The sequence below is a fragment of the Vanellus vanellus genome (genome assembly GCF_965231255.1).
Source record: "Vanellus vanellus genome assembly, chromosome: 2".
NCBI lineage: Eukaryota > Metazoa > Chordata > Aves > Charadriiformes > Charadriidae > Vanellus > Vanellus vanellus.
The window spans coordinates 144495360-144639116 of NC_138906.1; the positions used below are offsets into that span (position 1 = coordinate 144495360).

General features: G+C 43.5%; 4 protein-coding genes across 4 annotated transcripts in view; 2 read left to right on the forward strand and 2 right to left on the reverse strand.

Annotated features, from left to right (window-relative positions):
- Positions 1 to 27685: 27685 nt before the first annotated feature.
- Positions 27686 to 73233, forward strand: LOC309668923 (neural-cadherin-like; the record flags this gene model as incomplete). The annotated part of the gene is made up of 32 exons (XM_082479464.1): positions 27686 to 27815; positions 28268 to 28493; positions 28897 to 29101; positions 29480 to 29591; positions 33610 to 33859; positions 34811 to 34953; positions 35306 to 35478; positions 35797 to 35965; positions 37229 to 37399; positions 40802 to 40974; positions 41097 to 41264; positions 42214 to 42463; positions 45151 to 45278; positions 46945 to 47131; positions 47283 to 47426; positions 49147 to 49430; positions 53417 to 55034; positions 56974 to 57067; positions 57830 to 58014; positions 58620 to 58852; positions 59863 to 60140; positions 61781 to 61995; positions 62283 to 62414; positions 63268 to 63391; positions 63542 to 63674; positions 63756 to 63936; positions 67374 to 67540; positions 68474 to 68738; positions 69534 to 69714; positions 71075 to 71328; positions 72249 to 72403; positions 72832 to 73233. 32 exons carry the CDS (start codon positions 27686 to 27688, stop codon positions 73231 to 73233), a joined length of 7530 nt encoding a protein of 2509 aa, XP_082335590.1.
- Positions 73234 to 77284: 4051 nt separating this feature from the next.
- On the forward strand, positions 77285 to 104709 carry INTS8 (integrator complex subunit 8). Its single transcript, XM_082479400.1, has 27 exons — positions 77285 to 77517; positions 79064 to 79238; positions 82475 to 82615; positions 83032 to 83103; positions 84249 to 84300; positions 85321 to 85503; positions 85973 to 86080; positions 86806 to 86961; positions 87570 to 87670; positions 89814 to 89955; positions 91143 to 91213; positions 91372 to 91547; positions 92403 to 92536; positions 93157 to 93267; positions 93952 to 94153; positions 94674 to 94795; positions 95844 to 96028; positions 97469 to 97502; positions 98179 to 98235; positions 98322 to 98383; positions 99501 to 99619; positions 101456 to 101559; positions 103109 to 103159; positions 103885 to 103958; positions 104038 to 104102; positions 104206 to 104249; positions 104498 to 104709. Exons 1-27 carry the CDS (start codon positions 77388 to 77390, stop codon positions 104612 to 104614), a joined length of 2988 nt encoding a protein of 995 aa, XP_082335526.1. The 5' UTR covers positions 77285 to 77387; the 3' UTR covers positions 104615 to 104709.
- A 71-nt stretch (positions 104710 to 104780) lies between these two features.
- Positions 104781 to 119856, reverse strand: CCNE2 (cyclin E2). The gene is made up of 12 exons (XM_082479399.1): positions 119840 to 119856; positions 118063 to 118101; positions 117864 to 117972; positions 117623 to 117679; positions 115505 to 115656; positions 113311 to 113446; positions 110623 to 110769; positions 109292 to 109387; positions 108399 to 108533; positions 107431 to 107542; positions 106449 to 106603; positions 104781 to 106039 (listed from the first exon to the last, which is right to left on the reverse strand). Exons 2-12 carry the CDS (start codon positions 118074 to 118076, stop codon positions 105938 to 105940), a joined length of 1215 nt encoding a protein of 404 aa, XP_082335525.1. The 5' UTR covers positions 118077 to 118101; positions 119840 to 119856; the 3' UTR covers positions 104781 to 105937.
- A 16571-nt stretch (positions 119857 to 136427) lies between these two features.
- TP53INP1 (tumor protein p53 inducible nuclear protein 1) overlaps positions 136428 to 143757 on the reverse strand; it is a 9045-nt gene continuing 1715 nt past the window's right edge. Inside the window, exons 2-4 of the mRNA XM_082479294.1 lie at positions 141592 to 141875; positions 140786 to 141134; positions 136428 to 136744 (exon numbers count right to left, since the gene is read on the reverse strand). Of these exons, the coding sequence (XP_082335420.1) occupies positions 136495 to 136744; positions 140786 to 141134; positions 141592 to 141703 (711 nt within the window). The 5' untranslated portion in view covers positions 141704 to 141875 and the 3' untranslated portion in view covers positions 136428 to 136494. The remainder of the gene's footprint in view (positions 136745 to 140785; positions 141135 to 141591; positions 141876 to 143757) is intronic.

Consider the following 143757-nt stretch of genomic DNA (forward strand, 5'->3'; position numbering starts at 1 on the left):
AGCTTACGGCTTCATGCCTTAGACTGCCATGCCAAGATGCAATATTTAACTATCTTTGACTGCCTGTCGTGTTTTACCGCAATGCTATACGTATGCGTTACCACATAGGACATAGTTTGAATACTTACGTGTAGAGCACACATTAAGAAAAACACAAATAAGGCCATCCGTACATCTGAAGAAAACAATCTGGTAGCATGTTGGCCTTTATACATGTTTAAATGAACATGTTGAACTTTATTTGAACTGTGACATAGTTGTTATTATTAGTTTTGTCATAGTTTTAAAGATGTATTCTTGATACGTCAATTGATTCTGCTTTAGGGGAATCATTTAAGAATCTTACCTTGCTTTTTATATTAGAGAAAATTGTATTGCAGCACCATTGGCACAGCAGCCTTAAGTAACAGAAGGAGCCTTTTATGTGGGAGAGACATTGTTGTTGTTCCAGTAAAAAGGCATCATTTTTAAAATGAGTGACTGGAAGAATCATATCTTACAAAGAAAATTATAAGCTTGAATTTCTTATCCAACTATGGATTAGCAAAAAAATTATTATCCATTCTAATCTCCACCTTCTGTGTAAAAGAAACAGTAAGTTTCATTATATCCCTCAGAAGGACAATAGTAGTGTATAATTACATCAGACTTGTACACACAACCCTAGCTTGGTTTTCAGCCAGGTCACAGGTTTAACTCCCTGAAAGGGCTGGGGGAACGTTTTGCAAATTTTGATCTGTTTTGCTGTAGATGTTGCAATTCAGTTGAAAAGTGCCTTGCAAGCTTTTATTAAACAAACAAACAAACAAACTCAGTTTGTGTTTCTTTTTGTGAAGATTTTCTTTTTTTTTTTAATTCCTGTCCCTCTGATTCCTAGAGCTTCCATTGTGTCTTGATACCCCAGGCTCCGAGGATGCTTGTGTAGTAAGTGGTGCAGCTAGTGTGTCTGCCAGCCACCTAACAGCTGTTCACTGGGAAGAATGAGAGTTTGCACAGCAATTTGTGTTGCTGTTTTGCTGGCTGATTTCCTCCTTCACATTTCCAATTTCTGATACGCTTGATCTTACTAAATGCAAAAAAATTGCCTTGAAAATAAACTGAGTATAGTGTTTTCAGGCACTCACCTGTTATCGTTAGACTTGTGAATTAAAGTTTAATCAAGCCACAGCTATAGTTTTGTCTTATTCTTAAAAAAACGCCCTTTTGCATCCTGAATTACCACATGCTTGAACTCAGTTGATAGATTTGCCAGGAGATATTTGAGACTAATTAAGTAAAGGCATTTCAGAATATAAGCTTCTATTCATATTATTTTAAAAAATGATGGGTTTATTTCTTCCAAAGTAAATGGAAATACAATTTAATACAATACAATCTTAAATACAATTTCCTTTGTGCTAGGGTAAGGAGGAGATTACACAAATATGGAAGAAAGAAGGCCAAAAGGTTTAACAGGCATTGAAAATTCTTCAAACTATTTGCTCTGATGGCATTACTGTTTACTGAAAGGTAGAAGTTTAGGGACCAAACCTTGTTCTTACCACCTTATTTTTACTAAGTCACCTGCAAATGTCCAAATCTTGTGACCCTTCATCAGCTTTCCCACGCAATTCACACAAATAAGAGCTGCGAGATCAGGTGGTAGGGATTGTAAGCTGTCATAGAAACTCTTCTTAATGACTGTTGTTAACTACATATATCCTATCCTTTAACCAAAAATCTAACAGGAGAAAGCATAGGCTGTTTGTGTGAATGCGTGGGCGTGCATGTTGTATTTGCATTTAGAGGTGTCTGTTTTACTGTTATGATTTGGAGGTGTAATGAGTAGCTTCTAGTATTGCTAATGGTGGTTGAGTCTGTAAATCCCCTGTATATTGATGGGCAGGTGGGTTCTAGAGTACTATGTTATTAGAGACAGAAAAAAAAGCTGAGTTTATTCCAACACAAGCAATATCTAATGTGAAATAATACCTCAACATAAATCTGTGTAATCATGCCTTTAATACTCTTTTTAAAACTTAACTGTAGGGGAAAAAAAAGTGAAAATTCTAAACCACACAGCGCATGCTATTTTAGTAATCATTTCTACTTCATACATCTAAAAAGAAATGTCACCATTATGTTGCTGTACTCTTACTATGCCAAATGCAGGGCTAGCGATGCCTAAAGGTCTTTGGAATTGTTTGGTACCTCAAATAGATGTTTAAATGTATAGTTAATCTGGCAATGTTATCGATTTCAGCGCAGTTAAATGTATGTAATTCTGCCTTTCAAGTGATGTTTAAGGTTACCTATTTATTTGCTGGAAAAGAGGTGGGCGTTTAATGCCTCTCAAAGTTTCAAACTCTGTTACTTCAGTTACGCAGAAGAATTGTTGGTGGTGCTTTACTTGTTAAGGGTGACGTTGAGCAGTAGTGTGTATGGCACATGGACATATTTATGTGCAGGTATTTAATAACAAATCTGAGGAATCCAGTTCCTTTTATCCTGTTTGTTGTCTTGGACAGTTTTTTATCTAAATAATGTATACATAGCAAATATTTTTCTCTTGTGACAAGCTTTTTCTGGGAAAAAAAAAAGAAAAAAATGTAATAAAAGCCAAGTCCAGAAAGTATGGATTGTTTGGGACACAAACCATTTTATGCTTTCTTTTGAGAAGTCTGATACCCTTTCACAAAAAACATGTAGTTCATAATGAATTAACCTCCTTCCTCTGCTGCGGTAATAAAATGATTTTTGTATTCTGTTGTATTATTTGCATATGCAATTTGCAGTCAAATGAAAACCGTACAGCGTAGTTCAAATATCTGTCTTAACGGGGCAGCATAAATCAATGCTCTTACAGCTCTTGAGGGTTAGCAGCCTGCTCAGACTGGATCCCTATGTCGTGCTGATTGTGACCGCCTGTTGAGACATGCCAGTATGAGGATGAGCGGCAAAATATGAGGTGCTTCATATGGAGTTATTGAACTCCGACTTTCTCCCTAAAGATCCTCCTGCAGCAATGTATTGGGTTTGTGTGGCAAGGTTTTGGTGGGGGGGGGGGGTGGGCTACAGGGGTGGCTTCTGTGAGAAGCTGCTAGAAGCTTTCTCAGTGTCCAATGGAGCCAATGCCTGCTGACTCCAAGAGGGATCTGCTGCTGGCTGAGGCTGAGCCCATCAGCGACTGTGGTAGCACCTCTGTGATAATATATTTAAGAAGGGGGAAAAAAAACCCAACAGCAACTGTAGCTGGAGAGAGGAGTGAGAATATGTGGGACAAACAACTCTGCAGACATCCAGGTCAGCGAAGAAGGATAGGGAGAAGGTGCTTCAGGTGCCAGAACAGAGATCCCCCTGCAACCCATGGTGAAGACCGTGGTGAGGCAGGCTGTCTCCCTGCAGCCCATGGAAGTTAACGGTGGAGCAGATACTGTGGAAGAAGACCTCACACCAGAGCAGGTGCATGCCTGGAGGAGGCTGTGACCCTGTGGGAAGCTTCTGGCAGGACCTGTGACCCCATGGAGAGGAGCCCACACTGGAGGAGGTTTTCTGGCAGGACCTGTGACCCCATGGAGAGGAGCCCACACTGGAGGAGGTTTTCTGGCAGGACTTGTGACCCCCATGGGGGACCCACGCTGGAGCAGTCTTCCTGAAGTACTGCACCCCATGGAAAGGACCCACACTGGAGCAGTTCGTGAAGAACTTTAGCCCATGGGAAGGACTCGGGTTAGAGAAGTTCATGGAGGACTGTCTCCTGTGGGAGAGACCCCACACTGGAGCAGGGGAAGAGCATGAGGAGGAAGGAGCAGCAGAGACAAGGTGTGATAAATTGACCACAAGCCCCATTCCCCGTCCCCCTGCACCACCTGGGGGAGGAAGTGGAGAATTCGGGAGCAAAGTTGAGCCTGGGAAGAATGGAGGGTGTGAGGAAGGTGTTTGAAGATTTGGGTTTTGTTTCTCATTATCCTACTCTGATTTCATTGATAATAAATTAAACTAATTTCCCCAAGTTGAGTCTGTTTTGCCTGTGAAGGTAATTGCTGAGTGATCTCCCTGTCCTTATCTCAACCCAGGAGCCTTTCGTTATATTTTCTCTCCCATGTCCAGCTGAGGAGGGGAGTGATAGCATGGCTTTGGTGGCCACCGGGCGGCCAGCCAGGATCAACCCACCACAAGCAAGCACGTCATCTGGAAATTGATTGCTATGCAACATCAGATGCTTACTGAGTTTTTTTTTTTTTTTTAATCACGGAGTTTTCAGAGTTGGAAGGGACCTCTAGAGATCATCTAGTCCAACTCCCCTGCTAAAGCAGGATTGCCCAGAGCACATTACTCAGGACTGCATCCAGGCGGGTCTGGAAAATCTCCAGAGAAGGGGACTCCACAACCTCCCTGGGCAGCCTGTGCCAGTGCTCTGTCACCCTCACCGTAAAGAAGGTTTTCCGTGTATTTGAATGGAACTTCCTATGTTCTAACTTGTGCCCATTGCCCCTTGTCCTGTCACTTGGAACCCTTGAAAAGAGCCTGGCTCCATCCTCCTTCAACCCACCCTTTAGATACTTGTACGCCATAATAAGGTCTCCCCTCAGCCTTCTCTTCTCCAGGCTAAAGAGTCCCAGCTCTCTCAGCCTTTCCTCATAAGGGAGATGCTCCAATCCCTTAATCATCTTAGTTGCCCTTCGCTGGACTCGCTCCAGCAGTTCCCTGTCCCTCTTGAACTGGGGAGCCCAAAACTGGACACAGTATTCCAGTTGTGGCCTCAGCAGTGCAGAGTAGAGGGGGAGAATGACCTCCTTCGACCTACTGGCCACACTCTTCCCTATGCAGCCCAGGATTCCATTGGCCTTTTTGGCAACAAGAGGACATTGCTTGCTCACGGATAATTTACTGTCTACTAGGACCCCCAGATCCTTTTCCTCAGAACTACTTCCCAGCAGGTCCACCCCTAACCTATACTGGTGCCTTGCATTCTTCCTCCCCACGTGCAGGACCTTGCACTTGCAATCAACGAATGTATCATCTGTGGTGAATTTTTACAGATCATGATTACATATATCGGAGCCTTCTATAATTTTACAAGATATTATTAGTAGGAGTGAAATCTTTGAATGCAGACTACTTTGTAATAATTTACCATATATATAATGATACGAAAACCTTGAGATTATTTTAGTTAAATTCTAAAGAAGATGGAAATATCCAATGAAGTGCTTCTCCAAAAATCAATCATACACCACCTAAGAAGTATGTATTTACGTCTTCAGTTCTTAATAGTTCTGAGTTTGAACAATTTATCAGCCTGCTTCCTTTTAGACCAGTCAGGAAACAAGCTTAATCTTTTTTAAAAAAGATGAAATGTGCTGATGGTGGAGTATTCAAGTTTATCCATGAATTCTTCAAGCACCCAGGCTTCGTGATTACTTAGCTGAAAGAGGAAGGGAGCTTCCTGGCACCATGAACTTTATGTTGATGTTTGTGTGCAATTCCACCTCTTTATCCAAAACTGAGAGTGTGGTAACCAGCTGTGAAATACAGAATATTCTATTTTGTATAACAGAATTTACATTTATATGTGTATATAAATAGGTGTATATAAAAATGTGTATATGTCTCTGTGTGTATGTGTGTGTATATCTTTATCAAATATATATGCTGATTAAAATCAGTATTTGAGAGGTGTTAGGTCAAATTACTGTTGGTTTGGGTTTTCTTTCCCCCTAAATGGTAGCTTTGTAATTTGTTTCTTGGATCTAGTTTCCCCGATTTTCCGATTTTTTTGCTGTGACCCAGATTAGCACACTTCAGTTCCTGCGTGCTTCCAGACTGCTTAGGTAACAAATGTGATAGACATTTTTAATAGAAATTGAGATGAGATGCATCTCATTATGAATTAAATTGCATATCTAGAATATACACACATAAAGCAATATAGAGTATTACAGAACTATTCAGGAGGTTGTAACACACCAGCAGTATATATGTTTACCTTCAGAATTTTTAGTAGCTTTACAATGCCTTGGAATTTCTTCTCATTTCAAAGCTTTGACTGTAATTTCTTCTGTCAAGCCCTGGCTCCTGATGGTGCTGTACTCACTGGTTATGGTAAGACCAAAACCATGTTTGACTGTTTTTTTTATACTGCTGCAGTAAATACCAGCAGATTCTGTGCGATAAGGGTGAATATAAAATGATGCCCTAAACCATCCTCCCCTCTGAAGAAAGCTGACAAAGGCCGGGCAAGACTGTGGCCGCCTTCTCTCTGCTGCATCGTGTCACGCTGTCCAAGCGCAGCAGCTGTGCTCTCCCCGGACTAACTGTTGGATGCTGGGAAGAGCGCGTGTGGTTTCCTTGGATGATCTAACTTCAGCTCTGGACAGTAATACAAAACCACTGCTACAAAAGTGATTGACCTGTTTATGTAATTTTTAGAAAGGTATATTAAAATCAAGTCTTGTTTTCATGTCATCATGAAAACTTATTTCTGAAACACACATTAGCAGCGTAATTTGTATCTATTTCCACATTATTAACACCTGGATAAATGCTGCTGCTTTTTTTTTCTTCTCCCCCCCTCCCCCCCCCCCCCCCCCCATTTTTGGGGCCCCCCAGTTTGGCCCATTTTATGGAGATCTGAGCTGTAGTCTGAACTGCTGGTTGCATTCTAGGGACCTGCCCCAGCTGTGAGAGAGGGCCAGAGGAAGGCTGTTGGGTTTGCCGATAGCTTGGCCTCAGAAGAGCAATTCTTAGATTTTAGCGGTTGCAATTCACAGTCCTCAATTCACAGAATCACAGAATGGTCAGGGTTAGAAGGGACCTCTGGAGACCATCTAGTCCAACCCCCCTGCCACACACAGCAGGGTCACTATAGCACATTGCACAGGACGGCGTCCAGGCAGGTTTTGAATGTCTCCAGAGTGGGAGACTCCACCATCTCTCTGGGCAGCCTGTTCCAGTGCTCTGCCACCCTCAAAGTAAAGAAGTCCCTCCTCATGTATAGATGGAACTTCCTATGCTCAAGTTTGTGCCCGTTACCTCTTGTTCTATCACTGGGCACCACTGGAAAAAGACTGTTCCCACCCCCCTGGCACCCTCCCTGTAAGTATTTATAAGCATTAATAAGATCCTCCTTCAGTCATCTTTTCTCTAGACTAAAAAGATCCAAGTGCCTCAGCCTTTCCTCGTAAGAAAGTTGCTCCAATCCCCTAATCATCTTCGTAGCCCTTTGCTGGACCCTCTCCAGCAGATCCCTGTCTTTCTTGAACTGGGGAGTCCAGAACTGGACGCAGTACTCCAGATGCGGCCTCACCAGGGCAGAGTAGAGGGGGAGGATGACCTCCCTTGACCTGCTGGCCACACTCTTCTTGATGCACCCCAAGATGCCATTAGCCTTCTTGGCCACCAGGGCACATTGCTGGCTCATGGTCATCCTGTTGTCCACCAGGACTCCCAATTCACCGGATAAGGTTTGCTAGAGAAGACTCCTAAAAATAAACTGCACTATGATCCTTTGGCAAAAGATGCTGGCAGTGTCCTGAAGATTTCTAAGGAGCTTATTTAATTAATTTCTTTTTATTTCTTCTCCAAGAGCCATCTCTGCTGTCCTTACCCAGGTTTCCTCTTGGATTGACGCTGTACCAGTGAGTTCTGCTTCAGTTCCACAGGAAGAGTCAAGTTTATTTGGAAAAGGTGGCTACACGGAAAGAGCCGTACCTTTTCCTTGGCAGTGTCCTGAGAAGGAAATGAGGTTACTCCAGAATGGTCACTCTTGGAGCATTCCAATATATACTGTCCATACATATATAATACAGTTTTTGCAAATTGCTTGCTGTTCCTCAAGCTGTTCTGCCGCATGTTGATCCCTGATGGGCACGTAGAGTCAACTGTGAACAGTGGATGTTTTTTTCCCGCTGTTTGATGTAGTTACTGGGACAAAATATCACCCACTGACCCCAGAGAGACCCAAAGGCAAGCCTTTAGCTTCCCCAGACCCCATCAGCTGAACCGGAGCTCCCTCCCCACCCCTCAATTCCAGAAGGAAAATGTTTTTTGTTGAAAAGACTGATGGGTACGTTTAGTCTTTTCATCAATACTATCATGTTTCCAACAAAATAGTGTGGTTTGGTCCTTCTGTTATAGTTTGAAAAAAACATCGGAACAGAATATTGTAAAAAACTTTTACCATTTCAAAACAGGTATTTAATGCGTATACAACTGCCTGACACCAGTAAGAGAAGTATTCCAGCTGTGCCTGGCTGGGCTGCAGTCACGTAATTTTACAGCCGGTAACCACAGTCAAATGCACCTCAAGTGTGTTTGCATCTCCTTAAATTGTAGGGTAGAATGTGCGTCCACAAATCAATACAGATTTGTTTTGTCATTGCACTGGTTTTGTGCGACACCGACTGGGTGTTGGAAAGAAGTATCCATGGTGGCAAAGTTGTCGCCGGTTCCGCCCTGTAAGGTGCACCCTAAATTCCATCAATGGGAGTTATGTGCAGCAAAAGCCTAAATTTAGACCACCGAAATGATGTGTTAACGAGCGTATTAATGATACATGGGTTCATATGTGTGAGGGAGTACTGTGAATAAATCCCAGCTCGTGTCTTGACAGGCTGTAGGCAAAACCATATGTTTCTAAATGCGCGCGTGTGAATATAAGAGAATAGAAAGGGCAGCACATCTTGCGGTGTAGGTTCAAATTGAGCACTTGATTTTGAGAGGCTTTAATTGGCTTGTTGAGAGTTTGCGTAAGGCCAGTAGGATGCATGGCATTTCAGAAGAGGGTATGTCGCGCTGTATCTCAGTACTGATCTAAACATCCTAAACTGAATGCTCCTTCAGGTGGCCTGGCTGGCTCAATTAATGTCATAAGTTAATGAGCTTTCTAGTGCCTTTGTGAGGCAGGGAATTATTCACATTTTATTTTTACGTAAGGCAGAAAGAGTAAAGATAACACACTCAAAGCTTGCTACAGCACGTTAACCGTGGATGGATCTTGATGGTTACTTTCCTGTTGTTACTGGTAAACCATTCCTTAAAAATATTTGGTTTTACTTTTTGCCTCCCCAGTCTGAGATCTCATATCCTGCCGATTTTTAGAAATGATCACCCCTTCACCTTCTTAAGGGTGAAAATAAAGGCTGGCAGGTTGTAACAACCTGATGTGATGAGCCAGTCATCACCTCTCCTTAAAACTGGCAATTCCCCAGGTGGCAGAAGTACAGATTTTGCAGTTGGTTGTCACCTTTGACTGTTGTCTGTAATATTTGACTGAAGCTGATTGAAATGGTTTCTGGCTTTCTTGAGCAAAGCTTCACTTCCAGCCTAGATATGTTATCACCGAAGTTACAACCCCCCTGCCTTGCTAACAGCCTTCCACTAAAACTAGCAAACCTGTGTTCAAAAAAGCAAGAGGGATTATTTCTAATTGAAAAAAAAAAAAAATTGACACAGTTTGACCAGCTGGATGTGGAAGCTCAGCGCAAGGCTGTTCCTCAGCTGTTGTTACCTTGACTATGTGAAGGGAGATATTGTTGTTCCTGTCTATCAGCAGGGATGGAAGACGCTGCTGGGACTTGTGCTTGGTTTGAGGAGCCGTGGGGAGCGATTGGCATTGGAGCGGCCTGGCTTGGTTTTATGCTTCCATTGATGACGTTATAACCAGTGCAATGATTCCCGTGCCCAGATGGTTTTGCGCATGTTCAGCAGGACCGATTCGTGTGCTCGCCTAGCTCGGAAGGACCATTTCAGTACTGCTCTCAAGAGTACTGCACACTGTTTATTTCCTAAATATATTTCACCCAAAGACTGACATTGTAAATACAATAATTGGGGCTATTGTTCATGTATTATGCTGAGACATGTTTTGCTCTTCCCACTTCTGCCAAAAATGCATCTTCCCTGAAGGAGAAGCAACTTGTATATGCACTCCTGAGAGGCCACACTTCCAAGACAAGCCCAGCTCACATCCGAAAAATATATCTCCTTGGTCACAGCCATTTTTCAACGATTCAAGTTTCCCAAGACCCTCTCACCTTTATGCAATAGCTTCCCCCCCCCTCACCCCCCCACCCCCCCGTTTCTTTTACCGGTTGCTCTTTTAGCTCGGCTGGAGTTTTTCATACATGCTCAGGAGGCTGCCCGTGTTCCCCGAAGTCCCCCCCTCACCCCGGGATGCCACTGCTCCTCCTCCTCTGTCAGCGGAGGGGCGGGAGGGAGCACCAGGACGCGGCAGCGGAGCCCGGGGAGAGAGAGCTCTGGAATCGGGGAAAACGAGGAATTTACCCGGACCGGCTGTACATTTTGGCACACGCGGGAGCGGGCTTCCCCCCATCCCCGCCCACGGTTCTGAGTGGCGGCGGCGGCGAGGGGCGGGCCGGCTCTCCACGTGGCGTGGGTGTGCGCGGCGGGACCGCGGGGCAGTGCCGCTCCGTGGGGCGCTCCGAACCGCTCCGCTCCGCTCGACGGGATGGGCCGAGGGCGGCGGGGAGGCTGCGGGCGGCTCCGGGCCCTCCTGCTGCTGCTGCTGCTGCTGTGCGGGGCGGCGGGTCTGGGGCGCGGCGGCGCCCCCCGCCTGCTCCGCTTCTCCGGGCAGGTGCCCGAGAACAGCCCGGCGGGGACGCGGGTGCGGGGCTTGCGGGTGCCGCTGCGGAGGCTGCTGGGTCCCGGCGAACCCGCCGGGGAGTGGGCGCTGGAGGGCGACGGCGCCTCCCGCTTCTCCCTCCAGCGGCGGGCGGGTGGCGGGCGGGGGCTGCTGCTGCTCCGCACCGCCGAGCGCCTGGACCGGGAGGCGCAGCCCGAGTACGGGCTCCGGCTGCGGCGGCGGCGGGCGGCGCGGTCCCCCCGGGAGGCGCTGCTGCGGGTCCGGGTCCTGGACCGCAACGACCACCGGCCCCGCCTGCCGCCGGCGCGGCCGCTGGAGGTGGACGAGCTGGCCCCGCTGGGCACGGAGGTGGCCCGGCTCCGCGCCTCGGACGGCGACGAGGGCGCCAACGCGCGTCTCACCTACCGGCCGTGGCCGCCGGGCGCCGGCAGCCGCCTGCTCTTCGTGGTGCCCCGCAGCGGGCAGGTGCTGACGGTGGGCTCGCTGCTGGGGCTGCGCCGGCTCCGCCTCTGCGTGGCGGCTCACGACCACGGCCGCCCGCGGCCGCTGCGCAGCCCCCCGCGCTGCCTGCGCCTGGCCGTGCGCGGCCCCCGCTCCCCGCCCGGGGGCGGCGGGGGGAGGCGGCGGCGGCGGCGGCGGGCGCGATCGCTGCTGCTGCCGCCGCCGCCGCCCGAGCGGCCGCCGGGGTCCGGCTCCCGGCGCTACACGGCACGCCTGCCCCCCGGGGCGCGGGTGGGCGACACCGTCTTCACCGTCCCGCGGAGCCGGGAGCGGGCGTCGGGCGGCTGGTTCGAGCTGGCGTCTCCCGGCGCCGCCCCCGTGGGGGTCGACAGGGCGTCGGGACGGCTCTACCTCCGGCGGGAGCTGCGAGCGGGCGGCCGGGCGGAGGTGCTGGTCAAGGTGCACCGCGGCGGCGGACGAGGTAGGGGGGCCGCGACGGGGCGGTGGGGATGGAGGCGCGTCCCCCCGCGGCGCTGCCCCGCGTGGGGCCGGGCGGGCCGGGAGGCGACGGGACGGGCGGGAAACGGCCGGGCGGGGATGGAGGGTCGCCCCGAGGGAGGGTGGACGCCGAAGCGGGTACGGCCGTGCCGGGCGCTTGTCGCTGGAGGAGGTGCGGCCGCGGGAAAGTCGCCCTCCGTGGGGTGTGGGGAGCCGCGGGCGGCTGTGGGAGCTGCCGCCCCAGTCTGGGTTTGGTGGCGTGGGGATATGCTGGGTCTTCTCCGGTACCGAGAGAAGCTTCCGCCTCCTGCCTTTGAAGGAACGGATGAAACATGTGGATGATGGGGGGGTTTTTGGTTGCTGATGTGTTGTAAGGAATTCCTGTCGCAGCGGGTTCACTTCTGTAGGACCGGAGGGGTCTGCTCGTGGTTAACATGCAGTTAAAGGGGGAGCACATCACAACAGCCAGCTTGTCTTATAGCGGGGGGGGGGAGTTGCCAGAAAGCCTCTTCTCTTCACTGTGGTCCTCCGTGACCTGGGACAGGAGAGGTGACGTGGCCCTGGGAGCGCGCGCTTACAGACCTGCAGCCGCAGCCCAGTGCCTTCGGAGATCCTTCTGCGACTCTTTGCTGAGCGCCCTGAAACGATGCTGGAAGTCAGCTACGGCAATGGCAGGGCAGCGCACGGGAAGGGAGAGAAGCTGTTGCAAAATAGGCGCTGATGAGCTTAGGACAAGCGAAAAATAAAAGTCATCTGAATCCGGAATCCTCACAGTTGGAGTACGGACCTAAATGGAGATATCATTATAGCACTGTGTAAATCCTCTGTACGTCAACAGCTTGTATATTCTATATAGTTCTCCTAATAACACAGTGAAGAGAATGGCTAGACTTGTTAAACTTTTTAAACCCTGTTAAGCTTGAGGCGCATTATGGCTACAAGAGCCGTCATTTCCATGTGTTACTTTCGTCTTACTCAGAGTAAGTTTTATAGTATGTTTGTAACTGTAGCTCACCTCTCTGATAACATTGCTGGTTATCATTTGCTTGGGGCTTGGTATTATTTTTTTCCTTAGATGTTTATGGCTTCAGTATAGAGGGAATATTTACAGGTTTTGGTAAATGGTTTATGCAGCATAATGCTCAGGAAACACGAAACGTAGAGCTGGGAGGAAAACAAATGTATTGAGGCATGCTGGGGGCCGTGATCTTTACCATTGTGTGCAATCTGAGAATCCCAGAGCCGCCTGCCTGAGAAATGCATTCTTGCAAGAATGGGCTGCGTTGTGCAAGTGAGAAACATTTAACATAAGAAAAATGCCTCACAGTGTTTCTAGGTACTAACTGTAAGCAAATCACCTGATGCTGAAAGTAGAACTTTTCATCCAAGCTAAAGATGGAGTTGGAAAGATAACACATTGCTTGACCATCTTGCTTATTTATAATGAAAGCAAATAACCTTGTGAGCAGTGGTGTACAAATGATTAGTCGTGTTGTCCTCTCCAATCTGGTGCTGCACAGTGTGTTTGTAGCACTGTCTATGCACTGATAATGTATTGACAAGAGATGAGCCTCAGGGAGAAAGGAATTCGATGATCAAGTGGGACAAGGTCATTTAGACACTCCTTTAAGCTACTTTGAAAATCAAAACTATCCCATAACTTTGTACAATAACGAACTTGGGATCTTTTTCTGGTTACTTATTTTACAGGAAGATGATGAAACGGTGGGAGGCTTTCAGCATCCATTTTTTTATCTGAAGAAACCTGGTGCGGTGCCTAAAGCTGAACAGAATTAACTTTGGTCTGCTCCTCATTTCTCCTCATGCCTCTTACTAAATATAATTAACAGTGGGTCACATAGTAATCAATATTATGGAACATGTGACAAACTTTTAATCCTCTCATTAATTGAAAAACAAAACTATTGGACCCTTATTAATTGCCATCTCTTATGTAGAAGTCGTGAATGGAAGTAGGCGTTTCTCCAGTGAAGTGGGTGTTTTGGGGTTTTGTTTTGTTTTTTTTTCAAGAAAAGCAAAGCTTTTTTTGGCACTTACAAAAAAAAAAATAATAAACAAGGAGGTCAGATAGTAACTTAGAGCATTGTTCCTTGCAGCTGTAGTCCTAGGAAGACAAGGTATTCATGTACACAGTTGAAATACTGAAATAAACTGAACGTAGAGTACAATAACCTTCTGAATCCTACCTGTTGCTGAGTAGCACTCATAGCAGTGATGTGTATGGGGCTGCCGTCTGTTCTGTGGGGATGCTGTAGCGGGCACTGTGAAAATACAGTTCTTTTCCCATTGAATGTACATCTGGTACCCGGACTGTGCATTGCAAAGAGGTTTGCACAGCTTCTGTGAATTGTCTTGTTTACCTACACGGAGCAGTTGGCATCTCCTTTAGGAATCTGGCAGGTTGCCTCCATCTCTCAAAGCCTGGGCTTTGGGTTCTGGGCTCTGCATGGACATAGTTGTGGGATTGGGACCTGCAGTTCAGACAAGGCTCTTATACAAAGATATGAGCTACAGAGCTACAAACCCGCCATTTCCTCATCCAGATTTTCTTTTGAGACATTTAACATCCTGGAAACACTGACTGCACCATCAGAAGAGTGCGTAGCTTGAGTGTGGAAGGGGTGGCGGTGGTGGGGAAGGGTTGTAGCTCCCTTTCCCTTCCAAGTCGGGCTCTGTTCATGCACACCTGCAAGCACCTCCAAGCACCTACGTAGGTTCTCATGCTCATTGCTGACTTACATGGGGTGGGATGTGTAGAGTTACACAACTGTTTCCTCTTCCTCCACCTTTCTGATGCTGGTGGACTCTGTGTAGAAGCTTTACATTTAGGACGTTATCATGTTTCAAAAAGTGAAGGAACACAATTTATTACCCCTGTTTTTTAACTCTAGCAGACTTTCAGCCCTGTTTTATTTTGTCCTTTTTTCAATCTGAAGAGCATGCCACAAAGGTCTTATAGAACGCACACTGCGTTGGCTTGGGATAGCGAGACCCACTGGGTGATTTCCATGCTACTGCAGACACAGCCCACATGCTGTCAAACTGAAAACACCCACGGCAAAAAGTCACTCCATAATCTACAAAGGTTCTTTTTCTTTAACAACAGGAGAGACTCAATGAAAGGGCACAGGGTGACAAGTCTCTCCCTCTCCCTTATGTCTGCAGTGCTCTGCAGAGTAAGCTTGAGGCTAGCAACCCTTTAAATGTGGGACGCCTCAAGATGTCAAAGTGAGGTAAACCCCAGCAGTTAGTTTATGACTGAAATGAACAAAAGAGTTGCAAGGCTGTTCGATATTTTTACATTTTGGAAGTGAGATGGATCTCTCGTCCCCTGTTCCCTTTAAGGTGAGATAACAACTATTTACTGCTGTAACTGAATTCCCGGGAGATAGATCTTAAATCTGACTGAGGAGGCTGTAGCGTAACGCTGTTCCTCAGGTGTAGTGCCGTATGGCAGAATATGATCAGTGTTGAACCCTTGTGACTCACTGGAAGAAAACTACATTTTAAAAAGGCATCTGTCAAATCTTGAAATTCCTGAAAATACAGCCTAGACTGCACATGGAAAGATTACGGGGTTTGAGTCCCTTGCACTTTCTTAAAAAACTTCCACCAGAGTGCCTACTGGGAAGGGAAAACCTCTCAATCCACATAAGACAGCTTCTGTAAAAGCTAACAAGTAATCCATAGGTGTTGCTGGCTATGATTTCAAATTGAGATATAGTTTAGTTGTTTTCTTTTTTTTCTTTCTTTTTTTTTTTTTTTTTTTTAAGGGAGCCAGAAATCACCCATTGCTTCCTGGCACCCCCTGACAATTTTAGAACAAAATGACTCCAGAAACAGAAATCTGACCCGGCAAAGGGGTTTGGAGGTCATACTATATGCTGCTTTGGGTTCCCCCCCCCCCCCCTCCTAGTATCAGACTGATTAAAACCATCTGCGGATAGCATTGCTATCCCTTAAAACTCAGGTGCCCACAGAGGAAAAGGTTGCTTCACTTAAACCGTGAAACCATTTTAATGGCCAGGGATCATTAGACAAAACAGCAAGCTCCAGGATGAAGGTTATTGTGTTACCCTGTCTGCGTGTATCTTTGGAAGAATCTTACTGTAAAGAGAGTGATGTAAAAATATGTAATGACCTGGAGGCAAAAAAATAAGTGGTAAGAATATCTGATAAGGTCTATAGCTGAGAAACCAACAAAAAGCTTAAAAATGGAAGAGGTAAATGTAAAGTGTACGAGTATTCTTAGTGAGGTACCTAAGAAGCTACTTAAATGATAAGAAAGCCTTTATCATAACAAGTTGAAGAGAAAAGCAATAGGAGACCTTCAAAATGGAATATTCAGCCCTTTATTCTTAATGTTAACATCTTAAATCCTTTTATACAGCCTATGATTTAGTATTTCTGAGTTTTCATTGCATTACAACAGCAGGAAATCATTTAAAAATGTGGTTTAGACCTTTAAAAATGTGGTTTAGACCCAGATCAAAGCTGCACCGTGCCAGAAATATCCCTGCACGCTCTCCGCGTTGTCTCACGCTCCAAGAGCACTGTGCCGGTGGACAGCAGGGTTTAATTTTTGTGTACCGGCAGGAGCGGGCTGATCTGAAAGTTGCCTTTTCACACCTGCATTACACGTGGGAGGCCCAAGATTCACGCCTACCGTGTTTGCACAGGCAGTTTGTTCATATAAGCATCCCTAGGCAGATGTGCACGTAGCCTTCTCATTTGGGAATACGACTCGGAAGTGGAATTGAACTTGCTGCCGTTCGTGTGCCTCCGACGAGCTTTGAAAGCTGTCCCGGCTGGAGAGCCCTGCTGGCTTCTCGGCGAGCATTAGCGTTCCCTTGCTAAAGCATCAGACCCTGGCTGGTGCATAACTCATCTGTGCTGGAGCTTTAGCTTGAGCAGTGAGGTTGGCATGCCAGCGGAAACTGTCCAAAATTTAAGAGAAAGTTAAGCAGAAAGTTTAAGAAAAGCCTTAAAAAGTTTGAACTTGGGAAACAGGCTGATGGAAGGGACTTGGGGTTCTGCTGCTGTAACTATACGCTTTTCCCTGTCTTGTGTGTCACTGATGGAAGGACCTGAAAGCAGCACTGGTGACAGGAGAGTAAGGAGCGGTTTGTACATACAACTACGGGTGCAGTTGCTTTGCATCTGAGCTTTTGCCTGAGTAAACAAACACTATACATATGGAATAGACATAGAGACATAGAGAGAGACGTAGCAAAGTGGCAAGGGATGCGTCTGTGGAAGGGGAAAAAGATCTGTTTAGAAATTGAGCATATAAGGAGAACTGGAAGGTCGGCTATCAGCTCTACCTTTTCATTTCTTGCAACACAGCACTGGAGCCGGCACACTGCTCCTCTGGGGGCTGCGCTCTGGTTAAGCCAAACACCCCTCTACATGCTGCGGTCCACCTTTACCAAAGATGCACATGCTGCTGGGTTTGGGGTGCATCTCTGACAGTTGCATCCAATGGTGCTAACAAAAAATATTGCTGTAACTTTTTCTGGCATCTCTTTATCCATATAAAACACGCTGCTGGAAAAAAAAAAAAACAACTGTTATTTTGCTGATGATGGTAACTTTTTAAGTGTTTGGAAAGAAGTTCATACGCTCTAAGTACGTTCACAGGAACTGCTCTTATTGTGTAAAGCCTCAGCAAACAACTTTTTATTTTAAAACCATTTGAACAAACCTCAAGAAGAGACTGACTTATGTTAAAGGACAATGCTGACACAAGAACAAATGCCCGTAGTTTTCTGCAGAAGGGCTGGGGCTGGAAGCGAGGTGCTTCCTAAGCACTGGAGCAATTGGGTTCTGCCTCTCAGGAAGAGGATCTTTTATGCCCCACGCAAACAACTTTAAACTTAATAAGTGCCACTTTAATGAGGCAAATGAGGTGCTGTGGTGCATTGGATGGCAGGAAGGCAGGGACAGCGGTTTGGGAGCTTGTCCTGTCGTAGGTGCCTTGAAGGATGTTGGATTTCTTTAATGATGATGACATGCAGCTCTTAGCTTTTCCAAAATGCAGGTTGCTCAGTAGACGTGTCATGATGAAGTTCAATGCTGTTTATGTTCATGCTGCCTTTATAACAATGTTCATGACCCCCCCCCCCATAGAATTTGTGACTATACATTTGGAGCCCCTTCATTGTTGGCAGACAAGAGGCTGTGCAGATAATTTCACTTCAGTGGTGTACGTACAGCCTTGTTTCTGTTACTTGGGTGTGCTGCACCACACAGCTGTCTGTATCCTTTCACCTGCCTTGTGAAATACTGACGGGAGTGAGGAAGATGGAAGTCATGAGAGGTGGAAACAAAACCAAAGAACACGCCTCTCCTTCCTATCAACCGTAAAAGCTGAATAATCTCCAAATAGAAGCGACTTTTAAATGCCAAGATAGCAGCTGTGTCTTAGAGCACTTTCCTTCTTTAAAAAAAAAAGAAAAAGAAATAAATTCCCCCAAATGTCCTTTGTGCCGCTGACTCCTCAACTATTCTTACTATGTCGGCATGGTCTGGCGGCTGAACAGACTTGCCGACTAATGTGCCTGCAAATAATTATGGGTTGTATGGGATTTAATAGCTTCTTTTAATGGCAATTAGTAGGATGTTAACATGGCAAGCTGTAGTAAAAAAACTTGTTTTGTGAAGAATCCTATCATCTGGAAGCTTTTGAGATCCTGTAAATAATTGCACTTCCCACCTTCTCTGCAGTCCTGTGAAGGGTTTCTAAGCCTCGTGGTTGTGTGGTAATGGGCAACTGTTGGCAGATACAGTAGATTTAAGGCTTGAGGTAAAGATGCTACTTGTGTAATCACAGGTCTCGCAGTGCTTCAGAGCCTTCCTCTTGAAACAGAAAAACCCCAAACAACACTGAAACATTTTTAAATGAGGATGACACCACAGTCAGGCTTTAAAGACTAGGGCAGGATGATGTGGTAGGAGAAAGGATACGATGGATTTTGCAGTCCTGTTCCCGTATCTGCCTGAAGCTTTTCTTGTGATGTACAGACATCGGCCTGTGGAGATGTCCTTGCTGCCCAACAAGTGCCATAGGTGTCTCAGATACTCTGTGTGATGGAGATACTCGCTGTAGCTTTGCATTCACACTGACAGCAGAAAAATTGGCTGAAGATTTGTCTTCGCTGCCTGTGTGTGCAGTAGCACCTGTAATGGCCTTTTAGCTCTGATGGTTCCACTGGATAAGTCTACAGGTAGTCCTGAGGTAAGCGAGACCTTGCCTCCTAAAATTGGAGAGGTGGTGTATGAATAGAAAATGTGTCCAAGTGCTTGTATGTACTAAGAAATATGTAATGAAAATAATGCAAAAAGCAATCTCTGCAGGCTGGTGTCTGCCGAGCTTGCTGGCTGGGATCAACCAAGGAGGGAAAACTGAAACCCACTGACGTAACTTTAGACGAGGTGGTCAGTACTGACACGTTGCCCAGCTGCTCTGTGGCTGTGGGCTGTTCATCCACAAGTTAATGTAGTGATTTGTGGGCTTCCAAGGGAGGAGAGAGACCTATTTCTGTAACTGGCATAGTGAGGCTATTACCCTGCCTTCAAGACATGGCCCTCTCTACTTAGTCCAACAGAGTCCAGCCAGTGCGCTAGCACATTACGAGGGGATATCATACCCCTGATCGTGGTATCCAAACCTTAGGAGTATTTGTGAGAAACTGAACCTGTTAATTAACGGAAACTTCACCCTGCGGAATCTCTCATCAGTGTTTGGGGTGGAGCTGACCCATCATTTTCATGACAGCAGACTAGCTGCACTAAAACTGCCTCCATGCACCTTTCCTTAAGGGGGTTGGAGAAAAGAAATTCATAAAATTAAAGGCTTTCGTTCTGGAGGGGTGGCCTGTGCTGTGAAGGCTCTTTCTGCTGTGAGAGCTCCTACTCACCCCCACGCTTCTCCCAGTAGGGATGACAGCACGGTAGCTGGTGCAGACACGTGAACATCGTAGGTGTTGCTGACCAGACTGCTCATAGAGACCAAGCTTTCTCTTCTTCTTTCCCTCAGTGGGCACCTTAATTTGGGGTGCCCATCTTCTGGCCAGCTGCTGACTGTCATAAAGCTTGTAGGAAGAAATTGGCCACCGGATTCGAAAGCCACTTGGGCAGGAGAAAGGGGATACAGCAGACAGCACAATATAAATATCACTTCTTTAGGCTAAAAGGCATTTCTAAAAGTGATGATGAACTCTGGTTAAAGATTAATTACTGCTAGAAGACATTTTGTTGGAAGTTTAAATACCCCTAAATAGATTATTCCTATGTATACTTTAGTTTTGGGGAAATTTCTGAAAGACACAAAAACACACGTGGAAGAGTTTTCATGAGGTATGTCCATGTGTATTTTAATTTTATTTCAGATTCACTACTTTTCTACAGTGTTTGTATGATACTGTTTGGTGGATGAGGACTGGGTTGCAGGTGCTTTGAGGACAGGGATGTGTAAGAGTTAGTTTATGAAACACTTCACAGAGTGACCCAGTCTCGCCTGATCCTCAGGTAGTACTTGAGTACATGTGACTGACCATAACTACAAAACAAAGACTGGAATGTTTGAATTTTAAAAATCTTTGTCATTAGCCAAGGATAATGATTGGAAACTGAGGCACCAGCGCATCTTGCAACCATAAGGCACCTAACTATGAAAAGGGCTGATGAACTGGCATTTATGATTTGTGAGGTGGTTTATGTGAAGCTGTCTTACAAAATCTGAGTGAGAAAATGGAAAAGTGCTTGAAAGCACAAAAAGAACCCCCCAAATCCCAGAGAAAAATACCAACCAAAACCAAGGAGACATTTGCATCTAATATCATGCCAGTACAAGGTGACAGTGAGGAGAATTAGTTGTCTATAGCTTTTGAGAGGTATAAAAAGTCCTCCTCACTGCTTCAGCCATCGCTCTGCGGTTTAAATAGCTCAGCTGGGTGGTTTCACTCCGTCTCTAGCCCTGTTGACTTCCACAGGTGTCAGGGATGACAGCCAGGGGCTTTGTCTGTGTTCTCCCAGAAGAGCAGGAGGCTTTGTCTCCCTGTCCTCTTTGCTGGAACCTCATCAAGGGGATGGGGCCCGCTAGCTAAGGGAAGAAAGTGTTTGTCCTTGTCAGTGGCTTATCTTTAAATCACTGGGTGGAGGGGAGGAGGTGTGAAATGTAATACCCTTAAACTCTCAGGATTACAGTTTCCTATTAGTCTTGTGTTTTCTCTTCTCTTCCTGCACAAATCCCCTTTGTTTTCCTTCCCTTGATCTTTCCTGAGGCACCTCAGATCTGTCATACATTTGGGAGATTGGAGCGTGAGCTGCACGTTGTAATCCCTGGTGACTGTAACACTAAACATTAAAAAAAAAAAAAAAAGGTTTCTTGTGGCAAGCAGAGAGTCTGGTCTCTGCTACAGGTCTCAGAAATAGGTGGTGGTTCCCCCATCTTCAGGTGGAAGGGCAGCGTTAATGCCTGGTGCTGTGTCGGCGGTGTTCACTGGGGCGGCTGCCGCCTGCCCTCAGGTTTTGTGCAAGCTGCTGCCCGCGAAGCACTTCACCCTGCGGCCCCCATACCCGTACCTGCCCTGTCTGCAGGGGGCTCTGGAGCCTGAAGGCAACTCTGAAGCCTGAATAAATGAGTCCTTTTTTTTTTTTTTTTTTTTTTTTTTTTTGCTTCTACCAAAACGCACTGATCTTTTCATAGTCTTCAGTATATCCAGTTACATTTTTTTTAAAAAATTACTTTTGTAAATTGTAATTTTGAAGGAAAATTGCAGATTTATAGGACAAGCATTTATAGGACTTCTATGACAAGTTATATGTATACACAAGATATTTTCTAGCTCAAATATAAGTTTGTATGATATTTGAGATAAATGTTTATTAACTTATTCAGTGCTTTGGGTGTTTTCTGGCAATTACATTCTTTTTAATTTGAGGAAATTTGAAACTAATTTTGTGTTTCAGTCCTGAAGATGACAAGAGCTTCTTAGCCGTGATAGTAACCATTTCTCAGGTGTGGATTTCCCGGTGAGGGTTCAATAGTGAGCCAAAGCTCCTGTTGTCTTGCCTGGCCACTGAGGGGTAACAGTGTGGCCTGACAGCACAATGAGGGGCTGTGTAGGTATCGCGCCTCACTGTCCTATTTCAAGCTAGGTACTTTTAGAAACATCTTTGCGTACCATGCTGTCTCTTTTACATTCAAATGATTCGTTTTGCCAGAGGGGATATAAACAAAACATAAACTACCATTTTTTTATGCACATTTTTTACTTCTCAGCTTTCCAACATCGGTCCTGTCAAACCCACATCAGTCCGTGCAGCTCTAATCCTCATCTCGGGAAAAGAAAATTACTTCTACCGCATTTCCTCCTTCCATTAAGGGAGGAAAATAAATGATTAAAGGAACATGGAATTGATGCAAGCTTGCAAGAATAGCCGCTTGCAGTTCAAAATCCTTTTCTAGTTCTTTCTTTGCTTTCATGCTCTTGAGCAAGGATGGGGAGGTGTATCTACTCTGATCTGCTGAAGTGTGTCCAGCCCTCAAAGATAGAAAGTTAGCAGCTCTTCCTTGCACTTGCTATGCCTTAACCCTTTTACTTAGGTTCCTCTTGGCTGGTGGTTGGTTGACATCCCTTTCATGCCATCCCTGACATCCCTTTCTTATATGTAAACAAGGGGTAGAGCGGAAGCCTTGAGGATACACTGGTGTTTCAAGCAAAACCCGCCCTTTAATATTCTCTTCTAGATTGATCATACCAAGACTCTTTTTCAAATGTGTGGTGCGGAGGCCGGGTGTTTTATCCTGTTGACAGTCTTGTTTCACAGGCTATAGAGCCTGGTTTCCTGATTATTTCCTTCCTTTCAGTGGATGATTCATATTGACAAAATGGGTGAGCTGTAACATCACTGGGGGATGTTGCGTTTTGATTTAATAGGATGCTGTGGTTGTGTCAGTGGAACAAAATAAAACACTATTGATTTCAGAGGCTTGATCTGTTAATGCCTTTGCAGTTATGACAGTTGAAAAACCAATGCATTGCTGAAAAAAAACCCCTACTTTATCAAGACTGTTTTTGTTTCACTGACTCGTTTCAAGTCAATGCAATAATTTTCCATCATATTTGATTGCCATGTGTCTGTAGCCCCTTAAAATCCTTGAGTTTCTCACGCCTCATGTTTGTGTGTAAAGAGGAGGCAGCAACCAGAACAGAAATGTTCGTACTCCTGAGTAGCGAAGGCTCAAAGTGCTGCCGCTGAACGGCTGTTCCTGAGTGACAGGGCAGAAGTGCTGTTTGGCTGGACTCCAGTTAAGCTCTGGTGCCTGTTCAACACTCTTTGGTTTTGTTTTTTTTTAGAGTTTGGGTCTTGCTGCAACTTAGACCTAACCTTTATAACAGTATTTTTTTTTTCATAGAATCATTTAAATAGGAAGAGACCCTTAAGATCATCAAGTCCAACTATTAACCTAACACTGCCAATTCCACCATAAACCCATGTCCCTCAGCACCACATCCACACATCTTTTCAATACCTCCCGGGATGGTGATTCCACCACTTCCCTGGGCAGCCTGTTCCAATGCTTGACAACCCTTTCGGTGAAGAAATTTTTCCTAATATCCAATGTAAACCTGCCCTGGCATAACTTGAGGCCGTTTCCTCGTGTCCTATTGCTTGTTGCTTGGGAGAAGAGACCAACAACCACCTCATGACTTCCATTTACTCCCTGCCAGAATTAGAGCTCTGATGTCTGTATGGAGACAACCCAGGCTGTTTTGTCAGCACACTTGTAGGTTGCTTCAGTTTAAGTTTTGTTAGTTGCACAGAGAGAACAGCTCTGCTCCTTCAAGCCTTAAAATCAGAAATAAATGCTATGGGGCTGAAGGAGTGAGCCAGGTCTCAGCTGCAGAAAGACGTTCCACCTGATACCTGAAGTTTATTACCACCTGCTGCCGTACCACAGCCCTCCAGGTTTGGCCTCATCCTGCAGTTTTCCTTTCATGTGTGCTACTGTCTATTTCTGGGGTGGCATTTGCTCCTTCCCTCACTCCTTACCTTTATACAAACAGCAAGGAACAACACAAGGTCCAAAGAATGTTTATGCTAGAAATTCCCTCGGGCTGCTGGGGAACAAGTGGCATGTGAACATGTAAGCTTCAGAAATCAATGAGATGCAAAAGCTGAAGGGCAGGGGGATTAAAGTGCGATGGAAAGGATTTAACAGTCTTGCTGGTACCATGCCCCTGCCTAGAGGCAGGCTTTGCTATAACAGAGCGATTGCTGGCAGATACTTGGCTAGTCAGTTCTTAGAGTTCTCATTGATGGATGATATCTCACCTCTCCAGCAGCAATCAAGTGCAAGATTTCGCCCCAGCCCCACCATCTAATACAAATCTTTTCCTTGGGAATGAGAGTTTGTTACTTTTTGCTTCATGGGGTAGGGAACAGCTGACTGACTTCATACATCTGTCCTTCAGCATCTTATAGCACTGTTAGCATGACTCTTGCAGTCTGCTGAAAATCCTTTCTTGACAGGCCATGTTTTCTGGTGGTGTTCTTTGCTCTTCTCTGGACATCTGCCAGCTGGTCCACATCTTTCTTGAAATCCAGTACCCAAAACTTTAGTTCACTGGAACAGGTTACCCGGGGAGGTTGTGGAGTCTCCCTCCTTGGAGATATTCAAAAGCCATCTGCACATGGTCCTGAGCAACTGTCTCTAGGTAGGCCTGCTTGAGGAGGACGGTTGGACCAGATGATCTCCCGAGGTCCCTGCCAACATCAGCCATCCTGTGACTCTGTGATCTGAGGCTTTGCTAGTGCCAGAATTTTACCAAGGTTCAGTGAGGGCTGAATATGAGCCAGCAGTGTGCCCAGGTAGCCAAGAAGGCCAACAGCATCCTGGCTTGTATCAGAAATAGTGTGGCCAGCAGGACTAGGCAAGTGATTGTCCCCCTGTACTCAGCACTGGTGAGGCCCCACCTCGAATACTGTGTTCAGCTTTGGGCCCTTCACTACAAGACAGACATTGAGGTGCTGGAGCGTGTCCTGAGAAGGGCAATGAAGCTGGTGAAGGGTCTGGAGCACAAGTCTAATGAGGAGTGGCTGAGGGAACTGGGGTTGTTTAGCCTGGAGAAAAGGAGGCTGAGAGGAGACCTTATGACTCTCTACAACTACCTGAAAGGAGGTTGTAGTGAGGTGGGGGTCAGTCTCTTGTCCCAAGTAACAGGTGATAGGACAAAAGCAAATGGCCTCAAGTTGTACCAGAGGAGGTTTAGATTGGATACTAGGAAAAATGTCTTCACTGAAAGGATTGTGAAGCATTGGAACAGGCTGCCCAGGGAAGTGATGGAGTCACCATCCCTGGAGGTATTTAAAAGACATGTAGATGTGGTGCTGAGGCACAGGGTTTACTGGTGGCCTTGGCAGTGCTGGGTTAATGGTTGGACTCGATCTTAAGGGTCTTTTCCAACCTAAATGATTCTATGATTCTATGAGTCTATTTAAATACACGTTTCAGAGAGGTGGGAGGTGAAGTTTTTGTAGAAGTCCAGGAAATTTTTGTTGATTTGGACTACACAAATATTTCCCCTGGCGTGGTGCCCAGAACTCAGTGAAATTTATTCCTTTGTCTGTCTTTTTTAAAGCATAAAGCTCTGGTTTAGGGCTGACATTTTGACACGGTGGGGTTTTGTACAATTCTCACAGCGGGATTAGGACCATTATTGATTGGTATTTAACACTTGGATCACCTACATGGGACAATATTAAGGAATAAGCCATATAATTATACTTCTTTGCAATCATTCTCTAGCTTTCACTAAATGGGAAAAATGCTCAACCAGATATTCATCTACACAGAGGTTAGAACTGCTCGAATTAGACCAATGAATGAACAAAAATATTTTTTTATGCAGCGTGCCTACAAATTTTCGTTCTGTTACTTGGCCCTAGCAAAATGACACCGTCTATAGCTGGGTTGATTAAGATGTGTATTTCTCAACCCTCCCTCTTGGCTATGGATAAAATACTGACCACTACAGCTGCTCTTGTGAGCCACTAGCTTGTGCTGAGGGTTGTGCTTTGTGTTGCATCGAGCAATACGGAGAAGATATTGTTAAAGTGTGTTTAACAAATGTTTCCATGTATGCAATGTCGGTACATTAGAAAACTAGAAACCATATAATCTAAGAATTTCCTCTAGCTAAGGAAACCATGTCTTAAATTATTTTAAATACTTTAAAAAACCCACAAAACTTCAATGAAGTCCTTTCCCTCCTGGGAATGATTACCTCTGGTAAATTTATCCAGCACATATTTTTACTGTGGGGTAAGGCTGCTCGTAAATACAGGTCTTGGGTGCCAGCAGATGTCTCTATCTGTGGGTAGTCTTTTATTTGGTATTGGATCCCTCAGGTCTACAGTTAAGATTTGTTTGGAATTTCTAGCTTACTTCTTGCCTTTGGTGCTGGTTTTGTCCACGTGCTGCTGTCCTCTTCCATCCTACATGAAATGTGGCCTTCCTGAAGACAGAGATCAAGGGTTTCCTGTATGAGACATACGTACACCTGGGTGGGTGTTTCTTTTGATGGTGTAGCCCTTAACAGACCTGCAACCTCAGTGCAGTTTGTTCAAGTATGTGATCATATTTTTATCAGGCAGACAACGTGCGTTTCTCATATGTACTTTTCTACTTCCCCCCCTTTCTACATCCAGTTTCTTTTTTTTTTTAATTTGAACTTATTTTGTATATTCAATAATATACTCATTTTGATTTGAAGTCAAATCTCAAGGCCACCCCTGGAACACAAATGCACTTTGGAAAATTTCTTCAAGAAGCTCATATGTACCTTTAGCGTCTATTAGCAAGTTGCTGTGACTTCAAAAGGTTTGAATTTAGATCTCCCAAGAGGTAAAAATGCTGTGATTAAATCTCCGTGGGTTCTTTGCAGTAGAAGGTTCCTTCTCTTTCTTCCCTGTGGACAGCCCTTCTGCATGTCAGGGGTTCACCCGTTTTCTTGGCCTGGCACTAGCGGTGGGACAGCCACCCCAGGAGCAGATCTGGCGTGATCCCAGGAGTGGTCCCACTGATGGTCAACCCTGCTACCTGAACACCTTCAGACCACGCTACCGGTTGGAGATCAGAGGGGATCTAGGTCAGACGCTCGGTGGTGCGGTCCTTCCAGGCTGCTCCCAGGTCTGACCGTCCAAGGTTGTGCAGCTGCAGTCGTCTGCACCCATTGTTTTAGGTGTCGGACTTGGCTTCTTAGCCCCAAACTAATACAGGCGCAGTCAACTTATGTGCCGTTTTTCTCCAGGGATTCGGGTAGAGGTGCTTGCTGCCGGCCCCAGATCCTCCATGCCCCGTAGGGAGCAGTTTGTGCTGTGGTTCCCCCACCGGTACCTCGGGCTGGCTCTGTCCCTGCAGCCGCTGGCTGCCCTGACCCTTCGCTTGCCTCTCCCTGCAGGAGCAAAGCCCCAAGGGTTTGCCCTGGGGCGGTTCCATTTCAAAGCCAGTGTTCCACTCACCCAAGATGCAACCAGATGGGATGCTGGGGGCAGAAGGGGAAGGCGTGTCTTCCTCTCCTTGAATATCCAGCGGTTTGAGAAAACTAAACAAATTAGTGTTAGAGCAGGAAGAATTTTAGGGGGTTTTGATTGCTTGCCACTCCCACTGATTTTTAAGTGAAATATTTTAATAAGCCCTAAACCTGATTTGGTAAAACTGGTAACATTTGTGCTGAATTTGTTGAAAATATAATGGACAAATTTCAACCTGAGTCTGGATAAGTACGCACTAAAAACTGTGTTGTGGCAAGTGGTGTGACTGACAAAGTATTTAATATGCATATCTGACTAATTAAAAGCTATTATTGAAAGTATTTTTAATTAGTTGGTAACTGCACTTAATGCACCTCCAGCTGCCAAAGTCCATATCTGTACTGATTTTTTTGTGGTAGGATGACTGTGATGGGCAATTCAGTTTGTTTACAGATACTAATGGATAAGATTTTAAACGTTCCCGACTAAAGTTTGTGAGCAAGCTGTCTAGAAATCCATGCATCTTTTGCAGATAATGACTGGTACCTCTGCCACGTGACACTCCTTGCCCCAGAAGAGGAACTTCTGTCCTGGGGCATGTACCCATACCCCTACCTGGCACGTGTCGATCCAGATGCCCGAAAAGGCACTCTCATCTACCAGCTTGTCGCATATTACAGTAACAATGAAAACACCAGTGCTGGGATATCTTACACACTCATTGCAGGTAGGTCTATTCTGAAAAAAATGTTAAAATTCTGTTAAGTTGCAGATTTTTCGTAACAATTTCCCGTTTTATCATTTCGTTGATAGATTTTTCCCTTGGGGAACGCTTAACGATGCAGCAGGTACAGCAGGTAGAGAGTACAGGTGCTTTAAGTAAAGGAGTTATGTGGATGGTAATCTTTCTTGCTGCCACTTTCTTTGCTTTACTTCTATTTTGAAATTGATTGCAGCCTTGCTGTTAGCTCAAGGCTCCATTTCTCGCCCATTCTCGGCTCTTTTGCACTGCACCGATCAACAGAGCACGGTGTGAGTGAAAGACAAGGTGCACAACTGGGGAGGAAAAAGGAAGTGCATGAAAGGACATAGGCAGATGATTTGAGGATAGCTTACCTTAAAATAGGGCAGATGCAAATACTGTGGGGCATTTTTCAGACCTGCTTTGTGCGTTTATAGGTGGTGAAGAGCGATTCCAAGTAGATAAGGATACTGGCATTATCATGACCACTGGTTTGCCTTTGACGTGGAACAAGGAGTACGTGGTTACTGTGGAAGCCACCGATGAGTATGGCAACAAAAGCCCCTACGCCTCCATTTCCATCCTGGCGGGCTCCCGACCTCCTCAGTTCACTAACATGTCCTACAGCGTGTTTGTCCCTGAAAATACTCCGGCAGGAGAAAAGTAAGTTGTACTTTGTTAGGTGAGCTCCCTCCCTGCAGTCTGAGAGGAACTTCACAGAGCACAATAAAGTGAAATTTTGTGTTGTTGCTTCTCAGGGCTATGCACGTGTGTTTGCCTATTACACTTTAAAAATAGCGTTGTGTTTTCTAAAATAAATGATGCCTTTTCTGGTGTTTGAGAGTCTCAAGTGTGGCATCAGTGTGGGATCAGTCTGGTGAGAGAAGACAGGGTAGGTGGGCTCCCTGTAGCAAAAAAAATTCCAGTCTGAATACAAAGCTGAGCCCAGCATTGACAGAGAGCGAGCAGTTCAGCTTTCGTCATCCTCACCTTCCTCTTCTAGGTGCTCAAGAGACAGCTTTTATTATTGTTTTGAAGCAAAGGGTTATTCTCTCATTCTTTACAGAGTAGCAGTTGTTGAGGCTGTTTCTTTCCAGAGCCAGCCTGTTTCATACACTCTGCTGACGAACCCCAGCGGGCTCTTCAGGGTGAGGCAGGAGAGCGGAGAGCTCAGCCTGACCCGCCCCGTGGACTACGAGAGCGAGCACCACCTCTATCACCTCTTACTGAAAGCCATGGAAGTTGAGAGCACTCTTAGCAGCGTGACTGAGGTATGTGGATCACTTCACTTCCTACCCACTGTCTCTGCAACCTTCATTACCTCATTAGTGAGACCAGTTACACACAGAGATAGCCTAGAAAACTCACAAAGATGCTCAGGAGGGAGGAGGCCCTGTGGTGCAGACAGAAGGGTGGACTCTGATTTGGGTTCAGATCTAGGCTCTGTGAAACGCCTCTTGTGGTTTCTCTTTGGCTTTGCCTCCCATCTGCTTGGAGCTGAAGGAGATGTGAGGAAAAGTTTAGCATCGGAAGCATAAGGACAGGACAGCTGCAAAAGCAATGACTGCCCAGGCAGCGTCCATAACGAGGTGCCTGTTTTCCTAAGCGTAGACACTAAAATCCCCTCTCAGCATGTCCTTTTGTCTCAGGTCATGGTCCATATCACTGACGAAAATGACTGTTCTCCCGAGTTCCAGCACTCCATTTACAGCAGAGACAACATTCCTGAAACCATTCCTGTTGGCACGTCTCTACTGCAAGGTGAGGACCATCCTGGTACCTTTTGTTTCAGTCTTGCCACGGACCTGCCAGTTTGTGTTACCTGTTCAGGTTCTTACCGTGAAGAAGTGTCAGTTCTTCCACAGTGGGCACTGCCTTTGTAAGGTGTGGATGGTGGCTTTCCTGGAAGTCTGTAGGCGGCTTTTAGGTATCCTGGAAGTAGAGTTGGGAGTGTCTTCAGTTGAGGACCACCATGCTGGGTCACACAACTGTGCCCAAGGAGGGACCCTGGGGTATCCCAAGAGCAGTTAAGGCAGCTGACAGGCAGTGACTTACTGGATTGCCATAACTTGTTTCAATAAATCTTGTGGCTGTCTTTTGACACAGCCGGGTCATCTGTTTGTGTCCTGGAAGCAGCCGCAGCTAGTTTTTCTTTTCTTAATGTGTTAAGAAAAAAAACACATTTTTTTAAATGGGCAGCTAGTTTTATCAAATAGGTATTAAGCTGTATAACTTAGAAGATGTTAATGGAGAAACCTTTGGAAAGCCTGTGAACTTTTATATTTATGGTTGTGGCTTACCAGTCATCATTCCAAGTTTGTTGTGTTTAAGATGACCTCACTACAAGAAGGACATTGAGGTGTTGGAGCGTGTCCGGAGAAGGGCTACAAAGCTGGTGAGGGGTCTGGAGGACAAATCTTATGAGGAATGACTGAAGGAACTGGGGTTGTTTAGCCTGGAGAAGAGAAGGCTGAGGGGAGACCTCATCACTCTCTACAACTATCTGAAAAGAGGTTGTAGAGAGGGGGGAGCTGACCTCTTCTCCCTGGTGACAAGTGATAGGACAAGAGGAAATGGGTTAAAGTAATGCCAGGGGAGGTTTAGATTGGTTATTAGGAAACATTTTTTCACTGAAAGGGTTATTAAACATTGGAATAGGCTGCCCAGGGAGGTGGTAGATTCGCCATCCCTGGAGGTGTTTAAAAAAAGGGTAGATGTGGTACATGGAGACATGGTTTAGAAGTGGTTTTGTCAGGGTAGGTTAATGGTTGGACTTGATGATCTTCAAGGTCCCTTCCAACCTTAGCAATTCTATGATTCTATATCACTTGCACGTAAACTCTTAGTGCACAGATGACATTTTTAAAGGCTAGAATAGTATCCTGTTGAAAGATGAAAGCTGTTAGAAATATTTTTAAGCCCTAAATTCCAACCAAAAGTTCAAGGTGACTCTCAAAATACTGTGATTGCGTAAATAAGTATTGAACTTGGATGATACCGTGTCTTTTGTCTCAGTCTACAGAGCCCAACAGGCAAGGAATTAAAGTTTATTGTCCAACCCGTTTACTGGTGTCAGTTAAATGCCTTCAAAGATGTCTTGAGATCTGGTGTAGTCTGTCATGATGTGGTACGTGCCACAGATGTGTTCTGCCTAAAACTGGGAGAATACTTACAGGCTTGCTGTCAGTATTCAAACTGGAAGTAGGGGCAAGTACTAGGGTAGTAATGGGGACACGGGCTGAGATCTCAGAGGGGTTGTGAACCATGTGAGAAATGGGTGAGTGCCAAGGCCAGCCTTAGCAAAAATTAACATATCTAAGATGTGTCTTTTGAAGACAACGATGTAGATTTCCCAAATTTGAAGCTGAACGCATGCAGAGCTTTCTGTGACTCTCTTTTTGGTTTGATGGCTCTTGGGAAGCAATAAGTTGATTGTAATGATCAGCTCCTAAAAATTCCGAAGCATGTGATTTTCAGTAAAAAGATGAATGCAGTTCTCTCCAGGAGACTGGTAAAGCTGGTAAAAATTCACCCAGTTGTGGGGAAGAAAAGTATGCCCCAAGTCCAAAGCAAGCAGAATGGCAAAGCTGTGTAGTATGGTTCACAGCTGCATCCTGTTTGGTTGTCTTGCCATATGGGTTACATTTCAAGAAAACGATCCTTCCTAAAAAAGAAAATGTGAGGTGGGAGTATAGTGACAGTCAGTGAAAATGGGTGGGTGAATGCTCACTTGGTGTTGAAGAGCTGAGCAACGTTGGCAGTGGCTGCAAGGAAGCGGTGTGTGCAGTCACCTGTACCCTGTGCTGGATGAGTGCTGTGCCGCTAACTCTGACTGCCAAGGCAAGTATCATCTCAGGAAAAAGAAAAAAAAAAGCAGCTCTGTAAGTCCCACAAACAAAAAGAAATGCAAATTCAAGACAACCTTGGCCATTCAGTGACTGACTGGGTTGCTATCGATGGTAGCGAAAAAGATACAATGGTGTATGCCATTTGTTAAAACTGTGGATGATGTAAATGTAGGGTTTAGTTGTCAACCATTTTTAGGTTAACGCGCTCAGAGTATCATGTCCGTAGTGCTGATGCTACGCTAGCTGAGTCAGTCAGTCTACTTAGTCATTACGGGCAGATTTATGCTCACTGCAGGTGTTTTAGGATGTCTGGATGCAAACAAGCTATGATCTGAAAAGCATGGAGGGATGCTCTCCGCAGAGGTTAGCGTAGTCCTTCAGCTGCACCACTGTGCCAGCAGAGCAAGGCTTAGAGTTGTGGTTGGCAACTTTGTGCTAACGTACTGGGCTCTGAGATGGAGTTACCTTGCACTAAGCTAGCTGAGAGCATGGGTAGAGCTAGCACAGACCTGTTTGTGGTTGCTATACGATCCTCGAAATAGCTTTGCGACGCAGATCGGTTTGCAGGATGGAATGAAATGGAAGGGGAATGGAATTCCCGGTTGTTATTGGGAAGTAAGGCACGTTTTTGTCATGTACAAGTAAGCGTCACATTCCCTATTTGCCGGAAAACATCTGTGGAAAATAAATATGATCGTTAAGCACATAAAATGTATTTTTGTGAATGGTTACAAAGTCTCCATAATGACTCTGTAGATTAAATTAGAACTTTTGAAATCAAATATGTTTTTAACTTTCTGCATGTCTTTCTAAAAACAGTACTTAACCGCTAAATTTAACTGGTTTAAGTAATTTCTATCTTTCTTGAGTTTTTAATATATTTCATCTTTCAGTACAGCAAGAGAGGGATTAACTTTAAAGCCTTTGCTTTTGTAGTCTGTAACACATCCAAACATGTATTCACAGCAGGATTTTGAGAGATGTTAAGCAAAATGGTACAACCAACCTAAATGTCTTTTTAAACCCAGATGAGTAACTTTTCACAGGCAACTAAGTAGCACGGCGTTTCACTGAGCTTTTTGAAGTCTTTCTCTTCCCCTTTGAGGTGAATTAACCCCTTTGAGTTAATATTCTGATAGCGAGGGGTCTGTGTTTCTTCATCTCATTTTTGGATGAGGCTGTAGCTGTCTGCCATGCACTGCAATCACTGTTGCGCTTCCAAAAAGCTGTGTGCTACCATGATGGCTGCGTCTGTACCCTCCTGGTAGAATAAGGAGTTTGTTTAATACCAGTGTGGGTATGAGTAGAAGCCTCATTGTTTGGCTAGAAAAATGACAGGGTAATTAAAGAGGTGAGCTCCTGTTCTTAAAAATCACTTCTGATATGATGTTGTGAGCTCTAGCTCTTTGTTCTGCTGATTTGTTGCTTCTGAGCAGATGGGACACACAAAGTACTGAATAAACACTTGCTGGGGAGGAATGTTTAATCACTCTTTGTACCTTGAAGCACCAGGTAATTAAAAAGTACTTTAGCTATAACATAGCTGGGAGCTAATTAAATTTGAACGGCATCCCTGGAGAGAGTGAGGACACAGTTTATGACTGATAATGTTCTACCAACATGCATATTGATTGTGCGGTAATTACCAGTGTTGACTGCTATTTGTACAAAGCATGTTGTGTAGTATTGGGATCACGGCTCTCGCAAACTTGCCATGCTGCGATCACTCAGGCTGGGTTGGAGCCGGGGGAAGAGTTGTTTTGCTTTTTTACTCCCAGCCTCCTGCTGAGTTCCCAGACTCTTACCACAAAAATCAGGCTTTTATGGATAAAACAGAAAGAAGGCAAGAAATGGCATAACCATTGGTAAGAAATAGCATAACCAAACCTCTTCTGCAGCACAACCGTTCTGTTAAATGTGTCCTCTAATAGTGCTTGCAACAGACTGCGACTCTGGCTCCAACTCTGAGATCACTTACTTCATCCAGAGCACTGATTTTTCCATCACACGTCACGGGGTCATCAATTCTAACCAGAGGCTGAACTTTGAGCAAGCAAACCATATGTATGAATTTGTGGTGATAGCCGTCGATAAAGGACATCCCCCTCGGACAGGGACGGCATCTGTGCGGATTCGAATGGCCAACGTGAATGACGAGGCTCCTGTCTTCTCCCAGTCCGTGTAAGCCAGCTTGAATGCCTCCTTTGATTTTTACTGGTGCTGCTCATACGTGTAACCTTAATAACACTCGTCTAAATGGTCACTTCTTGTTTTGCACAACTATGAGTACCAGTGAAATTGAGGGGTAATTTGTATGAATGATGTAGAAGACGGCCCTTCATTTCTAGTTTGTATCAAAAAAAGACACCAATTTTGATACCAGCGTATTGAGTTTATAGAGCAACTGTTTTATATAGAGAGAACGGAATGAGTAAAAGACCTAACTCTATAGGGAATGATTTTGACTGGGTTGACTTCTAGTTCTCAAAGTGGTTGTCCATATATAAATATATGGCACATTAAGATGGTAGTTTGCAAACATTAAAACCATCAGCAGATTCTATTATGAACTAACTTTACGAGGTTTTGTTTGTTTAAAATGCATTCTTTCCTTTCCTGAATTAATACAATTTGTATTTTTTTGCATGTTTAAAGTATGGACATGTTTTAAATATAAAACAGATACATTTATTTACAAAATGACATACCATTTTACATGCATCTCTGTAGTATCTGACGCCTTCCATTCATAGATAAGGACATAACAAATGCTGCATGACAAATACTAGTCCGTTTTCTCATCTTTAGGAGATGAGAAGAGTGATCCTGGTTTGCAGTGCAATGTAGTAAGGTGCATATTGATATCTTCCAAAGGATCCTTGGAAATTATGTATGGCAAAAATGCAGGATTACAATCCTAAAATACATACCCTATATATACTGAGCATATATATAAAAATACATGCTGAACAAAGGTGCTCAAAGTCTCATCTTAAGCTGATTAAAGATTGCATGCTGAAAGCTTAAAGAAAATTACATTCATAATGACTTTATAATCCGTGGATGATGGTTAACATTGTGATGGTTATGCTGGTACTGGATGTGCTGCCATTGCTCCCTTATGTCCATCAGTTACAGAACTTTCCTTTCGGAAGATGCTGGTCCCAGCACCTTAGTGGCTACTGTTCGGGCAAAGGACCCTGATGGAGATGGTCTGCTATATCTGATTACAGGAGGCAATGAGGAGGGAAACTTTGAACTGGATAGTCAGAAAGGTAAGGAAAGAGGTTGCAGAACACAGTTATTTACTGTCTAATCTGTATTGACTCTGCTTCACCTGTGTGTCAAAAACCATAAGAAAGCACCATATTTATATAATCTGCAAAGAGGGATGCTTTGTATCAGCGAGAATTAGCTTTTTGATATGATGCTCGTTCTCAAAAAATCAACCAAAACTTGGGATCCTGGTCCAAGGACCCTACAGTCTAAGATGACTGATTCCTATGCTTTGCAACCAAAATACAAACTGAAACAACAATACAGCAGCAGAGAAATGTGATGCTAACTTGATTTTGTTTGTTTGTTTATACAATAAAATAAAACAACACTTTATGCTTCCAAATATAGGTATCATTAAACTGCGCAAAAACCCACCACCCAACCTGAAAGGGCCACAATACACACTGAACATCACTGCAATAGATGACAACGCCTCAGGGGGACCCACCTCTCTCAGCAGTTTTGCTGAGGTTATTGTCGGAGTTAATGACATTAATAACAACAAGCCTGTCTTCAGAGAGGTACGATCTTTTTTCTGCAGATATTCTTTTCCCATCCGTAATTGGGGTTATAGACTCCTTTTGGCTTCTGGTGGTTGCCGGTGGGCTGAAGGGACTGCATTTGCAGAGCAGAATGAATCTGTGAGAGCGCATGAAATCTTCGTTCTCTTTTTTTCCTTCCTCTCCCTTAGAGCTTGATTTCTTTTGTGAGTATAAGTAATAGAAGTGATTTTCTTCTGAGTTCTTCTCAGATGTGCTGGGAAAAAGTATTGACACTGTGCAGTGAATTCCTGTGGCTCCGTGTAATAAATAGGGTTGGATGTTTGGGTGTATTTTTAGTGCGCTTACTACAGCGACAGCACCTGGGTTCTGGAGAATCAGCCTCCAGGCACGTACGTGCTACAGGTAGAGGCCTACGATGCAGACCTTGGCATTAATGGAGAGGTGAAGTATGGACTCATGCATCGAGATGGAGCTTCCCTGGGCTTCAGCATTGACCCAGACACAGGTCAGTAGCTTTCAGGTTGCTGAGATAAAATGAAAATGGGGTTGTGTTGTAATGAGAATGCCACAGTCAGTGTGTCCAAGTGGGCTCATGCTTTAACAGTGTAACTGCTGGGTTAGCGATAACAGCTTGAGGTATAAGCACTGAAAAAAGTCCAGGGTATATGCATAGCCATGAACATAGATTAAATTAAGACGATAGTGATTTAAATGACAAATTAAGTAGGGAAACAAACCCCAGTTCAATAAGAAGATAGAAAGCTATTCTGCATCAGCTATCTTCCTATTGGATCAAGTGTAGCTATAAAAATGCAGAGCAGAGAATGTGACTCTAACAGCTTGAGTTTGTTCTTCCCTTCATTGTGGCCTGACAGTTCTTTAAAACGGTTTATTTCTCATCTCATGCACAAATAGAAGGTCCAGTGCAGTGCGTATAGAGGCAAAACCCTCTTACCAGAACAGGGTAGTGACAGACAGTCTTGATGCATTTCAGATGAAGTAGTTATAAATGGTGTTGATGTTTCGATAGTCAAAACAGTAAGATGTGATATGTGCATGTCCAGGACTGCGCAGGAGACTGGAAGGACTGACAACAGAGCAGCAGAATCCTGGTCCCTAGCATAGTAAAAACATAGGTCTGGAAGTGGCCTCCAGGAGGCCAGTTTAAAGTCTCTCAACCAGAAGAAAAGATCTGAGATAGGGAGAGACTTGGTCAGTAGAGAGGAAAAGCTGAATACTGGGAGAAAATTGTTCGATTTATTAACCGAGCTATGTGATTCTACCCTGTTTAAATCTGTTCAACGAAGCAGCCTCCAGCTCCCATAGTAGAGATTACTTGGTCACATCACTTGTGCCTTCTGTGGTGTGACTCTTCCCCAGAGTAATAATGAGCTGTCTTGGAAATATTCAGTTACTTGGGCTATCACTGGAGTAAACCTAAAAGAGGCCTCTCGATGAGAAGGAGAAAGTCCTTCTGTGCTCCATGAGGAGTGAGATAAGAAGGTACTCAGACTGAAGATCCTTATCAGGGGAGCAGGAGAGAAAGCTGTAGACCCCTGTCAGTATGTGGCATGTGAGGAGACGAAAGACAGGGGAATTGGAGTTGGTCTTGTCCAAGACACGCATTGCAGGGTTGGTGTGGATTAAGCTTAATGGTTGTGCTACGTGCGCTCAGAGCTTCCTCTTGTGTGGGAGATGTACTGGTCCCTTTCTGCAAATTTAGTCCCGAGGCTGTGACATGCAGAACAGGAGGTGTCTGTGTTCCCAGGAGTCATCACAACCACGCAGAGTTTTGACCGGGAGAAGCAGAGGGAGTATACGCTGTCTGTTACTGCTACTGACCAGGCACAGGAACCACTGATCGGCGTGTGTCAGGTCACCGTCCTTATTGCTGATGTCAATGACAACGATCCCAAGTTCGAGAACAGTCGCTATCAGTGTAAGTGTTTCTTAACTACCTGTCCCAGTACCTCAACATGAACCTGTTTAGTACTTCTTTATAGCAGTGGTCTATTTTTTAGGTGACCAGTCTTCCTTTGCTGCCAACTAAGCCAGTTACTGCTTAACCTGGTCAGTGGAAATATGCAGAATTGATCACTGTCCTCTTTATTCATTGTAATACTCTTAAGAACATTGATCTGACACAGATCAGGCAGATCTGATCCCTTCCCTTTGCGGCTTTTCCTTGCCCGTTTTTTCTGCACACTGAATTTTTATTCAATGATGTCCCAAAACACAACATGACATCCTAGCTGAGAAGTCATCAGCCCTGACTAGAAGAGCAATTGTCATCTGTGTCTCTATGCCACAGCACCTCTGTTCGAATAGGCTGGAGTGGTATTTATCTCTTGTCAGACAGCCCAAAATCCTTGGCTTCTAGCCTGCGACTGGCTGTGAGCCCCGATGCCTCCTGTGACTGTGCTGCTGAGCTAGCCTTTCCCATTTGCCCTAGTGCCTTTCCCTTTTTCATCCCCACATGACATGCTTTTCATCAATCTTTCATTTAATTTTACTTGATGCTTCTGCAGTAGAATCCTGTACTTAAGTACACTCGGACCCTATACGCTTGGTGTCACCCACAAGTGATGAGCGTACTCCCTAGTTGCTCGACTAGGACAGGCGCTTCCTTGCGTGATTGCCTCAGCAAGAATGGCAAAAAATGGTGGATGATGCATGTGACAACAACTCCATTTTGGAGATGTTCTGCCAGTTCTGTGGAAACGTCAAGGAGTGACCAATGACTTATCAAAATGAAGATGGCTCATAAATAAGTCATCTTTAGCATCACAGAGGCCAGCATTTTAGCAGGATTCAAAAAGAGGTTTGACGCTTATATGGCAGGATTTTAACAAGGAGGAATGACCTGCCAGGAAATAGCCTAAATATACAGCTACACTTCAGAGTTATGCACAAGGACAGAAAGAAACTTGTGTTGCACCTTTTAGAGTATCTTACAGCAACTAACTCCAAGTGCCAAATCAGTTAAACTGTTCAGATTGGGAATAGCCATTTCTGCATTCCTAGCAGTGGTTTCTGGCCACAGCAGCACTGAGAAGTCAGGTGGGAGTGATCTCACTAGAGAGAAGTATTTTTGGACAGAGCAGAGAAGTCCTTGAGGTAAAGGTAATGTTTGTGCATAGATGAACCTGTCCACTCTACCTTCAAACATGTCTTTCAGGTGAAACTGCCTGGGATTATTTTTTTCAAAAGTAGTCAAGCTGAGAGGTCGCATTTGGTAATTATGGTGACTTCAGCACTTGTGAGGAATAGGCAGATTTTCTTTTTTTTTTTCATGAACAGAGAGAACCAGTAAAGGTCCTGTATCAAAAGCAGTCCAATGGGATGGGAAAACAGGAGATAATGAGGTCACTTTATGCATACCACTTTTCCAGCATCTATACATAAGTAATCAATGTTTGCACGTCATAGAATTAAAAATAGCTTCTTCTCTAACAAGATCAAATGCCATTAGTCATAGGTTTCTATTATTCCTGGAAACTGCTGGTCCTTTACTCCTCTGCACTAGGATGTTGGTCAAATCCCTGATTTAAACCATGCATCTTATCATCTGTCTGCAAAACAGACATGAAAGAAATGCTTAACTCTATGCAGTAAGGATGGTATAGGAAGTGTTAGAGTTACGCCAGCAGCAAGCAGAAGTACATGAAATGAGAGAGCACAGCCCTTCCAAGTAATTTTGTATTTTTTTCTTACAATATGATTTAACAGGATTTGACTATAAAGGCATAAATTTAAACACACAAAAAAGGGTATTTTACAGTGTTTCTTAGCAATAAATTCCATTTTCATTAATCTATTTTAGTGCCAGTAAATCTCTTCTGAGAGCAGCTTTGGCTGTTACTGACATACCAGGGACATGAATCCTAGGCCAATTAAATGTCCTGGGGGACTAGGGAAACTAATTAAAGCTCAAATTTGTGTTCGTGGAGCAAGCAGTGGTGGTGGTTTAAGGTTTACTGCCCTGATGCCGCAGACTGTAGATATTAAGGAAGGAAACCAAATCAGAAAACATGACCGCTCCACTTTATAAATAGTGTGCAAATCTGATTGTCCCACCTCAAAAATACTAAAGGAGACACATACAAAGGAGATCAAAGATATGAAACAGTTTCTGAACAAGAAGTGATTAACTGGACTGAGAGGGTTGTCTAAACCTAACTGGGACAGCCCTCCCACTGCCAGGGCTGTTTCAATACACTGAGTTGATGGAGCCTTAGTGCATGGAAATGGCTCAAAAAACCCCTCGGGCATGCGCCTGTGGCTACTTGGAGGAGGAATTGGGGCTGGATGGCTGAGAATGGAGGGAAGAGCAGGACGAAAGTCAGATTAGAGCAATCTAAAGACTGGGGTGTGGAAGAGAGGCAGCCGGCAGGGATGCGATAGCTTTACATAAAATTGTGCCTCGCGGAGAGAAGGGGAGTAGGAAACGGCTGCTCATGATTTCCCATCATTTTGTTGGTGTCCTGGCCAGGAATCGGGCTTTAGGAAGACAAAATGAATTACTTTTCTGTGCAATGGATACTTCAACTGTACGACTCTTTGCCACCAGATTTTTAGATGATGTTTATAAAAGCAGGTTTAAAGAAGGACTGGTCTGTGTAGGGCTGTGGACACAGAGGCACAGGCTCTGTCTCAGGTGGATTGCTGGGAACAGGGAGTGAGACCTAAGGAAAACGGCATGTATAAAATGCTCATTGCTTCTCCAAAACACTGGGCTGTTGGGGGGGGGGATCCTCGCTGTGACCTCCGTCTTCATGCTTTGCGATTACCTGCTGCCTCCCGCTGGCGATGCTGCTGCCACCGCTCACATTCAGGATGAATTCAGTTCACCCGAAACGGCTTTTGATGCCAACCTGCTTTTATCAGCAGCTGAGCCCAGCAGCCTGGGCTGGGATCTGAAGAAGCGGGCATGCGGGTGGCTGCGGGGTTTGCTGGCGCCGCCGCAGAGAGGCACAAGCGCTGGCAGCGGCGTAGTGGGTAAACCTGCTTCACTAGCAGCTCGCTTCACAACCCAGCGTGTCGGGGGAAAGGGAAGGGGAAGCTGAAAGAGGACTGTAGGTTCTCTGGTAGTGACGATACTTTATAACCTGCCTCATTACAGAAACATTTAATCTCCCATGAAGGGGACTATGAGGTTTTACGGGAGTATTTCTATTACACACAGCCTGGTAGATCAGAGCAAGACCTGCTGAGAATCATAGAATCATGGAATGGTTAGAGATGGAAGGGACCTTAAAGATCATCTAGTTCCAACCCCCCTGCCATGGGCAGGGACACCTCCCACTAGATGAGGTTGCTCAATACCTTTGTCTTTTCAAAGACTTCCTCAGCGAAGATACTCCCGTGGGGACCAGTTTCCTCCGTGTTGCAGCTCACGATAATGACCAAGGAGTGAATGCTGCCATCACATACTCAATGCTGGAGCACCAACTGGAATACTTCCAGATCAACCCCAGCACGGGCTGGGTGTACGTGAACCGCCTGCTCTCCCAGGTAAAGTGACTCGGCTGGGAACAGCGCAACCTCCGACCCCTCGAATCCATTGCGAAGAGTTAATTGCAGTCTCTTGATTTGTACAAGATGGTTTGCAAATATCCTCGATCTTTGTTTCACAGACAGCACGCGTTAGTCGCTATGTTGTAGCGACAGACGGAGGGAACAGAAGCAGCACTGTGGAGCTGACGGTCACTGTCACTAACGCACTCAGCCAGCCGCCCCGGTGGGAGCAGAGCAGATACTGGGTAACCATCCCCGAAAACACCATTCGTGACACCAAGATAGTGGTATGTTAAAAGTGCAATTACTTCCCTCCTTCTTCTTTTCATTTCAACGTCTTCCTCGGTTGTGCTCTGTCGCCCTGTGCAGAGTGCACGGATGCTCACCCTGCAACCTGACTGCGCTATGCTGTTTCCTTACCAGCCCCCGCAGCTGCGTAACCCATTAGTGTTTGTCAACAGTACCTGTCTCAAAATAGCCAGCGTCCCAGCTGGCAGCAGTTTTCCCAGTGAATTCTCACACCAACAGCCCTCAGGGTGTGCTCCTGCCGGCAGCGGCTTTGAATGAGGAGGGAGACCCATGCTCTGCCTGTGCGGCAAATCCGTGAGCGTTCCCACCAAGGGTCAGCTCCTCGCTCCTCCATCCTCAGCGGACCGTGCTGCCTGCCTGCATCTTTCCTACCTCTTTTCTCAGTTTAGCACTACAGCATGGAAAGGCTGTAGTTTTGCTTTGGGCTCTTCTAACCCAAACCAATTCCTTTTTAACCTGTGGAGACTTATTCTTTAAGGATAGTCTCTTCCGTAAATTGCCAGATAATTCCCGTCTTCCTCCTCCTGCATGGAATATCCAAACACTTGCAAACAATTTAGGTTTTCTCTGCACCTTGCCTGGTAAAATGTACAACTCAGTGGAGAAACAGTCTCCTTTTGGATTGCTTTCATTTTGGAAGGAGGAGAGAGGAGGCATTTCCTTTAGCCAGTGATGCAGTTCTTGCTTGGCACATTTGTGGGCAGGTAAATTTACTATTGATTAAAGAAAGACCTGCATCAAACTTAAGTGTTGTAAAATGAAACACAGCTCTGTAAACTGTTTCTGTTTTGTCTGTTATCCAAGTCATACAGGCATGTAAGTTCTTGGAGAACATACACGCCTGTATGTTCTTGCCATCAAACTGAACGTTTAACGCTTGGAACCCCATGCTTCATCAACACATGTGGTGGCTCTTTTCTTCTTCAGACCATGAAAGCCACATCCCCTCTTGGTGATCCCAGGGTTACGTATAATCTGGAGGAGGGTCAAGTTCCAGAGACTAACATGCCAGTTCGTTTCTATCTGAAGCCAAACCGAGCTGATGGATCTGCTTCTCTTCTAGTCTCTGAACCACTTGACTTTGAGACAACTAAGTTTTTCACCCTGACAGTCCGGGCACAAAATGTAGCAATGACTCCTTTAGCTTCCTTTACCACCGTTTGTGTGAACGTAACAGGTAAGCTTTGCTGCTATTAGAACAGCCCATTCAGAACAATATTCTCGTTATTTTTAGTATAACACCGTGATTTAAGGTAACACCCATGAAATGCCAAGCTACCTAAAAGAACGCTTTGTATGTTTCTGTGCTGTAAAAGGAGTTGTGCAGTCATTAAAAAGGTTTATTTGAGACAATTTCTGAGTACAATTATTGAATGTAGAAATGTGATAGTGCAAAAGTGGGCTGTCTGAATGTTTATGCAACACTAGTGCCTGCTTTTATAAATATAATTAGAAAGATTTTCCTTAGATAGGAGGACAAATCTAGTTAATGTCCTCAAGCTGTTGAAAGGAGATGAGTATTACTGGAAATACTCTGTGCTATAAAAAGACAAATAGCCCAGATAGGTTGGGTTTGTGTTTGGTGTCTGTTTAGGGTTTTTTATTATAGTCAGAATTTTCTATTGAACGCTGAGATTAAAATTCTAGGAATGAAAATGCAAGGGTCCTTACAACAGGTGCAATTTTCAAGAACTTGATCCAACCCTCCTTGTAGCAGGATCTTTTTGTAAGGCTCTGCTCCTGTGGATCCACATAAAACTAGAAATCTGATTTTAATCCCTGCTTTTTGAAGCATTAGTGGAGTTACTTTTGATATGTAGACATTTAGATGAAAATATGAGTAAGTGCAGTCTCCGGCAAAAGCATTTGTCTCGCTCACCACCACGGAAATGAGAGACCTCAGTGGTAATTTGAATGGGGATCCAACTTCTGCTTCACTTTAGCACAGCATTGTCCTGTCTCCACAGTGCACCAATGCAAAAACCCTGCAGGTTTGTAGAGCAAGAGTGCTTCAAGTCAGGGTCTGAGCCTCATTGTAGATTATGGACAAAGTCTCAAAAGATTTTTCCTCTAGTGCAGTTATTGGTATCAGAATTTGGCAGAAACTTCATTTTGCTCACAAGCAAAAATCCTTTTTCAATAACTTAGTATTTCACACACAAAAAAAGGTTTGCACACACGTGTGTGTATTAGTGGGAGAAAAAAGCAAGTTAGGCGCTTTTAAGAGCGAAATAACCACCAGAAAGTTTCATATGCAGAAATGCCCTTTATTTATGTACAAGCACACAGAAAAGGAAGTCTTTTATAGTATCTTATTTTCTTTACCTTTCTCAGTGAATTTGCTGAAAATTATCTCAACGAGACATATTCTCTTCTATAAAATAGGAAAAAAGAAACTTGTTAGAAAAGAAGTTTTCACGAATGATTATGCATATAAGAGAGAAAGAAAATTGGGATTTGTGGGAGCCTGCGATGACAATTTAAAAAAGAAAGTCATTGAAGACATTGCTTCTGCAAATAGTTGTGTGTCAGAATCAATGCAGTCATGTGGCAGTAGTAAAACTAAATGTGTGCTTAAGGGTTTGCAGAATAAGATACCAAGAATTTTGTCTGCTCTTCATAAAGACAGATGGATCCAAGGAACTGTCATTACACCTCCTCTGTTTTGGCACTGTGCCATGACATGGGAAAATGATTTTCTTAAAATGCGGCTGTTAAACTGTGAAAAGTGTAAAAAGATGTAGGGGACTATGCAGCATTTCTGAGTTTCGTCGTCTCACAGACAAAGAGGAACACCGGACTGATTTGTCATGGGTTGAGCAGGAGGACGTGATTCCAGAGCAGTTTAAATGGATCCAAATCAGTGCTGCCATAGTTCTGCCTGTCCCTTGTGCTCACCTGGTCCTATGCAGCAGTTTTAGGGAGAAAATGTGTCAGAAACTGGCCCTTCAAAACACTGGACATTTTTTTCCAGTTTAGGTCTCTACACGGGTCAGGCAAGGGAGACAAGCAAGCTTGATAGAGGCTCAACAGGGCTATGCCTTGTGCCTAATCTGACCTGACTGCAGACGGCAACTACCGGGGCAGCCCTTCCTTGCCTTCACCTGCACAATCCCACCACGTCCCTTGCGTTGGATCTGGCGATTACACGGCTGCAGAACGTGTCAGATCTCAGCTCGCCCTTTTCTCTCCAGAAAGTCAGTCTCTCAGAGCAACACGGTGAGCCCTGTCGACACGGGGCCACGTGATCCCGCCCGTGGGAAGGGGGATCCCATCGCTTTGAGCAGGATGACGAGAGCGGGAAGATCAGCATGCTTCCTTTGGACATTGGCCAGTAGTTAGATGAGGGGAGGCTAATGTGCAACTGCACCCTAAATAATCATTAGTTCCTACAGCGTACCATAACTCTGGCTATACTGCCCTGTATAAGGCCAGGAAAGACGGTTTTGTACACATTCTTTGTCAACTCTGTAGACTTTGCAATTTTAATTTCCATTATATGTTAATCAGTCCTTAATAAAATGCTCAAATGAACTACTGCTATAGACAACCAGGTCTTTACAGACTGTGAATGACAGGCTTCCTGGTCCTGGCATTCATGGACTTACTATAAGAAGATCACTGGTAAAATCATTAGCTAGTATCTTAGCTGAGATTGGGCCACTGTCTCCCAGAAACTGCTCAATGTCTATAAAATGCCTCCTGACAGCGGCCATGAAAATGGGAAGACCCAAAGCAGGATTGCTTCTTGCTATGAGCAATACAAGTTCTTTCTCCAAGCAAAATTACAACTGTGGAAAAAATACAGTAAAAAAAGGCCTTCAAACATTTTCTTACTGTGATCCCCATCACCTCCTTTTGCAGATGTCAATGATAATGTTCCATTCTTCGTGTCTTCTAACTACGAGGTGTCTGTGCCAGAAGGAGCTGATGTTGGTACATCTGTGGTTCAGGTGTTAGCTACGGACTTGGATTCTGGCCTGCATGGAGAGGTTTGACCTTAAATTCAATTATTTTCCTCCCAATAGGCAAGTTTTAGTATTGTAATTAGTGGGAGTGCGCAGACAGCAGATGACAGGGTAATGAGCCACAAACACTTCTTACAGCACTTGTCAAGTATTTGTCTAGCATGTGTCTGATGTGCATAATATGGGATGCAGGCAGAGAAGATGCTGTTCACAGTCTTGGGAACCTGCATCATAGCAGCTCATCCTGATCCAGCAACCGTGACAAAGCACCACTGCATGATTTTCAGGGTTGCTCCCATGACAGGATAAGTGGAGGTGGCTGCAGAACATGTTTCCAAACTCTTGCTTCTTCAGCTCCTTATTTAATTGACCATCAGTGATTATGGGCAGTTAAATACGTATTTAAATACGGTCAATTAAATAAATTTAATTTCACTATCATTGGTCAAATGGTTGGTCAAACCAACATTTGACCATTATTGTCATAATGACCCAACCCTAGGAAAAAGCAGTGTTATCAAGGAAAGTGCTAATTTTCTGTGCATTTTCCTGAGCCTTTTCCAAAAATCCTACCAGCTCTTCTGGGAGGGAACTCAGCTATTAGAGATTTGCTGTTCTGTAACCGTCATTTTGCAACTTCTGAAGAGCAACCTATGTGGTAGAACTGCCTGGTGGTGCTCTGGGCATGATGTGGGAGTGGGGGTGGAAACATATTTTTCAGAGGAGGAAGCCAAACCTTTGTTACAGGGAAAAAAGTGGATAGCTTTCATCACTGGAGGTTTTCATTTGTTCAGTCCTGTTGAACGGGACCCAAACTCTCAGCCCCTTTTTTTTTGAGATCAAAAGCACAGTGGGTTGCTAGAAGCTGGGGAGACACCAAGGAAGATATTGTTCCGTACGTTGTCTGTCCTTCTGTTATTCATGGTCTTTCTTAACTGCTTCTGCTGGCCACTGTTGGACATTAGCTACTGGGCTTGATGGGTCTTGATATCACTGGTACACATGTTCTTCTGTTTGAGAATTCTGTTTTTTTATATATCAAAATGGGCAAAAGACTTAGAAAAATTATGTCCGGATGAACTATCTTTTCTCAGAGTGTTGCTACTTTGCAGACAGACCCAAGAGACCAGTTCTGGGCTCCCTGGTTCAAGAAGGACAGGAAACTGCTGGAGAGGGTCCAGCAAAGGACTACTAAGATGATTAGAGGAATGGAGCAACTTTCTTATGAGGAAAGGCTGAGGGACTTGGGGCTTTTTAGTCTAGAGAAAAGAAGACTGAGGGGGGATCTTATCAATACTTATAAATACTTAAAGGGAGGGTGCCAGGTAGACGGAAACAGTCATTTTTCAGTAGTGCCCAGTGACAGAACAAGAGGTAACGGGCACAAACTTGAGCATAGGAAGTTCCATCTAAACATGAGGTTTAGATGGAACAGGCTGCCCAGAGAGGTTGTGGAGTCTCCCACTCTGGAGACATTCAAAACCTGCCTGGACACTGTCCTGTGCAACCTGCTGTAGGTGACCCTGCTGTGGCAGGGGGGTTGGACTAGATGATCTCCAGAGGTCCCTTCCAACCCTGACCATTGTGTAGTTCTGTGATTCTGTGAAGAGACTACTGGGGAAGGGTCACAACACTTGGACATACAAATGGAAGTGGAAAATGTGGCCTCTCTTAACTATTTCCTTTTTAGGTTCACTACTTAATATTAAAAGATGCTAGTGAGGACTACCAGTTCTTCACCATTGAACCTGAGACAGGAATTATTTCCACCCGTGCATCTTTTGACAGAGAGAAAAGAGCCTCTTACTTGATTGAAGTTCAGTCTCAGGACTCTTCAGAATCTGCTAGACCTGGTGTGCATGGGCAGCCCAACACAGGTAAAACTAGTAAGGATTGGGTAAAAGATATCAGAGATTGGGTTCCTTAACTTTTCTAGCCTTGGTGGGTATGTGAGCTGTCTGGAATACAACAAGGTATTCCACCTCTGCCATTTCTAGTCTGCATGTTCCTCTTTCATCTCCTTCTTAGACACAGCCTATGTAAGGATTTTTGTCAGTGATGTGAATGACAACGCACCAGCATTTCCTCGGTCAGTGTATGAGGTCAGCATAGATGAGGACAGGGATGTTGGAAGTCCTGTTGTGACAGCAACAGCAGATGACGAAGATGAGGGTAAGTGGACCCTGCATGTCTTTCTAAGTCCTCTTAGTATTACTGTGTGTTGTGCTACTTCCGTCATGGGCAAACAAATCTCTGCATTCAGAAGATAATTAAGCGTTTCAAGCATTTGTAAAAGTGAGGAGAGAAGTTCTGGGAACACAGGAGCATTTTCCTTTATTAAGTGCTCAGGTTTGCAGTGCAAAGGCTAAGCTAGCTGGCAATCTCTTTGGGGCAGAATGAAATCACCTGGAGTCACAACCCTGCTGTAACTTTGCAAGTGGTAGCATAAAAACTCACTCACTCTTGAGCATGTGCATGCATTTTGCTGACTCCTGTGCTTTCCAGATCTCCCTGGGAATCGGTTTTACTTAATACTATTGCAAGAAAACCAAACCTGTGTGCTTTTTGGTGAGTTAGTGGGTTGAATATGCTTGTGGAAGAATCTGACAAACAGTGGAAAATGTGGGATGATGTGGCCAGAAACGAAGGCAGGGAGAAAGCAGGAATAAGGCAGGAAAAAAGGGAAAGCCAGACCTTCTTTTTCGGCTCACACTTGCATCAGCTCTGACGGTGTGAAACTGCTCCTACAGCGTGGTGAGACCAGATGGGCTGAGGTAGTCCAACAGCACGCACCACCAGTCAGTTCCTGGTTTTGCTTCTGCTGCAGCTTTTTTTTGCTCCTTTCCTGAGTTGGTCCAGCTCAACTTGCTGGAGAAAAACAAACCCATTGAAAAAAAAGAAGGCAAACTGTTGTGCTGGTGACAGAGCGCAAATGAGCACCAGAGGAACGTGTTCCTGGGAGCAGGCGAGAGCTGACCATTCCTTTCAGTAACACCTATGCCTCTTAGTGCCCATAATGGAGAAGTAAAGAGGCCATTTAAAACCGGCTGCTGCACTTGAGAGAATTTGGCAAAAGCGACTAGCAAGTGATGCTCGAACGCATGCTGCAAAGGCAGCCAAGCTCTTCCAAGCACTGATGTGGAGCACAACCTTTTCACTTTCTTGCCATCCATGTTGCTTTAGCCTTCTCATCCGCAGCTGACTCACAGCTTAAAATGCTGAAAGTTCTTTCTGCTCCTAGCAGTTCACCTATTTAGTTTGGGAAATGACATTCTGTCGTGAAATGCGGTCATGTATTTTTTTTTCCTTTTCAAGTAAGTAAACATGAAGTACCAAGCAATTTATTTTTTTTTTGTTCCTAAACATTTTGCAGCAATCAAACAACTGCTATTGTACAGGTGGGATATTCTGAGATGAATTCTTGCTCAAAATAGAGGGTGACTGTTACATTTTAGCACCATCCAGTGGTTAAAAAAAAAAAGTTCCGAAATACTGGCATTTGAAATGGGAGGCTTAGGAAACATTAAGCAAAAATAGCTTCTGTTATTTTAATAGTATGTTACTTTTTTATTATTGGCAAATGAATGCACAATAAATTAGGGGCACGCTATTCCTTCATTATGAATAAAGAGGTGCTTGTCTGTGAATGCAAATTATATTTGTAAATAGAAATGCAGACCTAACCCCCAATCTACCATACACAAACCCTTCAAATTACATACATGGATCATTCTGTTTGTGGCTGTGTCTATGTTTTATCTCCCACACACACTGTGACAGTCTGGACAAATGAGGTACAAATAAGGTTTCTCTTGGATACAGGTCCACTGTGTATAGCCGGATTGAGCATTCAGAGAGTGGACAGGCAGTGGTCATTTGCTTTCTCTTGTAGGTGCAAATGCCAAAATAAGGTACCAGATCACATCAGGAAATGTGAAAGGAGTTTTTGATGTGGAACCTGAGGTTGGGACTGTCTTCATTGCTCAGCCTCTGGATTATGAAGAAGAACAACGTTTTGAGCTCCGGCTTGTAGCTTCTGATGGAAAATGGGAAAACCACACTCTTATCATCATCAATGTTGTGAATAGGAATGATGAAGCGCCAGTCTTCACTCAGAACGAATACCAGGGCAGTGTCTTGGAGGAGCTCACAGATCTGCCTGTACTTGTCCTAAAGGTAAAGCAGTTTGTATAAAGCAGGGCAAAACCTGACTTTTTGTTCAGCTCAATGCCATCCATCTATATAAATCCAAAAAGATTTTGTTTTCTTTAGGGTGGTGAGTCCTGGTACTGGATTTAGCTGGCAACATTCTGTAAAGAAGAGAATAAAGAAAGCCTGGTTGAATTTGCATGACAGACTTACTCCCTTGACCAGCATAAATAGCTCGATGATCTTAAACGTCTTCTCCATCCTAAATGATTCTATGATTCTAAATGTTGAAAAATGTGATGGCTTTCCTTAACAAAACAGAGATAGTATATTTTGAGTAACTGTGTAAGCATAGCATTGTTGGCACATGTACCTCATGTATTTAAGTCACAGACTCTTCGACTACATTTATACTACCAAATAAACATTGCCTATTCTTTGACTCTGGAACTCAATCATAGAATAATGGAATAGTTTGGGTTGAAAGGGACCTTTAAAGGTCATCAAGTCCAACCCCCCTGCAATAAGCAGGGACATCTGCAACTAGATCAGGTTGCTCAGAGCCCCGTCCAACCTGACCTTGAATCTTGCCAGGGATGGCGCATCTACCACCTCTCTGGGCAAGCTGTGCCAGGATTTCACCACCCTCATTGTAAAAAATTTCTTCCCTATATCTAGTCTAAATCTTCTGTCTTTTAGTTTTAAACCGTTACCATTGCCCTATTGCAACAGGCCCTGCTAAAAAGTTTGTCCCCATCTTTCCTATAAGTTTCCTTTAGGTATTGAAATATTACAATAAGGGCTCCCTGGAGCCTTCTCTTCTCCAGGCTGAACAACCCCAACTCTCTCAGCCTGTCTTCATAGGAGAGGTGCTCCAGCTCTCTGATCATTTTTGTAGCCCTCTTCTGGACCCGCTCCGACAGGTCTGCGTCTTTCCTGTGCTGAGGGCTCCAGAGTGGGACACAGTACTCCAGTAGGGTCACACCAGAGCAGAGTAGAGGGGGAGAATCACCTCCCTTGACCTGCTGGCTACGCTTCTTTTGATGCAGCCCAGGCTACAGTTGGCCTTTTGGCTGCGAGTGCACATTGTCGGCTCATGTCCAGCTTTTCATCCCAAGTCCTTCTTGGCAGGCCTGCTCTCAATCCCTTCACCCCCCAGCCTGATACTGGGGGTTGCCCTGACCCAGGTGCAAGACGCTGCACTTGGCCTTGTTGAATCTCATGAGGTTCACATAGGCCCACTTCTTGATATTGTCCATGGCTCTGGATGGCATCCTGTCCCTCAGGCCTGTCAACTGCACCATGCAGCTTGGTATCATCAGCAAACTTGCTATGGGTGCACTATACCACTGTCTATATCATTGATGAAGATATTGAACAGTCTTGGTCCCTTGAGGGACACCACTTGTCACCAATGTCCATCTGGACATCGAGCCATTGACCACCACTGTCCGGATGTGACCATCCAACCAATTCCTTATCCACTGAACAGTCCACCCATCAAATCCATACCTCTCCAATTTAGAGAGAAGGATGTTGTGGGGGACCCTTACAGAAGTCCAGAGAGGCGACATCCATAGCTCTTCCCTTGTCCACTGATGTAGTCACTCCATCATAGAAGGCCACTAGGTTGGTCAGGCAGGACTTGCCCTTGGTGAAGCCATACTGGCTGTCTAAAATCACCTCACTGTCCCCCATGTGCCTTAGCATAACTTCTAGGAGGATCCGTTCCATGATATTCCCAGGCACAGAGGGGAGGCTGACAGGTCAGTAGTGCCCAGGGTCCTCATTTCTACCCTTTTTAAAAATGGGTGCACTGTTTCCTTTTTTCCACTCACCAGAGACTTCCCCTGACTGCCATGACTTTTCAGCTATCGTGGAGAGTGGCAACTACATCAGCCAATACCTTCAGGACTCTAGGATGCATCTTGTCAGGTCCCATAGACTTCTATGTGTTCAGGTTCCTCAGTTAGTCACGAACCTGATCGTCTCTTACAGTGGGAGAGACTTTGCTCCCCCGGTCCCTGCCTTGTGATCCATCCACTCGAGAGGTGTGGGGAGAGAGGTTGCCAGTGAAGACTGAGGCAAAAAAGTTGTTGAGTACCTCAGCCTTCTCCTCATCTGCTGTTACCAGTTTGCCAGTCTTCCTCATCAGGGGGCTAAGCTTTCTTTGACTTTCCTTTTCTGGCTGACATACCTGTAGAAGCCCTTCTTATTATTCTTTTTGTCCCTTGCTAAGTTCAGCTCCAGCTGCACCTTGGCCTTCCTGACCCCATCGCTACACAACCAGGCAGCACCCCTATACTCTTCCCAGGACACCTGTCCCTGCTTCCACTGCCTGTGCATTTCCTTCTTGCCCTTTAGTTTGACCAGCAGGTCTCAACTCAGCCATGCCGTTCTCTTGCCTGCCTTTTCTGATTTCTTACACCTGAGGATCGAGAACTCTTGGGATCTGTGGAAAGCATCCTTAAAGAGCTGCCAGATCTGTTCTGCTCCCTTGTCCATGAGGACAGTTTCCCAGGAGGCTCTATTAACTAACTCCTCGAGGAGCTCTAAGTTAGCTTTCCTAAAATTCAGGGTCCTGACTTTACTCTTCACCTGACCCATATCCCTCAGGACTGTGAACTCCACCAGTGCATGATCACTGCAGCCCAGGCTGACTCCAGTCTTGACATCACTGATGAGCTCACATGCGTTGCTGAGCATCAGGTCCAGTATCACATCCCCTCTGGTAGGGCTGTCTACTACCTGTGTTAAGAAGTTATCCTCAATGCACTCCAAGAGTCTCCTGGATTGCCTACAGCTCACGGTGCTACTTTTCCAGCAGATGTCGAGGTGATTGAAGTCCTGCAGCAGGACAAGAGCCTGTGAGTGCGATGCCTCCTGTAGCTGGAGTAAGAAGGCTTTGTCAGTCGGCTCCCCTTGATTGGGTGGCCTATAGTAGACACCAGCCACAAGGTTCCTTTTGTTGCCTCAGTCTCTAATTCTTACCCGTGAGCTTTCAACCTGCTCGCGGCTACTCTTCAGAGACAGCTCTTCACACTCCATCCATTTCTTGATGTAGAAGGCAATGCCTCTGCCCCTCCTTCTTCACCTGCCCCTTCTGAACAGCCTGTAGCCATCAATAGCTGCACTCCAGTCATGGGATTCGTCCCACCAAGTTTCAGTAATGGCAACTAGGTTGTAGCTTTCCAGCAGCACAGTGGCTTCCAGCTCCTTCCATTTGTTGCCTGTGCTGCGTGCGTTGGTGTAGAGGCACTTCAGCTGGGCTGTTGGCCGTGCCACCTTCTTAGAGGAACACCCCTTAATTCCTTTGGGGTATTTCACTTGTGTTTCCCTCTTGGCTCCTATTACCTCAGGAGCCCCTGGCTCATCTCTGAAAGACTTCAGGTGTGCTGCAGTGTAGCCAATACATCTCAGAGCAACAGGCTGAGGGCCCTCGCTAGCACCCCGTCCCTCTAACCTTGGCATGTCAAATCATCTTCATTGTTTTGTTGTTAGAGCAGTCCCTGGCATGAAGACTGCTCGGTTGGCCCAACTAGCAGTCTCACAAACAATCCCTGGATGCAAATCAGGAGCTGGGAGTTCTCTCTGGGCTGTGCTGATAATCAGCTTGCATGTATGGCCGCCCTGGTTTTGCAGCCTTCTGTTCGCTCGGACAGAAATACCCCATTTGCCTTTGTATTCCAGCTCCAAAGACTTTCACAAGAAACATTTGCTCAGCAGATCTGTTATTACTTACACTTGGTTCTTCCTGCAGTTATTTCCTCTTTCCAAAATATACTGGGAAGTAGAATATATTAATCTGTCTAAACGTGTTCTTTTTGTTTCTCTAGGCTGTGCATGATGTTTATCGATAGAGTACTTGACCTGATTGACTCAAACCAATAGATGTTTGCTGTTAAAATGCATGCTGTTTATTTAGTCTGCACAATACCAGCTGCCATCAATAAAAGAATAGTGATTTCCCCTTGTCTTTTACATAAATACTTACCTGCTGTGGCTTCTTCCAGGTTTCTGCAACAGACCCCGACCAAGCAGCTGATCAAAATGCCATTAACTATTCCCTGCACGGACAGGGGGCCAGTAGCGAATTCAGCATCAATGAGAACACAGGCGAGATCAGTGCAAATAAAAGGTTAGACCGTGAGAAGCGATCAATGTGGCGCTTTCTTGTTCTTGCAACGGATGAGAATGGAGAGGGACTGACTGGCTTTGCAGATGTGATCATAGAAGTGAGGGATGTGAACGACAACGCACCCCTTTTCCTCTGTGTGCTGGATGGCTGTTTCACGGGCCACATCCCTGAGGATTCTCCGGCAGACACTCCTGTCATGGAAATGACAGCAGTGGACCTCGATGACCCAAAGGCTGGTACAAATGCTGTACTGACATACAGCATCATTCAGAATGTCCAAAATGAAATTAATCTGAATTTGTTCTCAATTGACTCAGTTAGCGGCACCATCTATACAGTGCTTGGGTCCCTGGATCGGGAGAAGGAGGACAAGTACCTAGTAGTGGTTGAGGCCAGAGATGGAGGAGGGCTCACAGGGACAGGCACTGCCACTATTTTCGTGACTGATGTAAATGATCATGCTCCAGTCTTCCTGCAAAGGATCTACACTGCATTTGTCTCTGAGAATGCGAGTATTAACACTGAGGTTGCAGTGGTGTCTGCTGTGGACAGAGATGAGGGAGAAAATGCCATGGTGACGTTCAGCATCCTTGATGGGGACAACGACCGCAAGTTCTCCATAGAGACAGATGAAGTCAACAACTGTGGGCTTATCCGTCTGCGAAAGCGGATTGACTTTGAGAAGCCTCATGAGAGGGTGTTCAATTTGACTGTGAAAGCAGAGGACATGGATTTTTTCAGCATCGCTCACTGCGTGATCTATGTAGAGGACTCCAATGACCATGCTCCTGTCTTCTACCCCCAGTTCTATGAAGTGGCTGCCTTGGGGGAAGATGCGCCTGTTGGCACCAAAGTTGTTCAGGTTTCTGCTGTTGACTTGGATTCTGGCCTGAACGGAAGGTTTTCTTTCCAGCTGCTAAACAAGTCTGACCCAGGTGGCCAGTTCTCTGTGGCTAGTGATGGGTGGGTGATGGTTGCAGGACTGCTGGATCACGAGAGAGTGACACAATACCAGCTCATTGTCATTGCCACTGATATGGGGCAGCCCCCTCTGACTGGCAGTGCCACTGTTTTAGTGACGCTGCAGGATGTAAATGACAACGGGCCAGAGTTTGAGGCTCATTATAACCCAGTGGTCTGGGAAAACACAGCTTCTCCACAGGTCGTCCAAATGAACGAGACCTCTACTTTGCTATATGCTAAGGATCGAGACACTGCTGCTAACGGAGCACCTTTCTCCTTTCACCTTCTCAGTGATTTCGATAGTCTGACTAACTTCAACTTGCAGGACTTCCACAATGGAAGTGCCTTGCTCACTGCGCTGCGTACCTTTGACAGGGAAGTGCACAAGGTGTTCTACCTGCCCATCCTGATCACAGACAGCGGGATCCCACCAATGAGCTCCACCAACACACTGACTGTAAATGTCGGGGACCAAAATGATCACCCGCATTCTGCTGGCTACATGGAATGTCTCATTTACAGCTATGATGGTAAATCACTCCTTGATTCTTGCTTCCAAGTGTGACAGTAAGGCCAAAGGAACAACTGTGAGATTCACAGCAGGACTCTGTCCTGTTCCACGTAAGCTAAGATCTTAGTAGAAGTGCTACTGAAGTTTGCTTAAGCCCTACCAGAGAGCAGTAGGTGTATGGGGCACAGGACTTTGGGCCACTTGGTTTGTAGAAGAAATTGAGCCAGCCTTGAAGGAAGGGCATAGCTGGCTGTTATTCTACCCGTGTTTCTATCAAACTTGAGTCTCTTGTTTTCAGATGCAGTTTTGCAGCAGCATTAACATTTCAGGGGGAAAAAAACAACCCAAATTTATAATGTTGCTGAGAAGTGGTGAGTCTGAATGCTGAGAACCTTCTTCCTCCTCCTTAAACCTTTTTCCCCCTCCAGACTGCATTCAGTTTTAGTGAATACTCTTAAGTTGAACTCCTGTGTAAACTGCTTGAGACATTCATATAAGCCTTCAGCTGACAACTGTTGTTGTGGGGGAATTTTCTGTGAATGGTGGCTGCAGGCAGTGCGAGAGAAGCCACTTTTCCCTTCTTCCTTTGGCGATTAGCTAGCAGTTCTCTTGTGATCCAATGTCCCCACATAATAAGTCCAAAAGCAAAATAAACCACAGAGGTAAAAGGATTTTGGGATGCTTGCATCCATGTAGGCTCAGGTCATTCCTTCCTCTTCTACTCTGCTGTGTATCCTATGGTTTGATAGCACATTGAATAGATTGTCTGTTGTGGGCACACTGGAAACTACTTCTGTATAGAAGCTGTTGACAATTATTTGTACTAAAACGTTGTTCTGCCTGTTGTGTGCTCACTCTCAAGTTCAGCTTATTGTAAAGTTGAAACCAAGTCTGGTTGCTATTTGCTGAGAAACTCTGCTTGTAGCCTAAGTACCAGATCTTTTCATTCAGCCTGAATTCCCTTTTAGTTTCCTTTTTAAAGGCTAAACTTATCTGCGCTGCTAATTTCTCAGAGGGACTATTCAAGTCTTAGATCTTTGGTTATGTAAAATATAGAGAGACAGCATCAGAAGGCTACTATCGTGTTGTATGTTACATTCATATAACGTGGGAGTCAAACACCGGGGCATCCTGTATACTGTCTCCTGCAAAATACCCAATGAATGTTGCCACAGTTGCAGGAGAGGTACAGTTTTCTCTCCTTTTTGCATGCAAATCCCTCAGTTGTCAGGGTTTGTGCTGTTCCCTTTCACAAGGTGAAGTCCCACAGTTTTTCCTCTTCTTTGTGTATCCTTGATTCTTTACCCAGCAGGCACATGAATCCAGATACCTGTGGATCTTTCCTTCAGAAATAGCTTTTGTAAACCAAAAAAATACTAATTTGTGAGCTTTGTTGAGAGGATGCAAACCTGGCAGAATACATGTTGCTTTCAATCTCACCCCAAAGTCTCACCATCTACTCAAAATAATCCTGGTTACTGTACTTTGGCCATCCTCTCTATCTTGCTGTCATTTCCTCCAAATTGCTATTGTTTTTTGCCCTTTATAACCTAATCAGCATTTTGGTTGTTTATCCTGACAAACCCCGATCCCTGTCTAAACCACTCTGTAAGTTGGTTGGATACTGCAGCCACAATAGTGAAAATTAGTAATTCTGATGTTGTTTCTGAATATCTTGCACATCTTTCCTCAGAGGTGCTTGCCTTTTTTCCTTCTCGTCTGCTTTTCATTGCAGCCACCTGTTGAATTAAATCTGTGTAGCCCAAACCACAACAGTAGCCATACAGCAAACACCCAATAACCAGGACACCACGTGGTATTTGCAAACCGGTGCACATCTCTCAGGAACCATCATAATTATTTTTGTAGAAGTTTAAACCAGTAAAACTTGAATGGCCAACCTGTTTGTGTATGCATGAGAGGTCTGACCATGCCACTTATATGCTATGTTGTTTTAGGTCTACTCCCCATGACTGTACTGGGCCAGGTCCCTGCCCCTGATGATGATGACTGGGATCGCAAAATCTACCAATTTGAAGGAAAAACATCAAGGTATTTGGAGAGAAAAATGGAAGCTGGGTGAAATGTATGGAAATCTTGCCCACACACAAAACCATAAAAAGTATTTAAACTGCCTTTTTTTGAAAACAAGTATGCAAAAGCACTTTGTTGGTTAGAGACTTGTGTGTAGCTCTCCAAAAGCCCTCTTGAGTGTGAGTCTGCAGTAAATAATACTGCATGCCAAACCAGTCCACTTCCTGTTGCCTGATGGGCTAGAACACTATTCTAAATTCCTGTTCACAGTCATACCCATAATTAGTATTGATGAGACACTGCAGGAAAAATACCCACTAATCGTCATCCTCCTTCATCCAAGCTCCTGGAGAGTTGGTGTTTCCATGTCACCATTGATTTTAAGACCTTATTTGTACTGGATGTATTTACGCCAAAGCGTCTGGATTATGACCAGAGTTGAGATGTACGTGTGCCATTCAGAGGTTTTGACAGAGATGCCACTCTCAATGTGGCTAAACTAGGAGTTTGCAGTGTTTCCAAAATTACAGCTATAGCGGCCTACTATGGCAAAGAAACAGGAAGAAACCTTCTTGATATACTGGTGAAGAGTGATTAGGAACCAAGAGAAGGCAATGTAAAAAAGTTCTGTTCTACCCTGTCCCTTCATGAGGGAATGCATCTGCTGTCTTTGATAGCTTTCGCAGAATTAAGTGGATCAGAAAAATCACCAGCAATGATAATTACTACTTAGCTTTTGAACTTCTCATAGCTTGTTCCTTGGCTTAACTCTTATTACAGGTACTTTATCCTTAATGATAACTCAGGTTTGCTGACTATTAAAGAAGGAACCCCACCAGGAACATACAACATCAGAGTTAGAGTCATTGACGGAGTCTGGCCAGATGTTGTCTCAACTGTAAAGGTTATAGTGAAGGAAATCAAAGATGAGGCCCTCCATAATGCTGGTTCTATACGAATAAAAGGTAAGTAATGTGATGAATTACTTTAGGATCATAATACTGAAATCTACCTCTTTGATGTTACTGCTGTGTTACTTAGAATTCTAATGCTCTTAGACATGGCATGAGAATTAATAGTTTTCTAGGTAAGGGTTTGAAAATGCATCTTTGTTTGCATGGTCCTCTGACACTGAATGTGAAGTAGCATCTATGGAGAAAAAAGCAAGAAATGCTTGTCTGATGCAGAAGACGAAGATGAAGGATTTCTACACCAACTTTTTAACAAAACAGCAGTTCATGGTTCAGAAAAAAACTTTGTTTGAACAAGCATCTGCCTGAAATTCACCAAATTGTTTCAATCTTTGTGGAAAAGTAAAATCTTCTTAAACATGTTCCTGATTTAAAAGAATAAAACCAAAAAAAATTAGTAAGAGTCAAAAAAGCTTCAGAACACAAACCCTGAGCAGAAGCCAGCATGGAAGATTTCAGAGCCTAAAAATGAGAATACTCCTGAATTTTCAGTTGAGTCCATTTTCTGCAACCTTAATATTTATTCTGTGGTGGTCCTCTCTTTTATTGCTACAGCTGTTGCAAGATAGTGTTTGTCAGGTTTTTAACTTCTCTTACAGATATTGCTCCAGAGGAGTTCATATCCCAATCCCCTGAAAAACAGAGTAAATACTACCAGATGAAAAAGCTGCTTTCAGAAATTATATCAGTCCAACTGGAAAACGTTCACATTTTCAGTGTATTAAATAGCCCAGGTCAAACCCGAGGGGTTGATGTTTGGTTTGCAGTTTATGGTCCACCTTACTATAAAGCAGAAAAACTTAATGGCAACGTCGCAGCCTCCAGATCGTGGGTAAGTATCCATAGTACATATGAAACCACAGCATCTTCTCATTGTGCCTAATCAGATAATATCCATTGCCTAGTGAATGTACATAGTTAGTATGACTGAGGGGGTAATGTGTGAGAAAAATGGGTAGTTTTAATCAGTGGAATCATACAGTCCTTTAGCACTTACATTGAAAATTTCAAATATGAATGTTTTAAAAGCCAGCCTATAAATACATACTAAGTCACTCAAATACAATGAGCTTTTAGGAATGTGAACACGTTTTTCCTATTTAAAAGACTGTAAAACACTGTATAAAGGATATGTTTGGCTGTTGCCTTGCTACATGGTGTCTTAATGTTTGAATTTTTAGTCATCTACAGAGAAATGTTCTGTAGCTGAAACTCACAAACCAGACAGAAGTTCCAACTTTCTGAGTTAAGGGGGCAAAGCAGTAAAATAACCATTCTCCAGTGGAAAACCAGGTTGGAAATGTGCATTGCCAGTTTAGTAAAGTTCCTACCCATCTTGCAAAAGTGTTGACAATAGTTAAATGACTGGCTCTGTTGGAAATGTGTCTGTTGGTACACAGAGGCTAAAATAAGAGTTATGATTAGAACTGGTGCTGTAGTACTAACTTACTCGTGCCAGAAGAGGTATTCCTTCGTTGCCCAGTGCCTTTCCAGTATTTTAAAGACAGAAGTCCAGATTATAAATACAGCTCAGATGCTATGTAAACAATCCATCAGAACCATCAATGATTAAAATTTATCCACGCAGCTTATGATGAATACGATGATATTTTTGTCCTCTTAAGTGCTTACTCATGCTATAATTGACATATATCAAGGCTGTTGCCTTAACAGATGCCAGGCTGAACTGCCTTTGGCTGGATAGGGTGAAGTAGATGTTGGAAGGAAGTGGCAGAGAAACCAGTTTTAAAAATAAATAAGACTTGGGCTTTTCATTGCTGTCATTTGTGAGTTTCCTTTCTGTGTAAAAGTCAGATGAATGCAACTGATTGTTTTCCACAGCTGGAAAACGTCTTGGATATAAATATCACCCAGATTGGCATTGATGAATGTGTGACTGCAAACTGCACTCACAGCAGCGGATGCATCAGCGAGCATGAACAGACTCATGTGCCAACAATAACCACAGCTGGGAGCATTTCGCTGGTGTCTGTGACAGTCCTGAGTCGTGCCCTGTGTGGCTGTGCCGCTCGGGAGAGTCCTCATCTCTCCTGCTCCTCATACCAGACAAACCCTTGTCTCAATGGTGGCACATGCGTGGATACCGATTTGGGTTACAGGTTGGTAAAGATTTGTCTGGTGTGCAAACAAAATGCTTCTAGTTCAGTCCTTCAGGAGGCCGACTGGAAGCTTGAGGATGCATCATTGTGTGTTTTCTCACAGTGGCAGATCTGAGTTTTGTTATACTTCACCCACGGGTCTTGCAAATAAACCTCTATTTTCAGGTAGGTACTTAGGTTCGTCATAGTCTCCGGGAAAACCTTGGGAAGTTTGCAGGCTGCACCAGTTCTGTTAATGCCACCCTGCAAAATGCTGTCTATTTTGCGCAGCCTAACTTAATGCTGTTAAACATTTTAATCACATGACTTAAGTCAGTTAATAACCTCTTCCCCACATTTCTTACCCCATTTTTTCTCCAAGAATGACATCTTACAGATAAAATAGTATAAAGATTAAAAAAATGATGGGACTATACTAGCTGAGATTGAGCCTACTCCCCTTCCAGAAGGCAAGCCTTAAGCATGTTTGCTTAAAAATGACCATCCCAACATAGGAAAGCAGAAACAACTGGCCATCAAAGGGGTGACAGGACTCAGACTGAAGCTGCAGAAGTCCTGGTCATGGTAAAGATCCGAGTCTGACGTTGCTGCTCAGATGTAATCAGCCAGGGAAATTTTGCTGCCCAGAAACCCTTGGTAGGCTCTGCCATGTATTGTTTGCTCAACTCTGAGGATTATTTGCTTCTGCTCCATTTTGTGAATAATCTTTTTCTGCATCCTACCCCTGTCGTTCTGCTCTCAGTCGGTACTAGCAATCTATGGGAAGCAGAAACTAAGAAATAGGGGCCCAGCTGGTCTCCCTCCCTGTCTTCCTGCTCATTTCTGTTGCTCCTTTGGTTTCTCCCTTACACATTTTGTTATTGTCATGCTGTGATTACTCTTCTCTACAGAATCCCCAGAGTATTAAGGAAAGAACCTCAAGCATCTAGATTTGATAGCGTAAAGGAAATAAACCAGCAAGTAGCTTGGAATAAGAGTGAAGATGTCAAGATCCACGACTGTTACACCTCTTCTCAGTTTTTCTGGGTCATACTACCTTCCCACACCCTTCCTGGGGAGATTCCGATTGGACAGAAGAGGAAAGTTTTTCACAATGAGAACAATCAAGCGTTGGAATAATCTCCCCAGGGAAGTGGTGGATTCCCCAACACTGGACACTTCTAAGATTCAGCTGGACAGGGTGCTGGTCCATCTTGTCTAGGAAAGGTTGGACCAGATGATCCTTGAGGTCCCTTCCAACCTGGTATTCCATGATTCTATGATTCCTTTGCTTTCCCTGTCAACGTTATAAAGTCTTTAAACAAGCTGATAACTAAGCCTAGTGAAAATCAGGTTTCTTTTTTTTTTTTTCTGAAGAGATTAGAGGTTTTCATGTGCTTTGTATATTAAAACGGCTCCATCATTTATTCACAGAATATTCTTGCATAGACATATTAGCATTTAGAGCTAAAGCTAAATTTGTTTGTACAAACAAGTCAATGGGGAACGTTTTATGACAGGAGTTTTGCTAGTGCTTAACCCATGCTATGGCCTGGGCAACATGGGCTCCTGTGTTTAAAGTGGAGAGTCCTGCTGTCGGAAGAGCCCTTCACAACTTCTGTTTGGATGGTGGATTTTTGCTTTTGTTTATTTTTTAATAGATGCAAATGTTCTGCAAATTTCCACGGACCAGACTGCCAGCAGACAAAACACAGCTTCAGAGGCCACGGTTATGCCTGGTTCCCTCCTCTTAAGCCTTGCTTTGAGAGCCGCATCTCCTTAGAGTTTATCACTGAAGTCACCGATGGCCTTCTGTTGTACCATGGACCAGTGGCACGAGGGCAGCCTGGAGAACGGGAAGATTTCATTGCATTAGGTTAGCAACTTAAAAGAGTATTTGTTCTTCGTGTGAAGGTGAGATTCCACTTGTTGAAAATACTAGTTGATAGTTTTTATAAAAGGTTCAGAAAGGTAGTTTTGGAGAAAAGGGAGAATGCAGAACAATTTACCAGCATGCCCAGTTTGTATCCTGTGTTAGAAGTTGGATTTTTTTGAACTGGCTAAAGAACTCCTCCAACTAAAATCTGACTGTAACAGTTGGTTCAGCTGGGTTAGAGTGGGAGCGTGGTTCGTGTGTATCCAATAAGAGTCTTTTTTTTGCAGAGCTCTCCGGTGGCGTCCCATCACTGACCGTGAGACACAGCTCTGGTGAGCTTTTCCTGCAGCTGTCACGAAAAGCTAATGTTGCAGATCGCCGCTGGCACAATATAAAAATTATAAATGATGGAAAGGCAAGTATAAATATGGGCAATTCTGTGGAAGCGCTAATTCATTTACCTAGTTATCCCTCCCAAATCCTTCCTCCCTTCTGTAGAGCTCTTTCATCAATCATTCTTTCATCATCTCTGCAACAGCAGCGATTGAAGTTTGTCAGCTCAGACATCCCCTTAGTCTTGAGGCAGTGAAGCAGAAGAAGGCCTGGAGCAGTCCGATCCAATTTTGAAACGGGGTCTGCAAATTTTTTTGTCTGATGATCCTATCTATCACTTTGACCACAGAGTTGTGATAATCCAGGGGCTAAATGCTTCCTGGACTGATGGAGTGAAATATCCTTAATTTCTCTGAGTGAGAAACTCTGCCCCACCAAGTGACTTTAGACACGCAGCACAAAGGAGATAGATATGCTTTTGTGTAAGGCAACATCTTGCTTTGGTGAACATCTTGCTGATGTAACACTGGTGAAGGCACCTGCTAGTCTCCCTCTTCCTCTCCTTCATAAGACAAGCTGGGGGCATGTTGGGATCTGGGATGGGGAGCCTGGCAGACCGTCTGTTCTGCTAGATCATCTCTCTGGGTTCTGATTTGGCAGAAAACTCTGAGAGAATCCTGTCTTCCCTCTACCGTGTCAGTGACTTGGCATGGTCGTGGTAGAGTCAGATCTTTCTTTTGTGTGGCTTCTTAGTTGTACTCCATGTGCAATAACCTTCCAGATTAGTATGTGGGAGTGTTTTATTATTTTAATAAAGTTTCCTGCACTGTAATTGCTAGTTACTATTACCCCCTCTGCTAAGTGAAAGAAAATGTGTAATTAAAATGTATGTACATCTCTGGGTGAAATTGTTTTAAAATAATGGCTTTCTCTAGAAAGTGAAGCTGATTCTTGACCACTGCGTAAATGTCTCGGTTAGAGACAATGACAGTGTTATTAAGAAGATCTCCCAAATGGATCTGTCTGCCTGTGAAGCCTCTGAAGAGACTGTGGGATCTCAAAGGTAAAAACAAAACAAAACAAAACAGCAAGAACTGGAAACATAATTACTCAAAAGAGTAATTATGTTGAAAAAGGCGGTGTGTGTGGGGAATCAGCCAAGTTGCTGTATTTTGCATGCCAGTAATTCTTTCTTTCCCCCCCTTCCCTTCAGCATGGGTAGGCTCTTCAGTGGCCATCAGCCCCTGCAGCTGGGTGGTGTTAAGAGGACTTTGCCATACCACGATTCACAAAGGCGCTTCAGAGGGTTTATTGGCTGCATCCGCAATGTCATTGTTGATAGTAAGGTAGGGCTGCTAAGACCAGTCTTGGTTTACTGCTGTTAACTGTAGACACCTGATGTGACGCTTCTCTACGTCCTTTTCCAGGTCTATGATTTAGAGCACCCTGCAGAGTCCTTGAACAGCGCTCCTGGCTGTGTCCTTACGGATGAAATGTGTCAGAGCGGAGGGATGGCCTCCTGTGGCGTCCACGGCAAGTGTGTTGGTGGTTGGGATTTCTTTCGCTGTGACTGTTCCCCAGGATATGCTGGACCAGCCTGCGAAAAAGGTACTGCAAGTTCTAGGGAGAAATTAATGGTGATGATCTGTGGGAACAGCGTCAAACATTCTGCTTTATATTTGCCACAGCTTTGATCTGAGTAGCCTAATAAGACTATGCTGTACTCTGGGAGTCATTTAGATCTGCAGCAATGTAAAGATCCTTCTAATTCTTGTTGAATAAAGATAATGTCACAGATGAAGGTCTTTTTGAGACCTGCTTTACTTTGTGGGGGAGACAAATGGTCAGATGGGTTGTTATGTCCTTTTCATCAGGGCATCTTATTTCTCAATGGTGAAAGATGAAACATTCTGCGTTGTGCCTTCTTCCTCTGATCATAGGATCATAAAATGTAGTTTGATGAACATGACAGTATTTGTCACCTTGCAGCAGTTATAAGAGTGATGAGGTTTCCAGCTTGGTATGTTCTCTCTGTGAATGTCGTGGTTTAGGCAAACCAGAACAGTAAAACTCAGGGGCACAACCCTCAAGTCCTCAGGCCAAATTTTCCATCTATAAAGTTGGGATAATTGCATTTGCCTCTGTCACTGGAATGAATTGAAGGTTGTGCAATGCCCCTAGACCAGACCAGTGGGTGCATGTGGGGACATAATATCAGGCTGGCTCCAGCAAATGTGTTATCCTGTACAAAATCAGCATGAAATATGTATCAGAGAACAAAAGCATGCAAGGGTGGATAACGAAAACCTCAGAGACATCGTAAGAAAGTGCATAAATTTAGCACAACTCAGATATAGGAAATAAATTTTTTAACTCCTAGTAGCACACAACCATGTTCAGGGTTCAGGGAGGACACACTTGAAGTTGGCTCTGTCCTCCTTAATACCTTCAGCAGCCATTGCTCTGAAGCAGAAATCAGAAGTGAGTTACAGGTGTTTATTGGGACTTTACTTGCCCTGTATCTGCCTTCTCCCTCTAGCTACAAGGTACGAATAATGGGGTCGATCATAACAGTCTACAGGGAGCACCAGTACCCCATAACTTTGGGGGCTTTGTGTAGTGTTGGAAGAGAATCAGCCCCCTCAGTCCTGTAGTTTGAATGAGGTTCAGGTGAGGAAGAGCAGCAGTGAGCAGATGGGAAGGAGCACAGGTGGGCTAGCGTTGAATCAACACGCTGTGATTAACAGATGGGACTGGTGGTGTATTACACATACCCTTTCAGCTCAATGCACTTACTTTTCCTTCTCATATATGGAACAATAGTACCCTATGCAGGCAGCCAGACCCTCTCTTCCTTTCTCCATCGGCCACAAAAGACTTAAAAGGTGTGACAGTAAATTACTCAGCGGAAGCTCTGTCTGTCCAACAGAGTGAGGACTGGAATCACAACTGGCACGCTCTAGACCTGGAGCTTTCACTGTTTAAAGCATTTATAATGACCATGGAAATGGTTAACATAGTTCAGTTATTTGTATGAATGTTTTGCAGACAGATGATACTGGTTTATAAACATCTGCCTAGATGTAAATCTTATCCTGGTTTGCATTATCTTGGGATGCTGGTTCACAAGCGCAACTGCTTTATTGGCTCCTATCCCTCACCACTGTAGGACATACGAAGCACTCAGAAAGTAATTACTCAAAATCCATAAATCATATCTTGATGTAAAAGGAAAATTTCGATTGGTTCCAGCTTCTTCTAATGTACTGGGCTGCCAAATGCTGGTGTTCAGCTGACGCTATATGAATGGCTGAGCTGTGCTTGCAGCAAAGAGCAGACAGCTGAGGACAGGAGTCACTGTAGTGTCCCACAAAATTCCATCCATGCTTATCAGCTAAAGGCTGTAGCTGCAGAGACAGTAAAAAAGAAAGACAGTGCGTTAGGAAGCATAATATGGGGAGAATAAGCTAGAGGAGAAAAGAAAATATGGTTTAAGAAATAATAGAGAGAGGAGAAATGCGGAGAGGAAAAGAGAGGGAGGAAATTAAGTCTCTTGATCATTTGATATATCATTTGGTATGCTGAGTGGTGCGGTTGACATGCCTGAGGGATGGGATACCACCCAGAGGAACCTCAATAAGCTCAAAAACTGGGCCCACGTCAACTTCATGAGGTTCAGCAAGACCAAGTGCAGGGTCCTGCACCTGGGTCAGGGCAACTCCCAGTATCAGTACAGGCTGAGGGATGAAGGGATTGAGAGCAGCCCTGAGGAGGAGAAGGACGTTGGGGTACTGGGGAATGAAAAGCTGGACAGGAGACGACAATGTGTGCTTGCAGCCCAGAAGGTCAACCGTATCCTGGGCTGCATCAAAATAAGCGTGGCCAGCAGGTCAAGGGAGGTGATTCTCCCCCTCTACTCTGCTCTCGTGAGACTCCACCTGGAGTACTGTGTCCCACTCTGGAGCCCTCAGCACAGGAAAGACATGGACCTGTTGGAGTGGGTCCAGAGGAGGGCCACAAAAATGATCAGAAGGATGGAGCACCTCTCCTATGCGGACAGGCTGAGAGAGTCGGGGTTGTTCAGCCGGGAGAAGAGAAGGCTCTGGGGGAGATCTTATTGCAGTCTCTCAGTACTAAAAAGGGGCTTATAGGAAAGATGGAGACAAACCTTTTAGCAGGGCCTGTTGCAATAGAACAAAGGGTAACTCTTTTAAACTAAAGGAGGAGGAGGGTAGATTCAGACTAGATATAAGGAAGAAATTTTTTACAATGAGGGTGGTGAAACCCTGGCACAGCTTGCCCAGAGAGGTGGTAGATGCGCTATCCCTCGAAACATTCAAGGCCAGGTTGTATGGGACTTTGAGCAACCTGATCTAGTTGCAGATGTCCCTGCTCATTGCAGGGGGATTGGAATAGATGATAAAGGTCCCTTCCAACCCAAACCATACTATGATTTTATGTCCTGGGAACCAGACTAAGCGCCCCAGCATTAGCTGGGAGTTTCTGGATTTCTGTTTGCATGACACTGACCTCAGATTAGCTGTTGGTGACCAAGTGTTCTTCCTGTCCAGTCACTAACTTGGACTAAAGTTATAAATAATAAATAATTATTATTATAATAAATTATAAATATAATAATATTAAATTATAATAATAAATAATCTATTTTACCAAATAAAGACTATGTCCTTATTTGGTAAGAAGAAACTTCTTTTTTTCAACTAAGCTGTGCCCAGAACAAGCAGTTCTAGGACTGCTATCAGGTAGTGAGACTGAAATGGGTGCATAAGAGCACCAGGGTCTGGGTGGTTTAGTGTTTTTTTTTATTCCCACAAAAGTGTAGTGCAACTCTCTGCTGGATTACTCTCAGATGGATTCCCCCAGGTGATGGGGAAAGAACTCATTTTAGTGCATTTTCCCTAGGTAACATAATAAACAATGACTTAATATCTCTTTGTAATTAAAAAAAAGTCTCAAGGAGTGGAGATCTGCACGAGCAGTAATTTCTGAGATTGTTGCTTTGATTTAGAGTGTATTGTACTTAGTTCTTCCAGAATGGGCTTTTGGAAGGGACAGTTGGATCCATTATGAGCCGAGAAGCATCCTGAGCACTCACAGCACTCAGATCCAGCTGATGGTGCGCACCCGTATTTCCCACAGCACCCTTCTCAGCTTAGCCTCGGCAGATGGGAATGGATACATCCGACTGGAGGTGAGCAGTCCAAAAGCCATTCTGTTTCAGTGCTCTTAATTTGTCATGGAGTACCCCAGTAAGAGAAAAAGATGCAGTTTCCGATTAAGGACACCTATTCTTTAATGTAATAAAGAGCAAGAATTTTCCACGTGAGGTTAACTACTTTTATTTATGTATGTAGCGATAGGATGAGGGGGAATGGCTTTAAACTGGAAGAGGGCGGGTTCAGATTAAACATTAGGAAGAAGTTTTTCACTTTGAGGGTGGTAAGGCACTGGCACAGGTTGCCCAGAGAGGTTGTTGAGGCCCCATCCCTGGAAGTGTTCAAGGCCAGGCTGGACGTGGCCTTGGGCAACCTGGTCTAGTGGGAGGTGTCCCTGCCTATGGCAGGGGCGTTGGAACTCGGTGATCTTCAAGGTCCTTTCCAACCTAAACCATTCTATGATTTATGTTGTTTGTCTCACTATTACCCTTCCACAAAATAGATTCTAGTTGTTTCACTGCAAAAAGTACAGATGAATGCATGAGGTATACATGAATGGGGAAGATTGTTTTGTCTTGTTTTCCTTTTCCATTTGCTTCTTTCTGTCCCTGGCTATAAAACTTATCTCTACATTTTTGCTGCTGTTGAAAAAATCTGTCTGGATTATATTAGCTAGACAGAGGCTAATTATTCCAGTTGTAACAGGAGGGTCATCTGGGAAGACTTAGAGGTAGACATCAATAGGGGAAGGCTGATAAAAAGGTTCATCTGAGTTAGAAGAGTGGCCTGTAAAGAAAAGAGTTGATAATTCCCTGACCTGCAGCTTTCTTCTGGGAATTTTTATGTGGGAATATAGCACTTAAAAACAGGAGTGCTGGAAAATTCTGGTCCATTTCTTGAGGCAGGACTGTGTAAAAACATTTAGAAGTGCATTTCTGTTATTAAAGGTATTTATCATCTTCCTCTAGGTGGTTGAAGGTTTCTTTAGTGTTAACTTCAGCCTGGGGGACAAAAATCACTCTCTGAGAATGAGGACATTACGTATAAACAATGGCCAATGGGTTCTTCTGACCATGGAGCGCTACAACAATGAATTTACCCTGCGTGTTAACAGTGGTGGAGGTGACCAAGAAGTGACCTCTGTCTTGGGTACAAATAGATGGTTTGAAATGGATTGGGCAAGCATCGTGCTAGGAAACCGCCTTCCCAATCATTCAGAGAGCGATTTCCAAGGTAAGTGACATGATGAGTTCCCAAAAGGAGGGAATTAAAACCTAAAAAGTGGTATCTTTAAGTGTATTGGAGAGTCTCAAACTCAGGTGAGAATTCCTGTGGAGGCTACTATGACCATGAAATCCTACCTTCTGTACTAGAGGATTCAGAGCTAATGCTCAACTCTTTATTTGCCATTGTATCTGGTTCTAGTAAAGATGTGAGATTTCCTGTAGATATTAAAAACCACCACTTCAGATTTTAATTTCTCATGCCAGAAGCCCCAAGTAGGGAACTTATGCTGCGATCTTCGCTCCCTTTGTGCCTCAAAAGGGTTTAAGGAACAGACAGAACACCTCCTGGTAGGAGGAGAAGGATTTGCAAGGCAATTCACGGCACACTCTCCATTTCTTGGAGTGGGGTGACGGGACTGGAGAATGTGGCTCAACAGAAGACAGTTTTTCCATTCCGTTGCTTCTCATTCAGCCCCACTCTTAAGATTATATTTTAAATCTAGATTAATGTAGTAGAGCTGTTCTGGTTCATAGCACAGTTCTGCTAAATTGTTGCATTTGGTACAACCAAGCTGTCCTGGAGAAGTATTGGTGATGTGTGCATTGGCCAGGGCACACAGGCACATGTCCTGTAGCTCCTCTAAAATAAAGCTGATAAGCAGTATAAGGATCTTTTTAAAAAAATGTTTTAAATTTTCTACAGTGCTCTAAAGTCTCCTGTATATGTGTTGGGGGCAAGGCTTGAGGTGGGAAAGTTGCTAACTCAATGTATTTCTCTCTGTACTCCCCTGCTTTGATGCAGGTTGTATGCGTGACGTCCAGCTGAACGGTCAGCCGCTTCTCGTGGACGGCAAAAGCACGGAGTTTGGCTTAATTCTGAGGCGGCAAGGTGTCACGATGGGATGCCATTCCAGTGCCTGCAGCAGCCAGCCCTGTTACAGCCCTTTTCTTTGTGTAGACCTGTGGAGAAAATATGAATGCCGGTACATTAAGCTTTTGTTTTCACGAAGGGGTGATTGGGATGCTCTTTCTTTCCGCCTTAGGTCAGGCAGCTTGCTTTTAACACTGAAAATCCCTGCTGCTGCTGGCCAGAGAGAGGCATCCCAATGACAAATCTCATCTTCCAGCATGGGCCAAACTTGCCTTTTCCTGCAAGTCCGATAGGGAACCTATTTACTCCATTATTTTTTCCCATGGTGAGAAGGTCACAGGCTAGTGAGGAAAGGAAATTCCCTTTCATAAAAGGTGGATTGCAAAAGCTTTGGTCTCTGCTCCTCTGTGTGAAAATAGTATATATTTTGATGTAGTCTATATGTATTGTGTGTGTATATCTATATAAAATATATATTGCATATATACTATGTATATACTCATATATTTTCTGTAAATAAGTTCAAATTAGTCATACTTTCTATGAAACAACGAGACTTTCAAAATTAGACTGTCACAAAACTGGATTCTAAAATTGGCTGCCCAGGGCCAGAACCAAAGGCCACCAGCTGGTATCCTATGCAGTTAGTTCCTTTGAGAAGATCCACTTTTAAAAGAAATTTTTCAAAACAAGATATTAAAATATGCAAATCAAAATACAGTCATATCTGTTCAAAAAACCAAACATACACACAGGACTGGGAGAAGGTGCCACTTGAATTCCTTCCATTCAGCCAAAATTTGCACTTCTGAGGCCTCATGATTTGTTGCTGAAAGGGCTGTGAGATAGTCCTAAGTGTGCCTTGAGACACTCCCTCCTTCAGACCACTTGTGAAAGAACAGTACGAAGGGTCTTCCATTTATTCACTAGTATTTCTTCCTTGGATTGCAGAAGGCAGGTCTGTGCTCCTCACAGTATTCCTGCATGGAATCCTCCAAATACGTATCAGAAGAAATCACTTTTTCTGCAGATTAAAGTCCTAAAATACAAGATTGGTCATTCTGAGAGGGTCAGTGACATCTCTTTCCTAAAGGCCCAAATGAGCATTGCAAAGTTTATACTAACCACACTGCTCTCAGCTATCCATTTCCTTCTAGGTGTTTTGAACAAGTCTGTAGGAAAAGGGTTAGTCTGTTCAGAAGCTGACAGATCCCTTTCTAAAGGAAGGAGTGAAGGTCTTATGCATATCTTCTGGATAGGGAAAGCAGAACATATGTTCATGTTTTCATAAGCTTACTAGCTCACTATGATCAAGTTTACATCTATTTCATACTCCGAATGTGGATTTGTGGTTTGCTTGAAAAGACTTTATCTATTTGCTTTAAAGAAAGAGTAACAAACTATGCACAAAACAACATAGAACTCCAGGTGCTTTTCTTGCCTAAAAGATATCTTCTGCTTTTGTCGTTCAGGTGTCCAGCTGGGAAAGTAGAAGTGACTGACAACCTTACAGGGCTCAGACACTGTACCTCATCACCTTGTGGACACTGGACTTGTAGGAATGGGGGTACCTGTGTGGCTCAATCCCAAGACAAGACCATCTGCCAGTGCCCCGAAGGTTACAAGGGAAGATGGTGTGAAATTAGCCAGGTGAAGGCTGGAAGACCCGTTGGACTCAGCTCTGGCTCTATTCTGGCAATCAGCATGTGCCTCCTTGTCTTCCTAGGTAGGAAAGCAAGTACTTTTTTGTCTTTCTTTTTAATCTTGTACCTTGTTCCACTGAATCGAGTCTGCTTTACCCTTGGATGTTGTGATCAGTGTTTCACTTTTTCTGGTGATCACCAGTTGGGAGCTCATTTGAGGATGCTAAAAGACAGGCAGCAGCACATAGTTACAGTTTACTTGCTTTGAAGCCAGTTCAAGCAAATTTAGGACTTCTCTCTTTCAGAATCACTTATTTTCAATCCTTCTTAAATAAAAACTTTCCATCTCTGTGTTCAAATCTGCGTGCAGCCACATCCATCTGAAACTCCCACTTGCCCTGAGCCTTTACATTTGTAATAGGTAGGACCTACAGCTAGTACGTGCCATTCACATACTAGGAAGGCAGAGATCTTTCTCTAGAAAGTTTATGATCTTAACAGGCAAGCCTCATTAAGAGTGTTGGGCAGAAAGATGTTCACAGTGTGTCCAGTTTCAGGCACACTTTGGCTGAAAAGATAATAACACCATAAAATTGTTTCTCGTATTGGTAAAGAAAAACTGCATACACATCTCAGAATAGTAAAGACTCTGTGATTATATTACACTTGTAACCTTCATTAAAACAGTGTTTTACTTACTTTGGGTATCTTATTTACTCAGGATTGGTGAAAGGCCAGAGATTGGCCAAAATGCCTTCTATTTAAATGGATTCCTTTAGGTAAGTAAAATACCCTTTAATGAAGTTTATGATGTAATATACATAGATGATTCTTTACATTCCTGAATATAAGTTGTTTATATATTAACAGTTATGCATTTCTTACCTGGGAATTTCATTGTCAAATTAAGAATTGATTTAATATCTCAGGAGTCATGTGTTTTTATCATGTATTATACTTTGTCATATGTCATATAACAAATAGGTATCTTTATTTCTTCCAGCACTTTTGGTCTCTTACACGGTGTGGAGCCAGTGGGGAAGTTCAGGGTTTCGGAAAGGAGGAATTTACCACATTCCTGAAGAGCGTGAAAGCTGGGAGGATGTTAGAGAAAATGTCTTCAATTATAATGAAGAAGGAGGTGGAGAACGTGACCAGGTATGATGCAGCTTCAATCCAGTCTTTGCAAATCCAACCTCTCCTCACCTTCCTTTCCCAGACCTTTTATTTAATTATTTAATTCATGGTCCTTATCCAATTGGCTTTTTATTTATTTTAACCTGAAGTACTCTTGAGTGGGAGGCTTCTATTTCAGCCCAGTCTGTGACTTTAACGATGCTGGTCATCTGTGGCCACCTTCGAGGCGGCTGCTCTGGACACAGCATTCTTGCTTTAACTGAAGACTGTCATTAGGCAAAGGGATTTGGTATGATCTGAACTCGGCTCTCTGAACTAGGCCCTCTCTTCAGTTTGTAGAAAAATCACAGAATCCAGTTTTGTGTTGTATTGAGTTTTAAAACTTTTTTTTTAACCTATTTCCTTTTGTGTTGTTTCTCTCTGATATTTGCATTCTTTTTTCTTTCCAGAATGCTTATGATATAGATGAACTGAAGAAACCTCTCCATACTATTCCCCACATCTCCTTGAGGGAAGCTGCTCCACACTCCCAGACCACCACTGGCCCAAAAAGAAACTCACTCCCAAAATGTGCACATCAAAACCAATCAACATCAGCTGTTACCAGTGTCCCAGACTTCAAGGAATATGTTTCTCAAATCATCTGGGAGGCAGACAATGATCTACAGAGTCTTCCAGCTGACACTATTCATTTTTACTGCTTAGAAGGGCAATGCTCTCTAGCAGGGAGCCTTAGTTCCTTAGACTCCATTAGTGGTGATGAAGATCTAAATTATGATTGCCAGCAAGAGTGGGGGTCAAAATTTGACAAGCTTAAAGAACTTTATAAGGTCTCAAATGAACATTTGTAATCGGAGTTAAAGGAACTTGGCACATTGCCATGACATACAGACACTACTTTTAAAAATTCCCTTTTTTATATGTAAGGTACATCAAGTAACTTACTTGATGCAGTTTTTAGTTATAGTAGTATGATGTACTCACTTTTCCCAGAAGTGATAATCTGAATGATCTTTTTATATGCATTGTACAAACAGTTATTCAATGGTAGAAGTCCAAAGACTTTTAAAGCATGAATTTTCTTGAAAACATTGGAATGCAGGATTTGTATAGAATAGCATTATAATATCCTTTTTTTATTTGCGTAGACCACAGTGACTTACTAGAATTATCCTGGATGCAAGAACTTGAATTATTTTCTCCCTAGTATTAATATGAATCCTGTCAGGTGGGTAGCAATGGGTAGGGCATTTTTTTAAAATTGCATTAATTTTAGACTGTGCATAATTGTTACAAATGTTAAATATAAAACATTTTAAATTTCTGGTTTTCTTGTAAGCTTTTGTCTTATCCTCCTAAACTGTAATCTCTTGACATGACACACACCACATCACTCACTGTTACAGGCTGCCCAACCGTGTGAGACTTCTTCTGTCTGACCCTTTTGCTAATTACCTGTAAAGAGGGGAAAAGAGTGGAAACATCCTAGCTGTGGATAGCAGTTTGCTGACGTGACAATTTACATTCTTAAAAGCAGTAGTCAGACTCGGGAAAAGTTTATATTCAGTAAGCTCTTATTTCCAACTTCATTTTCTGCATGGAACCCTTCTTCAAAGTCTGCAGCTGGAAAACAGAAGAGCTGATAGAAAGTGTGAAGGGAAGCTAGAAGGGAGCCCAGGCAAAAGTTGGAACTGAATGCTTTCAGTCAGCACAGTCATTGTAAAAATTGGGATCCTCAAAAGAGAAAGCATGGGAAACCTACCCTGTTCCCCTTTCCCTCCTCCTACTCCCCCACCCCCCCACCCCAAAAAAGACTGTTGTTTGAGCATGGAAAGTTAGTCAGGAGCTTCTGAAATCTAATGTTGACTTGAATGCTCCTGTGACCATGGGTAAATCACCCTAACTTGTTCTTTCCCTTTCTCTCTTTCTTACCTCCCTGGAATGGGGGCAGCTCCCAAAGCCTAGTGCGATGTGTGAATGTTAACAGGCGCTTACAGTGAGCTCGAAAGCTCTGAAGTGCTACAGGTTTTTTAAATTGTTTTCTACTCAGTGCTTTTTTAGTTGCCAGTACAACATGATACTCCAGTGTTTGTTCTTTATTGAAGTCTTGACACTTCCTTTGATTTATAAATGTTGTTTTGAAATTGTCTTTCATCACTGTTGATCATTTTACTTGGCATAAAAAATGCAAATGTAAATTAGTTTTGTACCTAGAAGGATGATTTTGATATGATTAGAACAAGTATAATTTACATTGAAAATTGAACAAAAACGTCATGTGAACTGAATAAAAAAATCTGCATTCATTCCATAAAATTATTTGTATAAATGATACTAAAATATCAATATTTATATTAGAGAGATTTGGAGCAAAGAGTCAGTATGAGCTACTCCTTCATATGAAAGCCTCACATGGTTGGGCACTGATGATTCTTACAAAGTCATAAAAAAGAAATATTGTAGCTACATTAATTTATAGCCTCATCTTGCTTAGTGTAAATTTTCCCTCCTTTCTAAAGACATGATGGTGCTGTAAGATACTACAAAATCTCTTACATCCGGGTTGTTAAATATGTTGTGCTGCAAATGAAAACTCCTGAGCCCCAGAGCTTCAGTGAAGGGACTGTTCTGAGTCTTGAACTCTTAGAACATTTTTATGAAGTGCATATACATTTTTATTGCTCATTATTAAGTTGCCTCTTCTGAACTTGGTATCAAGAAAAGCTTAGAATAATTATTGGTAAACTGTCTCTTCCAAAAGAGACTAACTTGAACAATGTGGTACAGATCATGCTGACATGCCAAGTATGATCTCCCAGAGGATTATTTTGTAATTCATATTCTGAAACTGAACGTTTTACATATGGATGCATTAAACAATAACTCATGAAAGTTGAAGCAGTAGTTAACAGAGTAACATGCACAACAGAAGATAAATTGCATTGTAGTCAGGACACTTCATGGACATCTATCCTCGTGGAAGATGAGAAAGAGGAAAGTTCTGCCTCCTGCGGTCACTTATAGCAAATTGCAGAATTTTTATGGCTGGCAGGTCACTCAAGCTACATAGTTCGATGGACTGAGACTGAAAAAGGGCCACACCGGGCACTCATTTGATGCAGCATCCCCTGTTCTGCTTGCTGCAGAAGCTGTGATTGTTGAGTAGATGAGTAGCAGTCCTGTAGGAATGGAAAAACAGCCTAGTCACTTACAGCAACGACTGGGGCAAAAGAGATTTACGTTGTATATCTACACTGAAAACTTGCTGTTCAGCCTTTGTGAAATTCAGCCAAATGACACAGTTAAAAAATTATAGTTAAAAGCTTCTTCTAGTCATCCTGCTTCTCCCCCAGGCATTGCCACTTTAGGAAGTGGGATATCTGAAAAGCTTGAGAACCAGCTCCTGGCTAGTTGCAGCTTAGAGACTGACGTAGACAGACGTGGACCACGTAAACATGGACATCTTAATGATGGTGGAAGTTACTGCTGGAAGGAAGCAGCTGCTTCTGCCCCTTGACTTGACTTCTGTCACTTGCCCTTGTCATGGATCAAGGTCATAATTTCTTTGCATTTTGGTGGAAGTTACTGCTGGAAGGAAGCAGCTGCTTCTGCCCCTTGACTTGACTTCTGTCACTTGCCCTTGTCATGGATCAAGGTCATAATTTCTTTGCATTTTTGTAAGGCATTAAGGTGAGGAAAGGCCAGAGGAGGCTGGAAGATCAGCCGTATTACCCCAGGCTGAGACACGGGAGCCTGGTCTGATCACTGCAGGGGCCCGGCTCTCAGCACTCCCTTCTTGCCCTCTTCTCTAGACAACTGCTAGTCACCACCAATTAAAAAATCACAGAATCACAGAATTTTCAGAGTTGGAAGGGACCTCTAGAGATCATCTAGTCCAACTCCCCTGCTAAAGCAGGATTGCCTCGAGCACATTACTCAGGACTGCATCCAGGCGGGTCTGGAAAATCTCCAGAGAAGGGGACTCCACAACCTCCCTGGGCAGCCTGTGCCAGTGCTCCCTCACCCTCACCGTAAAGAAGTTTTTCCGTGTATTTGAACGGAACTTCCTGTGTTCTAACTTGTGCCCGTTACCCCTTGTCCTGTTACTTGGAACCATTGAAAAGAGCCTGGCTCCATCCTCCTTCAACCCACCCTTTAGATACTTGTATGCCATAATAAGGTCTCCCCTCAGCCTTCTCTTCTCCAGGCTAGAGAGTCCCAGCTCTCTCAGCCTTTCCTCATACGGGAGATGTTCCAATCCCTTAATCATCTTACTTGCCCTTGGCTGGACTCGCTCCAGCAGTTCCCTGTCCCTCTTGAACTGGGGAGCCCAAAACTGGACACAGTATTCCAGTTGTGGCCTCAGCAGTGCAGAGTAGAGGGGGAGAATGACCTCCTTCGACCTACTGGCCACACTCTTCCCTATGCAGCCCGGGATTCCATTGGCCTTTTTGGCGACAAGGGCACATTGCTGGGCCATGGATAATTTACTGTCTACCACAACCCCCAGATCCTTCTCTGAGCTACTTCCCAGCAGGTCCGCCCCTAACCTGTACTGGTGCTTTACGTTCTTCCTCCCCAGGTGCAGGACCTTGCACTTGCTTTTGTTGAACCTCATTAAGTTCTTCTCTGCCCAGCAAAATGTATTTACCGTTACTTAATTAAGCAGCAGCAGCGGCAGCGGCGGCGGCAGGGAAGAGGGAGAGGTAAAGCAAAGAGGGACCCGTGGGCCGCCGCGGCTGTGAGGGCGTGCGGGTGGGCGGGGCCATGTTCCCTCCCTGCGCGCGGTGGGCAGGGCCTCCCACCCGGACCGCCCCCGCATCGCCCTCCCAACTGGGGCTCCGCGCTGGGGGGAGGAGCCTCTAGTAGCCCCGCCCCCTGCCTGCGCGATGGGGGCGGTGGCCGGCGGCCATCTTGTTGCCTCTCCCACCGCCTCCTGCGGGGGGTAAGGCGGGTGTTACTTGTGCCGTGGGTTGCGGGGTCGCTTTCGGGGCAGGCGGCAGCGATGAGCGCGGAAGCGGCGGACCGGGAAGCCGCCACCTCCAGCCGGCCTTGCACCCCGCCGCAGACCTCCTGGTTCGAGTTTCTGCTGGAGGAGGCGCTGCTGGAACAGCACCTGCAGAAGCCCTCTCCCGGTGCGTGCGTGCGGCGCGGCGCGGCCCGGCCCGGCCCGGCCCTGCTCTGCTGGCCGCCGCCTCCTCCCCTCGGCCATGGGCGCGGCCCGGTGTCCCTCCCCGGCTCCTCACGGGCCCCGGGGGAGAAACGCTCACTTGTCTCCCTACGGGCCTCTTCCCTCGCCGCTTGTGGCCTGCAGCTCGGCCGCTGCCTCCGCCTTCCCGCGGCCCGCCGCCCATCGGCGCCGCCTCTGCCTGCGCTCCTTCCCTCCTTCCTTCCTTCATATCTTCCTTCTTTCCTTCGTCTCCGGCTTCCCCTCGGGGGGCGCCGCGGGGCTGGTAAAGCCCGGAGGGCGGGTTTGGGTGCGGAGGGGTTGCGAGGCGGCGGGGGGTGGTCTGCTGCCGGGGATGGGGACGTGGGGCCGCGGCTGCGCGGCGTTACTTAACGCAAACCAGAATGAATCTTTCTCGTTTTACATTGAATTTTCTATTTAATAACTTCGTTTCTCCGTCTACCCTGTGCTTTTCCTTTCGCATGTGTGAGTTTTGTTTGCGGAAGTGTTGCAAGTTGTTTATTTTTACAATGTGAACTGCTGTTCGTAATAAATTCTTACAATTTGCAGCTGTTTTTCTCCCATTAAAGCCTTGCTAGCGTCATTAGCTTGAGTGTCCCTAAAGGTTCAGTGCTGAAATGGCTTTATTGTCTTAGAGCTGCAATTAATAGAAACCTAGTCTGATGTATTACAAAAAAGTGACCATATTTAAAAGTAGCTGGTCTTCTGACGGTCATAAATGGGACTCATCTTTTTCAGTATGTGAATTCTATGAGCAGGTGGAGGAAATGGGAAAACATGGGGCAGTATTGCCTTTGCAAAGAGTAAATTTAAGCATAGTCAGGCTTTATCTTTGTGCTTAGATCTTATACTACTATTTTGCAATTAAAAATAATGATTAATACCAGTCTTATGTTTCACAAAGTTCAGTGAGAGTGTAACAGTTATGATTTGGCTTCAGTTTTTCAAAACAGCTTGAAGGTACTGGAGAGACTGTCTTATTGTAAGGGAGAGACTCTCTTATTGTAAGGGAGAGACTTGCTTTAAAAAAAACCAAAAAACAAAAAAAAAAACCAACAAAGAATCAGTCTAAAAGTCTCTTCTAAGTGTATTCAGAAGTACCAGGCGTTGCTTGTAAATATATTTTAAAATGCAGAAGAGAATTACAAGTAGGTATATATTTTTACAACAGTTAACTTGCGATTTCAATAGACAGCATTTATGTTCGGTAGGTGCAAGTACTGAAATATAATTAATATAAAATAGTGAAAATAGATAAAAGTATGAGAGTGTGGTTACCATGGTCAAGTAAAGCTGAAAGATAAACAAAGATATGTGAATAGTCTGATTTGAGGCAGCATAAGGAAGGTTCCCTTTGGGATTTGAATCTGCCAGATGACAATGTCAGCTGTATAAATGGCAATGAGATAAGATCCCTGTTCGTAGCTGCAACAAGAAATTAATTTGTGGGCTTACAAAGGGTTTGAAGAGTGGCTGTTTTTTTTTTTTTGCAGATCCGCCACCTGTACAACTGATTGTCCAGTTCTTGGAACAAGCTTCAAAACCATCAGTGAATGAACAGAACCAAGTCCAGCCACCACCTGATAACAAAAGAAACCGCATTTTAAAACTTCTTGCTCTTAAAGTTGCTGCTCATCTGAAGTGGGATTTGGATGTATTAGAGAAGAGGTATAGTCTGTACATCTTCATGCTGGAATTACTAAACTGAAGGGGCTTGAGATCTTTATTTTAACAAAAGGAAATCTGTCTCACTCCCTTCTCTGACAGCATATTTCTTACGTTAAGAAGAGTCTTGGGTGTGACAAATCAAGTTCAATTTTATGTGTGAGTTAGAAAAGTGTTTTGATAAAGGCAATGTCTGTGAGCAAACCAATACTGTTTACAATTTTAGAGAGGAAGAATAGTGCGTCTTAGGCATTAAGATGTGCGTGTCTAAACTGCATAAAGATGAATTTTCGGTTACATTTTCTTCAGTGACAAAACTAGCTTAAGTTTCCCCCTTCTGACTTTATTGAAGCTAGAGGTCTTGCTCCAGTTTTGTTGATGTAAAGCACTCCATACATCTGAGAAGCAGATTGCTGAACTGACTGGTTAAACCAGACAAAACTCCACCTTTGCATTTTTCCTTTGAATGATTTTAACCCAAATAATTTCAGCTGCTGAATAGTCAGATGAGGTAGAATAGTTGACAGTGGTAAGTGCATTAGGGAACTGCACTTCAGCGGTGTAAAATTTTAGCGGGGCAATACTTACCCCAGTTGTAACTTGCATAGAATCATTTAGGTTGGAAAAGACCCTTAAGATCATTGAGTCCAACCATTAACCTAGCACTACCAAGTCCACCACAAAGCTATCTCCGAAAGCACCACGTCTGCACGACTTCTAAATACCTCCAGGCATGGTGACTCAACCAGTTCCCTGGGCAGCCTTTTCCAATGCTCGACAGACCTTTTGGTGAAGAAATTTTCCCTAATATCCAGTCTAAACATTGAGGCTGTTTCCTCTTGTCCTGTCACTTGCTACCTGGGAGAAGAGACCAACACCGCCCTCACTACTACTTCCTTTCAAGTTGTTGTAGGGAGCGATAATGTCTCATCTGAGCCTCCTTTTCTCCAGCCAGCTGTTGACCAACACCCCCAGGTCCTTTTCTGCCAGTCAGCTTTCCAGCCACTCCTCCCCAAGCCTGTAGTGCTGCATGGGGTTGTTGTGACCCAAGTGCAGGATCTGGCACTTGGCCTTGTTGAACTTCATACAGCCTTGGCCCATTGATCCAGCCTGTCTAGATCCCTCTGTACAGCCTTCCTACCCTCAAGCAGATCAATGTTCCCACCCAACATGGGAGTTGCAGGAAGTCTGCAAATTTAGTGAGGGTGCACTTGATCACCTCGTCTAGATCATTGATAAACATATTAAACAAAACATTTGGCTTGCAGACACCTTGGAAGAAGTTGTTCTTTGTTAGATAAAAGTTACATGAACTCTTGAGTGTGTTAAAGTTTCTTTAAAAAAATAATTATGTTGTGTTGTCTTATCTCTTTTGAGTTGATCTGAAAATCGTGTTGTTTATGATATTATATAGAAATTTTTAAATATCAGACATATTTTGAAAAAAAACCTATGTTCCTTCAAATTACTGGTAGGGCTTGTTTCTTCCTATATAGTTTTATTTGTATTTCTCACTTTTATTTTAGTATTTTGGGGGATTTTTATAATGTGCTATAATGAGCAGTAAAAGGGCTTGAAATGAGATGTCCTTGATTTTTACCTATGAAGTTCTCTTACTTCGCACTCCCCCTCCGCCTCTAATAATATTTTTGTCATCTATTAAGCTGTGTCATTTATCTGCTTTATTGAAGAGTTGTGAGTCAGGACTACCACTTGCCAAAGTACCTTTGCAAGATACTGCACAACTGCAGAGGATGAACAGAAACATTTATTGTGGTTAGTTGTGAAAATATTTTGTGGACAAAAGTATCTGGTATACAATAGGGTTTTTTTCATATACATCCTTTAGCTATGAAGGCAGATGTATGTGCATGTGTACAAGAGGGCTTTTTTCTTTTTTTTTTTTTTTTTTTTTTAAGGCTGCTTCCCTTCTTGCAGGAGGAATTTATACTGACTTTTATTAATGGTGTATTTTCTGTCAATTAGTATCTTAAAATGCAGGTATAATCCTGATTCAAAAATCAGCCCTACTGTATGACACTATTGGGCTGATTCTGGTGTTTGATAGGATTGCTTTGTCCATCTATGGTGGCTTTTTTTTGATAACCAATCTGAAGTCATTTCAACTACTAATTTAGCATCTCTATATAGTATTTAGTTCTTGTTCTGTTAGCTTGTGAAGCCCGAGATTGTTCTAACTTAAGAAATATGCTTTTGTTTAACTGATTGTACCTAAAGGCTCAGTCATAGTAGTTAAAAAGGAATAAAATAACAGCTTGAGCCCAGCTTTTTTCTAAATCTTCTGCTGTTATGAACAGTTGCTTGATGTTCTACTCTTGCCAATGAAAACAAGATTCTGACCTCACATATTTTAAACTAACAAATGCTGTTTTTACTGATAGCTGGATAACAGACCTGGAGCCTGATATTACGCAAGACCTAAAATTTGTTAAACAGGACTTCTGGCTTTGGTTGCTAAAAGCGTAGTTTCAGTGGTTGTTTTCAGTGCTGGTTGCAAAGAATGCAGGCTTTTCACAAGACCAAAGGTACTTTGGCAGTAGCTGATCACTTCTAATTTCAAGTGGTGTCTAAATTAGTAATAGTGTTTCAGTTGTGTTAAATCATACCTGAAAAGCTTGGAGTGATGCAGTCCAGCCTGAATGCCTTCTCATTTTATCAAGGAAGGCTCTGTCCCAGCTAATGTATATTTTACATAATACAGCTTACAGTGCTATATTCCAGTGCCTAGTCTTAACTTCACTGTTTGCTAGTGAATGCTGCAGAAAGGGAGTTAAGCCATAATAGAACAGGAGAAATGTTCCCTTTAAGTGAGTGAAATTCAATTTGTAATGTAAATGTGGCTGTTTACCTTCTGGAAGTATGGTCTGGGAATACTTTGAAAAGAATTTCTTAATAGTTGGGACCTGCTGTTACAGGCGACTGGACTATTCTGGGGATGTGTTGGTGCATAGTAGTAGTTCAGCTGTCAGGGCAACCTTCCATTCGGGCTTATGCTGCTGATACTGCTAACTGCTTTACATACCCAATCTAGAATGCCATCTGATACAGAACATTTCATTATGCTAAATAAACATACTACCCTTACTTCCATGGGATGTTAATAATATAGTACTGAATAGTAGTGTATATTATTTAAACATTCCAGAAGTAGGATTACTATATGAAGTATCTGATTCTTGGGTGTTTTTGTTGTTTGTTTGTTGTGTTTTTTTTAATAGCTTGTCTGTTCCTGTATTGAACATGCTACTGAATGAACTTCTGTGTATCAGCAAAGTTCCCCCAGGAACTAAACATGTGGATGTAGACCTGTCCAGCTTACCCCCAACCACTGCAATGGCAATACTACTCTACAACAGATGGTAAACTAATTTAAAGCAATAATCTTAAAATCCTGATAGAACCAACCAATGTTGTCTTCTGTCTATATACTTGTACGTAGAAGGAGAAAGAATCTCAAAGTAATAATAATTTTGTGATCTCTAGGTAGGTTATAGTAAGGAGCTGAGTCTGAAAAACTATTCTGCATCTGGTTTTGTCCCCTGAAAAGATAGTCAAGGTAGTGGTTTGACTTTATAAAGATAAAAATCTTGTTGTGTTTTAGTTTTTTATGGACATAAGAGCATTTCTTAAATACTAGATGTGTTCTTGAGTAGAGCATGTATTCTAATCATATAATGTATCTGAAATGATAAAGCAATGTTTTTAAGGTGTGGAATCTGCTTATTACACTTCTGAGGCTAATACCATTCTTTGCTTAATTTTCTCCCCTATGTAGGGCCATAAGGACCATCGTTCAAAGTAGTTTTCCTGTAAAGCAAGTGAAGCCTGGTCCACCTCAGTTAAATGTGTAAGTTATAGGTATAATCCATTAGGACTTCATGTGTATTTTGTAATCTCAAGTTTAATTTCTGGTGGGATTAAATCACGTTAGTAACATACAGTTGCTTAAAATGGTTAGTTGTAGCATGGAAAACTGTAATTTATTTCAAGTACCTTCTTATTTACCTGTCAAACATGCTTGATACATAGAAGTACTTTTTTGTCATTCCACTGTCTAAATATCACTGTGACTTCACAGAGGCGTGAAAATCATGGGATAAAAGGAGATGGCAATTTGCCTAGGCAAAATGCTTATTCTCTAGTTTAAACAGAGTATATTTCTTGCATCCTGTTTTAACTTACCGTAGATTGCTTAATGCAGTTGTTTTGTAGCAGTGTGCCACACTATGTATTAAAACATGAGAAATAATGAAGTATTTTCACTTGCTTCATTAAGCAATAAATTGTAGTTTAAAGTCAGTATTCGTTTTCCATTTTAGAAGTTGTATGGCTTTAGTTACAACCTGTCCTTGGAATTGACTTCTATGTTACAAATTTCTCTGATAAAGTTAGGAGTATCTCAGTGGTACTTCTCATGTGTTTTATGTTAATTTTATACTCTAGTGTTAGGACATACTTGTTTGAGAGAATCTGTTATGTATGTTGATGAAAAATACTATTACTACTCATTTTACTATAAATCTTTTATTGTCTTATATGTATCAGAGTTTGATCCTGAATCAAAAAATCATGTATGGGGAAATCATTTTAAAATAATTCTTACATAAACACATGAACATACTTCTGCCCCTGACAGATGCTCGAGAAGATTTAAAGTCTTTGCTTTGAGATGCTTGAGGCTGTGGAAGCTGATTTATTCATGAAAGTTTTGCTGATTTTTAACAATCTGACTTCTAAAGAAAAAAGCAATGAAAACTTTGTAACTTCCATTTTATCAAAACACATTTTCATCCAAGACTTTCTTTTCATTATATAATTCTGTATTTCAGATATAGATAGGTAAGAGCAATCAACGGTCCTGCATAATCATGTTTAAAATATAATTAAGGAAAACTTAGTATGAAGTAATTGTTGTGGTCTAGAACATGAATTAAAATAACATGCAGGTTTGTTTTATAAATGAGATCTTGACCCCTTCTCTGTGTTTTCCAGGATGAACCAGATGCAGCAAGAAAAGGAACTAACTGAAAATATTTTGAAAGTGGTGAGACATTTTTTCCTCTCTTATTTTTGCTTGAATTTACATGTAAATGTGAATGGAGAGGAAATGAACATCAGCGTCATAAATATACATAAGCATCACAGTTTTGTTGGTTTCAGTACACTTATATTTGCCACTTAAAGTATTTGCTGGAATTCCACTGCATGCATTTTGGACAGTGTTGTGTCTGCATTGCGTGTAGTATGGAATTTGGTGAGACTGAAGTATTCTTTCATCAGCCCGTCCTTGGAGTCTATTTGAGGCAAGCCTCTGTAAAATCAGTGGGTGATTAGTAATTAAGACCATACCATGTTTGAGCTGCAAAATCACATGGCAGCAAAGTTCAACACTTAAAACGTTTATTTTTAAAAGGACTTAGTAGCTGAGTGATTTCTGTATGTAGCTTTCAATGGAATGCAAATTGTGCCTAAAGCATTTCACTTTGAGAGAAGCAAGAAAAAGGAGGAACAGTCTACTTCCACAAGTAGTCTAGCTCATTTTCCTACTGTTGTACTACTTTGAATTGCTTAAAGAATTTGTATTATACATTTTCTACAATTTCTTACTTTTTCGTATGTTTTCACATAGATGAGCATGAATGATTTTTAACTGTTTTACCAATTCATCAGTGTTTAAAAAAAAAAAAAAATAATCTTGCTCTTCATGTAGAAGCTGGTTTTGGTTTAGCAGTGAAATATTAACTTAAACTTTTCAATCTGACTGTTGCATAATTTAATGCTCCAAAAATGAACAAAAAGGTGTAGGTGAAACAGAAACATGTTTTCTTTCAATTGGAAGTAAGGGTTTGATCCTGTTTCTCTTGAGTACCTGAAACTGAAGTAGAAGTCACAAGTACAAGAAATACAGAAGCAGATTCTACATAGCAATTAGACAGGTGTATAAGGACAGAGTTTTTTTTTACTACCCTTTTACTCTACTGTTATATTTCTAGTGTTAATTTAAACGCAGAGCTAAACTCAAAACCAAGAGGTTAATTTTTTCATTGTGTTTGAACGATTACAGTTGAAAGAGCAGGCTGCTGATTCCATCCTGGTCCTAGAAGGAGCACTTAAATTAAACAAAGATCTTTATGTCCACACTATAAGAACTCTGGATTTATTAGCCATGGAGCCTGGTATGGTGAACGGAGAAACAGAGAGTTCCACAGCTGGACTGAAAATCAGTGCGGAGGAGATACAGTGCCAGGTACCTTACATTCTATACTGAAGCTTTCAATTTATATCTATTTTTTTAGGCGAAGTGTTAAGTACTTTTCTATTAATATGTCCTATGTTGTTTTTTAATGCAATGAGATGGTATTGACTTCATTTTTACATTATTAGAACTTTTTTTTTTGTGCTTCCTCTCACTTTCCCCCCACCACTGGGGTAAACCATTGTATGGCAAAGACAGCTTATTGTATTGTTTTTAATGATTTTTTTGGAAATTGTACTGTAACTTTATAATGCTTGTGCAGAATTACTCATACTGAGATTACAGTTAAAGAGGAAACAATTGAAGTATGTGGGGAAAGGTATGCTGTGTATGTTGGTACATCAGAAAAAACTAGGAATACTTTAAAGTGTGTCTAAGGTTTGAGCTGAAATGCTTAATCTGACTTTCAATGTTATGTAAATTTCCAAGATGACGTGTTTTATATCAATGCTGTTTGCAGGTTTGTTATGATTTGGGTGCAATCTATTTTCAACAAGGATCTACAAATGCAGCTGTTCATGAAAATGCTAAAGAAAAGTTTTTCAAAACAAAGGAGTTGATTGCAAAGGTAATGAGTGTTTTATTAATGTGTATGTTCAACTCTTCTAAAAAAATTGTCTAAATTATTGCTTCCTTCTCTATCAATTTAATAACTCTTAGTGCTACACATGGTCTTTAAAGAAACTTCATGAGATTGTGACAGCAATTTTTGTGTTTTCACATGTTTTCTTGCGTGAAATGATATTAATCAGCTGCAATATATTGCTGCTTTGTTCTACATTTTGTAATTAACATTCTCTTACACAAATAGTATTGATGGTCAACAAAATTCAAGAATAACATTTCCAGTGCTAATATTAACTCAACTGAACAGTACATTCTCTGTCCATTGTGGTATTTTGATTGTGGGGATATGTTTTTTGAGGAATCTAACCATACAGCACTTGCTATTTTTTTTTTTTTATTATTTAACTTTCCCTGGGAAATCAGATTATGTTCTGACCTTTTGAAAAATACATCATTTTAAATTACAACTAAGGTATGCTTCCTTTTTCACTTTGCTTCATATTTATATTCCTGAAACTGCAAAACTTGTTTTGTGTATTTAAATAGAAATACATGGTCCTAAGCTGTAAAGAGCACATATAAAAGTATGGTATTACAAAATCTGTACACACGCATTCTTTTGTTGTTTTGCTGTTACTTGGGGAAATTGTAAGTCTCTGTGTTTCTGAATTAAGTTTGTTTCATAGTATTTTTGCCACTAAGATTTGATTAACTCTTACTTTTCAGAATGGTTCATCATCACTTCATTTTACTATTGATGAAGAACGGTTAGCTGGATACTGTCAGGCTTGTGGAGTTCTTACTTCATCTTCTGATGATGCATCACAACAGGCAACTCCTTACAGTCAAATCCATAGCTGTATGAAATCTGGCAACTATCAGGTGAGGTGCTTAAATAAACCCACATATGTTTGAGGGTTTTTTTTATCGTTCCATGTGGATGATTCCACCTGAACTGATAGGGATTTTGATAAATTTAAGTACTCCAGTTAGCTATTAACATACTGGTTTAGCACATACATATCTAGGAATATAACGTAATCTGATACATATTAGATTAAAATATCTTGGATTTCATGCAATGTAAATAATTCCTACTAGCTGATGTATGGATATCTCGGGTGGAATCTAATTTCTCGGGTTTCAGGGAATGTTGCTGCTGAGATGTGCAAGTTTCTTTTGTGTTTTTCTTTGATCTGTGATACTAGAGAACTTTTTTGTTGTTTGGTCCCTTTCTGGTTGTTTAATGCATTTTAGTATTACATATCCCCGTCCCTGGAAGTCTTCCAGGCCAGGCTGGACAAGGCTGTGAGCAACCTGGTCTAGTGGAAAGTGTCTGTGTCCATGGCAGGGGGGGTTGGAACTAGATGATCTTTAAGGTCCCTTCCAACCTAAACTGTTCTAAGATTCTATTATTTTGATTGCTATTACCAGACTTTATCTGTATCTTTTGCATTATCCATTGTCTATTCCAACTGTGTTTGTTACAGGACTTGGTGAAGATATTCCTTGAAGATAATCTAACCCTCAGTTTACCTGTTCAGTTCAGGCAATCGGTGCTGAGAGAACTCTTCCAAAAAGCTCAACAAGGGTAAGACATTAAATAATCATCTGCTCAATGATGATGAAAAGCAATTTTTGTGAGTTTTGTGTTTTTCGTGGAAAGTATACAAAATCTTTCAACAACAATCTCCAAACACATTGAGGAACAGGAAGTTATTGGAAGTGGTCAACATGGATTTACCAAGGGTAAATCATGCTTGACCAATCTGATAGCTTTCTATGATGTTATAACTGGTTGGCTGGATGAGGGGAGAGTCGTAGATGTCTTCTACCTTGACTTTAGCAAGGCTTTTGACACTGTCTCCCATAACATCCTCATTAGGAAGCTGAGGAAGTATGGGCTAGATGAGGTGACAGCGAGGTGGATTGAGAGTTGGCTGTGTAACATAACTCAGAGGGTTGTGATCAGCAGCACAGAGTCTAGTTGGAGGCCTGTAACCAGTGGTGTCCCCCAGGGGTCAATACTTGGTCCAATTTTGTTTAATATATTCATTAATGACCTGGATGAGGGGACAGAGTGTATCCTCAGCAAGTTTGCTGATGATACCAAACTGGGTGGGGTGGCTGACACCCCAGAGGGCCGTGCTGCCATCCAGCGTGACCTGGACAGGCTGGAGAGCTGGGCAGAGAAGAACCTAATGAGGTTTGACAAAAGCAAGTGCAAGGTCCTGCACCTGGGGAGGAAGAATACAAAGCACCAGTATAGGTTAGGGGTGGACCTGCTGGGAAGTAGCTCTGAGGAGAAGGATCTGGAGGTCCTAGTAGACAGTAAATTATCCATGAGCCAGCAATGTGCCCTTGTTGTCAAAAAGGCCAATGGAATCCTGGGCTGCATAGGGAAGAGTGTGGCCAGTAGGTCAAAGGAGGTCATTCTCCCCCTCTACTCTGCACTGATGAGGCCACAACTGGAATACTGTGTCCAGTTTTGTGCTCCCCAGATCAAGAGAGACAGGGAACTGCTGGAGCGAGTCCAGCCAAGGGCAACTAAGATGATTAAGGGCTTGGAGCATCTCCCTTATGAGGAAAGGCTGAGAGAGCTGGGACTCTCTAGCCTGGAGAAGAGAAGGCTGAGGGGAGACCTTATTAATGCTTTAGGGGCTTTCTAAAACTTGAAGTCAAAGTTGCTCAGGCTAACCATACTAAGCAGTAATACTTGTACTTCATTGGGAACATTGGCAGTGTAGTTATCTGTGATTAGGAGCCTTGTGCGCTGCTGAACTCGCCCAGTGCTGAAGGATTAGTATGGTACACTTATAAATAAGAAAAAAGGGCAGCTTGTGGGTGACTCCCAACTGAGAAATGCTGAGCATGTGGCCGCATCCAAAATTCAACCTTCTATGGAGCTTAGGCCCTTGAATCAGGGTCATATGGAAAACATCTACATAAAATCGTGATGATAATTCTTTGAAGGGAAGGTGCCTAGAAGTATTTCAGTTGAAGTGAGAGAGGCTCAGTTTTACAAATGCGTGTGAGGAAAAAGTATTGATGATGACAGCCTCTTGTGTAAGAGGTTAGTAGTTACTGAATTCAGTTTTCACTTTGGCCAGAGAGCAGTCAAATAAGCATCTCTTAGAAGAGCATCTTAGAGGCTGTAGCTTAGCACTCTGTAGGATTGTTTTCATCTCTGATACGGCTGATACAGAGCACCATTAAGTGATGAGTACTAGACAGAGAAGGATGGAAGATCATGACTTTGCAATCTAGTTAATGCATACAGAGAAGGATTAAAAGAAGGAAGCCATAGGTTCCGGTTGTTTTGTTTTTTGTCCAGTGATTGTGTATTCTGAGATACATAAATATTCCTGAAGTGTTTTGGGCTGTCAGCCATGCTCAGGGCATGCTTGCCAAGAAGCAATGCACCTTTGTGTCAATCGCACTGCTCTAGTTGAAATTCCAGTGGTACAGCTTCAGTGGCTGAAGCGATAATGAAAGCTGTGTGTGAATCAGAGCTGTGGGCAGGGAGAGAATTTTCTTTTTTAAAAAAAAAAAAAAAAAAAGTGAGGTCCTGAATAAACTTCAGTAAATTCTGAGTAAAGTTTTTCAGAGTGCCATCTTGGACAGAGGCACGTGCTCCAAACTTACCTTGGGATCTGGCAGCTGGAACTTTGCTGTGATACCAACTCTGTGTTTGTTAGAGAAGTTCTGTTATCTTTGGTTTTGTGTTCATGCAGAAATGATGCTCTGGATGAAGTGTGTTTCAAAGTCTGCGTGTGCAACACAGTCTGCGATATATTGCAGGGTCGAACAATTGATATTCAGTTTTGTCAACTATTCCTGAAACCCAGCAAAGAGAAAATAGACTTCCTCCTTGAGGTAAGAAATTATCTGAAATTAGAAAGGGAAACTGTAGTGAGATAATATCTTTCCCCATATAACCGTATTGCTGCAAGTAATGCTCAAACTTCTGAACCAGAGAAAAATACTTTGTAAGGTAATTTCTCAAACTTTTATTCAACTTTGTTGCAGTTAGTACAACTACACTGTATGTGGTCAGTCTTGAATCTATGTTCATAGTTCCATTTCCATCTGTTGGGGAGGAACCAAAATTGACCTGTTATTTCAGCTTGGATTTGAAATTGCTGCTGTTCATGACATCATTAAATTATATAGACATATTGTTGAACATTTGTTTTCAAGGAACAAAGAAATAAATTCTGCAAGACAGAGATGGATACTAGAAAAACAAGTATCTGTTGAAGAGGGCCGCTTTACCAGCTTTGTTGTAAAAGTTAGCATGTCACGAAATGATCCTTAGCTACTGTATTTGTGAGACTTAAACTGTTGCCCTCAGTGAAGCTTTTCAGGAAACTGTTATTGCTCAAACTGAACTTACTCCTTTTGTTGCTTTGGTGTCATTTTTGTATCTCTTTTTTCTTAATACGACCCTTGTCTTTTGCTGGTCTCTTCAAGCAGGTGGCAAAAACTGACTGACAGTACTCTGTTCTTCAGAGCAAGTAAAAGCTATTTCACAAACTGCTCATATTAGGACTTAAGCATATTTCTCAAAAAAAAATATCTTGTAAGCTGGAAATTAAATTCAACTATCTAGCTATCTTTCAACTACTGCTTTTTTTTTTAAAGAAAAAACCAAACAACACCCTATTGGTTGTAGTGAATCTTATGGTTTTGCACTTTAAAATGTTGGTTTGTTTTTAAACTCATGTAGCAGGGCTTGTGACCTTAATCATCATGTGAGGCTGACTGATACTGTGGCACTTGGCATCAGCACAGCTAAATATCGAAAGAATAGGAAAAAGGAATGTGAATTTTGTCTGAGGGAAGATCACAGTTGTCTGAAACAGGTTGTCTAGTGTACGGGTTGAAAGAACTCTGATTGGTCTGTGATGGCTACAGTGTTTATCAGATAACTTTCTCTACCTTGAGAGAGAGGTTTACTACCCAGTACTAATTGTGAGTCAGAAAATTGGGCAGTAACACTGTAACCAGATATTTTAAGAGTTCTGAGGGGCTGTTTAATTTTTTACTACTTTCTTTCCCAGGTTTGTGCAAGATCAATAAACTTGGAAAATGCTTCCGAAGCACTGAAGAGAAAAATGGCAGCATTTCTCAAGTATGTACTGGTATTAATATACCACGAATTAACACTTTATTGTGCTGTATTATATTTCTTACAGTGTTTTGACTGGAACAGACAATTTTTACAGCACTTATGACTGGAAAAATAAACAGCTGTTTCCTCCTTACGTATTAACTTTTTTTTTTGTTTAGAAACTTGTGTTTGGGTTTGGAAGATCTTCAGCTTGTCTTCATGATTTCATCTCATGAGCTGTTCATAAAACTGCTGAAAGATGATGAACGGAAGCTGCTCATTGATCAAATGCGGAAGAGATCTCCTCGAATCAACCTGTGCACAAAACCTGTGACTTCTTTTTATGATATCCCAGGTTAATTTTCACAGCATTTCCATTAACTTATATGCAGGCAGTTAATCTATTTCCATGTTTGAGGTTACTATGTTCAGGTCTGTTCTCGGAAAAGAGAATAGTTCCCATTTTTAGTTGGTGAATGTTCTACTTGTTCAAGAAGGTGGATATATTTTGCTTGTATCTCAACTGAGTATAATAGGTATGCTCATAGGTGTCCTAGCTGACCAAGTGAAAGAGGGATGTGGTGGTTGGTTTGAACCAAACCTGGCTGTGGTAGGTGTTTCCAGAAAGGGCACCCTGCCTCTGAACTCACACCAGCGCTAATGCTTGTGTGACTTGTGGTGAGCTGGACCAGGAGTACCATCTGGATGAAGTTTTAAACCTGCCAAAGCGAAACCCAGATATTTTTGGCCAGTTCATTTCCCAGGTATAATTGGCTGACTGTGCAGCTGTGCAAGTCAAAGCTAACATAAGATGTGCCAGATGGTGACTGGAACTGGAAAGAACTCACATTTTCGGCTCTAATACAGCCTTGCATTGATTTAAGCCAGTTGTGAAAATGCATATTTTCTCTAAGGCAGTATAGGAACACTTTTTTTTTTTATGCAGATCTTGAACCTTTTGCTTCAGTGTTGCAAGGGTAAAGGAATACTTGGAGCTGCTGGTGTGAGAAAAGGAGGCATTGCAAGCAGGCCTTTAGGTCAGGGGAGCTGGGAAGCTGGCACAAGGTGTTCGTGGAAGGGCATGAAGGGATGTTTGAGGCCTACAAAAGCATTGATGTTCTTACCGTATTATGTTTCAAATGTTATATGCTGACGAAATGTAAGCATCTACATAAGGAATGTGCTGGAGACCTGATTGCTTTTCTTCTAGCTTCAGCAAGTGTCAATATCGGCCAGCTTGAACATCAGCTCATATTATCAGTGGATCCTTGGAGGATACGTCAGATCCTAATTGAGTTGCATGGTATGACTTCAGAACGCCAGTTCTGGACAATTTCAAATAAGGTAACTTATTTCACCTGTTCATGAGAGTGTAATTCAAGTACTGGTTAGGTATCATACTGCAATGAATAGTAAATATCTTGTCATTGATCCTCAGTGTGATTTATTTTTTTTTCCCCACACTCTGTGCATAATGGTAGTTTAATAAAAATGATGATACATGTATAAACTCGCATCGTCTGTGAAAAGTATTACAACAAAATGCCTAAACTTTGTTTTAAGGAATTACTGGCTGTGTCACAAGCTTTCCTTGTGAGAGAACAAATTTCTGTAACTTTTGCTTTCAGTGTTCTGACTAGTTAGCAATGTTATTTTAAATTCCTGTCATTAAAAGCTGGGAACAGAAGAGAGGAAGAGATTTTTTTGTTAAGTAAGGATTTCATACTCTGAATGTGCAATAATTGGGAGGGGAGGAAAAAAAACAAATGAAGTAGGGTAGCTAGCCATTTTTATTGTACTTTTATATGAGCAACACATTACTTCTGATTAGATGTAAAAATGAAAGAGTTGGCACTTAGATGCCAATAATTTTCAATATTTGAGTTTTGCTTTTAATGTTTTAAGCGGTGATGTGAATTCTAAAACCTGTTTTTGTGCAAATGTCCTATGCATTTCTCTCCCAGTGGGAAGTACCAAATGTTTACGGCAATGTTATTTTAGGCATCAAAGACAATCTGACTAGGGATTTGGTCTACATCCTTATGGCGAAGGGATTACACTGCTGTGCGATTAAGGTGAGCAAGCCATCTGAAGTTACTGGTGAGTTAGTTTTCAGCAATTGAATTTTAACAACACTAAAAATATGGAAAGCCCTTCTTGAGAAAAAAAATTGAAAAATTAGGAGGCGAGGGAGACGTAGTAACAAGCTCTGTGTGTTGTATAATGGTTAAATATTTCAGTCTCGCAAAGTTCCATCAGTAGAGTAAGGATAGTGGCTTTCCAGTGACTTGGGCCTGGAGATAACTTCATTCATACAAAGTTTTGAATATAATGTACTAAATCATACTGCATCTAAACCCAGTGGTGATTTGACTTACTGATATGAAGTGCTGTTCTTTTGGCTAATTGTTTTATATAAGGAATTTGTTGGAATGCTGTTCTACTTGCCTTGTAATTGGCAATACTATAGTTGGCAAAACTAAGAGGTAAAACTGAACCACACCTAATATGCCAGTAGTTATTTCTGGTGTTTTGCTTTAAACTTCTTGGTTTGTATGAAAAAAATCTGGAACTGTTGGAGCTGTTAAGCTTAATAGCAAGTCCAAAGGACTCAAAAATGTAAATAGTAATTGAGATGCTTGAGTAATGATAATGGATGCCAAGGCCAGTTCAGCCAGGATAGGGCTGAACAGTACTTAACTCTTAGTCTTTTCCCTTATGAATCCATTAGTAATCATTAATGCATATCCTCTTTGTAGGATTTTGTCCATGCAAAACAGCTTTTTGCTGCTTGCTTGGAGCTCGTGACAGAGTTTTCTCCAAAACTCCGTCAAGTCATGTTGAACGAAATGCTACTTTTGGACATTTACACTCATGAAGCTGGTGCTGGTGTTTCTGGAGAACGTCCTCCTTCTGATCTTATAAGCAGAGTCCGAGGATATTTGGAAATGAGAGTACCTGGTATGTACATTACTGTCTTTCCTGGGATGTAGTAAAGCACAAAGCTTGAGAGAAAGGGGAAAAAACCCAACTCTGTATTGGGGGAAAAAAAAAGTGAAGTTTGACACTGCTTTTAGTGAGTCTTTAGAAGTTTGGTTAGTTTTTAGAAGCTGAAAACGAGAACAGCAGCATCATGATGACTACATATTGCTAAACACGGGCAGTTTCTGTTTAGTGCCACTTAAAGGACTTGAACATGATAAACATGTCTGTGTTTTTTACCTGAAAAGTTTTGCTAGTTGTTAAAGCAGTTTGCACATGGTTTCACACTGAGGGAGTAACATAGTACTGTTGTGGTTGGAGGAAGCTGCTGTTGCTCCTAATTTGCAGAGGTGAGGTCTCTTGTAGGGCTAAGCATCATGTTTTTCTGTGATGGATCTGGAACAGAAATGGCTAATTAAGAGAATGAGTTTTGCTTGTTTTCACGTAACACTGCTTTCTCAAAAAAAAGTTAAGCAAAGAACCCCTTTTTTTCTTCCAGATATTCCTCTTCGGCAGGTTATAGCTGAAGAATGCGTTGCCTTCCTGTTAAACTGGCGTGAGAATGAGTATTTGACCATGCAAGTTCCATTACCTCTGGTTCAAACTAATCCTTATGTGAAGGTAATGAATGCTCAGTCTCAAGGCCTTGTCAGGCTGTAATTGACTTCCTCCTGTTGAAGTCTTTTGTACTTTAAAAAGCATGTACCCTTCTGTCTCAAGCATATCGGGTTTTGTGGCTATAACAAATTAAGCCTGGGGTAGAAGACAGCAGAGTTAAGCAACAAGTGTATTTGAGGGTTGACAAAAGACATGGAGGCTGTGCTGCAAGAACAGATGAAACAAACTGCATCTTAGCCTTTGCTGGCCGCCAACTGAGGTTGGTTCCATAAGTGTCAGGCATGTGTGATTATGATCCATAAGCTGATTGAAACCCTGTAGCACTTCCATAAAGGACTCTCCTCTCGGCTGGAACTCAGCCTAGATTCATGTAGGAGGTATGAGAAGCGTACAGATCTCAGGCTTCCTGTTTTTTCTGTTCCTAAGACACTTGTTTTCCAAATGTGTTGTAATGGTTCCATTTTTGAACCCAACACCAGTGTTGAATTTCTGGATACATTCAAGCACTGCGGTTTTTGAAACTTTGCTTTCAAAATGGTTTTACAGCAATGTTTCTACTTCAAAGTCAGGCAATGAAACTGAATGCAGATCATATTACAGGACAGGTTAATTTTTGGCCTGCTCTGCTTACCTGTGGTATTTCCTAATTTCCATTTTGAGGTTCAGCTTTTTCTGTATAGTAGATGGTGCCAGTTTTAGTTCAGATTAATTATTATATGAAAGTTAAGGGAGTTCTAGGGAGCCAGTCTTTGTAAAACTGTATTTTATGGGTTTTAGGTCTTAGGCTATATATTTAAGTAGAGTATAAAGCTTGTTTTCTGGAGCCTGTAGTAATGAAATGTACCCTGAGGAGACTAATAAAGGGAGAAATCATCTGTTGTTTAATTCCTGTCTTCCAGGTTCCTCATCAGTGTCCTCGGCTGCAAAGTTTAGTCATATTGCTTTGTAGTTTGTAACTTAAAATCGCTTGCTTAGCTATTTTAAATGCTAGTAATTCCCTTACTGTAGTCAGCTACCCTGACTATTGTATTTTTTCTCTTGCATTGCATAGCTGGGACAGTTGCTGGCTGCTACATGCAAAGAACTTCCAGGTCCCAAAGAAAGCAGACGGACAGCTAAAGACCTTTGGGAAGTTGTTGTACAAATCTGCAGTGTATCCAACCAGCACAAACGGGGGAATGATGGCAGAGTGAGCTTGATAAAGCACAGGGAGTCTACACTGGGCATTATGTACAGGTGTGTTGTCTTAAATTACTTTTAAAGATTGTTTGAATTGTATATTTGACCCTTCAAGAATTGTCTGGGTTCCACTATCAGAGTGGTGGCAGCAGCTAAAGATGTCTACTGAGTGAACAATCTGCCTGCTGGCAGCATTGCGTATTAGCAGTCATGTGTTGACTTTCATTTTCAGAGGGGAATTCAGGCTAACATACAGACACCAAAGCCTATGTGCCTGTTCTCCTATTATAATCGGTGTAGATCTTCTAATAAAGTCAGTGGCACCTAGAGGACAGTTTAGCTGACTGACTAGAGGTGTTTGCTTTACATCAAATAGAATTGCTCTGCAGACACCATTGACTGTATTGGTTAACTGGTTTTATAACTATTAAACACCTAGCTCACAGCATAGATGGCAAAAATGTAAAGCTAAATGTTCAGTCTTGAAATTAAACTCTAGTTCAACTGAGCCCATGGGGAAGAAGGAAAGGAAGACAGTATTGCTGACTTGAGTAATGTCACTGTCAGTTACCTAACCTCTGCCAGCCTTAGTCTTAAATGATTGATTCATCCAGGATTCTCAGATTTGTCCACTCAGTAAGTGTTTTCAGCCTGTTCTTAAGTCCAAGCTTGATCATAAATTGCCTATTACAGTAAATTCTGGAATGTATGATTATGTTGAATGGCCTTCTATGTTAAAAACGTGGAAAAGGTGCCCCTGTCAAACTATTGACTGTTTCTTTGTCTTTCTTGAGCTAATCAGGTTAATGTGTACCTAAAGGCCAGCTGCTTTTGCTTACGTGGCTTACGTGGGATGGGTGCAAGAGGGTACTGCTTGTTGTAGGTTTCAGTTGTATACTCTGGCAAGGAAAAGGAAGCAGTACAGGTGCAGTCTAGGATACTGAACACTTTCTGACCTCTCCAATTCAAGCAATAAAGGGCAGTGATCTTGTTACGGAAAAGAGGCAGTGAAACCTTTTCAAACAGGCTGTGCTTGTCTGGATTGTCTTATGGTGACAATTTCTGATGTGACATGACAAGGAAATCAATGTACATTATAAATGATCACTGTTTACCCTCTTCTATAAGCATGAAGGTCATTGTTGCAATCCTAGCTTGGAGAATTATAGTACAGTTCAATTGCTTTCCCTTTTATAGTCAATGGTTGACTTACTACAAAGTCATTTTCATCCTTTTTATAGCTTGGTGGAATAACAGGATACCTCTTATTTAACCTGTTTTAAATGTAAAAGTAAAACTTTCTAGTGACTGTATTAAAAGTGAATGACCTGCCTGAGCACTTTCACGTATATAACCTGAATTTGTAAACTGAGGTGAAGGAGTATTTTGGTGGGTGAAGAATTTTGCTTTATCGACCCTTGTTTCCAGTGTATTAAGTTTACATATGTTCTTTGCTGTTGGTGATTATTTACATGGAAATTTGTGTCCCTAATTTAGGAGTGAACTGCTGTCCTTCATCAAAAAGCTTCGGGTAAGTTATAGTAGTTTTGAGAATGTCTTTGCAACCAGAACTTTCTCTTGGTATAATATTTTTCTGGACTCTTCCTGTTTAATTCAGAAAATCTTATAGCTATACAGGTGTCTTAATATGAATAACTTCTTAATTTGGTATACCTGCCATACAGCAGTGTGGATAGCTTATTAAAAAGAAAATAAATCCTGAATTGCGACAGTGGAGATCTGTTAACATTAGGAGTATATTTTATTCCAGCTATCACGAAGCAAAGCATTCCTTTTGGAGGGAGAAGGAAGCTGCTACTTGCATCATAACTAAGCAGTAGAAGTAAGAGGAAGGGAAACTGTTTTATACCTTGTGGGTTTGTAAATGCATAGAAAGTTGTAGTATATCTAACTTAACTTTAAGGCTAGCCAGTAGCCACAGAAACAACATAAAGATATATAAAACCTAAGTAAAGTTTATATCCAAGAGGTTATTCAGGAAAATCTGAAGTAATTAAAGACTTCCTACAGAAACTTTCTCGAAGTATTTATTCCTGTGTTGCAAGATTCCTGACAAAATATTGCCCTATTTCAATAGGAAATTGTAATGATGTCAGAACTTCTTACATAGCTTTAAAGCTCTTAGAGAAGAAAGTGGAGTTCTGTTTGTTCATGGGAAAACTGTTTTGTTTTTTTTTTCCTTATAGGAACCATTGGTTTTAACCACGATATTGTCTCTGTTTGTCAAGCTTCATAATGTTCGGGTTAGTATATATCATAAACATCTTACTTGTTTTTTTTTTTTTTTGTAATGTGTCTCTTTTTAATGTCTCTTACCATCTTCTCTTAGGAAGATATTGTGAATGATATTGCAGCAGAGCACATTTCCATCTGGCCCTCATCCATCCCCAAGTAAGATGATAATTAAAAATGCAGTTTTCAAAATACTTGTTTACATAGTTGGTTGGGTTCCAGTCACTGTGTATTTGTTATCATGTGTTAGTGTGATTTCTGCTGTGTAAGGACATCACTGACCCCTCCATTCTGTTTGTGGGCAGATTGGTCTGATTGCATGGAGCTATTTTGCTCCTAATTTGATGGTCCTGATGGAGATGTGGGGACAAGAAGCTGAGGAGTTTTTTAGCTCTGTGCTTTACTCAGCTATATGTAACTATGTGAACTATGTAATATTTTAATACACAATTACAAATATTTTTGAGATGTGTTTGAATAATTGCCAAAATACTAAGTGGCATGTGGTATGTATTGATTTGTTCTGGCTGGATTGAACTGTATTTCTCCAATGAGATTCAGAGGCTCTGTGGGACTAGAACCTCACTTTTTTAGATTCCGTGTATGCATTGGGAGAGATTTATCTCGTGAGAGAGAGTGTGTAATGCTTAGTGTGGTTAATCTGTCTTTAATTGGTCTGATTGAATAGTCTCATTGTTACTGAAGTAGACTTCAGTATTTATTGTAAGGTCAAGCAGAAGAAAGTTTTCAGTGTTACCAGAATTTAGCAGTGGGGTGAGGAAAAAAAAAAAAAAAAAAAAAAAAAAAAACCCCACGTTTTTCAAAATGGAGATTCTACATGAGCTTTAGGAAAAGCTGCCCAAGCAATGTGCCAAACCATTCCCAGCCTTCCTTTCCAAGCTAGCTCCACAAGTTTGCAGAGGTTGCTGTCTGTGGCCATTTATGCAGATGCTGTGATAGATTTGTAGTGGTTTCTGGTGTTCTCTTCAAGCTTCTTGAAATTGAGAACATATGTTCTGCATGGAACCTTTTTATGGTGTCAGACACAGATAAAGTTCTGACTTTTTGTCCAAGTCAAGGTGTATTTGTTCTGTCAGATTTACTGTGTTGAAACAATTCAACAGTAGTCTTAGTCAATGCTAAATCTTTCCTGGAGCTATTTTTGCTTGGCACTTAATGCAAGGTGCTTTGGACTTAAACTTGATGTGAAATTAGATTAGTGTTTAAAAAGCAAAACAATAATTTAGGAATTATTTTTCTTCCTTTTTTCCTTTAGTCTTCAGTCAGTGGACTTTGAAGCTGTGGCTGTTACAGTAAAAGAACTAGTCAGCTATGCATTGACTATCAACGCAAACAACCACTTCTGGTTAATTATTCAGGCAGATATTTATTTTGGTAAGTGGAAACCACTGTATATTTTTAGCATGTGTCTAGGGGTACCTTGCTTCTCTTGAGACTTGCCTGACATAACCCTCCTTGTATGTCCTCTTATGAAAAGAAGCTTAAGTGATATATGAGTTTAAAATCTTTAGATGCAATAGTGTAAGTGAATTTGTCTGGGATGTTGTCTAAGTCCACAGAGAGACTGAGATTTCCATGTGTCATGAGGACTTGCTTTTAGGGTAAGGGAAACTTTGAGTCATCGTTAACTTCACTTTTTTTAGAGGGTGCAATTGGTCCTTACTGAGTGGTATAATTATGCAGCCCCCTAATATTTGAGTCTTTTATTAAGTGAACGCAAGTTGTGTGAATAGTGCTTGCTTTTAAACATGGAGGTCAGCTTCACTGGAGCAGAAGATGAGCAGAGTAGAGAGGATCTGTATTTTATATAGGGTAGTATCTAGGATTTATAAATAAGGAAGCGTGAACTCTTAATTTGGTATTGGTTCTGATGAGAAGCTCTTTCCTGTTGTTCTGTCCTCACCTGCCACTTCCCCGATACTTATCCTTGCTCCTCAGCTTTGAGCAGCCAGCAGAATTGAGACAAACTGTTTCAGATTTTGGACATCATGACATGCACCCAGACTGTACCAGGGCAGCGGTTGCCTGCGGAAATCTTGCCCAGCCTATGGGATGCTATGCTTTGTTAAATTATTCCCCAGTCTAGAGTCAGTTCCTGTGGGCTTGCTTTGTAGTGTGAGTAGAGTGGAGAGAAGTAGGTGCTGAAGGATGAACTTCCAGAAGATGGGTAGCCAGACAAGTACAGTACTACCTGGTGCATGTGCTAGAGACGGACATGGCCGTAGCCATCCTCAAAGGTAGTTGGACATTTGTTCCACTTAAATTATCTGTTGAGACCACTCTAGTGAAATCTAGCATTTAAGCCAGGTTGTTCTTTTCTGGCAGTAAAATGGGGTATGTACTGTGCCTCTGCCATCTACTTGCTGGTGCTTTGGGCTGTTGCAGGAGGCAAGGTGCGTGTTCCCAAATCTTTCTTTGGACTGTGGTGTGCAGTAAGATGTAGTGCAGAAATCCTGGTCTGTTGCTTCCAAAGGAGACAGATTTGTCTAGAAGATGCATTATACCCCTTGGGGTGAGGGGTCTTAATCCAGTGTTTAGGGCTGTCACCTTATGTATGGGAGAGTGATTCAAGGTTATAAACCGGCAGTACTTACTGCTTGTACAAAGTGGAACAGCATCCCACAACAAGGACGTTTATGTAGGGAGCCTCAGAAACTGGTACCTGAAACAGCGATGGTTGGAGCACTCCTGGCATGTGTCAGGTCTCTATTTCAGAAGCTATGTGGACAAGCAGACTGCTCTCGCCACAGAGCCCCTGAAGGCTGTCTTCATGTCAGTTCAGTAAGAACTTACTGGGAGTAAAACTAGTGCTGATCCACGAGATGTGTGTGGTAGCATCAGCTGGCCCTCTCCAGCTTGCGACAACTAAACTTCACTACCACCCACGTGCTAAGTCTGGTGAAGGCAAACTTCTTTTCCACTCTAAAGTTGATGGATTTAAGATCAGATACCTGAAAAGTAAAAAGTAATTCTCAAGAGGCAGAACTTTGCCTTTGTTGCTAGGTTTCCTGATTGTGTAGTTTTCTGTCTGTTGCTGTTTTACTACCTCCTGTGTGTCTGTGCTTTTTAAACAATGATACGCAAGTCGCTTTCCTAGTAAAATTCAGCTATGAGATATATGTATCTGAGTAATTCTATAAACAATTAATCTGAGTCTTAGAAATAACTGCTGTGTTTACTTTTAAGACATTTGACTTTTCTCCACTGCAGCAACGAATCAGTATTCAGCAGCCCTTCACTATTATCTACAGGCAGGAGCTGTATGCTCAGACTTCTTTAATAAGATGGTACCACCAGATGTGTACACAGACCAGGTGAGTTAAAATGGGATTTAGATGTACAGAAATATCTCTTTGGATTTGGTCAGCATCCTAAGTGTCTGTACTGGCAAAACTGCTCAACACACACATTCCTGTAGCCTGTAAGATTTTTATATCTTGATACATTTAGGGATATGAATCTTCATAGATCCATTTTTTCTTTGCTTGTTGCTTGAAGGCCATAGAAAACCTGAAGCTTCTCCTTTGCTGAAGCACAGAAAGCTTTTCTGTTAGTTAGCAGAGACCAAGTGCGCGGACCGCCCAGCTGGGAAAGCTCTGGTGTGGTAGTGAGCAAATGAAAAAGCCAGGAGCACACACAGCCCCATGTGGTGTGGCGATCCCCCAGCTCATCCCTGCGGGGCCATGCCGTGTGGTGCAGTGCTGGGTGGGCAGACCAGCTCAGGACAGCGCAGGGGTACTCGGTCTGCCTCGCCGGCTGTGCTGAAACTCTGGCCAGATCCTACAGCAACTGGAAACGTCCGGCTCCCACTGTGCTTCTGGTGCTGGTGTGGCATGGATGGAGCCTGCTTGCTTCCACCCATGGTGTACATGAGCACAAATGTATTATCTAAATGCTTCTGAAATACTGCCTGCCCTAGCTAACACAGACCCCAGGGGTAGGAGTGTGGATCGCATTAGCAGCAGGATCCAGACAAGGTTGGCTCCTTTTCACACATGCACACTTATATTTTTCTCCAGACTGTGACAGCGAGCAGAGCTGTGTTGCAGTGCTGTGCAGGGTTGTCCACAGATAGGTAGGGTTGTAACTCACCGCAGTCAGGGTGTGCTGAAGGTACGGCACTGTACATAGCGTGTGCCTGTTACTTTGCAAGTGGGCCATGAGTGAGAACCCCTTAGTAACTCTGTGTGTCAGGGGGAGTCTTCAGCCACAGCCACAGCATGTTCTGGTGGCATCTTGCAGTCGCTTTAATCTTTATCCAGGCATTAGTCTTGTTCATTAGGAAATGGGTGTGTTACTTGTAGGCTGCGTTTCAGTGGGCAATAGGAAGGAACTTTCTAGACCCAGGGAAGGAGGTTATTTATGTGCCCTGTCTGATTGCTGCTCCTTTCACATTCCTGTGGCAAGTGAGAGCTGCAGACACTATCTGGGATCCTGAAGGTTCACAGCTTAGTCTAAGCTGTGCCTCGTGGTGGAGTGCCAGCTGGGACCACCGTGCTGTCACGCAGTGGCACTGCTGCTCACCGGCATGTCTGCCTTGGTGCAAGAGCTTTTGTCAGGGAGCCCACTGGCTGTGCTGCGCCAGGCCAGGCCAGGGCTTGTCTGTGGGCTGCACGATACAGGTGAAGCTATTGAACAGACCACAGAAACATAGTGCTTTGTTCTGCAGCACACATCGTGCTCTTGGGAAGTCTCCAAGGTGATGAAAGTTCAGTTGATTGGTGGATGTGCTAAAACCCAGGAATTGCTGGGGGGGGGTTAGTTTAGCTGGTGGTACCTTGTATTGAAAAAAAAATAAAATGCTGCTTGTGTTCCAATACTAGCATTTCAAAACCTGTGTTTTGTTTTTTGACCATTCTGTAGGTGATAAAAAGAATGATCAAGTGTTGTTCTTTACTCAACTGTCACACCCAGGTAAGAGGTGAAACATGGCATTAAGTAAAACATTTGTGTTTAAATATTTCGATGTTAAAAGGCAGGGAGAGCTTTCTAAAAAGTAAAACTGAATCCAGCTTTCCTTGTAAATGCCATCTGCAATAAAGTAGATTTTTTTTTTTGTTACTGTTGCTTCTAGGACACTAAAAGGACCCAAACTAATGAGTAAATACATATACTTGGAAATGTTGTAAAAAGTAGAAATAGTCTGGGTGGAGTTTTTTGTCCTGTTTTTCCTCTTGGAATATAGATGTTGGGTTTTTTGTTTGGGGTTTGTTTTTTTTTTTTTTATAGAGTTGAGAGAGTGTAGGGTGTCTGTGGGGTGGTGTTGGGAACCTGCCCTTGTCTTCCTGATAACTGTGTGCGGCCAGTGGTGTTCAGTGAGATCGCTCATTCTCCAGGAAGAAACAAGGCTTATATTAGGCTCTGATTTTAGGTGCTATTAAATGCATTTAGAAGCCTGGCACCCATGTCAGTCCCTTCAGATTTGAGTAAAAATCCTTTTTCTTCTTTTTTGCTACTATCGTTGCTGGTATTTCAGAATGAGTTGCATATGCTCTGGAAGTGCAGGTGCTCAGAACTTGCCTGCTGTGGAAACCAGCCCTTGGTTGGGTCTAGGATGGGGTGGGATTAGTGAGGTGGGCTGTAGATTTCTGTTTGTGAGGAATTAAGGCTGTGAAAATCACCTGTGTCTTCCCTTACAGGTAGCTATTTTATGCCAGTTCCTTAGAGAAGTAGACTATAAAACTGCATTTAAGGCACTGCAGGAACAAAACAGGTAAATGTTACAGTGAAATTTATAAAGATATATACACAATATGTGAATGTGTTAGAACCTAACCTGTGTTCTCTTCCAGTCATGATGCCATGGACTCATATTACGAATACATCTGGGATGTCACCATCTTGGAATATTTGACATGTATCCTTTCACTACACTACCCCTACAGAAAGCTCTCACTGGACGTGCATAGCTGGAAAAAATCTGTTTCCTACCCAGCTGTCTTTTCTTGACTCACCCTCAGATCTCCACCACAAAAGAGGCGAGACAGACAAGCGGCAGATAGCAGTAAGTGAACGCAGGGTGCTTTGGGATATGGGATTTCCTTACTGTTTTTCTCTCCCTGAAACCATCTTTGAAAAGAATTGCCGCTTCCAGTTTTAACAGTTCTCAATAGAGGCTGGATGCTGATGTAAAGTCATACTTGGACGGTTCTGGGGTGAGGTGGCATAGCATGTTACAGAAAAAAACCCACCTGTTGAATATGCCTTGCAGTAAAACAGCTTTGCTAGAGTGACATCTCCTCTTGTTTTCAGATAAAAGCCATTGGCCAGACAGAGCTGAACGCCAGTAACCCTGAGGAAGTCCTACAGCTTGCAGCACAGAGAAGAAAAAAGAAGTTTCTCCAAGCAATGGCAAAACTTTACTTCTAGGCTAATGCTGGAAGACTATTACAAAATGTGTAGAAGTGGAAAAAAAACACTTTGAAGACTTTATTTTTTAAATTCATTTAAATTTTTATACAACATTTACAGTCTAGTATCTTTCTTTTTAGAAATAGATGAAATCTTATAATAAACCCCTTATTTTTACAAACTGTACAGAAGGCTGGAAGCAACTGCAGCTAGCTGCACAATGGCTTGTTTGAAGAAGACATGAATTCAAGTTTACTAAGAGCACAAGTTTAATGTGGCTGTGGGTGGCACCTGATGCTCTAGTGCAGCATGAGCACCTTGTCCCTGGGTAGGGGGCACAGGCAGGAGCACCTTGAAAGAGGGAGGACTGATACCCATCCTTCCCCAGACTGTCCCTTCATCACAGGAGGGAAGCACCTCATAGGCGGAGGTAGTGAATACTCCAAGGAAAACACAGTAGTTAATGCTGTTTATAAACACTGATAAACTACAGCTCCACAGTTAAAAATATTGTTCCTATAACATGAGTGGTTGTAGAGTACCAGCGGCTCACTTCTTGCCATACCCTCTCCAGTTCTCATATTTGTTCTTGTTGACAGTCAGTGGCTTGATCTTATGAAACAGAACTCCTTCCTTCAAGGACTGTGCTTCTTCCAGTTAAGGTTAATTCAGCAGCACCTTCTTCTTTGCTTGTAATCTTACCTGAGGTCAGTGCTACACTAGAACTGAAGCTTATGGCAGCCCTAAAGGGGCCACCTTAAATTTGTCAGCCTCACACAGGAGCTAGAATTTGATACAGGGCTGGCTACACTGTAATGCAAGGGCAGAGTGGTTTCAGAAAAGTAAACTGCTTACCCGCTGCCTCTGTAATACTGCACCTGAGCTCATGGGTGACTAACTGACAGGCATTAAGCTTTGACCTTACCAAGAAAAGAAAAAAAAAGTGAAGAAGTGGTAATATGTACAAGCTGTCACTAAGTTCTCCTGTATGGATAACCCGAGTTATAGCAAGTTTGACATGTACATGGAGTGGGCAAACTTTGTCACTCAGCTAGGTTTAAAGAGTTCTTGAAATTCATAAGTTAGGAATGGTCAGAGTTGAACTAAGTCATATCTGAGAATGGACCAAAAGCAGTCCAGGCTCCTGCGACAGCACGGAGGGATGGTCAGTCTAAATCTTTACCAAGTCTATAGGAGGACACCGATCTCAGCTTCCATCTGCTGCTGTTTGATGTGTCTTTTACTGCCAGAGTCTTGAACAGCAGTAAAGAGCATGAGTCACCTTTAGTGTGGTCTTGTTCTGAAGCACCAAGTCCTGTTCCTGAAACTGTTGTCCATATTTCATTTCTTCTCTGTACTTTTGGGAGGGGTTATTATTCCTCCTGTTGACACAGGTGATAACTGACCTGGAGCAGTAGATGCTACTCCACTGTTAACTTCTTCCTGTGTGTTGGGGGAGGAAGATGACAGTTAATACCTGTGATGAGTCCTACTTTTTTGTTACACTAGCACTGTTCAGCAGTACTTCCTCACATTGCTGGTAAAATTCAAGTACTTCAAAGTTAGGATCCCAAATAAAAAACCAAGATGGCATTACACAACAAAGTAATTATCTCTTAAACACTTCACCAGTACTTCTAATCCAAGTCTTTGCTTACAGCCTGCAAGTATTATAGTATAAGACCATCAAGCAGGAGCCAGAAACAAAAAGTTGGGCACACTGACCACACTGGTTGAGGTGAGCCAGGCCAGGTGTGAGGAGGAAGGTGTTTGGCCACCCTTCCCTGCCTCCAGAGGAGGCGTGTGTAATGCACTCTCAGCTGCCTAAACTGCAAGTCCACAAACCACCTACCAGCATGTCCAAATAATTTGTGTGTGTTTGGATATTATGTCGATCTTCTACTGCAACTTTCTTAAAGTTCTTCAGCTTCACAGGGACTTTTTTGGCCACACTCACAAAGGGAACCATCCATTCTACACATTCTGAAATGCTGTCCCAGTCTAAGCCTAGAGGGTAGAACACAGCAAGATATTTAGAAATCATGAAGGAGTTGCACAGTGTTCCAATACAGTCATAAATTTATAAATAACAAATAATACTGCAGATAAAGATTCAGAAACATCCTCCCAGCATTTCCTTGTGCTTGTTACTTAAAAGTGGTGTGGTGGAGGGTGGTGAGCACAGGCCTCCTGAGCAAAGCAGCTCTGGGGCCATGAGGGTTCCTGTTGTTGGCCAGGGGAGGCTGAAGTGACTTCAGTAGCTCAAGCACAAGATTTTGGTTCACATTATAAAAACATACACTGTTGTCACAGTCCTTTATGGTACCTCAGGCAACACAAAAGTGCTGAGCTTAGCTAAGTGGTTTCCCCCCCACACACACACACTTTGTAAGGGATAGGCTTGTAGGTATTGGCACAAAGGTTAATTGAGTGCTGCTGACAGCTGAGAATGGCTGGTGGCTGATGACATTTTAGGAGAAAAAGTAGCCAAATAATGTATATCTAACAATCCCCAAAACAACTGGAAGTCATAGAGCAGCAGTGTTAGCCCAAAAGCGAGAAGGATAAGTCCGCTTCGTTTCCTTAGCTAAGACTGTGCTTCTGAAAGTGTTTCCTTCTCTTTCCAGTTCTGGTAAGATCAGAAATAGTTGTAGGAAAGAAGCAAAACTGCGGGAGGGAGGGAAGGGGGAACCCCCCACAGAACAAACTATTAGTGTCCACGGAGGTTTTGCTCTTTGGCAGCCTGGTAAACCAATTCACTCTTAGCAGCCTCAGGCATGACAGCTTTCAGAATTCCTTGCCGAACAAGACCAAGCTTTACAGAGGCTTCTTACCTGAAGCTTTCTTAACTACTTCAATTGAGGTATAGTGGCAGAGCGCTGCAGCAGCTAGTGTTCTGTACTGGAAGTCCAAAGAATTCACATCCAGAATACATAGGTCTAAGAGCTGGGGAGATAAAGAGTGGAGGAAATAAGAGTTACAAATTTTAACAAGATGATACTTTAGTATAATCCTGTCACAGAAACTGCTAGGCACACAGCAGCCCTCCTACAGTCCATGCTCTATAGCACACCTCTGCTTTTTAGAATCAATTGCACACAGCGATTTTATTTTTGGCACCACCTGCAGTTAAATTTGGTCTCACAGAGTTACAATGCAAACCAGTTTGCACTTTTACCAGTAACATGCAAAACCCTTTACTTGCACAAATTTAAATACACCTTTAAATTCTTAGCAGAGGTTCAGGAAGGTATTTTCTTAACTTAAAATACTATCTAGCAGCTCAGCGGCTTAGATATGTCTGCTCTTCAGTAAGCCTCTCTGAGGTTGGACACAACACATGCCCATAAAAAACCTGAACCACAGTAGTTTCAATATAGTCAAAACACTTCCCAGACTGCCTTCTAGGCAAATACACAGAAACACTGTTATAGGTAACACGGCTAAAGCCAGTTAACTGGCTTAAATTATCTACCCTCCTCTCAGAGCTGTTACCACTGCCTGCTATTTGCAGAGCACTGTAGTGATTAAAAAAAAAAAAAAAAAAAAAAAGATGGATTTGTATTGTTCCAGTGTACAGAAGAGATTTTAAATCTATGAGAGCAGGCAGACAAGAAACACATGGGTGCTTCTCCTCAAAACTGAGGATGAATTTCTCTGGCAGTCAAGCTTGCACAGTCCTTAACAAAGCAATGGGTGAGGTGAAACAAGAAGCAGCATTCTTCAATGGCTTTTGGGGCATGATGTTCAGTTGCGCTTCAATCACGCCAAAAAGCATTTTCCAATACAGTTTACTACCTACCTGTGCTATCTGAATGAATTTTTCCTGAGAATACTGAGGTAGCAGCACTTTAGGAATATCCTTCAGAGCATCCACCTGAAGATAGAGGTTCAGCCAAGAGATGATTGTCACTGGACAGAGTTCCCATTTTAAAGCCTGTGAATATTAAACAAACAGTTGAGCACCTTAAACCACGCAAGGACAGTGTTATACTCTGATCTCTTTTCCCACACCTCCCCTTCTGAGTTTGCTCAGCTTATTGCACAGATCCTCAAAAGACACTGAAGAACTATGTACAATTTCAAATACAAATGTTCGTTTTAGATTGCATTCTCACTACTTTTTGAACAGGCTGCGTTACAATCAGCACAAAACTGTATCCAACTCAACCCCCTTTCCTGTGCCTCTGCAGTTGGACCTTATGTATCTTCCCCATTCAGAAGCTGGGAAATCAAGAGTATGTCCCCTGAGCTTTCAGGCTAACTGCCTGTACCTGCAGTTAGTGTCTACTAATGAAGTATAAATGTATAAGGAGTTCTGTGATGCTAAGAATGGATCCTTTCTAGCATAAGGAGCACTGAGCAGTCAGTTCTTTGCCTGGTCCCTGTTCCAAGACAGCAAAAGGGCCCTGGCAAGTGCAGTACGTTACAGCGACAGCCACCTGATTTGCCTGTACCTGGTAAGAGCCTTTACTTCCATACAAGCACGAGAAACCTGTCCTTTTCTAAGAGACAGGGATTTCACCCCAGCCCGGGGCTTTAGAGGTCTGCTGCACATACAATGAAGCTTTCATTGTTTTGCAGAAAGATGGACATACTAAACATGTTCCTTTTCTAAGCAGATAAATGATACTAAAATACAAGGCTCAGCTGGACAGTCTCACCCAGCACTTACAAACACAGAAAAGTTATTACCTTTAACATAATAAGTTCCATTCTGACAATGTCATCTTCGCTGCAAGCACCATCAGTGACGTAAGCAAATTCCTGTATTTTAGGAGCGTAGATTTCCTTTAAAGGGAGGGAGGGGGAAAAGCAAAGATTAGAGTGCCTTACAATTCTAACAAAGCTTGAGAAGATACTGGCAAATACTTTTTAGTCCATATTGGAATATTAACATTTCTTATACTAGAACAGTGTTTTCCTCATTATATGAAGCAACTTGAACCTTACAGGATGAAGAGATACCAAAACTAAGTAGGTTATATGTTATCTGTTGTAGAACATGATAGATTTATCATAACTTCTTTAGCTTTTGAGGAAATAGATGCTGACCAAGGAACCAGAACAGCCTTTCATTTATACCACTTTCTACTCAGCCATTCCATTTGATGTAAAAACATACACCATCCTAATTCTTGTACAGCACACTGCAGTATTAGAAAAGGCTTGCTGTTATGCACAGTGTCAGTTAGTGCCAATGTAGTCTCATTGATTTAAAAAAAAAAAGCTAGAAAAAGATGAGAGAAAATCCCACAGCCACTGTAGCTGGCAAAATCCATGGCACAGAGATGGTTAACAAAGAAATTTGCCAACCCAGCCATGCCAGTTGGGGCCACCTATAGCTGTGTTAGTAACTAAGAGAATGTCCCAGCAGATGTGCTTCTCTGCCAGCTGGCTCCACAGCCCCACACACTTCCTTAGGAAAACCGTTTGTAGCGCACTACCTTGGCCTTAGGAACAACAGCTAGATCAGGGGGTTTCCAAGTTTAAAAACTTAATATCCCAAATTTTCCTCTCAGCCTAGCCCACCATGCACTATATATATCTCTCTTTGCTCATAGATGTAACACACGATGTAATGTTTCACCATCACTGCCCTTTAAAAGAAAAAAAAAACTCTGGTAAATGGGTTTGTAGGGATATCAGCATGATGTACAGGCAGTTTGAGACCTGGGCTTGGTTTTGTTCAAGTCCCACACCCATTCCCAAGACTGTTTGCCAACTGCTGTATATTTGGAAAGAGACAAAACAAACCAAAACTACTCCTAACACATTTGCATACCTTTTAAGTTTATATGGTCTCCTTCCCTGCTGCTGAGGAAAGGAAGGACAAAGACTACACTCCAAGAGATTGACATATGCACAGCTGAAGAAAGAGGAAAAAAAATTTCCCCTTCTGACCTTCAGTGTTGTATGTACACCACCAAGTTCAAAAAATTCAGACAGAAGAAATAAATATGTTATCACTGTCTTTTTAGTTATTCCAAACTTAATATCATCCTCCCTGTAACAGAGCTTCTTACCTCAAGTTTGGAGGCAATGAATAATGAGGTAATTCCTATGAGCTGAAGCATGCTCTTGTTAATGTTTTTTTGTGTCAACATGAATCTATCAAAAAAGTCTTGAGCTAGGTAGAAGGTTTCCCTGTGGAGTGCATACACCTCACATACCTACAACAGGGGAAAAAAAAAAACAAAACAAAACACAAAAAACAACAAACCTTTCAGTTTTCTGTTAAAACACTTTATGTACACACATTGACATGTTCAAGCTTTAATAGTAAAGCACAATATGCACAATTTTATCTTTTGCACACACAAGCCATCACATACCTAGGTGTGTTAGGATGTAGTGGTTAGCATGGGACTGGGAAAAGAATTTCCCATGCTCCCACCTAAAGGCGGATTGTCTATGACGCACTAACATACTTCCAAAGTATAACTTTTCCAATCTAAATAGCATCCAGTTTTCCTAAAAATGAGTACAAACGATTTCCCACTGAAAGAAAAAAGCCTCATTGAGGGGGGGGGAAAAACCAACCACAAAACAGAAAAAAAACCCAAATAACTTCCTTGATAAAGAATACTCTGTGCAGTCACAGAGCAGATCTTCCCTGTATTCCTAGTAGGTCTGTCCCAGGGCAGAACCACTAAAAAAAATTTGAAGTCTTTGGCTCTACACCAAATAAGCCTGGAAGCTCCTGCCCAAGAAGGCTCTGCTGGGAAGCCAGGAGTGCTGCCTGCAGCCCCTCAGGCACACCAACTGCCTCGCTAAGCAGGAACAAAACTGCAAGAATGGCCATCTGCTCCATACAGTTGCAGGTTTCCCTGGTAGGGAAAACTTTTAATACTTGCATTGTATCAAAGTAGTTCAAATGCCAGTTCAACAAAAACGGAAAGGAGACTGCTCGGGCCTGGAGATCTTATGCAGGAGCCTACTTTTTTCCTTTTGAACTGAATTTGGGTGGGTCTACCACAACTCCAGCTCATCTGCAACTCTGTATCCCTTCCACAACTAAAAACTAGTTAGATATCTATAAATTACTTAACAATCTACGCGCAGCCACCAGGAAAGAATATCCAAGAAATCAATCCCAAGTCCAAGCTTTCTGCCCTGCTTCATTATATCACTTGGACACAAAGTCAGAATAAAATCTCACTACTACTAGCTATTTCCTAAAATAAGGTTGAAAGTCTGTGTGCAAATTAAAACCCTTCCTGACCATCAAAAAATGCAACCGGTTGGCAGTAACACCCCAGCTCATTCTTGTAGACCTGATCTAATATTTGCCAATTGATGTGCTACTCTGATATTATTACCTATTGTTCCAAACAAGATTCACATCTAAAAACATATAGACCAGGCCCACCCATAAATAAATGACACAATTTCTATAAAAGTGTATTGCCCAAACATAAGCAATAATGCTTGGTCGTGTTAAATAGTATCTCAGCTATGATATTACAGAAGACAATGTTAGGAGCTACTTGAGGACTCTCAAAGTTGCTGGGATTTTAATTCACTGTGGCATGTGAAACCTCTGAGCTGGACAACAAGGCCCTTGTTGACATTTTTGTTGGGAAACTGGATGATTTCCTAAGATTCCAAGATTTTCAAAAGAAAACAACAAAACATAACTTAATGGTGGTATGTAAATTACACATTAAAGGAAGTAGGGAAGTGCACAACTGGAATAGTTTTTATACTCAGACAGTATTTAGAAAAAAAAAAAAAAAACCAAAAAACAAAACGCAAACACACAAACCAAACAACATACACAAAACCTCCCACACTCCTTTCTTTTCCCTTGAAATACCCTGCTATTAGCACCGTTCCACCAAGACAGCAAGAGTGCCACTGTAACATGTGCTTCCTCGGAGTACTCGATATAGAACTAGTAAACCTGCTAGATCCCTTCTACTGATGGGCATGGATTGCATGCGTCGAACATTGCTTTTGGCAGTGGCGATTGAATATGCTTAATATAGATTTCTTGGAAACGCCTCCAGAACATAGCTCCCTGTTTACAACACTAATACTCCTTCACTAGGCTGCCAAGATTGAGAGCTTCCATTTTGTTTGACAACTGGAATACCCTGAAGTACAGCAATCAGACTGAAATATGGATGATTTATTTGTAATTGTTTTCCGACAAGAACCTGTCTATATCAAGAGCTTTCAGATGTCAGCCACTAATGCACTACTTTCTTTTGCTCACTTCATAAGACAGAAATAAAAAAATTCACTAGCAAGTCAGAAAACAGTGTCAGGGGCTGACATCTAAGGGCTCTTGACATAGATAGGGAGAGGGTGACAATTAAAGGCCTCAATACAGATGCAGTTGTCTCATAGCTTCGATACAGCCTAAGATGTAAAGTTAGAGCTTCACATACTGAAATTGCTATAGAAAGATTAGTTAAGTGTCTCAAAATTAGATTTCTCCCCTTCCCAGGAAAGAAGTGTGGTAACAGCAAAAATTCAGTACTGTTGCTTGCTGCCCTGTGTGGAAGGTTCAGCATCTCCTGCCAGGGAAGACTGAATGCAGCTCACAAAGAGGATCAAAAGCAGTAACTTGTAACCCTTTTGTTGCAAACTAGTTTTAGCATTTACCATACAGTACATTTTGTTATTAGATCTCTTATGTAAAAGCTGTGCTATTATCTGCCTACTTCATAGGCATAACACATGACAAAGTAACTAAAAGAACACACCTCTAAGAGCCAGTCTAACAGTATTGATCTCATGTGAGGTTGCAAACTAGAATGTAGCGATGTGAAATGTTTGCAATGAGCGTATCTGTTCTCCTTCTTCAGGATGTTGAGCCAGACGTCTTTGGAATTTCCCCAGCTATGGAATAAATTTACACAAAGCATTGTTAATTATATATACACCTTCACAGAAGGAGAATAAAAACATTATTTATTGTTTACAGATATTCAGGAACAAAAAAAAATAAAATAATTCCACATACTGGAAGATCCCTATGGTAATTAGAAAACTGCAGGTATACTTTGAACATGTTACATTACCCCAACAGCAGCTTGCCAAGACCATCAGCAAGTCCAGCCTTATAGAACAGGCAATAAAACTGAATGTGTGCATCCCAAAGTTGCGCACACAAACAGTTTCCTGTTTTGCCTAGTTAGGTGACTGTCCAGAGAGCAAGATATAAACCAAACCCTCCCCATAAAAAAAGAAAAAAGAACACCCCACTCCCCAAGAAACAAAACATACATGAAGTTGTCTCATTTAGTTTGAGAAAAACATTCACAGACAGTGTTTGAAAGTCACTCATCCATCTCTTCCTTTTCTAGCCTACCCTAAGAGTACCCTGTGAGAAAAACTGAGTTCTTTTTTATTGCTAACTTATTATTTATTAGCATTCGAGTCTACTTGGGAAGAAGATGCCCATATCATTAATATGGCTTGTTTTTAATTTGTAATTATTGTTATTACGAATTGACTTGGTTAGTCAACGCAGTGCTGATTTCCTACTGAATTTTTTTGGAGTTATATATTTACCTTTCCCCGCGCAGAAGCAGAGAGATTAAACAGACCTGATCACTGGTATCACCTACAAATTCTGACCCAGATCAATTCCATTCTGCTGCCAAGTTAAAAGCTGGAGAGATATTTGCTTGTTTGAAGTACGAGTCTCCCCATTTAAGTGGGCAGGTATTGAAAGATCTATTATGATCTTCCTGCAGTGGTTAGAAAAGCATGAAGAAGGTAGCAGAGAGTAAATGATCCTCTTATTGAGCTAATTGGAAAGGGTGGAGCTCAGCTTTACCAGATACCTATCGACAAGAGGTGAACATCAAAGATTAAACTCCTTGCATGGAATTCTGTATCTGAACGTATCTTTGGGATCCAATATTTTCCTAGAACTTGGTAAAGGAGTGCAAGAGATTCTCTCATTCATAATATTTTTTAAATTAATATTATTATTTTTACAAATCTACTTTGCACTAAGCTTTCCACCACATATAAAGATGTGATTTGCCAGGTATAAAGAAGAGCATACCCTTCTTTAAAGCACAGCTCAGCATGCTGGCTTGGGAGTAATACTGAGAGGGAAGTGCAGGTGAGTTTGAAACTCAGTGAAAGAGACTGTTAAGAGATGTATTGCTTTGCTCTGAGGCAAAACATCACCATGCAGCAGCTCCCAGTTCTGATCAAGTTTTGGCCAGAACAAATAAAAACATGGTGTATCTAGAAAGGTTCTCTTAAAGTAATGCTTTGTGTTCCGCTTCTTTTCTCATTCACCTCAGCAGAAGTTTTCCCTAATGCATAGCAGTAAATTTAGCAACTCTTTCATTAAATACCAGGCTAACACAAACAGCAACCAGGATACTTATCTAACACACCTGAACGACTAAGAAATTCAGAAATTGAAAAATCCAATTTAGTCAGCTAATCTATCCCTCTGCAGAAGGGAAACTTTCCAGTACTGTGACTGCACCAAGCACACTGCATTGCATTAACAAGCTACCTGCACAGCAATATTGCTACAAGTTTATTTGGATATTTGTGCATTTTTAAGTTCTCAAAGAAAACTTTGCTTAGAATTTTTTGGTCACTCAGTTCCAATAGCACCAGAAGTTTAGTTTAACCATTACACGCCCCTTAACCACTTAGGAATCTCCAGTGTTAAGTTATAAAAGGACAGCTCTGAAATGCAAAAGTTACCTGTCTGGTGCGTTTGTAAGACTGGGGGAAAAAAAGCAACCCAGAACCTCTCTTTTTTTTTTTTTTTATATTGGGACTGTTTGTGGGATGAGGAGACAAGCAGAGGTATGGGTTGAGTACCACCCACTATTATACAAACACAATACAAGAGATTTTACTACAGTAGTTCAGCATATTTGATAAAGCATCAACAACTGCTGCATCTGGTAAACTTACTTGAGTTCTGGCAAAGGTGATGGATTTATGAAGAGGTTTCTGAATCTGTACTTTTTGAATCTGGAGAAGTCAGTGGTTACCGATTCTTTGTGAGGTGTTTCAATAATTATGCAAGGTGAGATGCCTCCTGTTATCGTGGGCGGCCAACAACTCTGCAATATAAACAAAGGATCTTTTAAATGGTGATTTTACTGTGAGAGCAAGAAAGGTGAGAAGTAGATTACAGTCACAACAACAATATATGTAATGTATGTTAGTCTTCTTGGACCCCAGCATCAATTCAAGTACTGAAACCAAGACAGACAGAGATTAAACGCCAATAAAGCCTTTCACAGTCAAGACAGAACATGTATAAACAAATTTGATAAGTTTGGGAAACTCAGTTTTGAGGAAGAAAACTGTCTTTAGTTTATAAACCCACAAATAACCTATCCATTACTTGAGCTGCTCAGTTATGGTACATAAGGCAAAGGTACTCATTGCTACTAAAACACAGGACATTAGGTTGCTGGTCCTATCTACTTATCTACTCAGAGGGAAAAGAAAGGAGAGGGTGGAGGTTCTACTGTCCCTCAGTGGAAATTCAGCAACTTGTTATCTTCCAATTACGCACTCCAGAGAGGAGCCACCCATCTCGGCTCCAGAGCTAGATACCCACTGAGCAAGCAGCAGCTGTGAACTATCTCTGTCTGCCAATGCCAAATAAGGGATGCAGTGGCTCAAAAGTAGAAGAGCCCAAAGTTATTCATGCAGAAAGCTTCAGAGAAGGAATTCTAGATTACTTTAGTTAACTTTGTAACTTGTTTCACTAATATTTACTTGGTTGTACATAACCAATACATGTAAGGAGGTATCACATGCATGGAGCATATGCAATGCTGTAATGGCTGACAGCCTTCAAAATGGTGACACAGAAGAATTATGCTCTGTGGAGTTAGGGGGGATCCCATTCCCAAAGAATGGCAACACCTTCCTCTGAACACAGAAACTTTTCCTATATAGCTGTTCTGCAAACTAAACTACATACGATTTCTTTAGTATATTTAAACCTATTCATAGCCAGACTAAAGTACCCCAAGAGTGAAGTTACACACTCCAGCAGAATTGATCTTAACAGCACACAGCCAAGAGAAAAGGAAGATCCTGCTCCTTCTTGTCTCCTGTGATCTTCACTGCCCAAATCCCACCCCTTCCTTCGTTTGTCAGCTTTGATGTTTGTCAGACTCTCTGCTGGGTTGATTCAACTCACTAACCCGGCAGAATATTAACTTAATTTGTAGTGCCAAATTAGCAAGCTAAACATGTATACCACTTCATTTAAAGAGAACCAAAAATGGAGCAAGGCAGGGGGAAGGAGTACACGGCCAGCTATCGAGGAAGGAAAGAAAGGGGAGCAGGATTTCCCCCTTTCAGCAAAGGTAAGTTGTGACACACAGTTTCACCCCAAGTACAGTTGACATACTTACACAGCATTTTTCCCTACACAAAGTTTGCAAAGACAACTTCACAATCAGAGGCATTTTGCTTCACCATAGCTGTTAGTCTCATATGCTTTACAAACAAGATTGTTTGCAAGAGAAAGTTACATTATTTTACTAACCCACTTTAAAATAAACAATCGTAAAGCCCCTCACTTGGTTTAGGAGTAGCCTGTGTTAGTTAAAACAGATTCCTAAATTGATCTAAATAATCAAAAGAACTGTTAAATGAAAGTAAAGAGGGCCTACATGGTTGTGAGTCTTCTTAACTAAATGGCTGTGAAACCACACCTTAAGTTAAAGCAAGTGCAATGATCTTGTTTAGACTTGCCTCTAGGCCTTACCTGCTCTGAATGTGGAATTATTCTGAAATACCTGGTTTTACCATTTTTACACCTAACCTTACCCTGCAGTAGGTTCCACATTGAAGGACCCTTTGTCTGCAATAAAGCCATACATAAAAAAGCAAAAACCTATGAAAAGATGCTAAGGTGCAGAGCTCCCGCAGCTTTTAATATCTGAAGGTAGAAACTTCCCCTATTCAATATTTTATAGTGTGGAATGCATGACTTCACACCCACCAACATAAACCAGATGGACTCCCTCACCTAGTTTGAACCGGTAACCATGATTAAATTACCTTAATCTCATATTGATGTTTTTTAGCAATTTTCCCATCTTCTCTTTTCTTTATCTCCTGCTGAGAAGAGAGATACACATCAGTACACTGACAGTGACCAGCATACGCGCTTCTAAAGCTAAAGCAAACTGTTGCTACTCTTGCCCCACTTTCTAACTCAGCAGAGTAAAGGTTCTCCCATCCAAACACACTGAGGAACTACCAATATTATTAAACTTTTCAAGTTGCCCAAGCTGGTCACCTCTGCTGTTCTCCTTTTTCTGGTCTGGAGATGTTCTGGTGCCTGCAGTTCTTGTGGAGACTCTTCTTGACATGACAGCGGCTGCTGTTGCTTGGCTTGCAACCGGCTACTGCAAAGAGCAAAATGACATTAGACATTAGGAGAGCAGTTGTTAGATGAATGCAGATAAGCTTGGTGTATTACAGTGCTAACAGTTTACCTGCGTCTTGACATCTTCTTTGGGTTGTAAGATCTCTACCTAGACGAAAGGAACAACAAACTCAGTTAAGGTATCCTCGAGAAGTTAGGACCAAGTTCTGTACTTTGCATCATAAGACGCATCACAAAGAGCAGCATGGTTGACACGACTGAAACAGAAGGGCACAAGAATTTTACTGGCGTGAGGAACGCCTGAGCAGGGGACAGCTGTGCCATGTAACCACAGGCAACTCCACATCCTGCTGGGAGTCTCACTGCTGAAATGGGTGACACAGGGATGCCCACACATGCCAGCAGTCAGTTTGGCTCAGGCTAGCCCGGGGTGTGGACGAGGGGTGGAATCTGTAAAGGGACATTTCCCATTCAAGAGGATGTGGAGGGGTCCCTGGAACTGTGACCTCCCCATTTCCCCCCCCCCCCCTACACCCCACATACTGCACCCACACAGGCACAGCGGCTCCATCCGGGGCGATTTCTACCCCCACACCTGCCGGGATGGCCCCAGCCCAGCCGAGCCGTGCCGGGCCGCCCGCCGCCGCCCGCGCTCCCGCCGCGCCGGTTCCGCGCCAATTTGCAGCGAGCGGGGAAGCGGCGGCGGCCTGCGCTGCACCGCGCCGAGCTGGGCCGGGCCGGGGGTGGGGGGACGCCTCGGCCAGCCCCGGGGAGCAGAGGGGGTCAGGCGGCGGGGGAGAGGGGGGTGGCGTGTGTGAGGGTAACTGCCGCTGCCCGCGCTCACTCTCCCTCCAAAAGGGGCCGAGCCGCCGCCTGCCCCCCCTCCCCGCCCCGGCCGAGGGGTGCTGAGGGGACGCGTGAGGGGGGCAGGGAGCAGGGCAGGACCGCAGCCGCCACCCCCCACCCCCCCCACTTCCCCGCGCTCCCGCCTTGCTGCGAGCGAGGCTCCCTCCAAAACCTGAAGGGGAAGGGGGAAGGGGGAGGGCAGCCCCACAGCCGGGGACACCCCTCAGTCGCGACAGCTTCCCTCGGGGGGGACCCCACACAAGGGGGGGAGACACACACACACAGGGCGGGCTGGGGCCGGAGCACCGCAGAGATCGGGGGCTGCGGGGCGTGGGGTGGGGGTGGTGTCCCCACCAGGCGCCCTCCTCGCTGAGCCCCTGTCCTGATGGCCGGGGGTGAGGGGAGAATCGGGGCCGGGACCCGCCGGGGCCGGGGAGGGGTGAGGGCGGGCGGCGCGGGCCGGCAATCGGGGTCAGCCCGCCAAGCGGCTCGGCCGGCTTCCCCACCCCCACCGCGCCCGTCTCCCTCCAAAACCCGGCAGCCCGCCCCCCGCCGCCCCCACGGGGCTCTCCGCCACCGGGCGGACACAGGGTGGGGTGGATGGGATAGGGGAAAAAAGCGATGGCGGGCTCCCGCCGACATCCTCATCCCGCCGGCCGTACCCGCCCAGGCCCTCGCCCCCCACAGCGCTTCCCTGCCCCGGGCGGGAGGGCACGGCGGGGCGGATGGGGCCGCTCGCGGACACCCACCCCCCCCGGGCTCTCCTCAGCCGCTCTCCCTCCAAAAGGGTGCCTGGGCGGGCGGGCCCTGCCTCACCGCCGTGTCGCGCTACCCCACCGCCGCTGCGCCCCTCACACCAGCACCGGGTCTGCCGGTACCGCTGCCACCACTACTGCCATCATAACCACCACCACCAGCAGCATAACCACTACTACCACCAGCATAACCATCACCATGATCAGTATCATCACCACCGCGACAGCCAACCCCTGTCCCCACCGGCGGGACCCCTATCCCTCCCTCCTGCCACCCCTGCGCACCTCTGCCGCCGCCGCCCTGGCCGCGCTGCTCAGCTGGCGCCGGCGCCAAGCCGCTATATAGCGCGGCCCGGGGCCGCGCTGCGCATGTGCGAGGGCGGCAGACAGCTCCCTCGCCCGCCTTCTCTCCGCCACCTCCCGCGCCCCGCTCACCCCAGCGCCGCCCCTTCGCCGCCGGGCCGCCCTAGGCCCAGCGGCTCCCCCGCCAGCTGCCGAGACACCCCCGCGTCCCTCCCTCCGGCCCGCCATGGGTCCCTTAGCGGAGACGTCCTGGGAGAGCGGCTTGGCAGTGCCGGGAGGAGAGCTGCCATCCCGCAGGGAGAACCGCCCGCCGCCCCAGCCCCTCTCCCCCGCTCCAGCCCAGCCCGGCCCGGCCCGGCCCCGCCCCGCTGCCGGGGCACCCGGCGCACCCACGGCACCGTCATCCCTATCCGCTGCAACCGGGTCCGTGTCTGCGCCCCGCCGGGACAGCTCTGCCGGCGGCCCCGCACGCCGCGCGCCCGGCAGGGCGTAACCCGCCCCGGGGCGGGGCCACCGCCCGCCCTGGCCAATGGGAGCGCGCCGCTCCGCGGCAACGTGCAGCGGGCGGTGGAATGTAAACACGGCTCCGCTGCTCGCGCGCGCGGTCTGCGCCGCCCCGCCCCGCTCCCGCCGCGGCCTGAGGGCGGGGCGGCTCCTCCTGCCCGCCTGAGGGCGGCCGCCCTCGGCAGCCCCTGTCAGCCGGGACGCCTTCCCACACCCCGCGTTCAGGGTGTGTGTGGGGGGGGGTATCAGCCCGCTGGCTGTCAGACGTCTCACCACACACAGGGTTGGCCTTCACCCAGCAGTGCCCCACGAAGGGGGTGAGGGGCCTGGGCCTTCATGTCCAAAACCTTCCCCGGGATCCCTTCTCTCTGTCCCTCCATTTTCTTGCAGCGTGTTTAACCACAGAAAAACTCGTCCCTTTAGGAGACCGTCTGTCCCCAGGCACAGCCTCCATGGTGTCCTGTGGACAGCCCCATCCCCCCGTGTGCGTGGAGGTAGGCCCTCACCTCAAGGCAGGGCACCTGTGGCCATTTTGCTGATGCAGGGTAAGACGTGCTTTCCCTCCCTTCTCTTTGCAGTGCAGAGCACGCCTGCTGCAAAACAGTGTGAAGAGAAGCCACAGCTGCCTGCAAGAAAATCCACCTCATCACCCTTTTTTATCACTTCTGCTTTTTCTTTTCCCAAGTGTAATGCTATTAAAGAGTAAACATAGCTTTTGCCTCTAAATACCTATTAGACTAATTCAGTGTGTCTTTGGTGCTTACCTTCTCATAGCTTTGCTGTTTTCAAGGGCAAGAGAAAAGGCAGCACAGCCCACTGAAGGCAGAGGTGTTACAGTAGGGTGGCTAACGACATTTTAACAGGTGACAAAGTTTAGGGCAGCGAGGGCCATCTCTCAACTGCGGGTGCCTACAGCGACTGATGGAGTTGGGATAATGATTCCTACAAACTTCAAATGAAGAGGCATGCACAGCAGACGTGAGATGGATGTTCCAGCCACCCGGCCTCCTCAGCCCTGCAAAATGCCCGTTCCAGTCCTTATCATGAAGAAAATCTGCTGGCTGTGGTTCAAATAGGATGCAAAAAAAACCCCACAAGCCACCATCACCTGTTCAAGCCAGTTGGCACTTAGAAACAATCTTTGTCAACTGTCTAGATTGCACCAGCTTGTTTCAAGAAACCTAACTTGTTTCACAGTTTGGGATGCCTGAAGTAGACATAGCTTTCACCAGGTCGCTCTGTTAGTTCATCTCCATTGAAGTCCACCAGCAAGATACATCCTGCTGTTCAGAAGTGCACCTCACACTCCACTGACTACAGAGAGAAGGTGATGTCCTGACTTTGGGCAAACTTGCGACCTAACTCTGACCTCGGGCCTTTAACCTTGCTGAAGATGAAACCCTACCACTGCCAAGTTGTTAAAGAGAACTGGAACTATATGTAGGGGCTAGCACCAGAGGGGACAAAGTATCTTTTTTCCTAAAAATCCTCCACCCCTCACAGATGTCAAATTAGGGCTTGGTGGCAGCCAGCCTCCAAGCAGCAAAGAGGTTTTGGTGCATGAGGAATGAATTCTGTAGCATGCTGTGAAAGGAGAATATTGCAAAGTGAAGAGTAGCTAAAAATTGAATGAATCGGGTCTGCCATGAATAGGTCTCAGCACAAAAACTGTAGTGACTATGCTGCTCATTTTTCCCCACCTTTTGATGTGAGCTGCTGCAGGTCGCATGCCACCATATTTGTGGTTTTGCTTCAGTAGTGGAAAATGCACCAGGTCCCGTAAGCAGTCTCCACCCTGCCAGCAACTTCTCCCATAAATTTTCAGCAGTATAGAAAAAAAAAAAAAAAACAAGCGTAAGCTAGTGTGTCATAAAATCCTGCTGCAGACAATGAAATTATGATTTTAATGCAAGCTAGCGCGCTGACCTTTTGATGTTGCAATAAATCTAAAGTGACTTAGTCCACACTGGGACACTTCCAAGTGAGTTAACACACAGTACATCCTTTTTCATTGTGTGGATGCCTCCTTAGTGGGATGAGTGTAAAAGAGAGAAGATTTTTTAAGCTTCTAGAAATATACTATAACTGCTAAGCAGTGTTTGTGCTGGGACCTGGTAAGCCCTTGTAGATTAGTCTAGTGGTTTTCATCTTTTTTTTTCTGATTACCACTTCTAGGTATGTTCCAAGAAGGTGTGAACCCCATTGGAAAAGCAGGAATTACAGGGCCTTCCTTACAAGTTTCCACAGCTGAGGTTGCTTTTCTTGATTATCCTTTTATGGATCTCTTTGAAGGACCCCAGAGTCTACTAGGGATCTATAAAGCACAGACAGAAAACCATGAGGATAGATCCATTTACTGTGTGTGCTTAATATTGTTCTTCTCCCAGAGCTTCTGAATCCACCTGGTTGTTCCCAAGGAAGGGAGAGGTATTTCATTATAAACATTTGCACACAGCTCCACTGTGGTCCAGGCACAGCATGGAATATCGCCCACCCTGCCCCCCCCCCCCCCATATTCCTACCTTGCTGCAGTAAATATTTTACTGTGGTCATTCGCTTGTGCTGCTGGGCACAAGTCATGTTAAGTCACAGCCATGTTAACTAAGTTATAGAATAGCTTTGACAAGAGAAAGGCCTGCTCCAGGACTCTTGTGTGGATGAACTTCATTGTTTTTAAGAGGAGTTTTAAGGTCATTTATTGCAGAATGGCTCTGGCTACATAGCCTAAGCAAAACACCATTTTACACCCCTCCTGAAGAGGAATGCTTTAGTAGGATGTTGCACCCTTCCCAAACTGAAACGTTTTCTCTCTTCTGAAAGGTACGGAGGCACCCATTTGCTGACCTGACACACTCTCTAGAGAGGTGTGCTGCTTAGCAGGGGCTCATATCAGGGATGTCACCAAGAGACTGCCAAGCCTCGTACAGTCTGCTGACTATTATCCGCTGCTGTTGTTTCACATGGGCGCCAGTGACAACACCAGAAGCTATCTGAGGAGCATTAAGAAGGATTACAGAGCCTTGGGAGCAGTGGTAAAGGACTCGGGAGCACAGGTAGTTTTTCCCCCAGTCCTCCCAGGGAAGGGGTTTTGAAGGGCCAGTAGAATCTGGTGAGTCAACAAATGGTTACAGGACTAGTGTCACAGCCAGGGGTTTGGCTACTTAGACCACAGGACTTGCTTTGGGAAACCAGTTCTATTGGGGGCTGATGGGTCCCATCTGTCAGAGAAGGGGAAGAGCATCTTTGGTCAGAGGCTTGCCAAACTCATGAAGAGGACTTTAAACTAGAGTTGCTAGGGGAGGGGAACCTCAGTCCATCCTGCTCCTACTAGTTTGATGCCAGTGCCAGCAATAGATGCACAGAGCCTGGAGAAGGATTACAGGTCAGCAGGAGAGCACCTGGAGTGCAGAACAAAGGAATTCCAACTACTCTAGCCAGTAAGTCAGCTTCATTTGGGGTCCAACTTAAATAGCTCTATGCAAACACACATAGCATGGGGAAGAAACAAGAGGAGTTAAGAGACATGCACACACCTACAGGGCTATGGTCTTATTGGCATCATAGAGACATGGTGGGACGGTTCCTGTGATTGGAGCATTGGAATGGAAGCATACAGGATCTTTAGGAAGGACAGGCAGGGGAGATGAGGAGGGGGTGTCACCCTCTATGTCAATGACCAGCTGGAGTGCATGAAGCTCCATCTGGGGATGGATGAGGAGCTGACCTAGAGCTTATGGCCAGGACTAAAGGGAGGGCAGGAACAGATGTCATTAAAGTGGGGTTCTGCTGCAGGCCATATCACCAGAAAAAACAAGTGGATGAGGCCCTCTATAGACAGATAGAAGCAGCTTCATGTTCACAAACCCTGGTCCTCATGGGGGTCTTCAGCCACCCTGGTATCTCTTTGGAGGTACAATACAGCAGGGTATATGCAATCCGGAAGGTTCCTGGAACGCATTGATGATAACTTCCTTCTCCAAGTGATGGAGGATCCAACAAGGAGAGGTGCTATGCTGGACCTTGTTCTCACCAACAAGGAGGTGCTGGTGGGGAATGTGAAGCTCAAGGGCAGCCTTGGCTGCAGTGATTATGAGATGGTGGAGTTCAAGGTCCCTAGGGCAGCGAGGAGGGAGCACAGCAAGCTCACTACCCTGGACTTCAAGAGAACAGACTTTGGCCTCTTCAGGGATCTGCTTGGTAGAGTACTATGGGATAAAGCCCTGGAGGGAAAAGGGGCCCAAGAAAGCTGGTTAATATTCAAGGATTACCTCCTCCAAGCTCAGGAGTGATGCATCCCAACAAAAAGGAAGTCAGGCAAAACCACCAGGAGGCCTGCATGGGTGAACAAAGAGCTCTTGGACAAACTCAAACACAAAAAGGAAGCCTCCAGAGAGTGGAAGCAAGGATAGGTAGCCTGGGAGGAACACAGAGAAATTGTCCGAGCAGCCAGGGATCAGTTTAGGAAAGCTGAAGCTCAGAGAGAGTTAAATCTGGCCAGGGATGTCAAAAACTTCTACAGCTACAACAGTGACAAAAGAAAAACTAAGGAAAATATGGGCCCTCTCCAGAAGGAAACAGGAGACCTGGTTACCTGCAATATGGCTTAGGTACTCAATGACTTTTTTGCCTCAGTCTTCACTGGCAAGGGGTCTAGCCACATGGCCCAAGTCGCAGAATGCAAAGACAGGGACTGGGAGAATGAAGAACTGTCCATTGTAGAAGAACAGGTTTGAGAGCATCTAAGGAATGTGAAGGTGCACAAATCCATGGGACCTGACGAGATACATCAGCAAGTCCCGAGGGAACTGGCAGATGAAGTTGCTAAGCCACTATCCATTATATTTGAGAAGTCGTGGCAGCCCAGTGAAGTTCTTACTGACTGGAAAAGGGGAAACACAATGCCTATTTTAAAAAGGGAAAAAAGGAAGACTCGGGGAACTACAGGCTGTTCAGTCTCACCTTTGTGCCTGGCAAGATCATGGAGCAGATCCTCCTGGAAACTATACTAAGACACATGGAAAATAAGGAGGTGATCAGTGACAGCCAACATGGCCTCATTAAAGGCAAGTCATGTCTGACAAATTTGCTGCTTCCTACAATGGGGTTGGAGCATTGGTGGATAAGGGAAGAGCAAATGACATCATATACCTGGACTTGCGCAAAGCATTTGACACTGTCCCGCACAACATCCTTGTTGCTAAATAGGAGAGACATGGATTTGACGGATGGACCACTAAAATAAGGAATTGACTGGATGGCTGCACTCAACGAGTTTTGGTCAACAGCTCGATGTCCAAGTGGAGAACAGTGACAAGTGGCATTCCTCAGGGGTTGGGACCAGTGCTGTTTAACATCTTTGTTGGTGACATGGACGGTGGGACTGAGTGCACCTTTCAGCAAGTTTGCCAATGACACCAAGCTGTATGCAGCAGTCAACACGCTGGAAGGAAGGGGTGCCATCCAGAGGGACCTTGATAGGCTTGAGGTGGGCCTGCGCAAACCTCATAAGTTCAACAAGGCCAACTGCAAGGACCTGCACGTGGACTGGGGCAATCCCAAGCACAGATATAGGCTGGGTGGAGAATGGATTAAGAGCAGCCCTGAGAAGAAGGACTTGTGGGTGTTGGTGGATGAGAAGCTCAATATGAGCCAACAATGTGCACTCGCAGGCCAACTGTACCCTGGGCTGCATCAAAATAAGTGTGGCTAGTAGGTCAAGGGAGGCGATTCTAGCCCCTCTACTCCACTCTGGTAAGACCCCACCCATAGTACTGCATCCAGCTCCGGGGCCCCCAACATAAGAAGGACATGGACTTGTTGGAGCAGGTCCAGAGGAGGGCCACAAAGATGGTCAGAGGGCTGGACCACCTCTCCTATGAGGACAGGCTGAGAGAGGCGGGGTTGTTCAGCCTGGAGAAGAGAAGGCTCCTGGGAGACTCTATAGCAGCCTTCCACTACCTAAAGGGGGCCTACAGAGAAGACGGGGAGAGACGCTTGATCATGGAGTGTAGTGATAGGATGAGGGGGAATGGCTTTAAACTGAAAGAGAGTAGATTTAAATTAGACATTAGGAAGAAATTCTTTACTGTGAAGGTTGTGAGAAACCTGCAACAGGTTGCCCAGACAAGATGTGGATGCCCCATCCCTGGAAGTGTTCAAGGCCAGGCTGGAATGGGCTTTGAGTAACTTGATTTAGTGGGAGGTACCCTTGCCCACAGCAGTGGGGTTGGAACTCTATGATCTTTAAGGTCCCTTCCAACCCAAACTATTCTACGATTCTGCTGCTGAACAGCATGGGATAACTTGAAACCCCGAGGTTTCAAAACCCTTGTTTTCTATTAGGACCTATAATATTCCAATACTTTCCTGCTTTTTTAATTTCAGAGTCTTTTTCAAACAAGGCATGATGCAGCTTAATATGCATTAAGGAATATTTTTAAGACCTCACAAGATGATTGACTTATTTTGTGTTTGTTTTTTTTTTTTTTCTGATTTGGAGGGAAAAAGAGCCCATATTATAGTTATTAAGAACCTGTTAGCTAAAATATAATGCAGAGTAAACTTTTAAGAAAGGCATATTCACATGCTTATGACTAAGAAATACCAGCAACAGAAAGCATAGGCTGAGACCAGCTATTGATAAGCAACCTGTAGGACAACCAGATCAGTTTAAGACCAGTACTAGAGGAAGAAGGCTCAAATAGACATCAAAAATAAGTTAACAGTTCCCTTACAATTTGCAAGGTCACAGAATGGTCAGGGTTGGAAGGGAACTCTGGAGATCATCTAGTCTAACCACCCTGCCAGAGCAGGGTCACCTACAGCAGGTTGCACAGGACAGCATCCAGGCGGGTTTTGAATGTCTCCAGAGTGGGAGACTCCACCATCTCTCTGGGCAGCCTGTTCCAGTGGTCTGCCACCCTCAAAGTAAAGAAGTTCCTCCTCATGTTAAGATGGAACTTCCTATGCCCAAGTTTGTGCCCGTTACCTCTTGTTCTATCACTGGGCACTACTGAAAAAAGACTGTTCCCATCCCCCTGGCACTCTTCCTTTAAGTATTTATAAGCATTGATAAGATCCCCCCCTCAGTCTTCTTTTCTCTAGACTAAAGAGACCCAAGTCCCTCAGCCTTTCCTCATAGGAGAGATGTTCTAATCCCCTAATCATCTTCGTAGCCCTTTGCTGGACCCTCTCCAGCAGATCCCTGTCTTTCTTGAACTGGGGAGCCCAGAACTGGATGCAGTACTCCAGATGCAGCCTCACCAGGGCAGAGTAGAGGGGGAAGATGACCTCCCTCGACCTGCTGGCCACACTCTTCTTGATGCACCCCAGGATGCCATTGGCCCTCTTGGCCACCGAGGCACATTGCTGGCTCATAGTCATCCTGTTGTCCACCAGGACTTCCAGGTCCCTTTCCACAGAGCTGCTCTCCAGGAGGTCAGCCCCCAACCTGTACTGATGCATGGGGTTATTCCTCCCCAGGTGCAGTACCCTACACTCGCCCTTGTTGAATTTCATAAGGTTCCTCTCTGCCCAACTCTCCAGCCTGTCAATGTCATGCTGTATGGCAGCACAGCCTTCCAGTGTGTCAGCCACTCCTCCCAGGTTTGTGTCATCAGCAAACCTGCTGATGGTACACTCTATCCCTTCATCCAGATCATCGATGAATATATTGAACAGGATTGGACCCGGTACTGACCCCTGAGGGACACCACTCGTTACTGACCTCCAAAGGTCAGGCCTACAACAGTGTAGCACGATACAAGGATTTCTTCTCTGACTTGATTTTTTCAAGACCCGCTTTTAAAAGCGGGGAGCGGAGCAGAGAGAGTGAGAGTTACCAACCTTTTAAACCTGCGTTCAGAAGTAGATGCCATCACTTCCCAGCAGTCATAAAGCAAACCTACGAACTACATCCTTTCTGGTTCTTGTTTGTATCCTCTTTCTTTCTTCTTGAGATGAGGTACCTTTCCCAGCAGTAAGAAGCTTGGAATAGGCATTATCTTGTCCTGAAAGACCTTTTATGCAGGAGATCCTTTATCCACATCCTGTCAGAGACCCCTGTCCTTTCCTGTATGTGAACATTTAAACTCCCACTTTCAACACACCAAGGGTGAAACACCTTTAAAGTACAATCCTTACCGTTGATATCCTGAACAAATCCCACAGTCAATCCCTAGTAAGGACAGCACCTCTGCAGTGAGAAGCAGCACCTATAACTAATAGCCAAGCAGAACCTACCTTCACTTACCCCTATGCTGGATCTCCTGGCTGCAGCGCAAAGAAATAATGAGACCCACCTTCATCATGTTTTCTAGCTTTGTTTCACCACTGGGCTGTAAACGTGACACCTTTTGGACCAGGAGATAAGTGCAGATAGCAGGAAAGAAGGAATCTCAGGTGACAGAAAAGAGCCATGTAAAACACAAGCAGGACAATACAGTACTTTTTAAAAACAAACTAGACTAAGTTATCCTCATCATGACCTCCTAAGGCAGGCAGCATGTTAGGAGACACCAGGAGAAGCAGGCAGGTGGCTGCAAGAGAAGGCCCTCTTTTCCCTGACTCAGTCTCTGACCAAGGAGTGTATTTGGTTCCTCATTCAGATGACTCACATTACCTCATTAAACCTAAAGCTGCTGGGCCCTGGGCTCAGGATTTTCTTTTGCAAGCATGCAAGGTGAAGAGCGCTTACTTCTGATGCCCCAGCTTCCAAGCACTGTAGCAAACACCTTTTCTACACTTCGGGACTAAGATTTATGATTCTCTGTAGCCCCAGTCTTGGCTATGTTTAGGGCACATCATAGATCTCTCCACAGGCAAAGGTGGCATGCAGGAGATAATACCCCATCCCAAACTGCCCTCCATTAGTAGATACTTGATAAAGATGTACCTACTAATTCAGCTGCTAGGTGGCTTGTCACAAGCCACGGAAGCCAAATTCCTCTCTTTCCTCCCCATACAGCACACATCCATCTCCTATTCCTCACCACAGACAGAAGAGCTAGAGCTGAAACTCACTGCTGGGAGTAGACAAGGGGATACTTCTCCCCTTGTCAGTCTCCCCTTTCTTAATCATGATCTCATCTTCTTCATTCATCTTGCAAAAATTGACAGCTGTTCACCATTACCCACATACCCCAAAAGGCTGAGGCCTCCCTCCTCTTTCCCACCTCTATTAATTCTCTGCAGAGCCCCATTTCAGGGAATCTGGATTCTATTATCACTCCGGCTGATTTTTGGTCATAATTATATTTCTTATTATATTGCCTGACTAGGTGATCTTGCTTGGACACAATAATGGGAAGACTGCACTTCAGGAGTAAGAATAAATTTATGGCACGGTCCATGTCTGTAAGTGGAGACAGCCTCCTCACCACTAGCCTAGTTTTGTTACCCTTATCTGGGTTTTCTTTCTTGATCATTATTATTTTTCCTTAACTATATTGTAATTTCATGGGTAAGCTATCTGACTCATTAAGGTATTTGAGTGTTCAACTCTGCCCACAAAACCTTGGAAAAAGTCAAGAGACCAACTTCTGAAGTATTAGGGATACAGCAGTAGCTCTAGGACAGTATTTTCATGAAGAAAAAGGCTATCTGATGCACAAAGCTTTATACACATCCTGTTAAGTCTCAGTTCAGTCCTATTTATTCTAAGACTGATGTATCATAACCACACCACAGGAACAGTGCTGCAGCAGCACCAGCCTGAGTCATTTCTATGTGTGTCAAAACCCCTGAACCCTACTTGCAAGTATCACTGAATAATGGAGGTAACAGCATTTTGTGGTTATAAACAAGCACCAAAAGAAGTCCATGAGACAAAGAAAGCAGATGCTGAATGACTCAATGAGGAAACAGAGTACCTCCATCAGTGTTAAGTGTCATAGAGCAGTAATTACTATGCTACCTTCATCAGAGATGCACAAGGATTTATATAAACAGGAAAAATAGAATGTAAAGTGAGAACTTCAGGCAATATGGTTACATTGATATGACCCTTTATATGAACATTTTTGCTTTGGCAGAGAAAAGTTTTAAAAAACACTAGTTCAGGATGTTTCAGAAAGTGTTCAACCTAAATTTTAAAAGTTGCATTAAGTCTGAACTAAGCACTTCTAAGAGGAACACTATCAGTATAGCTACATTAGATTATCTGTACTGATACGATTATACAGGCATAATTGGTCAAACTTTCTCCTGCAGAATACTGTACATCTCTCACCATAGACTTGCTGCTTTGATAAATGTACAAGTCACAAAATCTACATTTGAAAACAAGAGGTTTTACTTAGTGCTTCTGCTGGGAAGATGGATGCTTTGTTGTATAAATTGTTTCATCACTGTCAGTTAAATACAACATTTTTTCACCCAGGTTGTTCAGTGAGTGAGAATCAAGTCTGGAACTACTTGCAACAGCTCAAGCCATAGAAGTCTGTGGAGCCCAGCAGCCTACATTGAATGTGCTGAGAGCCAGCCCCCAACTGATGCATGGGGTTATTCCTCCCCAGACGCAGTACCCTACATTTACCCTTGTTGAATTTCATAAGGTTCCTCTCTGCCCAACTCTCCAGCTTGTCCAGGTCGTGTTGTAAAGCAGCACAGCCTTCCAGTGTGTCAGCCACTCCTCCCAGTTTAGTGTCATCAGCAAACCTGCTGATGGTACACTCTATCCCTTCATCCAGATCATCGATGAATATATTGAACAGGACTGGACCCAGTACTGACCCTTGAGGGACACCACTTGTTACTGACCTCCAACTAGACTCTGCACCACTAACCACAACCCTCTGAGCTCTATCTGTAGCCAGTTCTCAATCCACCCCACTGTCCATAAAATATTCACACACGTTTTCATAAAAAGCCAAAAGAACAACCTGGAGAAGACCAGTGAGCCTATTTCTTACATTTAAATGGCATTTCCCATCTTTCAGCTTGCACCCATTCCCTTTTGTCCTTTCACTGGGCCGCACTAGAGGAGTTTGGCTCCATCTTCTTTACTGTACCTGTCAGGTGTTTACACACCTTGAAAAGAGCCCCCCCTAAGCTTTTTCTTCTCCAGCCTAAACAATCCCAGCTCTCAGCCTCTCCCCCTTATTTGAGTCTTCAATCCTATTATCTCCCTGACCTCCTGCTGGATACACTCCACTATGTCCATATCTCTCGTGTGCTGAGCAGCTCAGCATCCAGATGTGTCTGGAAGTCAAGAGTGGAGGGGAAGAATCAGCTGCCTCCACCTCCTGGCAGCACTCTTCCTAATGCAGCCCAGGAAGCTTTTTGTTTTTGAGGCCACAAGGGCACACTGCTGACTCATGGTCAACTTGGTGTCCACCAGAACCCTCCAGGCCTTTTCTGCCAAGGTACTTTCCAGACAGTCGGCCTCCAACATGTACTGGTGGCTGGGGTTATTTCTCCTTCAGGTGCAAGACTCCACATTTCCCCTTTTTGAATTCCATGAGGTTCCATTCCCATCACACTGTTTATCCAGTCTGTCAAGGTCCTTCTGATGGATAAACAAATCCTCCAGTCTTCTGCAAGCTTGCCAATTCTGCACTCTGCCTCATGACCCAGGTCATTAATGAAGGTTTTTCAACAGTGTAAGATCCAGTATTGGTAGTGTACACCAGTAGCAACTAGCCTCCAGCTAGGCTTCATGCCACTGATGACAGTATGTTGAGTACAGCAGTTCAGCCAGTTCTTGACACACCTGCTCACCACCTACTTACATGGTCCATAATTCATCAGTTTGGGAAGATATTATGGGGACAGCATTAAAAGCCTTGCTAAAGTCAAGATAAACAACGTCTACTGCTCTCCCCTCATCCACTGAGCCAGTCATCTAATTGTAGAAGGTTATCAGGTTGTCGGGCATCTTTCCCCTGCACAAATCCATTCTGGCTACTCCTAATCACCTTCTTGTTCATGTTTGGAAATGGTTTCCAGAATAATTTGCTCCATCACCTTCCCAGAAATCAAATTCTTCTCATCCTTCTTGAAGGACATTAGCTTTCTTCCAGCCTTCAGGAATCCTGCCTGCTGCTATAAACTTTAAGATAATTGAGAACAGCTTCACAGTGACACCAGCTAACTCTTTCACCAGTCATGGCTGTGTACCATAGATCTGTGTATGTCTCATCTCTTTAAGCATTTAACTTGATCCTTCCCCATCGAGGGTTGATCTTCCTTGCTCCAGCCTTTCCCACTGGCCTCAGGGGCCTGCAAATCCCAAAGGCTGGTCTTACCAGTAGAGACCAAGGCAAAGATGACATGGACTACCTCAGCCTTTGTACCCTTTGTCATGAGGACTCCTGTCCAGTTTAGCAGCAAGCCCACATTTTCTCTGGTCTTCCTTTTGCAGCTGACATACCTGTGGAAAGCCTGTTATCCTTGGCATCCCTTGCCAGGTTCAGCTACAGATGGGCTTGGCTTTGGCTTCCCTAACCCCATCCCTGGACATATGCACAGGTTCTCTGTGTCCCTCAGAGGTTACCTCTCCCTGCTTCCAATTCTTGAATTCTAACAGCAGCTTTCCATACAGATTCTTCACAGTGCTGCACTGCAAGAGGATGAAAGACAAAGGGTACGAGTTGAAACAAGAGAAGTTCAGCCTAGATAATGAACAACCTTCCCCCCCATCCTGCACCTGCTTTAAGTGGTAACGTGTTTTTATCTCTGTCCTGTTCACCTACGGCAGTCCTGCATGCTGATCAGGAAACGCAGCAGTTGGCAGAGACGCTTAATGCTCCTTAGACCACGCACCACCACTCAGTCAGCAATGCAAACCGGTTCCCAGAAGAACTTCTGTACTAGTGCAAGCATTTGAGATACGCAGTACTTTTACCTACCACACCTGAATGGAGTGCTCAGGTATTTGGATTTTGACTGACCTGTAGCAAAAAAAGAACAGACAGATGATTTTTAATAGGCCATTTTTTTTATTGAGAGTTAAGATCATGTCTCCCCATGGTGCACAGAACGCACTATGAAAACAAAATACAGAAGATCGCTTTAGTAAATACACACTGGTTAAGCAATGCTACTTTTTGGCAAAGTGCTGTATTTTGTCGGTTTTCAGCTTGTGTTAAACTATTAAAAATAAGAGCCAGACATTCTTCCATATCAAAAGGACTGCTACAAATAGAGAAGTGGCTCTGAAGAGAAGCTGCCATATATGCATAGACTGATGTACAGTATTAATCCTAACTGAAATGTCCCTTTTGAATCTTCAAGTTTGCTGTGTAGAAGGCACAGTTTAAAATGCAAATCTGTCTATTGACCAATACATATGAAAATACAGTTTCAGCAAGATTCATGAATATCAATAAGTATGAGACAGTGCAAGGCCTCCACTTTTACAAGAAAAAACACACACACTTTAATACAATTCAAAAACCATATAAAAAGCCACACAGCTCACTATTAAAACAGAAAACCAAAACAAATCTAATTGCCCAGTAGCTCCAGGCACAAGACAGGGCTAGACCGACATAAATATGTTAAACAAATTAACAAAAAGCCATTGATGCAGTACTATCTCACACAATAATATGGTTTCCAATATTACAAATTGAGAAGCACAGCTTTGTGCAACAAAACAGTTTATATCCTGAAAGATATAGGTTTTCATCACCAGAAAGTCATCTAGTAATGTAGTATAAAAAGATCAGTATCTCCCAATTCTAGGAGCAGTCTAAAGTTGCATTTACTTGCCTACTGAGAAGAACGGACCAAGGCTCTCATTGTAATGCTTGGGAGCCTTATACTCTCACAACTCTACCTCCCCATTAAGAGTTAAAGGATCACTTACTCCATCCAACATGGGGAGGTGGAGACTCCATCTTCCTTCATTTCACTTTAAGAAAATTAAAGCTGAAGGAAAATAGTTACTTTATATAAAGAAAAATAAAGGAAAGCAAAGAATTTTCCTGAGCTAGAAAGTTGGCAGTGAAGAGAAGGAAGTGCAAGCTGGGCAAAAAGTTGGAGTGACAAAGGTATATAATTTGAGGCAAGTAAGAGTATTCATGAACAGATGAGAGACTGGTGAAGCTACAGCTAGTTGCAGATAAACCAGACTATTTGGACCACAAAAGAATTGTTGTATAGACATGGGCACATACTGCTGAGAAGAGCAGTAACAAAATCTGTTTTGGAAACTCATGACGTGACCAGTTTTGTTTTCTTTCACTGTCCATGTGAATTCAACATGTCTTAAAGAAAAGACTAGTCTACCCAGGAAAGCACCTCTTGCTTTTATACATTTAATTATTCGTCAACATCCCTTTGCAACAATCCTAACTAATCCCAGTGAAGCAGCACATCTGCAGCAAAACAGAGGTTATAAGTGTTTGCTGTACACTAAGTACATGCCACAACAGTTCCACCTGCAGAATGCGCAACAGTACCACTACATCAAGGTTAATCCAAATTGCTGGGGTTTTGCTTCAGTGAAATTGAAGCATTTAGTTGAATTTAAAATACTTCATAGGTCTGGAATAATTCACATTATTGATCTTGCCTAATTTCAAGGACTCCTCACACAACTCCTTATACTAACTTCTGTATAAGGACTACTGGAAGACATGGTTGAATGTAATGTTAACACTTTAATGCCCTAGGCACTAAATGCAAGGAGAAAACAGTAAGTCACATTAAGCACTGACAGAAAGGGGGATAAACTGACTTTTATTTCCCCCTTCTTTCAGTGCAGATTTCTGCTTCCTCACCTCCATAGCCATTTAATCTGCTTCCCACATTGATCTATTAGTTCAGCACGCCACGTGGCTGCTGTGTAATACACACTTTGTTGACAGGTGAACTTTTAAGTGCCTGCCAACTTCCAAAACATCTCACACAGTGTTCTTAAGAAAACTACTTGTTAGTTTTGAATGGCTTTTCTTTCCTGTTGGCCCAAAGAATTGCTATCCAGTCCTTCTGCCCCCACTGGGCTAGAACAACCACTGCCAACCAATCCATCTCTTTTTTTTTTTTTTTTTTATATATACCCTGTTATCACTGTGTTTAGTTCTGCAAGACTGTTTTTCAGCATTCTCTTCTCCCTGCCACACACTGCTCTTCATTTCCAGTCACAATTAACTCAGATTTCATTTTTAGAGAGAGAAAATTAGGAGAACTTTTGATAAAAACCTTCCTTCTAGCTACTTTTGAGCTACTCTCAATCTGTAAACATGAGACAATCTAACAGCAATTAGCAGCTCAGAAATAGCTATCCATCAGCCTGACTTCTTTAAAGAAGAGTCAGCTAACGATGAGGTTAAAAGAATGGTGGATCCACCATCATTTTCCGTTAACTAGATTACAAATTAAATGAAATAGGGTGGAGGAAATACATCTTTCAAGGACAGAAAGAGAAAGAGTTAGAGAAAGGGAGCAAGAACTCAAACTGTACCAAGTAAAACCCAGTTCAGCTCTCTGGGTTGTACACCTGCATTTAACCCATAGGTCCACTTTTCCTTCCACTCTACTGTGAGGTACTACATCTGTAACACCAGTGCCATATCATACTGCAACAATACTGGGGGGGGGGGGACACACACTTAACCCTTTTCTGATACCCATATTAAGTACCCAATACACCTACAGACTCCACTAACACAAGTAGGTACTAGGCAATTTAGATTAGATGTCCTTCCTGTAACAGTTCAGCATAGCTATGTAGTATCCACTGGCAGCTATAGTATTTCCTTGTTAAAAAGTAATCATATATGCTGAATACAGACAGATACACAAGCTGTCAAGTACTGGTCTTTAAAGCATATGGCTAACCTCAAATTTTCTAACTCCTCTTTGATTAATGCAAAATGTAACTGATTTCCATCTCAGTTAAGTTTCTTTAAAATACCAACTAAGACCCCATCTATACATCATAGTTTATAAAACAGCACACAAACTATCATCCTGATAGGCTTCCAAGACATTGACATTTAACATCAATGTTTAGGAACTGCTGTATGATGTTCAGAGATTTATGCGTCGTTTGAAAAGTATGCAACACTAGTTATGATTGTGTTTGAGAGACTGACGATCAGCTTCAGATTGACCACACTTACCTATGCATGAAAACAAGAGCAACTTAAAAACAATTAGACCATAGATTAAAACCGTGAGAGCCATCAGTAATTGAACTGACGCTGGCAAGGCTGGTGAACGAACAGTCCGTTGTGCTTGATTTGCCGAGAGTGGCAATCCCTGGTGAGGTTTTGGCGACGGAGACCGTTTCTGTTGAGACAGTGTCTTTCATTATGTTCTTTTATCCAGTGGGTAGGACGAAAGCTCTTGGTTTTTTCCAGAAAAGTTGAACGAGTTGCAAGAGCTGTGACGTAGCAGTGAACACGCTGTCCCGTTTCATTTCGGGCCTCCAGTCTAGAAGCATAACAAGCAGATATCAGTCATTACTGAGGTGCATTGGAAAGACATGCAAACTATCAAGGGCAGGAGAACATGGACATCATCATCCAGCATTTCAAAAGGACACACTTAATCTACTGGACAGAGATTTGGGCTTAAGCAAGGTCAAGCCTGTTCAGGAAAACTACGCTGGTAAGCAATGCATAGTGCTGCTAACTCACTTTTAGTTTGAAGGCACCATGATAGCCTTTGGACTTTTGGTATATTACGCTACTGGGCCCTTTCTTCCCCACCCCACCTCCCTAAGCCCAAGATGCAATATAGACCAGTAATATAAGGCAGCATGTGTCACACTGCTCCAGCTTTAGAAGACTTGGTGTTATCCACTAGGCAGTTTGGTTTAAAATCATCTTGAACATCAGTGGTTCAGCCTAAAAACAGAAGCACAGTAACGAAAGTCTGTTGGGATTGCCAGCCACACAAGTAAATCCAAACAATATTCATGCAGAGGAATAGGAAAGATAGACCAGTTGTGACACATACAGGAAATAACTTAGAAGGATTGTTCCTCAACCAGCCCTCTAGATTTCATGAGCAGATAGTCAGCAGTTTTGGCAAACCCTTACTCCATCATGCACTAGTGGAAAAACAAACCAGCAGCCTATGCAAGCAGGGATGGGCATGTTGAAAAAGGACTTCCCTACTTGACAGAACAATCACTGATGTTTCCTGAAACTTCCAAAGTAAAGCTAAAAATACCCTGATGGTTTTAAAAGCAAAGCAAATCCCAAGTCTGAGTGACACAGCTGGTATGAGACCAGTGGCACCAGAGTCGCTTCCCTTTTCTCTCCCCACCCAAGGCCCAACTCATCTGTCAACTCAGTGGCGCCCAGGAAAGAAGTCTGCAAGACCAGGAGCTTGCTCAAGGTCTCTAAGGAAGTCTGTTTTTCAGCACTAGCATGACTTCATTATAAAGTCTTTTCTGGAAGAGCTTAACTTGCATTTATTGCAAGATGTCTGTGCAGACATAAGTCTGGTCTGCTGTGCCCATGGTACACCCTTATAGCCTTGCTCTTCACGGGGGGCTGTAGGTGCCTGGCACAGAAATGAGCTCTTCTGCCTCCCCCCACTCCACACTGGAGTAAAATACTCCATCAGCATGGGAATACTCCCTCCCTTCTACTTTTTTTTTTTTTTTTTAAATATCCAAATCCACTTGCTTTTGGCTCCTTGGGTAGCTTCATATGACTGACTGAAGCCATGAATAGCCATGTTTTCCCCTGTTCATTCACTGGATATTGTCCGAAACCTAGCACTTGAAACATGAAGCAAGAAACAAGCTAATCACACAGCACAAACCAATTTACAGCGCCTTGTAAACACTTTCTATGCAGATTACACCAGTTTAATGTATACGAGGGCGCCTGCAAAAACAGGGCTACTGTTTTCTATATGGGGCAATCCCTTAACATGTTCTACAGTGCTGGAGGTGGAACTCCAAATGAAGCCTTTCCAGGGAAAGCTGTAAGGAGTTAGGAAGCCACACCACCTTGTGTTACTGGAACCTGTATTTCCTAAGCAGGCCCTTGCTGTATGTAATTAGCAAGGGGCATCAAGGGCTAATACAAAGTGGTGTGGTTTGTTATGGAAAAATATGGCTAACCTGATGAACAGGGGGAAGTTTATACAGCATCCTTCTGCTTTGAATTCAAAAGGAGCAAATAGGTTTCCTCCACTAAAGGAGAAAAATTGGTTGAAGATATTTAAACTCCTCCCCCCCCCCCTTTGTCAAATACCCTTCCAGCACTGGTTTGCAAACCAACTCTTTTACTTGCCATCTTAAAGTGAAACTGGGATAGCAGAGGTGGTTTGAATCAGCTAAAAGGTAAAATACTCCTCCAAAATGTAGCATTTTGGTATCTTAGTGTTTGCCTTTGGTAGCCCGACACTAGTGAGCCCCGGACACTGACAGAACAGGGCTGATGAGCCGCCATCAGTGTTGTCGAATTGTAACTTTAGAGGGGCTGTGTCTAAAGCCAGACTGCTGCTACACACATTTGCTGCTGTCCCCCAGCATCTATTTTGCTAGAAAGCAAAAGTGTCCTGCTAGTTGCGCTATAGAGGCAGACTTCACAAGAAAGATTAAAGGCTTCAGACCCTGCCCCAATTAATATTTAAGTAATTTTTTCTGCACTTAGCATTTTGGCTTGTTAAAGCAGATGTAGTTAGGCTTGATCAAGTAACATCATTTGGCACAAAGGTTAGTCCTAAAACCAGTATTGTTTTGGCAGACAAGGCTCTAGAGGAAGCAGTGTTGCTAGCAGCCTGATCAAACAAAAAGCACTGTCCCAAAACAGTAGTACTTACTGTGCCAGTGTGCCTTAAGCAGCTTTTCTTGGCCCTACAATGTTAAATGGCCAACCATTAAACCACTAGAGACTTCAAAACAGCTTTTGCATTATCAGTGTAATTGATTTTCCCAGTTTCTGTAATCTACCTCAGCTTCAGACTTAAGTCTACTCCCAGTTCTGCCACCCAAAATAACTCTTGTACAAAAGCCTAGATCCTCTAATGAAGCAACAGCACAGAATTCAATGTGAAGAAACTTACTCGCACATCAGTTGAGAATGACCATGCCTTTAGCTTCCCAACACATTAAAGCAGTTTAACTGCACAGCATAACATAATGCAAGATTCTTCTCTAGAAGAATTTATACCAGTATCCCTAGTTCACAAGCCCCTGAGAAAAGCCAGAATCTTACTCTGCATGTTACTATCCAATATAGTCAATCAACATTTTGGATAAACTGATCTACTGTCTCTCCCTGGAATATGCCTCACAGACTACAGTTCTCTTGCAGACTCCTTCAGACCCTCATTTTGAAGGTGCTGTGTGCTCATAGCTTCCCCCTGATTTAAGTTAAGCTAGACCTTTGATGCTTAGTATCAGAAAGTGCCCTCAAATATTCATACAAGTCCCCTGCTCTCCAAGATTAATGGTATCAGCACTATACTTCAGTATTATACAGTAGTATGTCATCTCAAAGTCACCCATTTCTTTGGCCTAAGAAGGTAAGGAAGATGATCAGAAAAGTTAATGGGTATCTACCTACAGCAACTTTACCACTTACATGCATTTCTTCCCCTGTGTAACAAAGCTTACTATGCTATGATTTTTTTTTCCCCCCAATTGTTTCTAACTGTAGGCACCAGATAGGAGGAAAAAGTCAGTCTTTGTTATTAACCAGGATTAACAAAATACCCAATTATTTCCAAATCAATAAACAAATAAGCAAATGTGGAGTCACGATGGCAAAAATACTCTATTTGTATACATTTATGTATACTATATTCATATAGCTGTGTATACCACCAAAGCAGCAGTGCACGGCAAACATGCACCTGCACCACATGGCTGGATCTTCAGCACTCAAAAAAAAGTTAAACAGCTCCACTTCTTACCTTGCTAAAAGTAGAAGTTTGCAGCACAATTTTTTTACCTTGAGGGGAGTAAGTTTTGTGGAATATTTCAGTTTGTTTTGTTCCACAAGCCACCTGTGGAAAAATTTAATCCTGTCCTAATCTATCACTAGGTCTGAGGAACAAAAAAAAGCCAAAGCAGACACCCCTGTCAGCATAGTGAAAGTAATGTTTCATCTCATGAGGTGACTGAAAGGGTACTAACAGTTATGAAAATTACATATAGCTATGGACGGGGCAAAGTGCTTTCGCATCTGTGTTATCAGCTACACAGTTAACTGCCGCTGGTTTCAACAGGACTGGAGCGTATTCTGTGAGGGAACAATTAGGCTCCATAAATATTCATTGCAGTGTCCAAATACCATACCCAACTGTTTCCTGACACGGTCATCTTGTGTAACCTTTTTCTAAGCAGGCGGGCAGCCCTGACCACCCTCCCCACCTTGTGTAGTATTCATGCTTTATTTACTTGCTCTGAAATAAGCTGGAAAATTCAGTATTAAGTGTCTAAGCTGATCAAGTAGAAACCAGATATTTTCAGCAACAGAGCTCCCTGACAAGAGAAGTCAGACGTACCTGGGACTACCTGGGCTGTGAAACTCCTCATCCCCACATCCAGTCTCATTAAGGCTGTGACAGGTATTGTGGACAGCATACACGGACATGCTGGGATGCTCTATTAGGAGGTTCTCCATCGGACTGGTTTCCACTTTGATAGTGGTTAATCCACCTGCAGTAAAACATGGGGGAGGGGTGATAAACCAGCTCTCCTCCATGGGGCACGACTCAAACTGGATGAAGCAAGACTCGCTGGCCTCCGGCAAGTGTTCCAAGGGAGATGGTAAACAAGAGAAGACAGGTGAGCCATCTGCAGCTGATGCTTCAGCGATGTCCGCTTCCTCCACAGAGCAATTAGTGCAAGTGTCTGGTGTAGGTGGCCATTAGTCAGTGGAGAGGAACCCATGGACGTTGGTGATTGCAGGAGGTCAAAAACAACAGGGTTGCACATAGCCAGAAACGAGATATAAAAAAAAAAGACAGAGAAACAGAAATAAACCCCTATCAGCACGTACACAATTATTTTTTTTTTTTTTAAACAAGGGGAGGGGGAAGGCCACACTAGACACGCAACACAACTGTTATCAGTAAAGCAATACAATTGCGTAATAAGTCAAACATATTTTATCTGTACAAGTGGTTCTGCTGAAGCCTGTGTCAGGCTAATAAACCTGACATCATTTTTCTGATCAGTTAACATGACATGTTTTGGTACATTTGTTTGGAAGACACCCTACGCTCTAATCCACACTGGTTTTGCTTAGGTAAAGTTTCTCCCAAGCTACTGGCTCCTAAGCAGAGCTTAGATTTGACAGACATCTTACCTATAAAGTCAACCAGAATCCACTCATCATCTTCTTTCTCACTGAACTCTGGCTCTTGGCTGGACAAGCTATTAATCTCTCCCATGAGCATGTTATTTAACCTCTGGAACATTACTAAGGCAGGAACAAGACTTTGGCTGGCAGATCTTTATATCCAAGGTTCAAGGCACAGCTCACACTGTACTAGAAGAGTGGCATAGACTTGAGATTAAAGTGCATAGATGCTTTATCAGCTTAGGTACAGGACATGTAGAGGCATGACTGGTAAACAGTTTGTGTGAAACCTGTAAAAAATGATGACAGGGGTGTTAATGACAAGCAATAGGTAACATCCCTAAGGAACAAATTAAAAACCCTCTCATTAGTGCGGTCTGAGGCACCAGTGAACATTTGTCCCTAGGAGGAGAGGCAGCTTCACTGGCATTCCCCATTCCCTCCCAGCTAGATACACACAGAAAAAGCTCAGGTCTCTCCTCAGAGCTGAGCTCCTTCCTCCAGATCCTCCCTCCCCGTGCAAAGGTCTGTTCAGCTGTCTGTCCCCACCTTCCCCTATGCGAGGAGAGGACTTTTGCACTGGAGCCTTGTGCCTACGCTCACTGAGGTGCTCCCTCAGCTCCCTGCCTGTCTTCCTCCCAGTCAGAGAGATGCGATGGCTGTAGCAGGAAATGCGTGCTTGCCCTTCACATCTCCTCCATTGCCACAGCCTCGCACCTCTCCCAGCGACTCCTGCAAGGGCTCTCGGGGTGCCCAAGGCAGCGTGTCTTCTCTCTCCCACCACACACAGTTCAGGGCCACTGCCTACAAGTTCACACAGTAGGAAGGCACGTCCCCTCTTCAGGTTCAAAGTGCACTGCATAGTTACCTGTGGGATCATTTTCACAGCGAGTGCCCAATTAGTCACGTATGGTAAGTCCGAGCAACAAGGAAAAGTAACTCGTATACTTAATTACAACCAATGTTTATTTCTCAAGACACCTCCCTAAATCTACATGTGATTAGTCACCATAAGCCTGAACGCTACATTTTGTGGTTAAGATGAAAAATCCCGTTACTACTGGAAAACTAAATGTTCAACCACCTCAGATCAGCACGCTTACAGCCTTGGAATATTTATGTATGAGCGAATAAATAGAAGCCATTAAAGTAGGCGAATAAGTAAAGGATGTATCTGAAAAACACTCACCAATTTAACTACAAGTGAATTTCACCATAGTAACATTTGAATTATCACAGCATGTCAGAATTATTATAGATTAAATACCTGTTTAATAATTAAATAGGGAAGAAGATATGCATGTAAGCGGGTACGAGTGTCTGCATTCAGAAAGAGAAAGGGAGTAAGACACACTACACTAGACAAACCCAGCCATTAAAAAGAAGATACAACCCATAAAGAATATTATTTAAGGCCAGTATACCCAGCTTCATCCTGACACTCTCAGACCACAAAGGGTCATTTTGGCCTCCTACGTCATCTTACCCCAGGACACCAGACCCCATCACTTGTTCAGTGCAAGGACAAGCATCTGCTCCATACAATACCGCTCCAATAGACAAGTATGCAACTACCTCCTTATTCAAACAGCACAAATAGATAGGATTAGAATTTAAAGTAATCTTCAGAAGGTGGCTTTTAGGACCACACTTGAAAACGAAACATCTAGGCTCTCTTTAAGGGAGCTACAAGAATAATCAGAAGTCTAAGGAAAAATGGTAAAATTTGAGAACTGGAAAGGCTTAACAGAGGTAAGGAAAAAATGACAACAGTAGTCAATTATGTGAAGAAAGATGCAAACATTTATTCCCTTCTTCTACATTCACAGCAAGCAGAAGTGGCTTTTAACTGCAGTAAAGTTCAATTTTCAGTGGTTACTAGCAGGAAACGCTTTTAACCATTAAGGTTGCTAAGCCCCGGGTGGGTTACCTAAGGAAACACCAAATGCCCACAGTGTTCCTAAGCACCTTCTTGAGGAGGTTTGAGTGCTTCAATTATAGACAAAGCTTGCCACAGATAAGGAAACAGGTTCTAAGTGAAAGCTTGAAGTTTGTACTTTTCCAGTTATCTTCCACATCCATCCCTAACCTTCTTCTGGCAGAAGGTCTAGGAACAGAAGAGTTCATTTTTTCTTTAGGCTAACTAGCAAGCCATAGCATAATTGCTGATCA

What these genes read in the sequence shown, in the direction of transcription:
- INTS8 (XM_082479400.1), top strand. Translation starts at nt 77,388, where the DNA reads ATGAGCGCGGAAGCGGCGGACCGGGAAGCCGCCACCTCCAGCCGGCCT. An exon ending in TTCTTTTTATGATATCCCAG is followed by an intron (nt 91,548 to 92,402) that starts GTTAATTTTCAC and finishes CTTTTCTTCTAG; the next exon opens with CTTCAGCAAGTGTCAATATC. An exon ending in TCAGGCAGATATTTATTTTG is followed by an intron (nt 99,620 to 101,455) that starts GTAAGTGGAAAC and finishes TCTCCACTGCAG; the next exon opens with CAACGAATCAGTATTCAGCA.
- CCNE2 (XM_082479399.1), bottom strand. An exon ending in TGGAACTTATTATGTTAAAG is followed by an intron (nt 108,534 to 109,291) that starts GTAATAACTTTT and finishes TAATATTCACAG; the next exon opens with GCTTTAAAATGGGAACTCTG. An exon ending in AGTAGTTAAGAAAGCTTCAG is followed by an intron (nt 106,604 to 107,430) that starts GTAAGAAGCCTC and finishes TCTACCCTCTAG; the next exon opens with GCTTAGACTGGGACAGCATT.